The 144,179-nt window shown below is 39.4% G+C and overlaps 3 protein-coding genes across 4 annotated transcripts in view; 2 read left to right on the plus strand and 1 right to left on the minus strand.

The window, feature by feature from the left end:
- The window catches only part of LOC106932380 (nectin-1-like), a 3,987-nt gene extending 1,979 nt beyond the window's left edge, over window positions 1-2,008 (plus strand). The window contains exons 4-6 of the mRNA XM_088014214.1: window positions 1,074-1,108; window positions 1,194-1,246; window positions 1,353-2,008. Coding sequence (XP_087870340.1) covers window positions 1,074-1,108; window positions 1,194-1,246; window positions 1,353-1,385 — 121 coding nt within the window. The 3' untranslated portion in view covers window positions 1,386-2,008. The remainder of the gene's footprint in view (window positions 1-1,073; window positions 1,109-1,193; window positions 1,247-1,352) is intronic.
- A 2,234-nt stretch (window positions 2,009-4,242) lies between these two features.
- On the plus strand, window positions 4,243-9,449 carry LOC106932376 (uncharacterized). The gene is made up of 7 exons (XM_015011065.2): window positions 4,243-4,605; window positions 4,692-4,757; window positions 5,045-5,356; window positions 5,513-5,639; window positions 5,960-5,994; window positions 6,090-6,157; window positions 6,256-9,449. Exons 2-7 carry the CDS (start codon window positions 4,700-4,702, stop codon window positions 6,412-6,414), a joined length of 759 nt encoding a protein of 252 aa, XP_014866551.2. The 5' UTR covers window positions 4,243-4,605; window positions 4,692-4,699; the 3' UTR covers window positions 6,415-9,449.
- A 13,352-nt stretch (window positions 9,450-22,801) lies between these two features.
- grik5 (glutamate receptor, ionotropic, kainate 5) lies at window positions 22,802-72,622 on the minus strand. Of its 2 annotated transcripts, none has more exons than XM_088013752.1 (19): window positions 72,469-72,622; window positions 67,224-67,388; window positions 63,013-63,110; window positions 62,597-62,762; window positions 56,208-56,386; window positions 55,440-55,493; window positions 53,809-53,967; window positions 53,274-53,426; window positions 49,876-49,980; window positions 46,499-46,606; window positions 42,603-42,806; window positions 40,697-40,810; window positions 40,086-40,195; window positions 39,674-39,847; window positions 37,250-37,415; window positions 34,180-34,405; window positions 29,557-29,685; window positions 28,055-28,176; window positions 22,802-23,857 (listed from the first exon to the last, which is right to left on the minus strand). In XM_088013752.1, exons 1-19 carry the CDS (start codon window positions 72,578-72,580, stop codon window positions 23,228-23,230), a joined length of 3,174 nt encoding a protein of 1,057 aa, XP_087869878.1. In that variant the 5' UTR covers window positions 72,581-72,622; the 3' UTR covers window positions 22,802-23,227. The 2 variants fall into 2 exon arrangements, with proteins under 2 accessions (XP_087869878.1, XP_087869877.1); XM_088013751.1 differs by having other exon boundaries at window positions 28,010-28,176.
- Window positions 72,623-144,179: the final 71,557 nt, after the last annotated feature.

Below are 144,179 nucleotides of genomic sequence, written 5' to 3' on the forward strand. Positions count from 1 at the left end.
GAAAAATGCAACACCTTCCAGTCATCCAGTATTGACACATTTTTGTTTAAATAAACAAAACAAACATTAAAGACATAATTCATTGGTGTATCATATATTTACACTAAAATCCTCTAAAATGCCATCCTGTTTATTATTTATGTTTAGTCATTGGGAGAACCTCCCTTGATAATCTGTGATAATCAGCTGATTTTAAAAAAAAACTAAATTAATGGTTTCCAGACTCATCAGAATCAGAAACTTTTATTGTTATTGCACCGAAGGACAGCAACATTATTTTGACCCAGCTCTTTTAAAGTGAATATAAATCATGCTTTTTAAAAAATTCAATCTGAGATTTAATTAGTTATCTATTAATTTAGCTTTCCCTGGATAATAAATATGACAATCCACAGAGCCCAGTTTCTCCGAGCCCCTGATAAAAAGAACATAGAACCCATCAATCAAACAGACTCAAAATCTTTATATTTAGAATTATTTCTCAGTTAGCCTGGATGTTTTTTTTATATTAATGAGCCAATTCTCAAAATATGAAAACATAATAAATTTAGAAAAAAATGTAAGAAAAAAAAACTCTAAAGTTTCTCTTTCAAAGGTGTGGCAAACCTTATTAAAAAGCATTGTGTAATGAATCCCACAAAATATAAAATCTATTTTAAAAAAATCAGGTAGCTTTGGCAAGAAAACATGAAACAGTTTGTCCATATTTAATGCCACTGAATCTTGGTCACAGATCTCTGTTTGCTTCGACTTGTGAAACGTTATAGAAGTCTTGTCCTACTTGTAAAAATGGAGTTATAAAACGTATTAAAAGACAGGGCAACAATGTATAATTTTTTAATGTATAAAATGAAAAAAGAAAAAAACACTAAGGGGGGAAATGATCCTACTGCAATTAAAATTGTATTTATTTTGAGGTATTTTGCTGATCTATAAGTGGTTCTAAAAAGTATCTTTTAAAAAATCTACAAGATAAACTGGAATAAAACCAACTTGGTCTATTTGAATCATGCAAACTTGAAGTCAAACAATTTCAGAAATCTAATTCTTGCTCCTTACGTTCCCTCTTGTAGATATAAAGCGGCTCGCAGACTTGAAGTCCACGTAGGTGAGAGCAAACGATCTCTGAACAGCATTCAATTGCTTTATTTGGGATTTTTTCTTCACTTAAAAGAGGCTTTTATGTTTTTTAGATGCATCAAGTCATGTTGCAAGTGTGAACTACAGCGGCCCCGTGAGCTCAGGGGTAAATTTAAATTTTTAATCAAAAATTTGTCTGTTTTTTTATATAATTCTGCTGTGATTAGAGAGAAATTGTTCTGAATCAACACTTTTTTTAACGCTTGCTGTAGGAAGTGGTGTATGCGGATGCGAGGCCTAAATGAACCAGAAATTCAGGATCTTCACTGAATAAAACACCTCGAGCAGCTGCAAAGGCTGAGGAAGTTACATATGAGGGGGTCAAAGTTTAACATCAGAGGCCCAACTGAGAAACAGTTTAGTGTTTAGTGAATCTTGTACAGAACAGATTTGCTGCAACAGTACTGGTTTTATGAAAAAAAAAAAATAAATGTCTGCAGCTCTGTGGTCGTTCTGCAAACGCCTTTAGCAAACTCAATAAAACTTCCAGCTAAATGATAATATCAGCATTTCAGCATGTCTATAACTTGTGATTGCTGCTTGCATAAATGTTTTCCATTTTTCAATTGTTTTCATTTATGACGTTATTGAACCAACATTTTTTACCAAAAGACTAAGAATGTACCATTTAAAACGGCAGGGGACGTTGTGTTTGTGTGAGCTTGTGAAACAGCCTTTTCACAATTATCGTGTGTAGTTTTTGAATCATATCTAATGAAACTGTTCATATCCTTTGAGATTTTCACCTTTTTTCACTTGAAAAATCAAACTTCACACTTTGTATTGGGATTTAATGTGATGGAGCAACAAAATGTAACATAATTTTGAAGCGGAATTAAAATAATAGTGATTTTTCACCAAACAAAAACTTGTCTTTAAAACTATATTCAGCCCCTTTTACTCTTGAATAAAATCCAATAAAACAATCTTCCTCAGAAGTTTCCCAATCAGTTAATTGACCTACTTTATTTAATTATAAACTCAGCCATTCTGAGAAGGTCTAAGAGATCCACAGCTTAGTCATTGCAAATCTCAGCTGGAGCAAGAGAAGAAAGCCATTGCTAACATCCATAATATGTCCCATTTGCAGATAATTTTTTTTTAGTTTGTTTATAAAGCACTAATTTATAACAAGTCACTTCCCAAAAACCCAGGTAATTAAATCCAACTACACAAACAGGTTCCAATTCAGTGACATATATTCCAAATTAATTAGTTCCCAAACAATGGAGTCAAACTTGGTTTATTAGTGAAATTGATTAAAATATTTGCCATTTTCAGAAACCCAGCAAATTGTAATGAGTCATTGACTTGCAGCATTTACTTTTCCTGCAATGGCATGTAACAACAGTGGACAGTTGCTTGGATGATGTCGTTGACGTTACAGGACTTACTGAGCATGAATGTAGCAAGGGTAAAGAGAAAACTTCGATTTAACAGTAAGAAATCTCCAGCAGAACATGGCTCTAATTCCTAATCTTATTTTAACTGACAAATGCAGTTAAAAATAACTGCATTTGCAGCATTTACTTCTCATTTGTCAGTTATTTTAACTGCCGTTATGATCAAATGCCCGATCATAACCGACCGGGCATTTGAGAAACAGAGCACACACACAAAAAAAGAAGCTGTGATCCAGGAGTACTTTCTATGTTTAAAAGAAAAGTTAATTGCCGTAATCTAGAGAAAAAACACATCTAAGCAGATGAGGTCAGAACCAGTTTTCAAGTCTATAGGATTAAAGCTCCAGTATGTAATTTTTTTTTTTATTAGTTTTATTTTTAGATATGTTTAAACTGCCCCCCACCTTTTAACTGTGCCTCTTTGCCATTTGAAGAAATGCACCGCTCTTAGTCAAATACAAGCGAAGGGAGTTTTGAGTGCTGTCAATCAACCTTGTGTATGTGCTGTTCATTGTGTTGATGGCAGGGAAAGAGCTTATCTTACAGAAAACTAGCTATCTGCCACGGTGTCCATGCAAAGTTTCCCCACCACTTTAACTTTTTCAAATTTCAGGTTAAAGATAAAAACTTGAGTGTGTCATATTTATATCCTGTGTCACTTTAAAACACAATGGAATGAAAAAAATGATGTATGGTTCTAAGTTTTTATTCACTGACAAAAATCTGAAAAGTGTTTGTTAAAATAACAATCGTACTGGTAGGGTGTTACTGATATTTAACTGTTTTTATTATCCATAATGACCAGCACATACCCATTTGTGAATTTTAAATCACACATCAAGTTACTTTATATTGTAACAGGTGAATACCATATGACTAAGAGTTCTTTTGTTCGTTTTTTTTTAATAAATGACCTATAAGAAGCAAACGTTGTGACAAAAGGTGTGAAAAACCATTAACATCTAACATTGCAAGCTTCACAACCACTGAGACCACTCGTAAGTGTTAACCTCATCCGGACAAAGCACGTGCAACAGCACTGAGAACCTAATACCCAAGAAGAAGAAAGCAACGATGGCCAGAGATTTAACTGACCAGAAAATATGTTGTGCCTTGTGTAAATTAAACTACTTTCTACTTTTATTCATTTTTACTGTCTTCTTTTCCTTCTGTAAAAGTTTTCTCAACTTAGCCTCTGAGAGAATAGTGTCAGCTCTTTTACAATCATTAAGCCTCATCTTCCTATGAAAACAAATTTATTCACTTTCCTTCATTTGAAAATGAAACAAAAACAAAGTGAGGCCATATTCTGGTCAAAATTAAATGACACCAACTTTCAAATTTCAGGTTAAAACTAAAAACTTCAGTGTGTCATATTTAGATCCTGTGTCACTTTAAGACACAATGGAATGAAAAAATTATGATGTATGCTTCTAAGTTTTTATTTATTGGCAAACATCAGAAAAGTGTGTGTTAAAATATTCTTTGTAACAATTGTGCTAGTGAGCTATTCTTGATATTTAGCTTCTTTTTTTTTCATTAAAATACACCAGTAGTGGAGTGGGCACACATGCTGGATTTCAAACCACCATAAAGGTTATGTGTATTCCAGCAATATGTCCAGAAAGCTTACACGAAGTTCACCACAAGAGGTCAGTGTTGAGCAGGACAGAAATCATGTTTACCGTCGATAATCTTTAGAAACATGAGGCGGTCAGTCAGATAAGTTTGGGAGCGATTTTTTAAAATTTGCTTTTTATTGTTAGTATCTTGTCAGACCTTTGAAAATTGTAAAATTACTCCTGTAGCATTAATGTGCTCAGCTTTGCGGTCAAAAGTAGATACTATTTTTATCGGCGCTATCACTGATTTTATTTATGATCTCGGTCAACTGGGACTCTCTGGGGAAATGGATAGGCAGAGCTGTTGTAGGAACTTTTGCTTTATGGTCTCGTTTAGGTTTTGTTCCGCTTCCTAAAAGTTTTTGGGTTTTTTTACTGCTGTGCCTTCAAATGATTTTACATTTCTAAATTTGCTCCTGTCTCCGCTCCACGGACCGACGGTAAGTTTTTACCGAGTTGATTTAAAGGCGACAATAAAGTTAAAATAACATAATTAACTTCAGTAATTGTGTTTTATGATGTGTAGTCGCTGCAATGAGAACCTGCAACAGATTCCTTGCTGTAACTCTAATTTTCATCACATCATTTTCAGGTGAGATTCCCATTTTAAAATTCAGACACATTTTGATTTATTACATTCCTGAAGAGTTTCACACTAAAATAAACATTTCTGAAGTTCCTTGACAGAAATGAAATATCCTAAGTGTTTTTTTGAAGGCTTCATGTTTTAACAGAAAAAAATATTGTTTTATTTTCTGAGAAAGAAAATAGACTTTATCAAGTAATAAAAAAAAAAAATAACACCATAACTTTGAAATGCAAACTCATTCAAATTACTCTATCCGGCTCTTCAGCATGTTAACTTTTTTTTTCTTACAGATCTCCAGGTAGAAACACTCAAAGTGACTGGATATGTTGGTAAAGAGGTCATTTTGAAATGCCAGTTAGCCCCAGAATCAGAAAATATTACTCAGATTCAGTGGGAATTTGAGTCCACAACTATTCTTGTTTTCAACCCCGACCAAGGAATGAATATAAAAGATTCTCCCCTAAAGGAAAGAATAAATCTTACAGAACAGTCACTGAAAATTAGAAATGTGGAAATGACAGATTCAGGGAATTACACCTGCTCTGTAGCCACATTCCCAAGTGGATCACATGAAGAAATCATCAAACTTGTTGTTGATACTGGTAAGAAATCTTTCAAATCATTAATCAGATGATAAACTATTCTAAATAAGCTTAGAGAAACTACTCAACTTCTTGACTTTGTGTATTTTTGACATATGATCTGAGTGCTCATCAGATCATTATTAACACTAAATAATTTTATTTGACATCTTTTAGGCGATCCTGTCTCAGAATCAACCAACCAGACACAGATGTCTGCAGGGATACTTTGTGCGATCATCATCTCTGCTGTGCTGCTTTTGGGGATCCTGACGGCTGCAGCTTACCTTACCTATGTCAGAAGGTAGGCCTGTTTTTACTGGTACTCATGTTGTGGTGGAATGACTCTGTTTAGTTACCTACATTTATAAAATATAAAAAGTATTAAACTTGCAAAAGTGGGGAGATTGTCCTACTGCAATTAAAAGTGTGTTTATTTTGAGGCTTTTTTCTGATTATAAGTGGTGCTAAGAAGAATCAGGGTGCAGTTATTAAGCTTGTCTTAAAAAGAATTATCTACCAGATAAACTTGAATAAAACCAGTGTGGTCTATTTGAATCCTACAAACTTGAAGTAAAACAATTTTAGAAATCTAATCGTGGCTCCATATGTTCCCTCTTGTAGACATAAAGCGGCTCGCAGACTTGAAGTCCACATAGGTGAGAGCAAACGATCTCCCTTCACTCTATTTCTGAACATTCAATGTATTTTGAGATTTTTTCACTTCCTCTAATGAGGCTCATATGGTTTTTAGACACATCAAGTCGTGTAGCGAGTGTGAACAGACCATCTTATATCTACAAGGACCCGGTGAGCACAGAGGTAAATTAAAATTTTTAATCAACAGTTGTTTTTAATAATTTTGCTGTAACGACAAAGAAATGATTGTGAATCAACACTTTTTCATTCTCTTGCTGTAGGAAATGGTGTATGCGGATGTGAGGCATAAGCGGACCAGAAATTCAGGATCTTCACTGATTAAAATACCCAGAGCAGCTGCAAAGACTGAGGAAGTCACATATGCAGAGGTCAGGGTTTATCATCAGAGGCCCAATTTAGAAACAGTGTTTAGTGTTTGAATGCTGCATCGAACAGATTTGCTGCAAAAGTTCTGTTTATATGTATATATATATATATATATATATATATGTAAAATAACGTCTACCCCTGATTTCAATCATTTGCAGCTCTGTGGTCGATCTGCACATGCTATTTGCAAACTCACTCAGACTAAATGATAACATCACCACCTCAGCATGCATGCCTGTAACTTGTGGTTGCTGTTTGCCAAAATGCAGTACATTTCTATGTTGTTTTAATTTATGTATTTATTTCTTTAACATTTTTCTTAGCCAGAAAACGAAGAAGAAACTGCAGGTCATTTTTACCAAATAAAAACCTGGCTTAAAAACGATGAGCTGCCCCTTTAACTGTTGTAGCCTTGAATGAAACCCAGTGAAACCAATTTTTGTCAGAGGTTTCCCAATCAGTTAATTGACCTGGATAATTGAACCTTTATTTAATTATAGACTCAGTTATTCTGAGAAGGTCTAAGAGCTCAGTCATTAGTCCATTGACAGGATAACAAATCTGACTTTCATTGAGTTGTGAGAAGAAGAAAGCCATAAGGTGTCCAAGTTTGCAGTTTATTATATTACTTTCATTCAGTTTGTTTATAATGCGCTAACTATAACTCACTTCTCAATGAACTTTCCAAAAACTCAGCTAATTCAATCCAGTTATACACAATATGTAACTAAATTGTGCAATTCAGTTATTCCAAATTTATCCTAGTTACCAAACAATGCAGTCAAATTTGTCTTATTATTAAAATTGGTTCAAATGTTTTGTACTTCTGGAAACCTTTAGATTACTTTGGGTCATTGACCTCCAGCATTTAGTCCTCCTGAAAGGGCTTATAGCCTCAGCTGCTTTCATCGCAGTGCTGACTTAGCAACAATCCCTCTCACTGAGCATGCATGGAGCGATAGTGGAGAGAAAAACTCCTAAAGCAGAACGTGACTCAGAGTGAAAGATGATCCACCACAATAGATTGAGTATTTGAGAAAACACAGCATACACACAAAAAACACAGAAGCTGTGATCAAGAGATACGTTGTCTTCTGCTGCGTTGACACTGCAGCATGAAGTGACCCAAATCTGATTTTTTTGTGAAATTGTACTTCTTTATTTTATTTTATTTTTTTAAAGTCGTTCACACTTCCAAATATATGCGACTTGTATGTGATCTCTGTGAACTGTAAATGACCTGAAAGTGTCCTGTATGGTCAGTAAAGAGTGCAATAACGTCAGCGTTCTGTGTTTTTCCAACTGCTATGAAAAAGAAGAAGTGAAAGTAAATGTTCATTTTAATGGTGGAGCATAACTTAATCTTCATTATGGTTGTTATTTTTCTTCCTGCTTGCACATATCAGGACACAGAATAGTGACGTTTGTGGAGTATCGATTACGTTCAGGTCAGATGATGAATGCCATCTGGCTGTTCAGAACTTGGGTCACACATGATTTTATACCACATATCCAAGAAAAAAAAAAAACGTTTCGTTCAGACTGTTATGAAAAGATCAGATACAAGTCGCATTAAACAAATATTATAAAGAAAAAAATCTAATTTGGGTCGCTTCAGGCTCCTAGCCTATAAGATGTTAATGGCAGTAGCTCCCGCAGTGGTTTAAGAGAAGAAACAGCCGAACAGATTAGCTCTGAGTCAGTTTTCAAGTAGCCTTTACTGCTAATATACAGTTAGCCAGTATCTACATGTCTATGAGAGACGGGGTTAAACACTGAAAGACAAACATATGATCAAAGAAGGAGACGTTGTTGGCAGCAGCAGGTCGGCTGATGCTATCACAACTAAACACAACCCAAACTTTACCACATTGTGGGGAAGAAGGCCAAACCTGAACTTTTTGGACAACATGCAAAATGCTTCTCACAAGTAAAACTCTGACAACTATGGGGAACATTTAAATGCAACCCCCTTTACTGCGATACCACTAAATAGTGGATAGTGGAAGCTAAATACTGGAACATGTTAGAGACTGGTTCTACAAAGTATTGATTCAGCATGGTGAGATCTTAGACTGAACTAAAACAGTATATTTCATGATTAACTTGTATTTTAAGCCACTGTAGCCCTCACTGTTAAAAGTGATCAACACTTCACTGGATCTGCGGCTTATCCTCTAGGATTGCCAGCTGAGACAGAGAGCTTCAGTCTTCAAACTTGTTGCTCACCAATTTAACCAAACAAATATAAAACTGTAAGAAAGCTTCCTGCTTGAATAACAAAACTGTCTGCATGGTTGCATCACCCGCCAGGTTCTAAAGAGAAGTTGACAGCAAATTTGCAATGCAAACAAGTGTTTTCCCCAGCATGACATTGTGGCAGGAAGTTACTGTTCCTCATTTACTGTCTGTTAGCGCAGTCGGATAAGAAAACATGCAAAAAAGAAGAAAATCGTGCCATTAATGGAGAAGTCAACTTCCACACTAGAAGCTACGGTAACTGTTGGCCAAAACCAAAAGTGTTACATGAGACTTGAGGTGAGAATTACCGATCACAATTTGCACCGACATTGTTTTAAGCCAACGTGTCTGCGTTATATTTCAGTGGCGCTCCTGCTTTGTCTCAACATCAATGCTGCCTGCAGGTGTTGCAGCCTGAGGATGCCTTGTGTGAAAGAAATGTGACAGAGTTCGGTTTACAGGCCTGCAGTAGTTCTGAAGTTCTGTTCGGTGACGGTACGCTTTAACAGTCACCCTCACCTGCTCTTTACAGTCAGCACTTCCTGACAATGTGAGACTGTGGGTGTGAAACAGTGAGCGCCAACGTACGCGTGTCTGATGTCCTTCACCCAGTCCTCGCTCTGAGGTGTTGGAACGAAAATCTGTTTTGTTTTGGGTTTTTTTTCTTTTTGAAATGTTAGGTCATGTACTTCTGTTTATTCTCACCATTGTTTAGAAAGGGAAATTTGCTTCACCGGTAACTTTATTTCAGCTCTGCCTGAACGGGAACTGCACTGTAGTTCTGTAAAATCTGTAAATATATGTTAAGATTGATTTTTATTTCAAATAAATGTGCTCACTTTTGGTTCTTTTGGTTTCTGTTACCCTTAAGAGTTATGTTGTGACAGGAAGTATGGGGAAGATAAGAAGGGTGCGCTTTGAATGGAGTTCATTAGAAAAGTCTTTCCTCTCTCAGACTACTAAGACATAAAAAAGCTCATACTCAAAGTAAAAGTCACTACTGTATTTCTAAATATAAAACAAAAAGAAAATCTAAAAACCAACTCAGAAAACCTTTTAAAATTAAATCGATTATTGCAAGATGTCTCTACCTTTAGCGTATTTGATTATGAACATATATGCAAACTCAAAAGCCTCTTTTTTTAGTTAAATTTCTCGTTGATACAAACTGTGAATCAACCAATCACATGGCAGCAGCTTGATGTGCCATGTGATTAGTGCTTAGCAAATATCCAGTTAGTAGAATAAAAATGTTTTCTCGATGTCAGACTACAGATTGTAGTGATCTGGCCTGGTCAGATTAGTATTGATCTTTGCAACAACCTTCACATAAACTCACTTCGAAGCATCTGAGCATTTAAAATGCTGCAGCCCACCTGATCATGCCCATCCCTTTAAAACGACTGGCGACTCCCGGCAGGTCACTGCAAAGCTCAAACAATCTAAAACTTGTTTCTTGAACACAAAAATGTTTTGTATTTTGTAATCCAATAGGCTCGTAATCTCAACATCTCAGTCTAATAGGGCTCCTTTGATTTGGGGTGGAATGAAAGATTTCCATCATTAATATTCAGCCAACGACTTTCAGCAAATGGGCGATGCTATTATGGCCCAAAGTCTGATGAATGTTTCCAACATGTTGTGGAATCTATGCTGTGATGAATGAAGGCGGTTCAAAAGGCAAAAGTGGGTCAAGTTTCTACTGGCAGCACTTCTTAACATGACCAATGAGTGTAAAAACTCCTCATGAATCATCTGTGAAGCGTTGTAGCATCAGAGAATGAGAAAAACAAATTTATAAAAAAAATCTGACTATAGAAACCTATTATTATTGTAATGTTATTAATTTTCATACTACTGGCCATGGCACTCATACTGTCTCTACTTTGATCTTTTTAAAACCAAAGATTAAATAAAAACACTGCAGAAAATCATTGTGATTATATTTTAATAACCTCAGAGTTTTTTTTACTGACTGGTTGAACAGTTGACTTCTTTCCCTTTGCAGTCATACTGATCTTGTTGCAAACAGCACCGGCATGTGGGATATTTGCCGTTTCCGCCTTTTATAAAACTAGAGGAAATGAGCTCCTGTAATTGAGAAATCGAGAGACGAGGAAGCAACACCCTGATGAAGGCAAGATAACAGAACATCAGTGGGTGGAGAAGTCGCATACCAAGTGATCTAATGAAGCTTCACCACATCTGGATATCTTTTTGCCTTTATGTGAAGTACAGATATTTACTTAAAAAGAAAACATTTCAATTGTTGCAAATATTTTACAACAAAGCCTGAGCAGATATACTCTGGATCTACTTCTTTTTTAAAGCTCATTGTTTCACTGCTGAGTTTCATGGGTCACATCCTACACTGAGTTTGCCAGCTTGCAAATCTTTTCAACTCAAATGGAAATGTGTTATCAGGTAACAATCTGCTACACTTTCCTCTCCAAACCTCGGCGTGGGTAATGTTTTCCACAGACGGGTGTAATCATGAGGTTGGAGTTTAGCAATTAATCATCAATGAAGCATCTATAGTCACGGTAATAATTAACCTTCATGCGAGAATGACATTTAAAACGCCGCTTTTTATCAGTTAATACTGAATGATTAAGCAGAAATCTGTCTGTTTAAAATTCACATTTTTTCCTACAAATAGCTGCTACGTGGAGTCTTTATGGGACAGTGACAATGAAATAACTCAGATTAACCCTCTAGTAGCGGCTTTATGGTCAACTGGAAGAAACTCCTTTGGCCTGATTGGATCAAAATGGAGATTTTTTGGCCGTCTGACAAGATGTTGTGTTTGGTGGACATCAAACACGTTATCCCTACTGGGAAGCGCTGTGCTGGCAGCATCATGCCATGAGGGTGCGTCTCGACAGCAGGCCCTGCACGACTTGTAAAGGTAGAAGGTCCCGATGTGCTTGAATCTGTTGGTCATGATTGATTTGTAAAAGCAATAAAAAGTCTGAAATCTAATGGAGTGATTACTTTTTATAAGTACAATTTATATCGCTACAAAAGCCACATTGGAACAATTCATCTTAGAAATTACATATCAAAATAAAATGGTTGTCTACATCTTTCTTCCAGACATGCACCATATCTTAGGAGGCGTGATTAATTAAGTTATGCAATTATGTAAAATAAAGAGAAAGATTCAACACTTTAATTAATTATGTGATCATCTTAGAAAGACATTTTTATTTTGATAAATGATGTAGATGTCTGTAAGTGAACAAAGCGTCAGCATTATCATCATTTGGTCACCTGAGGTCACTGTTGCACTGAGGTTACTGTACTGCCAGATAATGACAGAAGTATTACTACTCAATGTTTGTGCACATTTTTAGACTGAGAGAACGTATCTAGTTTCACTATGACGAGTGAGGATTTGCCAAGTCAAATCTAGAGAGGAGTGTGAAATTTTTCAGTCCGTAAATGATTTTTATCTTCTGTGGCAGTTCAGTTTCCTGAAGGTTTTTCCGTTTCGTTAATTAGTCACATGTTGATTTTATGAAAATCACAATGTTTCTTTCCATCCAGCGTTGCGTTCATTTTTCACACATATCTTGTATTGAAGAGGTGAGAGTTCGACCGTGGTGCAAAGGATTCTCCAGACCATTCCAAAGATTCTCGATGAGGAAAAGATCTGACCTCTTAATGTTGGTGAATCTAAACCTGACCAGCTCCAGCAACTCCAGATCGTAGTGCTTCTTCCTCAGGCTGCTACATTACACACCAGGCATGGTGGGTGCATCACTTCATCTGCCTCTCTTCTTGCTCTAATGGGCCCATCACTCTGGAAGAAGGTAAATTTGGATGCATCAGATCACATGACCTTCTTATGTCACTCAAAAGTCAAATCTAAATGCTCCTTTACAAATGGAAGCCCCTTTATGTGGTTAACCTCACTGATTAGTGGTTTTCTTATGGCTACACATCTGTTCAGTAATAATCCCTTCAGTTCAGTCACACTGGGTGTGTGGGAATGCTCTTACTTTCACTGTTATCATTATAACATATTCCTTAGTTATACTATCCTGGTCACTGCCTTCATACCCAATTCCACTCGATTCTCATCTCCCTTCAAGTGCTTGTCTGGGATTTCTCCCATTGAGCTTGATTTCTCCAGCTGAATTTCCACTTTGCCAATTAGTAAAAAGAAGGAGTTATTAACGATGATGTTGATGTCCTGCACTGTTTTAGAATTGCACTGTAGGGTTGTAGTTTGGGAATGACAGCAGAGGAGGTGAACAGAGCCCTTTAGTCCGTGTTGGCAGAGCAAGATGAATGCATGAGACATTTTATTGCTGGCAAAGATGCCGTGACTCTACTCCCCGTGGGGTTGTTTACAGCACACAGAATTTCCAGTTAGCTTCATCAAGCTGGCGTATTACATACATCATGGCCTAATGTTAGTGATTGGATAAAATCAGATCCAATGGCTTAAAACTTCAACGCCTCCAATACACAAACGTTTCTCAACAGCCAAGGTTCCAGATTTCTGTACAAAGTAAAGCATTTCTATGTGTCTTTCCACATGTTTTTTTAAGAAATGAGAAGCTATGCCTACGCAGTAACTATCCAATAGAAAGGCTATTTGCTCAGTTTTATTCAGGTGGCAATGTTTTTGGGATAGATATGGTAGTCTTATGAGATTTTTTGTGAAAACCCAACACATAATAGTGCATAAATAGAAAGTAGACGGAATGGCTCATGCTTTTCAAGATTTTCTTTACAAATAAAACCCAGAAAGCATAGCATGCATATGTATAAATGTTTACATATGAATGTCTGCATGAGTGTAAAGTGCAGGGATGATTTCGTTGAATATTTCTCATTAATAGATCGCAAACACGCCTACAGGGGAAATTAGACAGTAAGGTTTTGTAGTTTCAGCAGAACTAGTGTGATATTTCCAAGGTGTTTTTTAAGCTTTGGTTTCGTTTTGAGACTTTGTTTCCATACTACGTTTTTAATTTTTGAACAAAGGAAACTAGAACATCATTATTGAAAATGTGAGTAGAAATTATTCAGATTTTAACAATTTGGTTCAGGATAGCAGGATTTCTGCAGTAACTTCTGTATATTCCCTGCTGCAACCTAGAAACAGAGATAGTGATTGTTGGTCTTTGGAAAACTCTCAGTTGGGATTCATTTCCCCTACATGGTGTGCACTGGTCTGTACCTATTTTACCCCGACTGCAAAAGTAACACATGCCCATGATTGTTTGATGTTACAAATCATGTTTATGGGTGTTGCTGCCTAAGATTTCTGTGGTTTCTGAGAGGCATTTCCTGAAGGTGTCACTTTTGTGGGTGTGAGACTGCTATGTTGGCACTATGCTGTCAAAACCTGGGTACAAAGTTGTTTTTTTTTTTCATTTGACTCTGTTCTAAGCTTTATTTTCATTTTAGATTATAGACAAAAAGCGCGTATGAGAATGACCATTAAGCTTTATTTTTTATGTTGTTTTTATTATGCTAGTTGATAAAGATCCTTTCAGTCTTATTACACATCGACTGGTTTTGTTTTGCAGGGGAATTCAAGTTTGAAATGAAAAGGAAGTTCCTTTAAGACTACAAAACACAATTTTGAGATACTTCAGCTTCACTTTGTTTGCCTTATTATCACAAAAACAGACGTATTTATAAGTTGGAATCTGAAAAGACAAAAACATTTGGAATAGTTATGAAATGTTTTGGGTAAATACTACAAATTTCTCCCCAGCAGACTGTATTACTGGAGAACAGTGAACTATATGGTACTTTTTATTAATAATTTATTCTGTGAGCTGTGCAGCTACTTGCCTTTTCTCTTGTCACATTTACTTTTTTCAGTTTCTTTCTCTGTCCTTATAGCTCCAGGGTTTTATTCTTTCATCCATTGGTTTATCCCTTTTGTTCGCTGAAATAATGATTTAGTTTATTGATCTCGACAGGACTTTACTTTGGAAAAGTATTCACACAACTTGATCTTTTTTACGTTAAAATCAAAATTATTTTACAATGTTTACTTAGATGTTATGTGATAGTCCAGCACATCACAGTGCAGCATCGTATGAAAGACAAACACTGAAGAGTGATGTGTCTTTGCACTCAGCCTGTCTGAGTCAATATTTTGTCAAATCCTCTCTGCAGTCGGAGCTGCTGATCTTTTGGCGAATCTACCAGGTTTGTAAATTAAGAAGTTAAAATGTTCTTTTATTTTTAGAAAATACACCAAGCTGACTAAGATAGGAGATTAAAAGCAAATTTGAAGTCTTTTTTCCACAGATTTAGACTTTGACTCAGGTAAAATCTCGATTTAATGACTTTAAGCTCTTGTAGTTCTGGTCTGAACTGAAAGCTAAAAGGTGAACATTCGTCCTTCTCATTCATTCCTTTTTTTAGTCTTTCCATAGGAATACCCTTTGTTTCACTCCATCTATCTTCCTATAAAATTTAATTCTGTTCCTGCTAAAAAAAAAAAGAAGCATGTAAGTTTATTTAATTGGGATTTTATGTATCAAACCAACACAAAGTAGTTCACAATGAAGCGTGAAGAGGAAGAAAAATATTGCATGGTTTTCATTTGTGTAAGTAATTTTTTCCAAGTTAAAGTCAAGTTTTAAAATTTTGAGAGACGAATTCAAGACTCTAATGACTAAAATAAACATTTACTTAATTAAATCCATTACAGGTTTCATCAGGATGATTTTTATGTTGTACCGTTTGTCACATTTGATAATTGTCAATATTTCAAAAACTTATTGAATGTTACCTTTTATTCCAAATCCAGCATCAGGTCTTTTTTGTGGAAATATAAAAATAAATTTATGCTCTAAGAAGGATAATAAAAAAGGTTTTGATTCAATCAAAGATGATTTTAGGTTTTTATGTCTAAGTTTATGTTGCACAGCTTGTGAAAGGCTAAAAAACACAGCTTGCACTGTTTGGTTTAATAAATAGCGACATCAATAGATGTTTGTATAAATGTGAGACAGGTGCAAAATGTGACGTAGTTTGCTCAGCAGATTTTAATAAGAGTGGATGAAGATGGGTGGCAACTGTTTAGTGTGTTTTGGATAATGCAGCCATTTCCTAAAAGCAGAGGAAAGTTTTGTCTCTAAATTAGTTAAATTAAAGATTCCTGTCCTGCTAACTATAAAGGATGGGGGTTTCTGCAGTGACCACTTTGAGTCGTAAAGTACTTGTCTTTTCCCTTATTACACTTAATTAGACTCCAGTGTTCGGTGTGCTGTACATGTAAAGACTGACTAGACTGGGACACATTTATATGCAATTATATACACAGACAACATATTTAATTAACTTTGTGTTTCTCAATAGGCCTAGATTTTAGATAAGCATTTATGTGTTTATACAGCAAGCTCGTAACCTTGCATAATAAATTGGCAGGGAAACTGAAATAGTAATTAATGTTTCATCAGCAGCAGTTTGTTTGATTTTTTTTTTCCCTGCATGCTTTTTGAGGTAAAATTGCAAGTTGTGACACAATCTTTAAGCCTCAAATACACTGGACAGCAGCCAACAAACTAGCCAATAGCTAATCAGAGGTGAGACTTTTTTTTTTTTTATCTAGAGCTTCCAAGAAAAATAAAATAAAAAAATCACTCTTACTGCAGTTAGTCTATTTGTCATCTTTACGACTGAATGGGATTTGCACATCTAATGTCTGAATTCTTATTTATTGCAAAGTAGCTCAACCTTGGTGAAGAAAACCTCTCATAGGTTTTCTTCAGCTACATTAAAGATGAATGCAAGTTAATATAGTTCTGCTCAATTGGTGATAAGAGTAATCTCCTGCTAATCAGTGTGTCGTATGCTTTTCTGTTTGTTTTGATTACATCTGACTGGCGGTAATTTAAACAATCTTTTCTGATGACTTTTATGAGCAATCTACAGAAATTAATTTTCCAGCTGAAAAGCAAAGACATGACAGCTGGACTGTTTTAATATATTTTTTTAATCCAAAAGAACTCTGTATTTCTTTTATAGATTTGAACAACAGGGCAATCTCTCTGAATTGAACATCATGACAATCAAACATCTCCCCCCTTCAACCCGTCATCCACAATCACACAGCAGAGCCTCAAGTTTTTCAATAGGAATAATAACAATTTAATCAGAATATTTATCACTTTTAATAATCCATTTATCACTAGTATAGAAATATGAAAAAAACTACTAAAGAAAAGGAACATAAAAGTAAACAAATGTGATTTTTTTTTGTTTGTTCGTTCAGTGGAGTCATCGAGCAAACGCCTCTTTTTGTTCATTTTGTGATCCCTCCCTTCCCTTTGGGATTCACACCAGCAACCTTTTCCCCCCCGTACACTGCAGCTCTAAAATACATCCAGCTGATGGTTTAAAGCTGTGAATAACCAGCTGAATGGTTCTACTGTTTGTTGAAAACATTTAAGCTAAAGACATTAAAGCAAATCTAGGAATAAAGTTGCAAACATGAGGGCCAACCAGCGCGGTTTTACAAATAAGACAACAAAGAGAAGCGAGATACGGATACCGTGGATGAAAGAGTTTTTGTTTGTTCACCGTGGCGACTCGAGGAAGCGTTTTAGCCCAGGTTTGCCTCGTCAGCATTCAGGACACAAAAGAAGAAGTAAACACAGATAAAGAGAGAAACATCGAAGCCGGCCCGCTTCTGCTGACACCGATCACTCAGAGAAACGCCGTAGCGTGAGCAAACAATGTTATCACTCATTATCTGCAGCACAAAGGTGTCAACGAATCATCTGCACAGCAAAATGAATAATTTGCAGTGATGCATTTTTCAGGAGGATTCCTAAAGGGGGGACTGGTGGTTCTGGCAGATCATCTGAAGCTCTGTTTCCCTCTTTTAGAGATTCAGTGTAAACACAGACGTACAACTATCACCTTCAACAGCCTCAGGAGTCGTGAAAAGCCTGAAGGCTTTAGCTGTTTGAACAGCTAACTGCCTCAGATCTCCTTTGTTTCAGGAGCGTTGAAACAAAGGCTTGATCTCTCTCTGGGCTCTTCACCCGTCCATATACTGCATATTGATGTTTCAGAGCAAAGCAGCAAAACAACTGCTTCCTAGAACCGAGGGTGAAGTGTTCTCTATATTCCAGGCCCTTAAAATAATTGAAAAGCCCACAGAGAGAAACAGCAGGAGGACCGGAAAATATATTAAAATGTTGCATCATTGTTGGTTGAACAACACAAACAAAGACTTTTAGAAGTAGTCTGAATTTACAGGGACTTCATACGAACATTTAAACGGTGAGTCACAGGAAGGAAGGAATAGATAGCAGGTTTTCTAACCGTTAGATCATCCGCTTTAGAGAACACTAATAGAGGGACGTAAAACGGAAATGACGAGGTTACATGTTTATCAGCGTGTTATGAGGTTAATCGTTTGCTTTTGAAATTTACGTTTAATTAGAAAAAAATATCTGGAGTATCAGATGTGGTTTTACATAGATGGAGTACGTTTTAATTCATATCAGCTCGAAAATGGATTTTTCCTCCATATTATTTTTCTGTTTTATCTTTTACCTGCATAAGATTAGCAAACAAATCTTAAGATCAGAAATTGAAAAAGTCCCCATCAGTTAAGTAGTGATTTAATTCATTAAGTGAAAAAGTGTACTCAAACCAAGCCGGCCTTGTGTGAAAAAATAATTGCCTACCTTGTTAAATCATGAATTACCCACATTTTCAGACAGCTGAGTGCTGCGTCGTAAGGCACACTTAGGCTTTAAATAGAACCTGTCAAAAAATGAAGCAGGCTAAAAGTTTTTAAAAAGCAAAACTTTATGCCTGGGTTTAAAGAAACCAAAACAAAGTCACTGACATCATTCTGGTCAAAAAACAGTTTCTAAGAATTTGAGACTCCTGCGAACTAAAGTTGAGAGCCTCTTTTTAAAATGAAGAAAACATTGAACAGCGGTTAACCTTCCTAAGAGCGAGAGGTCAACCAAAATTACTCCAAGAACACATCAGTGAGTCATCAGAAACTACCCAGAACAACATCAAACGCTCTGCAGACCTCACTCGCCTCAGCTCAGCGGATGAATCAACAAGAAAGAAACCGTCTCCTGCAGACTTCAGGTCGTCCTTTCAAAAGCCAGCAGTAATTTGCAAACATTTTCCAGGACACGATCCTTTTTGCACCTACAAAGGAAGTACGCTGCCTCACCTCTACGCGCACCACAACACAGGAGTCCATGTCACCACACGTAAAGTTTAATAGCAGGAAAAAACTAATCTTTCAGTATTTACTTTTGACAAAAATTGCCTGGTGGCTCAATAACGTATATACCTTTGCAACAGGAACAAGACTGACGATGTCATAGTTAGTCATATGCTTACATTATGATTTATGGTTATACGTGACTCCATATCTAATAGATCATCATGAAACTTAAATTTGTTGTTTAATTTAGTGTCATATTTAAACTTTTACCTCTTTAGAAAGTCTCTGCGTTTACCTTTGTCTTACCTTTGTATCAACCTATGATAAAGGTTGATACATTTATCATAACTCTGATAAATGTATCAACATTAACAAAGAATTATGAAGAATTTCATATTATAAAACATTCTCAAAGAAGTTAGACTTATTTAATTAGTAATTACTTTTTTTGGTAAGGATAATGTTTGTATGCATGTCTGTAGCATATAAAAGGATTTTTTTTTATGTCTGGTTTTCTGGTGAAGTTTTTGACAAATGTCTGTTAAATTTTGAGAAAATTAAATGCAAATAAAATCTGGAGAAGCTGATAAAAGAAAAGAAAAACGCTGACATTGCAGTGGTTAAGGTTAACAAGAGCAAACTTTGGTCTTTTAATCATCCAGACATTAATTTCCATCAGATCCTCCATCATTTGTTGACAATCGATGTAAATATATGTACATATTTATGCCTCATAGAGAATTGACCTAAAACTGATCTCAGCTATTTGCAGTTTTAATGCAAAAAAGTTTAGGTGACTATGCAGCTCAAACTCTTCCTCATGTTTCACACAAAAACTAAAAGCTGTGAGCTGCAGCTTTTAGCAGATGTTACTAAAGTGAAGGTAATGATATATTAATGAGGACAACTTTCAGGAGCAGAACAAATCCGCTGGTAAAAACAAAAAGCATTTAAAGTGACTCTGAATGCAGTCATGTATTAAAAATAGATCCTTTTGAGTTTTGAAATCACTCTAGTCTTGAGTGTTTCTTAAACAGAAACAAACACAAACTGATATCTCTTTAAATATATATATTTTTACAGTTATCTGGTGTAAATAAGGTTGAAATGAGTTCTTGACCTTCAATTGAAAGGGGGGAAAAAGACAAAAACCCACCAGTGCATTCCCTTTAAGGACCCTGCCTATATATAGATCAACCACAACATTAAAGTCAAATGGATGAAGTAAATAACATCGATCTCCTCATTATAGTGCAACGTTCTGCTGGGAAATGCTCCGTCCCTGCAGTGTTGGTGGAGATGGGACATTGACACAAACACTCCTGCAGACAAAGCATCGTCCCGGCTGGATGACGCCCCTCTAACACACTCCGAAGGCTCAAAGAGCCGAAGAAAGCGTTTCCACAGCAGGCTGCAGGCTTTCAGGATGAAAACAGCAGATTCATGAAAGCTCGATTTTTAACACAGAAAACCCGAAACACCTGCAGCCAGCTGAGTCCTGTGGACAATCAGCTGGATCAGGACTGTTCTGGCATCTGGAGGCAACAATATGAAGATTATCATGATGATGTTTTTACTCATTTTAAATTAGTCATAATCGCACACTGACAAATTTAGAAAAATCCAACCTTTAAAATTTTCTCCAACCTTCTTTTAACCATTAATAATAACACATGGGACAGCTGATTGGCTTATAGAGCAAACTTAGCACCATCATAAAGCCTACAGGCAAATCAAAACAAGGGTATTGATTTATTATTATTTTAAGAAAGGCTTGAGTTACATGTACTGTGGACCCCAACCTAACTGTGGTTTAATATTCACCCATTTGTGATTTTTTTCTATGGAATCTGAATCCAATTTATTTGTGGAAAATGTTCCTATTCACACATTTTTGTAGAGCATAAATTAAACATATGTGAAAGAAGATACAGATTGGGCAGCTGCGATATCTGTGTAATGCTACTTGACACGCTATTGGCTGGCTAATTAGCCAATCCAGGAATGCCGTTTATTTTTCCTTGGCGCCTCCAAGAGCGGAGATGAGGAAGACTTTGGACGTTAGCTTCTCTGGTAGGGTTAAGAGGATTTTCACTGTATAATAACTAGGGTTTATTTGGTGTTTGAACTATTAAAATAGGCAGTTTCAAGCATTTAGGACGTGGGTGTCTGGAGGTATTTGCAGATTTCAGCCTGGTAGCGGTCCCTAATCCCAACAGAAACTGGGGGTCCATCAGATCGTAAGCCATTAAAACATTCCTTTCTCAGCCCAGATTTTTCCCCCTCACTCAGTACTCAAATTAAAGGTTGGATTTTTTATTTTATTTTTAATCAACAGTGGGATTTCCCATTGCAATAAAATGTTAATTTCATTTGATTACTTTTGACTAATCTTTACCAGGGTTGTGATTAAATTTAGCAGAGATTTCAAACTGCCTTTATTGACGTTTGAGGCCGCTAACATAAATTAATATTTAGAGACGTGTTCAAAATCATTAGCAAGTTTCCTGAACGAGTCCCTCGCCACAGAGGGGACTAATTAGGCGATCAAAAGCTTGAAACACTATTGACGCGGCTGAGTTGAGTCCATCGCTCTGGCAGGAGTTGCTAATGTGGACGGCCAAGTTAGCGTGTTGAACAGTAAGCAGTGCTGCAGCCTGCTGGCACGTTAACAAGGCCCTTAAAAGATGCCCAGAATTAATAGATCAGGACAGTCGTAATGATGGGAGAAGTTGAGGGACACATTTCTCATTTTAATTTAAGGGTGTCAGTTTTACTCCATCGTTTTATTTCTCTGCGCCGTTTCCCTGCGTCGCCTTGTCCGTCTCATCTACGCCGTTTAAACAAAGGCAAGTAAAAGTAAAGGTTCGGCGAATGTTACTCGGGATAACGAGGGAGATTAATTTCACACTTCAAAGGTTCTTGGTTGCTCTCTCTTCTCTTTTTGGAGCCGTCTGATTATCTAGCATCTGCAGAAGGGTTTTGATGTAGGACACATGGTTCATTTAGAGCAGTTAGGGACAGACTTACAAGACGTACACGTATTACACACACACACACTGTAACGAAAGGGAGACACACACTTTTCTGTGCCTGTGTTTGCAGCACAGTGGTTTTATAAAAAGTGTGCACACTCCTAGTTAAATTCTAAGATTTTAAAAATTTAGAAAACGATGAATAAATTCCAAATATTCCCTCCCAACTTTAATGTGACATACAATATATCCTGTTCAAATTACCTGAGAACCAAACAGATCTGCTAGGGTGAGAAAAAAAAGGTGCAACAGTCATGTTGCATTAGTGTTTGCACAAAGGTAATCTAATGGGGTTTTATTTAGATACATTTTGACTGAATTTCAGCACCCAGTTTTCTTTGATGGGAATCTATTAACATCTCACATCTTCACCTAAAGATGCTGAAAGATTCTCCAGATCTGCAGTAACCTTAAAAACGGACTCAGATTTAGTTCTGTATTCTCATCTGGCCAACACAGAACTTTACACATCATCTTTAGCTTGTAGGTTTTGAGTCAGGGCATACCAATATTTGAAAATGTCTACAATTTAATTGACGTGGACAAAAACCTGATCTCCATTTGAGGAAACGTGGCAACAGAAAACAAATGGGGGAGCAAAATGTTTGCAACAAACTCGAGTTCTCATCTTAAATATTAGTATTAGATTAGAAGTGTGCCATTGATGCAGCCAGGTTATTGTCACCTATTTCATTTTTATAATTTTAACAGATTTGTTTATATTTCAGTAAAACTTCATGGGATAAATGTCACATTATGGATGGAGAAAGTTTGGAAACGACTCGACGCGGTCTAAATTTTAACAGGAGTGTGTAAACCTTGTAGCTTTTAGCCGCTGCATGTCGCCTTGAATGGTTTCATCAGACTTTCACAGTATCATCCAAAGAGCAGCTTCAGGGCTCAGGGAGGGACACAAAAAATGCTGGAAAAATTAACCGTTGTCAATTCACTTAGAATGTTACAGTCCACCAAAATGTTACACATAGTCTGTATTTATTCCCACTTAGAACAATGGTAACAAAACAAAGACAACAAAAGAAAAAAACAGTAAATAATTCTCTGGAAGTCTTTTTTTGTTGTTGTTGCTGTTTTTAAGCCTCCTGTTCGGCTTCAGTTTTACTAAAAGGGCGAGTTAGCCTCCGGCAGAGTCTCTGGAAAAGAAACCCAGAACTTCGTAGTCTGAAGGAGACGCGAGAGGAGAGAAAATCATCCATCAGGAAAATGCAGCTCCTCTCAGATTTGTCCAAAATTTCCATCTGAGCCAAAAACAGCAGCCTAATATTTGACCATCACAAAGTCGGTTCTGTATCTGTACGCCTCGGGGTGAACCGGAGAAACTTACAGTTTGTGTTCCTCCACCTCCTCACCCATTCCTGCGAGTCTCTCACCCACCCAGCGCTCCTACACTCCCTCTTGGTCTCCTAGCAGGTCCGTGTTGTTGCTGCTCTGTGGGGGGGCGGGAACGCGGCGAGGTGACGGAGGCGGAGGGCTGTGGCGCTGCTGCTGCCGCCTCGGACTGGTCCCCCCTCCGCCCTCACTGTCTGTGTTGGATGAGGACGGCGGTGGGGGCGGAGGTAGCCTCGGCAGCGGGGCGGAGGAGGGCGGTATCCTTGTGGACGCCGACCCCAAACAGCTACCGGATCTCAGGCTCTGGATCCTTCTGCACTCCTGGCAGATCCTCACGTGGCTGCAGCTGCGGGCGGGCAGCATCACAGGCGTGGGGGCCGGCGGAGGCGGGGTGGTGTTCGCTCCGAGCGGATCATCTAGGATCCTTTGGGGCCCGGGGCCCAGATCGGGCAGTCCTGTCCCTCCCGCCCCACCGGTCAGGGGGCCGGCGCCGCTGTACAGCTTCCCGTTGCTGAGCCGCATCTCCCGGACCAGGCGCAGCGGCCGGGGCGCTCCGAGCGCGATGCGGGTCGGGTGTCGCAGGGCCGCCGAGCTGCTCAGGGGTCGTCTGCGGCGCATGCGGGAGCTCTTCTTACAGGAGACGGCGTTTCTGAACTCGGTGATCATCTCTTGACAGACAGACACCTGGTGGAGAAAAAGGAAGGGAGGAGGAAAGGAGGAAAGGAGGGAAGGAGACGGGAGCAAAGGAAGGGGAGGTGCCACAGACACAAAGTAGGCAGGCAGCACAACAGGACAGTGGTAAGGCAATACAGAAATAAAGCAGAAGAAAAACAATAATATTTAAAGGAAAAACAAAAAAAACAAAGGAGCTCAAAAAGAAGGAGGCAGCACCAAAGCAGAAAAACACACAGTGGGTGTAGCAAACAGAGGAGTTGCAGGTGAGGCGAAATCACACATCGACAAACGGAGAGATGTTTTAAAACAGGAACAAAGAGGCGATGGGGAGGACGTGGAGATGGACAGAGATGGGAGGATAGCAAAGAGAGTTATTACAATCTAAACACGCAGAACACCAAAATGTTCTGTAGAATATGAACACTTCATTATGAAACGATGAACAAACAGGCAGCCGGCAAACTCAGGTGGACATAAACAAATCTCACAAGGACAGACACCTTTCCCATCCACAAATCTCTTTCATCCTTCCAACGTCACGACTGCTGTTATTTGAACACACGACAAACAAAATGTATTTACATGCAGCTGCATCTCTGTAACTTAGTAGGTCATTAACAAGTCAATTTATCCCAGTAATCCAATTCAAAAAGCGAAACATAGATTAAATTGACGCTTAACTTTCTTCTAACGGGGGGTGTGGAGGTGTTTACGATCAAACACCAGAGATGTTTTTGAAGATTTTATTTTTTCTGATCTGATCTTAATTAACTAATGTAAACCCCAAAGATCAACAAAGAGGATTTGTTTTAATATGATGTTATAAATGGCCATATTACAGACAAAATCATGGAAAAAACAGCCAATTTAACAAATGTTGGGCTGAGAGTCAGAAGGGTTTAAGTCCCACAGTATCATTACCACAGAGGACAGAATCTGAGCCTATTAATGGAAAGCTAAGTGGAAGGAAAAAGCTTTACAGGAAAAAAAGTGTGCAGGGATAACTCCAGCCTTGAGAGGATTGTGAAGCTAAGCCCAGTGAAGAGGGTGTTGAGATTCACAAGGTGCAGATGGCAGCTGGAGCCGGAGCTTAAAAACCATCACACACATCCAGACCTGGGGCTTTAACTGTGTTATGCAGCTTGTCAACCACAAAGTCAGAAGCTTCTTACTTTGACTAAGGAGAAAAATTCAAACTGCTCACTGGTCCAAAGTCTTCTTTACAGAATAAATTGAATTTTGCACTTTTTACTTGCAGTCAGAGGTGATTTGGGGAGCCGTGGCACCTGCTTGTGTTGCTCCAGTTTGTTTTATACAGTCTGAAGTCAGGAAGCAGAGAAACGTATGGGCGCTCTGCTGATGAGCTTTATGAAACTAATGCGCCACCCACACTAGACTTAGAAAAACTGCATGTCTATGTTAACTTTGTTTTATTTCAAATGTTCACATGAGCACGCACAACTTAGCAGAAACGAGATAATTATGAAGTCAGTGCTAAGACAAAATAAATACTGTATGTAGAAAGCTTTGATTTTAAAAGTGTTTGTATAAGTTTACTATGTTTCCAGGTCTATATTTAGAGTTGTAGAAGTACTGGAAACATGAGATCAGCAAGTTGGAAGAAGTTTGGTGTTGGACTTTTCATCACCGTGAGAGGAGACTCTGGAAGTGGACATGCTCAGCAGAGGAAACACGTTTCGTATAAACGAACTTGGCTGGTTTCTAACCAGCTTCATGAGCCAACGCCTGCCTCACTGCCACAGAGGGACGAGCCATCAGCTGCGGCCGAAATGCCTGATACTTTAGTTTGCAGAGTTACTGAGGATATATTTTTGCACTGTTGATTCTGTTCATGACAAACTGAGCTTTTATAAGAGCCACAACCCAAAACATGTGAAGCTGCAGCTGCAATTACTGTTTATGTAATTGAAAAACACTGAAAATGCCTGAATTAAGGATTAGCTGAGGAGATATTAGGGGAGTTCAAAGTGTGGCCCGGGGATCCATTTGTGGCCCTTGGAGTGATTTTGTGCGGTTCCCAATTTGCAATTCAAAATTGCAGGTGTAGGTGCATTTTTTCTTTAATCAGGGTAAAATTATAACAAACAATTTTCTTACAATAAAAACAGAAAATACAAAGTATTTGTCTTTTTATAAATAGAACCACATCTGTGTAGAGACTTTTTACTGAAAAGTTGCTGTACCTCATTGAAAGTTTATTTAATTTATAAAACAGCATTTCAACAAGGATTGTGAAAGAAACTCAAATCTTCTTTTAACAGAATAAATTTGTTCAATCAAACCCAAAAGAAAAACTGGATTAAATTTATTTTAATTTTAAGTTTTGGATCCAAAATAAATTACATTCATTTTCTACAAAAAACAACTATATTGCATGATTTCATTTTAACATTTCCCATTTGTAAATTCTTTTGACAAAAAGTTTGGCCTCCCATGTTTTATTCAGTACTTTACTAATAAAGAACATATTTTATTCCCTTAACCGTCTCCACATGCTCTGATCGGGGGGCAGCTCTCATCGGGGGGCAGCTCTGATTGGGGGGCAGCTCTGATCGGGGGGCAGCTCTGATCGGGGGGGGGGGCAGCTCTGATCAGGGGGCAGCTCCACCGTGCAGCAGAAGGTGGCGGGAAGCTTTGCACTTAAAGATGTTACACCACAGGTGCTTTGTGTAGGACTACCTCATAATTACACTGAAATATGAAAGTAAATAAATAAAAATATGCCTGTAGAAAAAAGCAGATGGTGCACGCAAACACTATTTGAAAGTCCCAAAGAGTTTTCCGTCACTGATCTCTAGGTTTTGGTTTATTCAGCTGGAAAATAATGAGCAGTTGATGTCTCAATAAATTTTAGTCTGTTTTCATTTGCACAGCAACTTTTTGGATTAGATTTGTTTTCTTCACACAGCGGAGGGAAACCGACTGGTGGATCTGGCGTCACAACCTACATCTCATTAAATACCATGGTTACAGTGGACCGGATTGGCCAGAAAACCAGAATAATCAAAACCCCATAGAGAATCTATGGAGTGATAATCAGAATAGTCATCAGACCCAACAATGCAGATTGAGCACAGTTCAGTATCATAGCTTTTTTTATTGCTTTATGTGATTAAAATGCCTGAATTCACTCATCAGGATGTCATTCAGGGCTGCAGTGGCCTGGTAATCATTTTTCATTCATGTGGTTGGAGAAGAGATGCATCTAAAAGCTGCAGGATAGTAGCTCTTGCGGAGTGGACGTTTGGTAGAGAAACTTTCATATTATCATAAAATGAAAAGCAATTATCAAAGTTAACGTCGTAAATTCTTGGCGTCTCTTTGTGTACGGAGAATTTCTGAGCTATAAGAGTTTCACTTTTTGAGTTGAAATAATGAAATAGGCTTTAAAATTATTCCACTTGTTTGGACCGTTATAAATTATTGCGATGCACCTGTACACACCACGGACAATTACTGTTTTCCAAAAAATATGAAAAGGTCATGTGCTCACATAAACAGAAACAGTACTCGTTCTTGGAGAACAGACACTGATGGTCGGATGAGAGGGGGTGCGCGTGTTTCAGAGAGATAGAAGAAGACGCACAGTGGGATGGGTGAGAAGTAATCCAATAATGGAAACGAAGAATACCAGCGTACATGTGAGGCATGTAAAAGAAGATACATCATGACATTTAATGCCAGGGGAAAAAAAGATCACTCTACTTGTTTAAGCAAGCAAATATTGGCATTTCTCAATATTGCTTATCCGATTTATTAGATTTAGCTCACAAACACTTGCTGCCACATTGTTAAACACCAAACACTCACAGGGCACATTGACACAAACACAGGCAAGACCATGCTGCATATTTTGTTCTGCTTGTATTCTTTTCAGTCCAGAGTTGCACACTTGTACATTCCTTTCATAATATTGGCTCATAACACTGAAATGTTAGAGAGCGCACACGAAGACGAACAAATAAAAACAGAAGCGGAAATATAAAATCTGGCCACTTCTTGCACACCACACGACACCACACGACACACACACACACACACACACACACACACACACACACACACACACACACACACACACACACGCGCGCAAACAGGAAACATAATCAAAAGGGCTGGCAGGATGCCATGGGAACCTACTGGGGTGTGTCTGTGGGGTCGGCGAGGGCAGGTATGGGGGCATACCTCATCAGTCTCTGCCGAGCGGCGCGTCGACCACACAAACTCCATAATAGCCACAAACACGGCGATGATGAGGCCGCAGATCAGCACCACGAAGATGCCCCCAATGTTTTCCATGCCCAGACCTGCAGCGGGCCACAGGAAACGCATCGTCTTCAGGTTTAATTCCTTTTCTTTTAGAGCAATTGTGTTTGTTACTGAGGTTTTTTCCCACTCGAGTCTGCAGCGGTGAGCTTCATTTATTCCAGAGAGCTACTTTTCTCCAACTCACTAATATCAGTCTGCATAAATAAACACTTATTTAGTTTTCAAATCTATAAACACTGGACTAAAAGAAAAGGTTTCACATCCTAACAGTTGTTTATTTAATCATTTTGTTCCTTAAATTCAACATTTTAATGAAATCATTATCAATAAAATGGTTTTAAGACACAAAATGAAAACTCAATGAATTGATAGTCAGGGTCACCGCCAAGCTTTTTGCTTTCAGTATAAAAGACAACAGCAGCACTTGCTCTGTTGTGTTCAAGGACGAATCTGGACTAACCTTTGCTTTCAACACAGCAAAATTAGAGTCATAATTCACATTTTATTTAAAATTGAAAAACAGTAACATGTTTTTTATGAATTATGCTGAGGAGTCATAAAATGCTCAAATCTAATGTACAATTTAACTTCATTTGCTGCGTTTCTTGAAGAACATGCATTCAAAGCTTTTTTTAGATTTATTTGGTTCTGCTTCCGACCCAAAACACTCTTACAAAATACGACAGACTGATGTGACCCTTTGGTTAACAAAAACTCCTCAAATCTATTTTGTTATTACTTATAGGAGTCACACAGTTAAGAGATTCACTGTTTGATTTTCTCAAAGGGTCTGATTGGTGCATTTCCAAGCTTTTCACTCATAGCCATACCTTAAGAATATTTCGCAAACTGATTTATGAAAGAAAGTTTTTTGTTTTTAACAGATTATACAATTACTGTCATAAAATGAGAACAGTTTCATAATCTGCTGTTTCTGCTTTTATAACCTCTACACATAATAACAGACAATCTGCAGGAGGGGGAATGAGTCTGACAGAAAATGCTGTCATCTCGCGTTACACAACATGTGCAATCATATTTTTGGAGCTTGACCCACACTTGGCATCGAAACTCTAGATTTCCGAGCCCCTGCAGCTTCACTCATCAGCACTGTTCCTACAAGATATGTCGGCAAGTCTTACTTGTCTCAACTTTATGTAAAAGCTTTTATGTGAGCAGATACTTGTATCCTATTTTTGCCAAACGGACGCGTTTAAGAGATAAACTCTTTTTACACTGGGGCTTTTTACACAAACTCTTACACACTACCTGAGACAAACAGTTTAGATTAGTTTGCTGTCCCTTTACAGCGACATCAGGACAGACATCAGCCATTAGCTGCAGTCTAGCAGAGAGTGAGGAAGCCATTAGTGGGGACATTAGAGAGGATGAGGCAGCAGAGAAGAAAGGCAGCTCACCCTTGGCACGGTGGTCCTCCTCTTTGGGACACTGGCCTCCGTCCCACCACCCCCTCTTCAGAATCTCCAGCCTGTTATTCTCATGCAGCTGGAGGATGGCCTGCGTGATCTCTTCTCTGAATGGAGATCCTGGCAGGAGACAAAGAGGCAAGATAAGAGCCAGCACTGGAAAGGTGCAGCACAAGGATCAGGGGCTATTTTGGTAAAGGAGAGAAAAAAAAAAACATGAAATGATAGCAGACTTAGGAGTAAAAGACAGAGCATAGCTGCATCCAGCTTTGAAGTGGATACAAGTGATCTTGTGGTAAGTAGACAGAGAAGATTAGAGAGATAAACAACGAGATTAAATCCAGAGGCAGAGACAGTGGTACAGCTGCAGCTCAAGTAGAAATCAAAGAGTGTTATGAGATGCATCCACAAGAGCAGAGTGGGGGGATTTAAAGGGTAAATGTACTAAAAAATGCGAGTATTAAGCCATAAATACATGAAAGTTGACTGTAAGGAGCAGATAAATCTCTTTATGAAAAAGCTGCCAGCTGTTTCAGCAGATTAACGGTGAGTATCGTTTGGATGAGCAAAGTCAAAACTGCTTAGAAAGGAAAACAAACAGAATTCAACGTTTGAATTCGACCTTCTTTAAAGCAAAAAACTAAACGCAGAGTTGTGACGTTACTTTGGATTATTTGCTCAAGCATCGTCTTCTGTCAGTGAATGCTCCACATAATCAATAAAACTAAGCAGGATCGCTGCTTTATTTATTATTCCCTTTAATACTTTTAGACAACAACAAAGATCCCATCAAGCCTTTACAGTCCTACGCTAAAACTTCCTGTCTACCGTTTCCTTCAGAAAAATATAAATGCTTCTCCTTCCTTTCTTTCGTTCTGTTTCATATCCCTCTCTTCTCTCCCCTGATCCATAGCAGAAAGTCCAGCCAAGACTGGGCCCTTCATTAAAACAGACCGATGAATCGGTGACACAACCACAATGGGCTAAACAGTGAAAAAGGCTTTAATAGACCCAGGCACGAGTTGAAAAGCAATTAACTTCCTTTTCATTACTTCCACTTCAAATACTTTCTAATCCCATAGATAAAAACTAAATCAACACAAGCCTTTTTTTTTTCCTAAGATCTAATCACACAAATCAGCCAAAAGTACACGTGTCTGTTTAGCATATCTGATCTCAAGCAAATGTTTCAGCTTTTCTTGCAGGCAATGGCTTTTTAATCCCGCTCCTCTTTCGCTTTGTTGGTAAAGTTTACACTGCGAGATGTGAGATTAATCCCTGTCGGGCACGTTTTGCAACACTGTGCCCTTTCTTGGAAATGTTCAGTCACTGTGCCACTTCCTCTGCAGCTGTTCACCGGTTCTGCAGATCGTTCCTCACTCCGTTTCTCAGAGAGTTCACTGGGGCTATAGGTGACCTACTTTACCCTCAACTGTAAATAGCTCCTGGAATAATGACTGAGTCCCTTGGCTGATTCAAGACAGCAACAGTTCATAACTTCTCTAAGGAAATGCAACACTGAGGTATGTCACAGAGAACGTCACCGTGGAATTGCACAAAACAAAAGACGTCCCTGCGGAGCTGGCATTGAAACTCTGAGGATCCGTCCTGCTGCATTTATCATCTTATTCACTATTGCAGTAGGTCTAAAAAGTTTACACATCCCTGTTAAAACGTCAGTTTTCTGTGATGTACATAAAGGCCGATTATCTCAGGAACCTTTTAACCTGTAATCAGAGCCATAAACACTAAAATCTTTTTGGTGGAATAATATTAAGAATGTGGTTGCACAGAATGTCATTTATATGGTAACACTTTATTTGAAGGGGGGTGAATAAGACTGCAGAATGAACAACCAGATTCAAATCCAGGTTAAAAAAAAAAAAGGTTTCAGCACATGCCCTAACTTTTAAAGTGCCTGTGATTAACCCAGTTCATTATATGTTCATTTTCTTTCTGTATTCACATTCGCAGTTTTCTATTCCTTCCCGTCTGTAGTGTCATTGTTCTGTTCTCAAGCAATTTTACCACCTTGTGAAAGAGCTCTGCGACTGTGACAGACAGCCTGTGATTAGGTTTCCTGGGGCCTCGACTCTGTTTGGCACTATAAGCTTCAACCTTTCATATCTGAATCCAAATAAGAATTAACAAATGAAGGAGTTTAATGAAGAAATACAGAGAAAACGGGCGGAAAAAAGACATTTAAAACAAAGACTGGAGGTAGGCTTTAAATTAGTTCACTTCTTTAATTTGTATGCTGATGTACTTGATAACAACCCGGATGTTTTTCCTCGTTTATGTATTGAATTATAGGTATAGATGATCACAAAATGATCAAACCTTACGTGTACTTTCTTTTGTTTGGAGATTGTTTTGTGAAGATTTCATTTTAATTATATAACTTGCATATTAATTCCACTACTAGTCCAGGTGTTCGCTACAGTTCTTCACAAAACAGATTTTAAACCTCGACCAAACTCAAATATATAGAAGAGACAGGTAGATAGATAAGACAACCACATTTCATTTTATGAAAACCAGTAGCAAACTGCTACTTTTCATACCAAACACATCCTGAACAAAAATTACTTAGTCAAATTATTCAAGGGAAAAATGTTATTCATGTGCCCAAGATAAACAAACCATTTCACTACAATCTAAAATAAATATTTCCTTTTGTCTACGTTTACTTTAAATTTAAAAGCCTACAGTAAATTCCTAAAATAAAATGATTTTCACAACTTAAAAGTTTTTATTTAAATATTGCAGTACACAGCTAATTGTCTCCAATCTCCATACAGATACAGCAAAACTCTGCAGGGTTACGAAGCACAGAGTTTCAAGGTTATGACCAATAATTTCAATAATTTATTGACGTGTCACCGGTCTAATCAGAGACATAACGGCTGTATCGGCTGTGACCTTTAAGCTCCAGACGTGTCAGTAGAGGGAAACAATACAAAAGCCGATTGTAGCCTTTGAAGCCTGAAAAACCACTTAATCCTTATTGACGATGTTTATGCTTCTTTTTCAGAAATCTTTAAGAGGCTCACACACTCATTAATTCACAAACACGTCTTGATCTGTTTGTTTCCTTTCAGACAGTTTTTAAGTTATTGATGTTTTATATTCCACCGTTTTATTTCTGAAAGCATATTGACATTAGGATATGAAATCCGATCTACTGAATGTAATAAGAAGCTAAATCTGCCTATTATGGGAGACAAAGATTATGATTCTTACTGGAGCCATTGAACACAAATTTCAGTATAATAAGGATAAGAAAACCTGTCATTCTAAAGTGCTTTTTTATAGACCTCATATTATAGTTTAGTGTTTTTTTCCATCCTCTCTGAGTTGCAGGGTAGCTTCCTGCAGAAACATTTTTTCAGTCTAAACCATGTAACAGATTACAAATGTTAATTGTTTTTTCACTTATACAGTAACATTGATATGGATCATATGCTATTTGTTTATTTCGTGTATGCTACACATACAGATATATACGAATGCCTTCAAATATTAATGTAGACTTTTAATGTTAAATTATCTTTACTGCAATCTCCAAAAAAGTACATTTTGGAGATTTAAGTTACCTGGTATGTTCTCTTGTCTTTCCTATTTAGAGAGTGACTAATAGAAATAGGCTTCATGTCGTACTAAACTCTCAGGAAAGCAACAAAAAAAAAAAGAAAAACTGTGGATTACTAAAGAAAAGTATCTTAAAAGTCTAATCAATAATTATAAAGTAAAACATGTTTCTGCTACTTTTAATTCATAGGAATTGCCAGTAGTTAAGTTTTCTGTAAATAAAAAAATCCATAAGCGGGTTCTTTAATTTATTTATTTATTGCATGCTGTAATACATAAAGTAAATGTTGATCTATAAATTAATAGATATCAAACCCATATCCAGAAAAAATCAGTGCAGTGCAAGATAAACATTGCTCATTTGTTCTGTTATTTGCATTTTTATTTTATTGAGTTTATACAATTATTTCTAACATTTTTGCACATTTTCCTCTCACATTTGCTCATCTCTACTCTCACCACAGTTTGTTTCTGTTTTTCCATTTTATTTATACTTTGAGGAATCAAGTTCCAGGATGAAATGTTTGTTACATCAACAGCGGCTGTAGGAGCTCATAAACGCTCCCTAGTCTCACCTTAACCACACGCAGCAACCTGTAATGTTGACATAGCAGGAGCGACGATTCTGCTGCAGCAATATTTATCTTTCAGTCAAACTGTTCCAGACACAAACTCACCAAGGCAGAGAACATCACTTAAGTACAACTAAAGAGGAGGAGGTAAAATAGCAAAACATTGAACAGAAAGACAATAAAATAAAAAAGCAAATGGGAAGAAAAGAAACAGAAAAGAACATTATGAAGAAAAAGTAGAGGATAGAAATAAATATTTATCCATTTATACCTACTCAAATGACATACAAAGAAATATATCTTCTTCTGTTTGATTTTAAACTTCTATAATATTTTTTAAAACCCTTACGTGCCTGAACAATGACTGAAATTTGTTCAGTTGTAGCTCTACTGTTTACATGATGGACCTCTGTTTGCTTTGTTACAAAAGCGGTTTTTGCTCCATGCTTACCTAGCGGCATGCCGATGCCGTAGCCCTTGGTGTCCAGCAGTCCTCCTATCTGTGTGAGGTTGCAGTTGAGGCCGCGGTGATACTCGTTCATGGTGCTCTCCATCAGGAAGGCGTACTTGGAGTTGAGAACACGGGCGATGCCCTCCTCTGTGCTTTTCACAAAAACGCTGGGCAGTTTGGAGTTCATGTAGTTCCACATCCGCTGGTACGTCTGGTACCGAGAGTTCTGCACAGAAATGGGAACACGGCAGTGGGAAGAGTTATCTAAAATATCAATTAAAATGTCTATGAATGCAAAAAGGATGAACATAAAATAAGATATATGCGTCCTGGAGAAAAATGGAAAAGTAAGAATATTCAATAATGTTAACCTGAATAAAATATATAAGGCAAGCAAGAAAAAAGGAGGAAATATTAGGAACATTTTGGTTCTAGCTCAGTTGGACGACACCACAAATCGAACCAGAAACACATGTTTTCAGCTGGTTTGTTGTCTGCAACACCCAGACATTTTGCTTCGATAGCAGCATGTCAGCAAATAAACGCAAACACACGCTGTAAAGTGTGTTTCAGACTCCCCTTCAGTGGAGTCTGAAAACAACAATGTATGTGGAGAATAAAAGGGTTCACACACCATCTGAATTCAGCCATCAAGACAAATGCAAATAAAACAAACCCCAGACAAGTCAATCAGAGGAAACAGGGGTAAATACTGGATTGGATTTCACTCGGAGGGTTCTGAGAAAACACGACATACAGGCTGGTTGCCAACTTAGCCGTGGTTCTGTTGCACTGCTGAATTATAACCAATCACATCACTTGTTCTGCAGCTGTGCTGCTTTTACACTGCTTGGCTCTGTTGCTAAAATTGCCATCTGGTGGGTTTACCATGAAACAAAGATTATTCTGACAGTATTTTTAAGCCATTTTAAATGTTAGGTCAATAAACCTGACATCTCGGCTGCAACTGTTTACTGGAGGTTAAAGCTGTGGGCGACTCCAGCGATAAAACAACTTTGTAAAAGTTTCACACTAGTATGCAGTTATGAATGCCATTGCTTTTACTGTGATGGTTCATCGCAATGCAATTATAAAGCCCAGACATTCATTTTAGTGCTTTATCGTGATAAACGATATAAACATAGCATTACCCTTGCAGTGAGTTCATTCCTGTTATGCTGTTAATAAGACTTGGAAACAGAAGCAACAACTATTATGGTCTGTCTTGCCTCACTGATGAAGCTCCATTTAGGCACCTCAGTGTTGACTGGGCTGAGAATGCAAATTAGAAATTTTCTTGGGAAAAAGTTTGATTTGTTTTGTGTTCATCTAGTAAAAAAGTCTTGGAGTTTTGCAACTTTTGAAAAGCTTTCATGACAAACTTCAACTTAACACTACGATAAAGAAAATTGGAAAGTATTAATTCCCTATCTGTTTTTGAACATGTCACATAAGAACTGGAAGCTTCATTGTACTTCATTAAGAATCTGTCAAACATAAAGAAGTGCAGAGCTATAAAGTGATGCACAGTTTTGAAAATAGTTTAGAAATAAGATATGAGTTGGATGAATTGTAGCGAAGTTTAATGCAAGCTTTGGGACATTGGAGCATTTTGGTTTTACTGTCATATTGTTAGCTTGTCGTCAGTACGGACGACTCTACAGTAGAGTTTTCATTTGTAAAATATCTGTTCTTTTCTGCATGACTACGTGGCTTAATGTGGGCTCAAAAAGGAAAATGAGCTTACACAAATGACAGGCCTTTGTGTGCATTTATTTTCTGGTTTAAAACATAATTGAAGCCATCTAAAAATAAAAATAGTATCACATCACTGCAGACCTGTGAAGATCTGGCCATCAAACTAAACTGAAAAGTCTGGTAAGGAGGGGAGACGAGTGCTTTAGTGTTATCTGGAAGAAGTGTAGATGTTCGTATCTCTTGGGTATCTGCCCAGAATTGTCCTTTATGGAGGCTTGATAAGATTAAATAGTTGGAAAAAATAAAAATAAAAAATCACAAAATATCAACCCATAAGCCATTTTAGTCTCTGGATGTAAGACTTAAAGTATGTTTGCAATCAAGCACTAATCCACGGTGGTTTACCATCTAAAAGCTGCAATTATTAACATTTTTTAGCATTTTGTGTTTTTCGTGGCAGATAGTTTATGTTTGCAGTATGTATTTTAAACTGAACATGTGAGAAAACAGGAAGAGAGTGGAGAAGGTAATAATGCGTGTAGGCTTTGTATGTTTCTGTGGATCAGGCACCGAGTGCGGTAATGGGGCGTAACAATGAAACCGGCTTATGAAGACAAACACAAAACGCTCCATTCCATCTATAGTCGGGACAGAAAGGGAAAAACAAACACCACTTGTCGTGTAGTCACTTCCTTTAAATGCACATAAATATATTTTTTAAACTCTCACCTGCACACGTTCCCAAAGGCTAACAAACCAACATCAGAGAGAGAGAAAAAAAAACACACACACACACACACACCACGACAAGCACAGATGTCAACTCAGATGCCTGGAGCGCTCTCATAAAGCAAACACAGGCAGTCACCCACCTAATACAAGCCGCCATAAAGAAGAGCACACACAAACTCAGAGGAAATGTCACAACAAACATTCAGCCTACTAGCAGGATACAAGCTACATACAAACACTTGAGAAAACGCAATAAAGCAACACCATGAATCTGTAAAATCCACTAAAAACAAAAAGAAAAGAAAAACATGATCATGGATATGAACTAGCGGTATGCAGCTTTATTTCAAGTCTAGTAAAAACTCAAAAACAGTTTGTAAAAGAAAGTTCTGAAGCATAAAATAATCATAAGACCATAATTCCTCTTCTATGTTGGATTCAAAACTACAGCTTCCATTCTGTTGTACATTTTCATTTGTCATTGTCACATTATAACAAAATTTGCACAAATTACTCTGCATTTTAATGCTTGGGAAGAAAAAAAACAAATCTGTAAATCAGACCTTGAAGAAATCAAACCTATTCTGTGCATCTCTAATACAAACATACTACAAACTAGCAGCAGAAGGACGGATTTTACCATGAAGAAAGTCATGGTGCTTCCTCCATGAATGGTGCCGTACTCGATGTTGGTCTGGTCAGCCAAATCATCTGGAGACTCGATGGGAACCTCCATCCTCTGAACGGTCAGGAAGGCTGCCAAGTTGGCCGTGTAGGAGGAGATGATGATGAGCGTGAACGCCCACCTTGAAGGGGAAAGAAAACCAGGAGAGATCAGGTTACTGCAGGTCTTCTCTCATCTGATCTACATACATACAGGAGAAAATCAGATTGTTGAGCTGGGAAATTACCTTTTCTTGGCAAGGGCCTTTTTCTGGTATAGCAGGGATTTGAAAAGTTTTTTTAAAACCACTTACATTTTCTGTGCTGTAGTTTCTATTGTTTAAAACACAAAGTTTCAGCACAGGCAGCGTTTTCTCCCCCCTCGCTCATGCTTTTGTGCACCCTTCCAGCCACACAGACAGATTTCCTTTGCATATGAGAAAGACAATGACAGCTGTTTGGAAAGTCATTGCACTGAATATAAAACAGCACCACCCATCACTCTCATTAAGGTAACCCTGTTTTGAAAGTACAGCTCCAAAGCCAAGAGTGCCATTTCTGCAGGCGTCAGCACCTGAGCATATGGCTCCGCTAATATTATCTTCCTAGCCTTTTACTATACAAAAACTAAATTATTAAAAAAAAAGAAGAAGAAGCATTCTTCATTTACTTTAAAAACTGGAATTAGTTAAAGTTACACCAACTTTTTGTTTCTTGGTTTTGTTTGCAAAACAATACTCTCATTTATTGGTCAGCATGCATAGAACAAAAACATGTAGTTGAAGTCCCCACACTCAAATTAGTGATTTATGGTGTGCATGAATACAGAATGTATGTGTAAGTGTTGCATTGTGCTAGAAAAGTTGCACTTAAACCTGAGGAGGTTGAACCAGCACCCGATGGCTTGCTGATCCAGAGAACCTGCTTTTATTGTGGAATAACTTTTATGAGTAAATCTTCGGTGACATTACACAAAACTTTATGAAGTCACATATTGATATTCATCTTCACTTACACTATGCGTGTTATAATGATTAAGCTCATAAAGAGTTTTGTAAGCATCAGTTTTTCAGCAGCTGAGCTCTGCCTGCCCGTCGGTTCCAGTTCCAGTAACTCTGACTTCTTCAGCATAACCAGAAACTTTAGACAACTTCAACCTCAAAAACCTTCTGGGAACAGTTTAGGGATCTATTGTTCCTGTTTCAACATGGCTGAGAATCACTACAAAAAGACAGTCAGGCATTCATACAGAGCAAAAGGGTCCGACCTCAGAAAGGCTTTCTATAGTCAGAAATCCTCAGAAATACATTCTTGAATTTTGTGGAAAATTTCCCAGAAAAGTCATAGATGTTGTTGCTGCAAAGGGTGAGCCAATAATGCCATTATAACCTATGCATTAAGAATGGGAGGTCACTAAAGTTCATATGTGTATGAAGGTAGATTTTTGGCATTAAGATACACACATGATGACACATGACATCTCCTGGATTAATGCTTTTTTCCACACTATAAAAACGCTTACAAATTTAAACTTTGAAATGTTATATTTCTTCACAATATCGTCAGTAAAAAAAATAAAAATAAATTTTGCTTTATTTCACTCTCAAATCTTAGAAACATTGTAAAAACAGTAGTTAAGTATTTGAGATGTTTTAACAGTTATAACCTTGTAGAAACTGGACGTCCTTGCTTACCTAGCAGCTTATTTCAAAAGGAACATCACGTTCCAGACACGTTTTTAATTTTCCCCCTCACTCAACTGAGTGATCTGCTGTTCCTGTCCTTTTCCTCCGTCTCCTCTGCTCACAGCGCTTACTTCTTTCTCAGCACACGTCTTTCAGAGCTCCCTCGGGAGCATCATCAAACTTGAATTTTTTGTTGGCTTTGCATTTGTACATTATTTGCATAAAATATTGACACTCAGGAATAAGAAACTTTTGGGTCAGCTATTTACCCCAAATCCCAAGACTGCATTTAATATCTAAATATTCTGGCAGGAATGCAACAAAATAACTGCTTACAAGATACAAGCCATTGTTAAGTGTCTTCCCACATCTTTGAACACAAAAAGCCTTTTCAATTTGTGGTAAGACGACTAAAAGAGAAATAAACACAGCTGGCCTCTAGAGAAGCTCTCAGAATCACAAAGCGGTTAAATCTTCTTATTCTCTCTCGTACATTAGCTTCCACATTCAGTCACATCACAAACGCTGCATGTCCTTAAACTCGTTCTCAAGATGTGCGCAGGTAAAAACTAAAAGCAGCCTTTCCGCCCAAATGTCTTTTTACAACATCAAGGTCAAACATCGAAACAAGGAGACCATATAAAACCCATCTCTAAGACGACGGGAGGCGTTAAGCTGCAGAGGCACAGAAACAGCCTCTCTCCTCTCCAACTCACCACACACCGCTGACACATCTGGTGGACAAGGCTCTGGGCATTATCTCTGATCCCTGCTGCATGAAGCCGCCGACGGGGAACCACAGGCTGTTTCCCAGTGTGTACTGGTTCTCCAGGAAGTCCCTGCGCTCCCGCAGACACGGTTGAGGGTTGTACCACTCGTAGGGGCTCAACCTGGCGAGAGAGGGGGAGTCCGTTGAAGCAACCTCGAGGACAAGCTGTAGCACGGTGATGCACCTCTGTCGTTTAAACAAGCCAATCAGTCATACAACCCCTGTCAAGCCGTGTGAGGGGACATGTCCAGGGGAAAGATGATAGATGACAGGTGGCCTGTGTTTAGCAATATAAATGGCAAGAGAGCTCAGATGTGAGCTGCAGACAATCAGCGCAGTGTGTGATGTAATGGACTGACCTTGCTGCCAGGAAGAGCACGCAGCTGACAGCCAGGTAGGCGAGTAACATGAAGAGCCAGACAGCTGGAGAGAAAGGATCCAGGAAGGAGAAGTAGCCTGGCTTCCGACCCTGAAACAAGGTGGAGAAAGAAGAAGTAAAGACGCAGATAGATGAGAAATCTGGGACAGATGGGGACAAGACAGAAGCTGCTATCAAAGGTGTCCCCTTCGCACCACAGGAGGGCAGTGTACTCCCCCTCACTTTAATACAGAGTCTGCAGTGCTTTGATACTCTAATGCTTCGATCCATAAATGCTGTTTAACAATGCTGTCTGCCAGAGCGCGCCTGGCGCAGGCCCAAAACCTCATTAGCAATGTAAAGCTGCCACTGTAACACAGCTCTGACTTACTGAGCAAAAATAAATTCTCACTATAAACTGCATTGAGGACTTACACTAATACAATCAAAGGGATCAACTCTCGAGCAATAAGCGGTTTCGCACGTTTCAAGCGACTTCGGCCTGGCGTCGTCTTCATCAATGGGAGGACTTAAAAACATATCAAATCCAGTACAGGATCTGAAGTAAGTATCAGCCAGCAGGTGGCCGACGGCCTGAGATAACACCCTCACCAATTGAACTCTGTACAAGATGCTGATCCCCAGGGTCATGAAAGGCTTAGAGAAGTCGATAACTTTCTCCCTCTCTGATGTGATGGTGAAGCCTGCCACGGCCAGGTCCGCTTTCTGGAGGATTGACACAGATAGATGGGTGGGTAGATAGCAGCAGGGGTGAGCAGGAGATAGACACGGCAAAGGACAAGAGAAAAAGTACAGAAAGCGGTCAGCAAAAAAAAAAAAAGAGAGAAAGAAAGACACAGTAACATGTTGATACCAGTTTCTTGCTTTTTATAGTTTTACACATACTCCACTGTAACTGATTGGGATTTTAAATAAACAATTATGATGTGGAAGGAAAATGATTCTGTTCCTTACTTAATATTAAATTACAATATTTTAAGATAATACCCCATTGACAGTGTTGCACCGAAATAAACTGTTACCCAGTGAATCACTTTCAGAAGAGTCCACATGTGCATAATCTGATCTATTTTTAAACCCAGCTGTTCAGAGAAAACAGTTCAACACAGCAAACATAGAAGAGGGCACTTTGGTATAAAATTGAACTTTCCAACCTTCATGTAAAAGAAATATATGGGAAAAAAATGCAGGGTGGAAAACTAACACTATTTTTGTGCTTGTAGAAACTGTTTCTGCTCTGAAATATGGTGTTGGCAGCATCATGTTGGGGGGAGAGTTCTTTTCAAAAGTGACAGATAAGCTTGTAAGAGTTTATGGGAGTTTATGGTGAAGCAAAATAAAGAGTAATCCTGGAGCCAAACCTGCTACAGGCTGAAAAAAAACGTGACGACTGGGATGGAGGTTGAGCTTCAAACAGGAAAACAAACCCGAACATTCAGCAAGAGCTAAAATGGAAAGGTTCAAAAATAAAAAAAAATTTAAAAATCGCAACTTTGTGGTATTGAAGTTCAGAGATGCTTTCAATCAAACAGGATCTATTTTGGAAAGAAGCTGAGAAAAATCATTGGTGAAAACAAAGGCAGCACAATTTTTTGGCTGCTATTTGTTAAATTTCTTGTCTTTCATCATTTTCTGTTCTTGCACTTGGTTGCAGTTTTGTGGATGTAAAGGTTTATAGTGTACAGAATGTCCCTCAGTGGGAAAATTCAGGTGCAAAAGTTTGAATACTTCTGCAAGGCACCACACTGAGCGGATGTTAAAAGTTCACTGTGCCACCTTTCATGAAATATGCAGACGGGCTATTTTCTCTTGCACACGCTCGTACTATTTCTCCATGATCCAAATTAAGCTAATTGAAAGTAAACACTAGGTCCCTGGTCTTTCCACCTGCATAAAACCTGCAGGTCTCTGGTCGTTCTGCCTCCCCTTCATCTCTTCCATTAAAAGCTAATTGATGAACACGGGCTACTAATTACAGCCGAGTGATCGGGCTACGAGGAGGGCGGGGAGGGTGAGGAAGCATGGAGAGCTGGGGGAGCGCCGCTGTGGCAGACCCCACACAGGGACCATGGCTTGGTAATTGAAGTATACCGTATGGTAATTAAACAGAGAGGGGCTCTCATTAGCCTGCTTCAACCAGAGTGTCAGTCACAGGCTCAAAAGGCCTGGACAGGTTGAGTGGAAAAAAACATTTTTATATTTGTATATATGCAAAAGAAAGTGGTTAGAAGTGGTTTTCAGCTTGGAAACGCAGAGCGGGCAATATTTAGCAAATTTTTCAGTCTCTTCTGGGGAATTATCAATTCAGCCTTTGTCCTAGATAAGAGTGTTACTCCCCTCTGAGGGCAATTTGAGACATGGGGAGTTACAGCAGAACTGTGGTTTGGGGCTACAGCACAAGTGTGTGCACAAGTATGTGGCTGTGTGGATGAATCGCTGTGTGTTGGTGGCACATTTTCTGGTTGTTATTGCTGCACGCGCTCTGCAGAGTACTCACCCTGTTGATCAGCTCTCCAACCATGCCGGTCCAAGAGCCGTTGGGCTCCGGGGCCCCATACAGCCCATCATCCACCAGCTTGATCTTGAAGGAGAATTTTAAGATGCCTGCCAGCTCCCTCAGCATGTCAACACAGAAACCCTCGTACTGCTCGTTTCCCTCGAAATCCTGGTAATTGTCCTTGCGCATCACATACGGGTTCTCCTGTGCAGAGGGAAAACATGACGAATCTCAGTCTAAAACGGGCAGCGTGTTTAGCTGTAGAAGATGCTACCTTATCACTATTGATTTCTTGTAGGGATTTTCAAACAGCTAATTAAGGTTTAAATGACAAGGCAGTTCAAAGTTTTTCTCATTAACTTGTTTAGCATATGGAGGAGCGTAGTTTTTGTGCTCTGCTTTTTTGCTTCAAATTAACTGGAGAGATGCAATTGGTGTCAAAGGTTTGAGCTAATTCTTTGCAACAAAATTAATGAGCTAATAAAAATGTATTTACTCCCCGATATTTTTTTAGCGTTTTTTCCTTTTTTTGTCAAACTTAAATTTTAGAAGATTACACAGTTTTTAATATCAGAGACAACTTAACACAAAAAAATCAAACTTCAAATGATCTTTTAATAAGAGTAAAATCTAGCAAAGCCAACCCCCAAAATACTAACATGTCATGATGTGTGGAGCAATTGGCTCCACTTTTTAAAGTGGAGCCAATTGCAGAGGCAGATGGAGCTTGTAGATGAAAAATGTTTAATGAAAAAAAAATGAAAAAACTTACAAAAACACACAGGGAGCCAGAGCCAAACAAAAACAGAAATCCAGAACGAAAAGCCAACATTATGAAACAGGGAAGTAATCAGAGTTAACAGGAGGAATCGGCAAAGACTGGGAGGAGCAGAAGTGCTTAAGTACTGGTAGAGTGAATGTGGAACAATGGGGCTGATGGGCAAACTGGTTGAAGACGTGAGAAGAGAGAGAAAGTGGTTCATGGGGCGAGTGAGAGAGAGAGAGTTCCACTTTTGTTTTAGTCCATAGAATATTAATCAATATGTTTTCTGGTAAATGTGAAGTTGACCTTTTTCCAAACTCTTTTCATAGATGCCATTTTTGCCGAGTCTCTTTTTAATGCTGAATCATAACCACAGACTGAGTAATTTTGTTCCATGTTTTTTTTTTTCTTTCTATTTGTGGGTAATGGTCTCTGTGGTTCACAAAGCCTAAGAAATTGCACTGTAACTCTCTCCAGCATGACAGATCTCAATGGTTTTGTTTCTCATCTATTCTTGAATTTCTCTCTATAAAGGCATAAAGTTTTGCTTTTTGAAATCTTTTAGTTACTTCATGCTTCATGTTGTGAGACAGGTAAATGATTTCTAATTTACCAAGGAGCCGGTTTACTTAGGACCAGAGTGGTTTGGATAACCTTTTCTCTACATAAGTGAAATCATCACCTATTCATCATCTAGGGTTATCCTTGTCTTAAATTAAAAAATCTGGTTGATGATCTCAAACGTTTGTGTGACAAAAAGGTAAAAACTGAATAAACACAAAAGGGGGGAAATCCTTTCACAAGACTGAACATTTTTTTCAAGTCTCTACTGTAAATCTATTAACAGTTACCAGTCATTTTAAAACATCTGACAGAAGAAGAAAAAGCATCTCTAAATGTGTCAAGGGATTTTTATAAAAACGTTTTTTCCAAAGTTTGACCTCTGATGGGTAAAGGTCAGCACGCCTCAGCCGAGTCGGTACACTGTAGAACATTTTTATCTGCCCTGTGAGTCTCTTACAGCTACAGATCGCTAATAGAAAATTGCTTCAATAGACATAATTCGCTAGTGGGAGATGGCTGCAGATGCAGGTTTGTGTGGGACTTTGACAGATTAAAAAACTACAGTCTGCCCGGTGAATAAAACCGATGCAGATAAACCAGGCTAGCAGCAAGGCTATCATAGAAAGTATCTGATTTATCTCAAAAGTGGTGCAGCAGAGAAATAAATGCATCAAGTTTCACAAGAAAAATGACGTTTCAGAAACTCTGGCAATAGAAACTGAATCAGAAATGTGTTGATTGATAGAAAATAAAAAAAAGTCTACCACTAAACAAATCACTTAACCACATAGCCAGCATTTAGCTTAAATTTACTGCAACAGACAAGTGTAAAATATCACAAATTGTAGCATTGTACTGTAAGAGAACAACTAATAATTCTCAAATTTTAACAATAAACATTTTTGATTTTTTTTCCCTATCCACTTTATGCTAATGACCTTAAGATAGATAGAAAAAATGAAATAAATAGGATGATCTGACATCTAAACAGTGTGTGGGATGGGCTACAGTGGCTACAGTGCAGAAGGGTGTAATTTGTGTAAATTTACAAAATTCAGTGTAAATTCAAGGATTTAATTGTAGGTAAAATGCCTGAATCAACAGAAAGCGCTGTTTTTCTTCAGTTCTGAATGCCGGTGGCTTCTGGACAGAAACGGTTCTTGAATCGGCTGGTAAGTGTGCAGGTGCTTCTGCCTAATGGCTGGATGATCTTCAGTGAATTCTTGCTCCAGTGCAGTTTGTAGCGCTCCTGTGTGGCTCATGCTGCTGTTTTGGTAACTCTGTAATCATCTAGAAACCTCGGCAGAGCTTTTCAGAACAGAGCATTACAGCTGCTGTAACAGGCTGTGAAACAGCATGTCAAAAATATTCTCAGTGGTGCATTGAGAGAAGCTGGTTAGTGAGTCCAACCTAAACTACTCGGTCGTGGCAGAAACAAGCCTCTGCCTTGCTGATTTCTGATTAGGTCATCTTTGATCCTCACTCATATTGATCTAAAAATCCTCAGGCAAGCTCTTCTCCAACAGCCCCCTTTAGCTTTCCAGAGATTTTTGAACTTCAGTAAGCTGTTGTCCTGAAACTAAGATGACCGGCTTCTTATTTCTTCAGTGTTAAATTATTCTTCAGTATCTGATGTGCAAAAAAAATGATAATGGTTCCATTTGCAAATATAATATTGGAGTTAAGGTTAAATTTGGCTGGACATTCATGGGTGAAAAAGATTGGACCTAACACACCTCTCTGAAGGATACCTTCTCCTAGTGAGAAAAAGTACCTTGCCAGAAAAGAAACAAGCATAAATCCCCTTAATCTAAGATATTTTATATTGCTTAGATTTTAGTTTTTGCAGTGTTCAAACATATTTCCCTGATTTATTGGCGAGGGAGGGAAGAGCACAGTGCAGAAGCTATTGCTTCATCTCTGGAAACGGTTTGGCCTACATGCAAAACGCAGCAGGTCAGCTGCAGCAGCCGGAGAGGATGTGAGGGCTTCGACTACGTGCTCCAAGCACTTCATGGTAACGCGGGTAAGTGCAACACGGCAGCTACTCCAGGTGTTTCGGGGACAGGGATGACACCGGTCTCATCACAGGGCACTTTCCGTCCATATTCCTGACAGTTGAGTTGCTTTACCTTAACCAAGATCCATTTTCTCTCTGTATTGCTTCTTTGATTTTATTCCTATTTTTTTAAACAAAGACCCAAAAGAGCAACGTCACACAACACATTTATTTTGATTTTAGTTTAATCCCTTAAAACAGTGAATACAAGGTATTTATTGTGAGAAGGAAGATGATGGATCAGCAAAGACATTACTGTTTTTAAGATGTCATTAAACATCTAAACAGCCAAAGGACAGCAGGACATTAATAAAAGACCAGCACTCTGGCAGCCTCATTTAAGTAACACGTCCTTCTCAGCGCTCTGTCAGTTTCTATGACAGCTACAGCTACGGCTAAATTGCCAGAAAGAGACCAAAACGCAGCGTGAGCTCCAGCACAGCAGGCAAGCACAAAAACAACTCTACTTGCCAGTGTGGACACTTGTGAGGTAGCTAGCTGTGACCTTACCAGGATGGTGGTGACAATCAGGGTCTTGTTCGCCAGCGTCTCTGAGACATTAATATCCAAACTGGTGGAGTTCATTGCCAAAGTGTTGTTGGAGTACCAGATCCCAATCTAACACAGAACGCAAAACAAGAGAAAATCAATAACCACTGTGGAATAAATGATGCACTCTTAAGCTCTAATTGAATCAGTTTTTATAGAAATTTAAACTGCAGCACACTACAAGCTCAAGTACATCAGTCAGCACAGCCATCCCAGCGGTCTACTTTAAAACGCAAGCTACATTCGCCACTGTATATTCTGTATTTTCTCTTCTCAACCTGTTATGTACCGTGTATCTATATTGATATAATAGTTCCCACAGGAGCCAAAAGAACTGCAGTAATATGTGCCATTATAAACCAATTGCTATTTACAAGCAAAGCATTGAGCTGGTGACAGGCTGGCATTGATGGGAATGAAAAGCATCCATGATTAGCTGTTTTATAGCCGCGTCTCTTTTCTTTATTCACACCTTTGTTGAATTGCATAGCAGAGCATTTATTTCTATTTTATGGAGACAGTGAAGTCACTTAGGTGCATAAGTGTGTGATTATGACCTAACCAACGTGCCGAGTGGATCAGCGGCTCACGGAGGCATTTCCTAGGAATATACCGCACACGTGTCAGTGGATCAGAGGAGTGGTAATGGCTCCGCTGAAAAAAACTGCACCGTTTCTATTACAGTTTTTATCCTGCTCTGACGCTTGAAAGCATTTTTTTTTTTTTTTATTCGTGAACCGCTGCTGGCATCTAAAGTGGATGTCACCATACAAACAGATGGGCAAAGTTAAAATGTTAATTACTACAGCCACGCTCTCGGCTGAGTTGGAGTTTAGCTTTAAGTGAGAAGATGGCTTTTTGTGTAAGTGTTGGAGACACCTGGCTGATAGCAGAGATCTGGGAGACAAACGGAGGAGAAGGACGGAGGAAGCGTTCCCTCCAGACAAGCAGCTTTCCCTGCAATCACTTAAACTTAGCTTTTTAATGCTTAATCTCTCTTCACTTATTCCTAATACTTTTCTAAGGAGGCCATCAGAAAATTATAATGACTTTTGACGAGACTCCCAGCATGTTATTTGGTTATGGGATTAGCCAGCCAGCACAATTTATACAAATAAATAAAAACGGGAATGAAACTGCTTGACTTGGATTGCTTTTTCTTGCAGATAATGAAATACATTTTTAGGACTTTACCAGTTTTTTGTGTTGTATTTTACATTGTTGTGCTCTGACTGATATAGCGCCTTGAAGTTTTTCATCTTTTGTAGCTTTAGAATTATAGAACAGTTATAAATGCATTAAAGGTAGTGCAGTTATATTATAGAAGAAAAACTTTAAAGTGTGATTTGAATTTGTCTTCAACACCTTTATCTCCAATACTCCAAATAAAATGTTGTGCAACTAATTGCCTTCATATTGTATATTCTAATTAGCAACTACAAAAACAAACATGAATATTTAATAGTTCGAACATGTGCAGACCTGCCTTTGGTTTATAGCCAGTAATAACATACAAAACATACACAAAAGCTGTATTTCTTATTTTAGAAATAAGAAAAATGGCTACAGCAAAACAGGTAAAAATATATGTATCATTTATTAAAACATTAAATGATTTATCATAGCAACAAGAATGTCGTAAGGTTATCATACTCACACTCATGTACAGCATAAAAACAATGAATACAACAGATTAAAAATACAGTAAGCAGCAGGGTGAGAACTGCAGGTCAGCAGCAACAGAATAGCCGTGCCCCAGTGTGCATAAATAGAGTTGACCTGTATGTAATTTAATCTCAGTATGTATACAGCTCCTCAGAGATTTACTAGAAAACATTAGTAAACAACCACCATCATGTAGACCAGGGAACCCGGCCTATAGGTCAGGGATAAAGTTGTGGAGAAGTTTAAAGCAACATTAGGTTACAAAACCCTTTCCCAAGTTTTGAATATTTCACAGAGCGCAGTTCAACCTGTAAGCTCAATGGTTAAGTCTGCTGTGGACTGCAAACCTAACAAAACATGGTTATCCACCTAAACAGACCCTGAAGTAGAGCATTTCTACCAGATTCCCCCGTGGTCGTTTTTAGAAGAGCAACAGAATGAGCGATATCTGAAAGAAAAGTCCTGAAGACTGCTGTGTGGCTCAAGTAGAAGAAGGTACTTTAGTCATACGAGACCAGAATTTAACCAGGTTTACATCCGAAACATTGTATGTTGAGGAAGATTCCTCTGAACACTGAGACATGAGCCAGTAGAGCTGAATGGAGATGCATGTCAAAGCTGTACGGTCATTTCCTGCTTTGGTTTGGTCTGCCACATAAAACAGCAGTAAACTCATTAAAGCTTTTGGCTGTAATGTAACAAAATGGAAACATTTTCAACACTAATAATTAAATCTTTATTCAGCCTCCATTTGCTTAGTGAAATTCATAATGTGGTTTATTTAGGGCTACACAAAATAAGAAAAATAACTTAATTAAAAATAAAATCCCTGTCAAAAGCAGAGTAGTTTTAATCCTGTTGATGCAGCCCATCAATAGTTGTTTATGCACGATTATTTTTTTAAATAAAACTATTTTTGACTCATTAAGTCTCGTCTGTTTAATACCAAATCCTCTCTGTGAATGTTACATACTGACATAGGGCTCATAAGATATAAGAATTTTACATTCAGGACCATCTTAATGATTTTTTTGTTGTTGTTGCTCCAGAAAACAAACCGAGCTCATAGTTCATGTGAAGACAAAGGAGTCCAAAATCAATACAGATCAAGCCTGCTGCAAGCCTCCAGCAAATTCAGTTATGTTAGACAAAGGTTTCACAAAGACGGCTATTAATTAGATAAAGTGTGAGTGAAGATGTCAAATTATAAGAAGAAATGTTTTGTTTTTCAGAATAATAAGAAACTAATGTATGATTTTTTTATGTATTCATAGTTCAGGACAAGTAAAATAAGTAAAAATGCAGCATGAGTCAAAGGTGAAACAGAAAGCCAACGGGAGAAATAAATAAATCCAAGGACATATGACCTGGACTGGATTTGCAATAAAAAAAATCTTTCTGAAAGAGAAGCAACAACGTGGAAAGCATCTACAGGCCAAGCTTTCTATTGTACTAAATATGTGTCTACTGCAGAGTGAAAGGCCTTCTGGTTAAACACACATCTGTTTAATAAAGCAGAGATCTCTGCAGCGTCAGGGGGAATCTGTGATGGCGCTAACCTTCCTGTAAAATGCCTCTGCCGGCTCTCTGAAACCATCCAGGTGACCTGTAACTAACCCAAAGCCCAAGGCTGCTGTGACCTGGCTGCCTCATCATAACAGGTGGCTCCTGACCTCTTTGTGGCCTCCTCTGTGTTTCTCCAGGATCCGCAGGGTGTAGTTGGTTCTCTGACCTTTGCTGTTGAACTCCACTCGCCCCGTCAGGCCATCGTACTCCACCTGGTAGGCAGATGGGGAAGGATATGAGGAAGTACGACGGTGGCAGAGAAGCAAAACAAAAAAAAAAGGAAATTAGGGGGAAAAATGCACAAAAACAGGCAGAGACACAAACAAAATCAGCGCTCTGCATGAAAACAAACGTGCCTCTCACAATCGATCATCATTAGACAGATAAAAACAACACTCTGGAGGAATAGAGAGCCAAAAAACAGAGAACAAGACACACGGGGAGAGAAAGAGAGAGAAAGTGGCTAAATCTGGCCTCGACAGGGATGATCAGTTGTGGATCAACTAGGAGAAAGTGACTGATCGAGAGGCTCAGAGAGGGCAGAAGAGAGAGTCAACAGCCTCTTTAATAAGACCCAGACCTGCACGTCACACCTCGGCTCGGCTCGGCCACTCCACGGCCCAGGTGCTGGCACAGTTTGAAGGAACTATGATGAATAGCAGCGTGCTGGAGATGGAGCGCACCATGATGTTGACTAACAAAGACAGATGTCGGGCAGATGGGCCTCAGGCAATGAGAGATGGGACACAGGCTGCCTTGACAACAGGTCGTTGATGAGGGAAGCAGACGACCAGAGAAGGGAGATGCCAAAAAACATCAACAGACAGAGGTTACGGGCAACATGAGATGCAGATGATACACAGGGTAAACATACGTGCTTTCGTTTATCAATATGCTTAAAGAAAAAGAAAAGATTTAAAGAGCCCGTGACTTTAAAGTATCAGGATTTCTTCCTTTTGCCTTCATTACTCCAACTAGTGTGAAGAGAATCTGTGGTTCATTATGAAGGATTTAAACTTCTGTAAATCTTTTTAATAAGTGGTAGATATGTGGATTGCTTTTCTTACTTTTTGTTCTCAAATATGAAATATCTGAATCTCAATCTGATTGAAAAGTAGTCATACCCGTTCGTTAGTTTCAAATGTCTTCAGGTGACAATCACAATCATTAATGCAGTTCATTGGAGAGCAATAAACAAAGCAACATGTTAGTTTCTTCTTTTTTTCCTTTTGTAAAAAAGGAAAATAAGAGGTTGTGCATCTTTTTGCATTTTGCCCCCTTTAATTTGATACTCCTAAATTAAATTACATGCAATAATATTCTTAAGAATCAATTACTGTTAGTCTCTTCCTCCCCAAAACAACAAAATACTAAAGTATACTGCTCCATAAGTTACAAAAAACATAAATATAGACACTTATGTTGTCCTTATTAGTAGAAACTGTTAATTCTAGGATATATTTTTATTTTCTTCTAAGAGAATTATTTCCCTACCTGACTTATCACGTTTCAGCCACACAGTAGAGTAATTACTGGAGCAGTAAACTGAAGATGCCACCTCAGGCTTTGGGAAATTGTAATTGGGTCTTTTGTAATACTTTATTGATCACTTGAAAATGAGCGCCACCTTAATCAATGAAGAAAATAATTGTTAACGGACAAATTACCGTGTGAAAGGAGCCACAGTCAACAGAGTGGCTACATAACATTTTAATAGAAGTATCCATCTCCTAAAAAATTAATAGTAGTAAGTGATTTTATTTCTCAATAAAGCTGACGCCTGAAGACAGATGAGTTAATAAGGCTTTTTTACATGTTAGTTTGTAAATGCAATATTCTAATCAAGTCTTATAAATCCAGAGAGGCAAAAATCAGATTTAACATTTTGTGACCCTTCAAATCTTATCCCAACCTTCAGCCTCAAAAACATCATTTCTCAACCTGACATGCTGAAAAATACAAGAGTTGATGCCGAGAAAAGCAGAAAAAGAATGTAAGAAAATACTATTCAAAGGTAACCGCGTTCTCCGTTTGCAGTGAAATAACTAAATAGGAGCTACAAAAGAAAACATTATCTAGAAAAGCAGAAAAAGTTTCCGACAGAGCTGCTTGAAGGATTGCCAGGTGGGCAAATCAAAACCCTGTCCATGTAAAAGACTTTCACCAGGACTTAGCTGACATTGAAGTGGCGGTGTGCTGTTCTATTGTGAAGCCACGACTTCACAGAAAAAGCAGAGAAAAAAATCCTAAAGTCAACGTTTCTAGGAATTTCATAACAAATTCAGCTCCATGAGTTTTAAAGGTGCTTGAAATATTTTGGTAACCTTCAGCTGTTAAAGCACACCGGTGGATCCATCATAAACTGTATTAGCGTTTAGGCCACCAGTATAAGTAACAATGAAATACTGGCAAAGTCTGAATTCAAGAGCTACCTCCACGGTTTCTAAGTATTTTTAATGCAGTGTTAGATTTGTTTTAAAGTGTGAAAATGAAAGTTCATGACAAATTTATGGTGCAGAAATGGATGAACGGACGGACGGACGGACGGACGGACGGACGGACGGACGGACGGACGGACGGACGGACGGATGGATACCTATTTTAAAAATATACATTTTAAAACCTAAATACTGCAATTTCCAGACTATTTAATGGACCTAAATGTAAGTCGAATCACTAATCTTGAAAATAAATTGTGTTGATATATTGTCATTTAGCATCCATGCTGCTACATGACATATTTACATAGAGAGATTTTTTTAACTCTTAAATACATAATGGTAACATACATAAATATGTACCGTAAGTGATTTTCCGAACGGTGAATGTAACACAGGTGCTTTAAAAAAAGATACAGTAGACTACCACGAAAAGTCATTGATCACCATCGTTTGCACACTAAAACTGCTGAAGTCTTCTTCAGTTTCCGTATTCTCTCTCTTTCGCTGTAATTCGATGTCACTTTGTCTCAAGGCAAATTCGCTCTAGAGTTTGTGCTTTCCTCTTCGTCACGCAGCAATCCAGTCTTTCGAAACCCGTTGGTAAAGAGCCAAATATTAGCCTTATCGTAGTGTTCAAAACTACAATGAAAAAAACTTGCGGTTTATAGTCTGGAAGTTACGGTAGGCAGCACATGCAAAAAAAATTTAAAATCATAAACAAAGAATGCAGAAAAATTAGCAAACATTTCTTCTGGCAGTGATGGATTTCAAATGGAGTGTTAAAAAATGCTAACCAGGTGGCTAACATTTCTCTGATGACCTCATAACATTACATGAGTCCATTTTCTGTTCATTTTGAAATTGGACGAGGACAAAAACAAAAAAAACGATTCATGCAAAAAGTGTCAAACTGATGCCTAATTAGACATTTCACCATCACAACAGACATGCTTGTCAAGTTGCGTATGCCTATTTGTGTGCAGAAGATCATATAAATGACTTGAGATGCTTTGTAGGCAATATTCACATGTGCTGTAAACATGGAAGACATGTGGGGCATTTACCATGCGAAGATAATTCATGAGGCTGGTCCCGTGTTGCCAGATCTGAGGCGAGGTGCAGCTCAGGGGCTTTACTCCAATTTCCTGACTGCGGTTCAATTCCCTGACGGCCCCCACAACCACATGAACGGCATCAAACATCAGCGCTGAAGAGAGCTGAGGAAAGAGAACGGGAGACAAAGGGAGGGAGGCAGAAAGGGCAGGATGGATGGAAACATGGGGAGGATGGGGAATGAGACAAGGCAGAAGATGTAATGAGGAAGGAGGCGCTAGCATTAATGATTGAAAGGATAACAGGAATAAAGGAGGGGAAGAGAAAAACAGATGTCGGGAATGAGTAAATAAGAGGGAAAGAGAGATGGATACAGTACATCAATAGCTATTAAATAGGAGCAAAGGAGCAGCTAAATCTCTTTAAATGGTCCATGAATCATTAGCAGGAACTGAGCGGCTTAATATTACGTGGCAAACAGACAAAGCTTTATAAATAGTACAAAGCGTTTGTTTGCACAAGTCCGTGTTTGTTTGAGACACTAACCGCAGGGCCGGGATACGTCAAATCGCAGCCCTCCCTCCATGAAAGGTTCAGGCTCCTGATGAACTCCAAATAGAACGGATGTGTGGTGTTGAACATGGAGAAACCCACGATGTTGGACTGCTCATCCACAATGTCATCCAGTCTCAGGAGGGGAAAATCCTGAAGGAGCAGAGGAGAAATAAAAGGGCAGAGAGAAAACATTCAGGTGAGAGGAAAGGTTGGCAGCACAGTGCCGTGCAAAAAATATTCAAACACTGCATCACTGCTACAAGCTTTGATGCATGTTATTTGTATTTCATGAGACAGATCAACACAAAATAGTTCATAATAATAAATTATCATACTTTTTAAGATAAATAAAAATCTGAAATGTGACTTGCATTGGTATTTAGCCCTCCTGATTCTGTGACAACTCCTGGACAGATCTTGTAAACATGAATATTCAGGTCTTGTCACATCTTCTCAAACTGATTTCGGTTTGGGCTTTGACTGGACCATTGTACCATACGAGTATGCTTTGATCTAAGCCATGCCACTGCAGGTCTAACTTTATGTTTTGGACTTGTCTTGTGGAACAGTAAACACCTGCTAGGTATAAAACATTTTAAGTTTTATACATTACCAAACTTTGTTTCAAAGTACTCTAAAACTTGGCAGTACTATATTTTATTTAAGGGTATCGGAGGTAAGAAGGCTGAATGCATTTATATATATATATATGCAACACTTTTTACATTTTTATTTGTAAATGACTTTGTATTGTTTTCATTCTACTTTTCAATTCTGGATTACTTTATGTTGGTCCAACCCACAAAATGTCAAGAAAATGTATGGAAGTCTGCGGCTGTAAAGTGGAGAAATGTGAAAAATGTCAAGGAATGGAAATATTGCAGGCACAATATATGAAACCTTTACATGTAAGAAAATAACAGTGCAGACAGAAGTGCAATAAAGAGAAATGCAAGCTTCCTGGAGTGACAACTGATATTTGACGGAGAGTAGGAAAAGATATAGTTAGCCGTAGAAGAACAGGGGAAAGGTGATGGAGAAGGATAAGAAGGGTTGATGGAAAATGCTTGAGTGGCTTTTCAAAGTGATATGCATGTGAGTGCATCCAAGGCACAAGAACACATCAAGTACAAGGTGCAGAAAGGAGGAAAAAATAAAAATCAGACATAAAATGACACAATAATTCAAATGCTAAAAGGGATGGAAGTATATCAAGGAGGCAGATGAAAAGCCTAGAAGCGTGAAGAAGGTGGCGGGTGGTGAAGGAAAAAAGAAGAAAAAAACCAAACACATCTCATCTGTCATCACCTTCACCTCAGACCCCTTTTATTTTCTTTCTTCGCCCTCCTTCTCTGCACCTCCGCATCTTTGAACAGCATGTTTGCTTCTCAGATCTCTTCCTCTCTTTTTCTATCTTTCATCTATCTTCCTCTTCCCCCCCCCCACTCCACTGTCACCTCACTCTACCTCCCCTTATTGAACGCTTTCTCCGCCTTAGCACCTTTGCTCGCTCGCGCTCAGACAGAAGAGGAGGAGGAGCGGGACGGATGAAGGGAGGAACACGTGAAAATGACGGAGCACAAGACGGCGGATCGGAGGTGGAGGAATCGGCATGTTCTTACCATGGTGGTGAGGATGTACTTATAAAATGCTGATGTCATTCCCAGCTCTGACGCCTGTAGGAGAAAGAGAGAGAACAAGATGAAAAAATAAAGAGGCAGCAGGTGAGATATGAATGTGGAGAGAGAGAGAATAAGAAATGACAGAGGAAGACGGATGGCGAGCGAAAGGAAGAAAAAGAGGACAGTTAATGGGGAAGGCAGAGAACAAGGACAAAGTAGGAGAGAATGTGACAAAGGGAGACGAGGAAGCATACGTTAATCACAGTTTTACATCATCGGCCTAACACTAGTACATTTTTGCTGAGGGCGGACAGGCACTCCAGGAGAAAGCATCCCATTCAAACCGTGACTCACTGCGCTGGCCATCGGCATCAGAATGAATCAGAGCAAAGCCGGGTTAACATCTGCACCGCATCCCAGCAAAAAGAGAGTCTTTGTATAAGAAAATTTAAAAAAAGAATATAGTTTTTTTTTTTTGTCCAAAACTTTCAGAAGAGTGTAGCAAATTGACATGCAATGCCACAGGGCAGAAAAAAAAATCTAAACTTGATGTTAATCCTATTCAAGCACACGTGTGACTGAAGACCTTTGAAGTATTTCTTTCACAAATTGAGAGCAGTGCACCGTTTATCAGCGTAAATTGAAACATTTTTAACTACGTTACAGAAATAAACACCAAATGAGTGGAGCCACTCGCCGCAAAGGTAACTTTAAATCCCAACGTGTGGGTGGTTCTGAGGAGTGTATTGATGTTTTGGTAGACCTGACCTTCTTGAGGATGAGATAAGAGACCGAAGCGTTGGCGTCAATGATGATGGTGGCCACTTTGTCGTCACGGATCTCCTTTAGGAGGGGCGTGGGGTCCAGGTTGTCGTCCAGCATCCTGACGGACAGCGTCTCCCGCGAGATGAGAAAGCGACGGACGAGTTCCTCCAACCTCAGCAGGCCTGAGAGAAGCGCAGAGCAAAGACGAGTCACGAGTTTAAGGGGCATTGTGTCCTTCTACGATACTTGAGAAATACTTTTAGCTGAATGTAGGAAAGCAAATCATAACTTTATATAGTCTGTGCAGGACATATTTATTACAAACAATCCTCACTGGGACTTATTTTCTCGTTGCCTTTATGCTTAGTAAGCTGTTGCTCTTGTTTAGAGCTACTAATAGAAGGAGGTCTTACAACCTACTTTACATAAAGCCCATTGCAGAAATAAGGCCACAAGTGATTAGATTTTGTCTTAATGCCATTATTTTCCAGTGGTAATGCCTCACATAAAAAATAAAAAAGTTAATTTTTCCAACTAAATCTGTGACACCAGATGACTCTCACAGCTTAAGCAACATATATTTACACCTAAACATATTCACTGCTTTTTGTGTCTTCTATCACACTTCCTGACGACATATGGGCTAAAATTACATATACAGAGCATACTGTGAGGTTATAATGAGTCTTTTTTTTCCTGTTATAGCAAAACACTCCTGCTTTAAGTAGTTGTATATAAAATAATATGATTTGATGCTTTTTTAAGAAATAAAATGTAAGAAATCAGAACTAATTCATTATTCACAGGATAGTAGAGCTTCTTTTTTATTTTTATATTATCTGGTTAAAAGTTCACTTCATGCTCTGGTCTATTTTACATTTATATGTCCATGCTACACATAAAGACTAGTTTGACTGCAGCTACAAAAGAAGCATCAGAAAAGTGTCCTTTAAAACAGCCTGAAGTGTGAATGAAAAACAGGAGGCAGTGGTTTCAGCTGTAGTTTATGTATTAAGAGATTGTACAAAATAAAAGCAAGACAATAACGGCAGCAAAAACAAAAGTAGTTTAGTCAAAGCAGACTCATTTCAAAGTCCATTATCCTCTAGCTCAGCATCCGTACATCTAGATAAAAATTCTGGTCCAACAAAAAAAAAGAGACCTAAATAATCAAAACTACACATTAAGAATTTAATCCTAAACAAAATAATAATTATTTTCTTTGTATAGATGCTATAAAGACTTTTGTTTATTTTATATAATACAACATAAGAGTAAATTTGTATACTGGTTTATGCAAATTAAATGCAAGTGTTACATTTCCAATATTTTTAAACTTGATTCAACATTTAAATCATGTTAATCAGTCATAATTTAAGTAGTCAAACAAAAATGTCATTCAGAATTCAAGTCAGTCTAATTTACAGTGCAATTTCAAATACCTCATCAATTATCAAAAATAAAATAATTCACAATCAATTCCTCCAAAATATTCAAGCAGAAGGAGAGACAATATAAAGATACTCCACAATATAAGTGTAACTACATTCTTACCAAACTTCATTGCCGGTTTAGCGTCAATACAAAAAGAGTCAAAACACGCACAAAATAAAACCGATGCACCAAACAACAATTGAGTGCATATATACGGCATTTGTCCATAATTCGGCTTCTATTAGATTTCCAAAAATAACTGTTTTGCCTTTTCAACGGAGTGAGGAGTACTTGGCCTCAAAGCGCGGCCATGTGGACATTAATGGCAGAATCCCAATGGAGTTCTGAATTAGCAGCGCCAGCAATTCTGGTAAAAACAACGCATCATTGAGCAATTAACCGGTAGTTTTAGACATGAAGCAATGATGATAGCAGACTCCCCATGTTGTCAAGTTTGTAGATTTGAACAAATGCATCAATTTGAACAGCACAGGCTGCAACCAGAAAGGAGTCAAAAGAGGAAGTAAAGCTGTGAGCTTTAAAAAAGTTGGAGAGTTTGGGGCAACACAGGAAGTGGGCCCGCAAAAATAAAAGTCATCCAACTAAACGTGGGTGACATCCGCATTTCTCCATATTTGGCATTGTTGCTTGTTCAAAGGTTTTATAGTTGCTAATATAAACTTAAAAGCACTATTTTAGTCAAAACAGTACCAGCTGCTTTGGCAAACTATTATGCTTTAAGTCAAGCTTTAAATGATATCGATGTCTCCAATAATGTTGCATAGTTGCAACTTTCTCAGAGACATTTATCTAATTATTTGAGTGTCTTTGGGCCTCCATGCAACCTAATCCTGGTAGGATTACAGAAAATGCAGAACACAACATCAGACAATTACTCTGCCAATCATGACTGCAAATAACCACCTTACTGACTACAACAGTAAACATAGCTGCGACCTTTTAAGTGAATACAATGATTATGCAAAATAAAGTTGGACAGATACATGAGCGCTGAATGACAAACTTCTTCAGACAATTTTCCCACTTCAAGCAAATTCCTCTTCAAACTAAGTAGAACCAATAGCAGTCAAGTCTCACTTGACATCATGTAAGCCATTACTAGAAAGTCTGCTTTGGTGCTTCCTGATTGTAATTTCATAGTAAAGCACCCCCAGCTATGTAAATAAGTGGTGAGCGAGGTATCTGGGGGACAGGGAAGGGGGACGAGAGAGAGTTAGAGACGAATGAGAGGAGGAGAGGAAAGGTAGTACTCCGAGCCCCGTAGGTGGAGAAAGCCTCTGTAAGCAGTGGGGTAATCACTGAACCAGGCCAAAACTTTAATTAGTTCTAGGAAGGAGGGGGGAAGAAAAAAAGAAGAAAAAAAATCAATGCAGTTTACAGCTTCCTCTCACTCCTCTCTCGCTCTTTCACCAATTTCCAACTCACACACATAAGCCCTAACCTCTCCATCTCTCTCGTCTGAGCCCTTTGCTCCAGTTACCTCTCTCGGCCTTGATTCATCTGCCTCTTATGCTGCCACCGTCTCCTTCATGTGCTCGGTCGCCGTCCTTAACCCTCATCCATCTCATGAAAACTGCATAATGGAATTAGGCTCCGATTGCAGCTTCTGACTCATGCACAGTGAGAGAAGGATACATGGGAAATGACCCAAAATCTGCGATTCTCGCACATTAAGCAGAATATCTCGCTCAGGGAGGAGACATTAGATGAATACCATTAAGATGGAGTAAGAAGAAAAAAAAGAAAAGAAAATGGGGATGCGCTTTCTTAAACTACCTTTTTTGTGTGTGCATGTGTGATGTTCAGTGCAAAAAAAAAAAAAAAAGTGTGTCTTTGCATTTTGCTCACCTCAACTGAATCAATGTGAGTATGTCTGCTTCACTTTGAAAAGCCTTCTCTACACCGGAGTAAACAAGATGAATTAAACAAGGGGGGCCGACAGTAAACACTGTCTGATGTCGAACCTGTGCAGCACCACAGTACAGCTGCACACATATATTAAATTCAAGTGCATCAATGTTTAATCCCTCGTGTGCAAACATACAGAACAAGCAAACCTGAACTCAACGTGCACATGTTCAGATAAGGTAAAGCAGGAACTGGGAAAAAAAAAATGTATAAAAACACACATATAGCATGCCACACACACACACACACACACCCACACAGTTGTTCAGAGTGTGGAACAAGCCTGTTGAGTGGCAGTTAGCACCTATTCGGCAGCCATGGCAACCGGCTCCACCGCGATAGATAGCGCAGCCAAGTGGGTCAGAGTCTGTGAGTGCGATAACCTTGTAAAGATCACCTTCGAGGCAAAATGCACGACACAAACGCACTCCACGCTTTCTCAGCGGGTAAATTTTTTTTCTTCTTCTTTCAGAGAGCTGGATCTTTGTTCACCCAGATGGGTAAGTGTCCCAGCTACCGTTTGCCTGCAATTTTTCAGGAAAGGAAGAGACCGCTGAAAAACAGAGCTCTTATCTGGCCACTCAGCTCATGATCAAAACTGAAAAGGACGTCTGATGCTGTTTCAAAGCTCCTTCAATTCAATGAAGTCCAGTTGGTATTCAGCTTACTTTCAGGTCGCTGCGGGGGGGCCGCTAACTGCCGAGGAGATAATGAAAGCTTTGCGACGACTGAATCAATTTTTCTTAATGTCACAGCGTTTTGTTTGCCAAAATCTTTTCAGTCTGCTCTGGGTCGCCTTATTCTTTGTTGTTTTATTTTGAATTCTTCTTCACTGGTGTGATGAGTTGACAGCTACACAACAACTAAAGCCCACCTCATTTTCACTCAGAAGAAGGAAGAAAAAAAAAATTGGCAATTAGTCAGTGGACGAATCGGATTTTTGCCTCGTCCAAGAACGGGTGGTTTTATTGTGTCACGTAGCCACAAAGCTGTTTGTATACTAAAGCCTCCATCCGACTAAGCCCTTTTATTCCTGTGACTCTCAGCGGGGGACTGCAACATAAATCAATAATGCACTCTTTCAAAATGAAAATAAAAACAGGCAGTGACCAAGATCCGAGTCCCCCGTGATGCTAAAGCTCTCTGAGTGCCCGGCCAGTCAAATCAAATGTCCGCTAAGTTCCTCCACTACTGGGAAGCTTTTCAAGCATGAATATTTATCAAACTGGTTTGCCCTTAAAACCCTCCGAGGTTCAGCATGAGTAATAAATAGAAAGGCTGCATCATGAGCTGCCTTCTGAACTCTGACAACAGGCACAGCTTCATGACCGGGCTGCCAAAATGAGCCGAGGTGTAAAGTGATAAATTTGATTTATTGGCGTCACTGTGATTGAGAACCACGGCTTTCTAAATGTGCATTTTTTTTATACGGCGTTTGAAATATTGCATTTATTTACATTTAAATCCAACCACTGTTATGGAGTGAAAACAAATCTTGCACAGAAGGTCAGGTGGGAATATCAACATTACTTCTGTTTGCTAAAATGAGAGAATATTTTAAGAAACTCATTTATTGCTTTATTCAAATTCTGATCTTTATATATATAATACGCTTACTCTGCAATTTAGGAGAATTCGTCAGATGATGATATCACGGCTTTGCAAGCTTGAGATAGTTTAATTCACAACATGTGAGTTAGCTGGAGGCACAACTGTGAAACACTCTGTTTCCACCATACAGGCATCAGTCCATGACGCAGGTTCAATTCCCGGTTCTGGGACATTTACTGCATGTCCTCCTCTTCTTTCTCTTCCCTACTGATGACTAACTGCCAATAATGACAAAAAACATTTTTTTTAAAAAGTCTGGTTTTATGCCTCGGTTCAATAAGAGAGCGTCATTATTCACAGCACAACTACTGACATTCCTTCAAAGTAACATAAAAAGATGGATTACAGTTTGCAAATGCACACAGGAACAAGGATCTTATCTGATGAAACTATAATTGATCATTAATGCAATTGGAGAAAAATGTGGGATGCTTACGCCCTAATAACACCAGCACTTTTATGTGGTACGGAGGTGGCCGAATCATACTGTGTGGGAGTTTTGCTACAGGGGGGAACAGAGCACTTCACCAAAGAGATGGCATCATGGGGGAAGGACATTAAGTGCAAATATATGAACAACACCTCAAAACATCAGCTAGGAAGTTAAAGTTAAGGCCCAAATGATGACCCTGAGCATACCTTAAAATTAACAACAAGGCAGATGTGGATCCCAGGCACAAGTCAAATTGAAAAAGGATGTGGGAGCAAGATGGCCAACAAAATAGACTCCAGTTACACCAGTTCTAGAATAAATGCTCAAAAGCTTATAGAAAGAAAGCTATGCAGTTGAAAAGATACTTTTACCAAATACTAAAGACAGAAACGTAAACCACAAGCAATACACAACACATTTTTCTCAAATGATTCTTGTATTTAGGAAACTGAGCTGTTTAGGCATCTGGTCTCAAAGATTCATACAAACTCATTAAACCACCACAGCTATGTGTTTTTAGTAGACCTCAGATGAAGGCAGCTGCACTTTCTTACATTATCTTCCTATTTTTGTGCAAAAGTCCCTGGATTGTTGCCACAAGAAGTAACTGTGGATAACCTAAAGAAAGATCAGCAAGTTGCAAAAGGTTGCACCAATTCATATCCTTTACACACAATCTCATCTCATCACAGCAGAATTTAGATGATATTTCATTCACCTTAGTTACTCTCCATTTGCTTGATTATATTATCATAGTATTCAGTCCAGCTCTGGAAATGAGTGTCCAGCTGCAAACAATCATATCCGGCCAAACGGGGAATCTGCCAACTCTACTGGAGTCACTTTGCTCACACAAAGTTAAACAAGGCAAACACACTTGCAAGGACTCAACCGATGCACTCACACCCATCTAAATATGAACACAGCTGTGCAGCCAAAGTCACATAATACAATTTAGTAGAACAAGAGACGGTGTGTAACTCACATTCAGCCTTGGCGCAGACCAAGCTGGCAGACGGGTAGCTGAACGAGCGCAAGATGGAGCCTATGGCCAGGCTCAGATCCTCGTTGCTGGGGTACAGAGTAACCGAGGCAAAGCGCAGGTAAGGCAGGCGGGGAGTTTCCTCTGGACCAATTTTTATATGAGGGATCTGGAGGAAGAATAATATTGACAGGGAATGATAACGCATAAGAAAGGCCAGGGGGGAAAAAGTGATTTATGATTTATTCTGCAGAAACATGCAAGGTAAGGAAAAATATATAGAAAGAAGAAAAAGGTTTGAGGAAACGGAAGAAACTGAACAGGGAAACTGAACATGAAGATGCAGTTACGCCAATACCTACAACTAGGACTGAAAAAAAAAGGACTTATGTTGGTACATATTTGTGCAGGTGACACACCTCTTTCTCCCCACATATGTGACTGACAGTAGAGCCGGAGGCGGGGCTGGAGGCTGGACCGATCACAGAGACGACGCCTTTGGGTAGAATCTGGCACACTGAACAGGGGAAAAAGGGAATAAATTTGGATTCACAAGAACACATGTTGGCTCTGTGTTTTTTAGGACGGCTGCGCTGAGCTACCATCCAGCAGCAGCTGAAAAGTGAGAGCATGTCAGTTTCAGATTAATCATTTATTCTACTGAAGCAGCAAAAGATGTTTCAGTCTAATCGGGTTAACTTTATTTGAAATATTCCAAGGGCAAGAAGAGGATAACCAATCAGTTGTAGGACATTAATATGAAGACAGTCATTTTTATTGCTTTAATCATTTTTTAATCTTACTCTTGTTGCTGATTTACATTGTAAAGTGGGCATTACTGTGAGATTACAGATACTGAAACTGTTGCAGATTAAAATCCATAGCAGACTCACATGTCAAAAGTGTAAAGATATATCCACTAACTCCCTCCATGAACAAAATAATGTTAAAAAACATAAAATAAACAAAGGAGGAAAATTAAAAGCTTCTTTAAAATTAAACATAATTTCTATTCATCAGATTTACCAAGAGAAACTGTCTGAGTGACGCTGTGTAACAAACTGAGTAAGACTGACAAAACAACAAGTTTTACTCTTGGTTTAAAAAGATATAAGTTCAGATAAAAGGTGCTTCATAAACTAACCAAGCAATATGCTGCCCTGAACTTTCATCACTAAGAACCCTCAAGTTCCCCTGGGCTGTTTTCCTTTTCACTTAGGAGTAAAGTTACTGTTTATTCTTTTCTTGTCATTCCTGAGCTGCTGCTTCAGACTGAAAATGTAAAAAAAAAAAAAAAAAACATACTATGACATCCACAGCCACCGGTAGAAGTCCTTTAAGACTTCTAAATGAATTCATCCATAGCTGTACAGATAGATGTGACTGTTAGGGACTGCAAACATAATTAAACTTTTTATTTCTTTCGGTTTCCATGAGCCGAGAAGCTCAACCACACGGACAAGAAGGAGCTCCAGAACACAGTGAAAATATACCAATAACATTAAAGGTATTATGTATTTTCCAGGCACGTAGTGTCACTTTATAGCACAAACAAGTAACTGTTACCTTCATTTATTATGAAAATGCTGTATACCCTTGAAGAAATTTGAGTTCACCGTTTGAGGACTTGAAATTGGCCTCTGTTTCTTTAAGAAGCTCCTGCTCTTTCCAACGCGCTGCGTCAGCACGCCATCACCACAATGTTTCTCCATTAAGCCGTTTACAATCATTTCTAGAAGCACTGCACTGAGAAGTACTTTGTATAAAAAGTTCAGCAGGTAAACCGTTCCACCAGGTGTTTATTAATTGCTGCTGCCGCTAGTCTGGAGGAGTCGAGAGTGGCTGATTATGGAGCAGCATGTTTTTTTTTAATGACTTATCACCTGAACAAGCTTATTCACATGTGATTTTTTATTACATTTCTCATTTAATGGAAACACAGCAATTGCAAAATGGTGTTTGTTTTTACATTAGCACAAAACTAAAGTTTTGCACACATTTTTAAACAGAGACGTGATTCATAGATGAGGGATGTCTATTTTTTATTTTTACTTGTGAATATAAACGCTGAAAATCAACCTAACTGAAGTGGTTTGAAACCTCACAATGCTGGTCTCCTTCCAGTTTATTTTCACTCTCCTCAGATCCTTGTAATTCAGAAAAAAAATAGTGTTAAAAACAGAGCACATGAACTACTAAGGATTCTGTGATGATTCAAATAACCTGAAAATATTTTTCCAATCTGCTCCTTTTCTCCACAAATGTCCAACCTGAACATTTAGGCTAAAATAAAAACTAAAATTCCAGCATTAGGTAGATAGGTATCCCCTACATACTTATGCTTATTGCATGTTTTATGTGTAACCATACCACTGTGACCTTTCTAGACAAATTGATTAGCTCCATATTTATCGAAAGATGCTATTTTTAACGTGTAAACGAGGATTTATGGAAACACAGAAGCTAAATGCATGGGTTTATGACAGAATGGAACATCACAAGGAGGTTTAGAGGTTATTTCGGATGATGATGGTCTGTATTTCACAGAAATGAGTTTGATGACGGTCTAAATCTAGGAGAAGATGAGGCACTGGGGGGCAGGACCTGCTGAAAGACAATGAAACCTAAAGTGCTGGTGGCAGTCATTCACTTTCTGCTCTTTGACTCAGAAGGGAGGAAAAACATGAGCTGCAAAGACTGGGATTTACTGATGATCAGCTTAATGCTCCTTTGATTGATTTTCTTGTTTTTCAGTTTGTGTGTCTCACCAGCAGATTAAATTATTAAACATCACCTAAAGCAAACTGATACAGAGATACTAGACTAGAAAGTCAGAGCTGGGATTTGTTCCAGAGAGATTTAAAACACTTTCGGTTTTACTTCTATAACTGAGAAAGAGTTTTGACTTAATCAGAGTCACGGCTTGGTGAAATAACTTACAAAGCTACAAGACTTTTCAATAACTTTATGGAGAAGATGCACTGACATTGCAACAAACACATTTCATTTAGATTTTAAAGCAAAGACCAACATAAAGAAGGGCATATTAGTGAAGAGAAAGCAAAATGGCACCTGGTTTACATAATTACCTGGAATAAAATGTAAATTGTAGTGTGGATTTGCAGTCAGCATCCTCAGTGTAATAACTTTTTCTGCAATTATAGCATCCGACTTACATTATACGTAAAAAGTGAAGTTTGTTATTCTTTCTGCTTGCAATAGCTTCATCAGATTGGACAAAGAGGAAACTTCAGCATTCATTTCTCAAAGCAAGGCTAAGGCTTGGACTTTTACTTGCACATAAATCTGCTTTGATAATTATTGCTTTTATGTGATACATGATGTTTCATCCTCTGAATTGATGATGTTTTGGAAGCATCCAGGAATTTAAAAATAATTAAAACACAAAACAATGCATGTCTAATCAGGCCACCTTTTAGTGTGTCCATTTTTACTGATGAGATCTTCACTGTTCACACCAGATAATTACCCACAGAGGAGTCGGGTCACTTAACTGTCTGATTCGGCTATTCAAGAAGCTGCTTTTTTTTCTTTTTTTTTCTCCAGTTGTTATTGCAGCTCATCCCAATTAGTCCTCAGTATCAGCAACTGTGAGTGTCAATGTGTACATGTGAGTATCTACTAAGTGCCTGTGAGTGCACAGGCTCCCTTTGTGGACATGCACGTGCGTATCTGCAGAAAGACGATCGTGTGTGTGTGTGTGTGTGTGTGTGTGTGTGTGTGTGTGTGTGTGTGTGTGTGTGTGTGCGTGTGTGTGTGTGTTGCAGTCATCTGTAGCTGTAAGTTGATGGGCTCCCTGATCCAGAGACTAGAAAATGCTGTGAGCAAATCAGCCTTTCAGAGTTTCTTCCTGCTCGTTGGTCAAGGACACACAGAGACGCACATGGCCGTATCTTAAGCAGGGCACGTTATGAGCTGAACCCTTCTAAACATTGCTCTAGCAGCTTGAAGCGGGGTCGACGACCTATCAGAAAAGGAGCAGAGAGGCGGTGGTTCAGTTCTGCAGCATTTCCACAGCCTCTGCTGACAGCTAAAGATTCTGCTCAGTGAGTTTTCATGAAGTGTTACGATCCTGTTTTATGTTACCGCTGATCCGTTTTACTGTTTGATGATGTGTTTATTATTACGGCCTGCATGGTACACACTTCCAGCTGTTACTGGAGGGCACAGGTCTCCTGTTTTTAATGAGGTAGTCTTAGTGGCCCATTACTGGTCTCCAGTGACATGTAAACTAATAAGCAAAAGCCCCTTCTGGCTTCAAATCCCACAAAAGTGGTTGTGTGGTTGTGTTTTCTGCACATAAAAGGGTTGCTTTTCACACACACACAAAAAAAAAAAATTCTAATTATTCTTTTAAAGAGTTTAATCTTTTGGAAAGAAATGGTGCTATTTAACATACTTTTCTTTTGTCTGCAAGTCACTGGTATTATTAAATATAAATACGACTTATATAACACACTGGTATCCGTACCGGTCATTTTCTTTGTGCTAATGAGGCGCTGTGCTCTAAAGACTCGAATGCTTTCCTCTGGATTTCCTCATCCCGTTATAAGTCTGAGGATGAAAGTTGATCTAGAAGTCGCTTTTGAAGGGAAATGTTTCCACTCACTGGTGTCGGTGGTGTCATACTGGGAGTCTTTTTGCAGCTCGTATATGTCCACCTCCACTCGGGCTTGCACTGAACCCTCTATCACGCTGTTGATGTTCTCCCTGGCCAGGGCCAGCGCCAGCCGCTCCCCGCGCCCACACACAGACTGGTCATCCAGAATGGCAGCTAGAGAATTAGAGAGAGAGAGACAGAAAGAAACGGAGAGTCAGGGACACCAGGGGAAGAAACATGGAGTGTAACGATAAAGGGAATGTCAGGACAGAAACAAACAAATGAATCATAACAAGGAATAGAATATTTTCACAGCATAACAAGGTTGCTCCTTAATAGATCCCCACTTCCAGCCGCTAAAGGACTAGAGGGAGTTTTGTATGCTGCTTTTAGGACATGAAAAGAAATCCGAAGAAAAAGAAACAACCTCATTTACTGCCTTCCAAATAGTCTTTTCTGAGGACACTTTATTCAGTGTCTTGAAAAGCATTTAATCTTTCAAGATTTTGCCGTTGCAGCAACAAATTACACCACAGTCTCAGGGTACATAGACTGAAACAAAGCAGAGACAAATGTTGAGTTTGAACAAATAAAGCTCTAAAAAAAAAATGTGGTATATATTTGCATTCAGCCTTCTTTACTCTGATACCCTAAAATCTAGTGCAGCCAACTGTTTTCACGGTCACACCATTTGAAATCAGAAGTAAACTGCATGATTTCAGAAAAACATGAGAACGTCTGTATTTTGCCACAAGCCGCGTAGTGGAGATAAATGTCCTATGATTAGATGATTGGCCTGCATTCAAAATGCCATTTGTTCCAGAAAATTAGTAATGGACCTCTTCTTCTGCATGTGGTGAGAAATGAGAGGACAGCATCATGCTGCGGGGAAGGTTTTATTTTTCAGCTAAGCGTTGACAGGGAGATGGAAAAGGGAGTAACAAAAAGGTGACAAAGCATTTTGATTAAAAACAAAAGAATTTTGAATAGAAGAACGGATCAAGGAAATTACTAGCCTATCCTGGAAGAACTCCTGTCAGCTGTTCAGAAACTTTGAACAACTGACAGCTGTTCAAAGCATAATCATGTTTTAGAATGACCTAGTCAAAGTCCAGACCCAAATCGAAATGAGCACATGTGGCAAGACTTGAAATTGTATGTTTAAACATGTTTTCCATCTAGTCTGACTGAGCTTCAGTTGTTTTGCAAAAATTTATGGGCAAGAATGTGTGTGAAACCTTCTGAAAATGATTCCTGGCTGCAGATGGCGGTTCTATAAAATATTAACAGAGGGGAATAGAATACAAACATATACTTTTGAAATTTTTATTCATGAAAGGTTGAAGTTTGCCACATGTGCTTATGTTTTACAAACTGATTATTAGTATTCAGATCCTTACCTTTGTGCTTTTGATAATGTTATGATGTGTTGTAGGGCTGTAGTGATACAGTAATCTTACGATACGATACACGATATTCTGTCCACGATACGATATATATTGCGATATTCATCAGACGATACAATTCAATACACTTTTGCGATTTATTTTTTTTTAAACGATTTTAGAGGGACAGAGTGATTTTGGTGATATTTTGTGACTGTTATAGAGTTGGATTGAATTAATTTAACTGAAAACTGATCTGGTTGGACATGGACACAGACTTAAAGTTGACAGCTGGACAAAAAGAATCAAAGAATTGGTGAGAAAACATGTTTCTTTTAATTGAAACAGTACAAACTGTAGCTTACATGGATTTATAAAGTAAATAAAGTGCACCAAGCACCTGCTCTGAATAGTTTGATACATTTTTAACCTTGACACTTAACATCTGAAGGAATCACTCTAAAGCCTGATGACCTAATCACTCTCCTGGCGAGGCAAGCAGTGAGTGAGCAAGGTGACAGTTGGATGTTACGATACTTGCGGATGAATATCGATTTTTTTTTCTAGGAAAGAAAATATCGATATATATCGCGATATCGATATTATCCTACAGCCCTAATGTGTTGCATGTGTTTCTGTTTTTGCAGGGAAGTTAAACTAGATTGTGTGCAACATCAAAGCAGACTATTCTCTGCTTCCTTTACTTCCTTGTTGCTGGTGTCTGCAGCCGTTGTCCTACATGAGGTGTGTAACTCTTACGGCTCCATTGATCTCCATTAAGTCCTTCGAACACCGGTCACTTCCTTTTTACGCATGGGCATCATTCATTCAGGCCCCAGGGACGGGGGGGGGGAAAAAAGCAAAAACGTGTGAGCAATATTTGCCATTCACACAGGATTAGACAGTAAAGCCAGCTTCACACCAGCAGCATGGTGTGTGGGTTGTCTGTGCGTAATGTCATGATTTTCATTTTGGCTCCTCTGTTCAGAGATTACAGCACACACCGCAGCAGCATGTCGGCGTACAACACTCCTTAGGTTTGTTTAGTCATTGCCAGATTTTCGTGATTCTCTTTTATTCCTTCTGTGTTTTGCTCACCCAGTGGTTTGATCATTGTTCATGAAGAATCCCTTGGTTTTCTCAGTCTTGCTCATTAGTTTCACACACTTCAGGCATGCAACACAGCAGACTAATTGCCATGTTTTTTTTAATTTTACCTGAACAATGAAACGAGTTGTTTTCAGTGCTAGTTTGCTTTAGCTAAAGGCGCTGTCCTCCCTGTCAACGCAGCTGCAGATGAGGGTCCCCAACGCATTTCAAAACTCTGAAAGCCTTTTTTGAGAATCACTTCTATAATAAAAGCACTTCACATTTCCAAAGAAAATTGCATCAGCCTGATAAATATGCTGCAATTTTCAGACAAAATGAACAGCAGTAGTGTAAATGCTGCTGAATAATCAGACACAAACCATTTCCGACACTGTGAAACAGTTTCTCTTGCTTGATTTGCTCAGACACAGTGGAAAACATTTAGGTGCTAATTGTTATAGGAGAATTATGAAGCCAGAACATTAACACAGAACTGCTATTTATCTATTTAATGATGTAATCTTTCAGATTGCTCCAAGCAGCTGTTCATGAGCCAAATTAGCCTACTTCCACTGTGCATGACTGTCCATTAATGTGTGAGCTGCAGTTCAAATAAGTGCAGTGTTCAGACCAAAGTTATGAGTCTGACCTTGTCGGGTTTCTACTGCAAAATCTTACACCAGAAGACTCGTTTAAACATGAAATGAGCACATTCAGCTGCTGTCAGATGAATGGACAGTGGAGCTTAGATTGGAGACATTTGCAGCTTTGATAACTAGATTTGTACCAATCAGAGATTAGTTTGACTAATGTCTGATTTTGTTAAGCACTACTGATTTTGGATGGCATTTTTAAAAAAAAATATTACAATCAACTCCAAGTTACAGAGCCGATTCTTTCTGGATCATTGAATTTCAAAAAGCAAAATAAAAGATATTTACTACTACTGTCTCAAGCTTAACGTCTGAAAAGACAGCTTCAGTCTGGTGCTGGATCGTTAAATCAATTATTGCAACTCTAAATGAACTTAAAGGAGCCTCATTTTCCAAATCAGTCAATAATTATTTAGAATAGAGATGAGGTCTCATGATGTGTGAGAGAGCAGTCGGGGTTACACCGCTCTGCAGAAAAACAGGCTTCAATATTACTGCTAAACAAAGACACTGTTAACACCACTGACATTTTCAGCTGCCTTGAGCATTTAATATTAGCTGATGCTAATGTACAATTAGCTCAATTGGTGCTGTCAGACTACGAACTGTAAGCATCAAGATTTTCTGTAGAGTTCAAGCTTAACTGAGATTTCTGAGGCCAGGAAACATTTCTGGATTCATGACACAAAGTTAAACTGTAAAAGAACAAAACCAAGCAAAATTGCTTCATAGCTTCTTGTTATTTGTGGAAACCTTTTCCTTTGTTTAAAAGTAGCAGATTAAACACAAAGATGACACGAACACTTGATAAATGCTGTTCCCTTTTTAAATAGCTTCTTTTGGGCTTCTGTTTAAAACCCCACTAATATGTAAAATAGTTAACAGAGTCTTATTCCCTGAGTGTGACCTTCCTCATTAAAGGAAATTGTTTTTTCAGCTAAAACCTTCAGAGCTTGGGTAACATTTTTACAGATTCCAATGGGCCGATCACGGAGCAGAGTGATTCCAGAGTCAAATCTGACATGTTGGTCATCAGGAAATGCTTGGTCCATTTGTGGTGAGAATAATCTTTTTGCATAAATGATTTGTCTGCAGTTGAATTCAGATCAAAGAGCTGATTTTCGAGGATTTGACCAGCTAAACTACGTACCTGTGGTCTATTATAACAGAACCAACTTTTACATTTATATCACCTTGCAGTTGATTTGTTCAATCTGGGCAAAGGCCAGGTTGTACATATGAATATATGGTATTGGTTTTAAATGCAACTGTTTTAAAAGTAAAACAGAGTTAAAGTTAGAGTTTCCTTCCCCAACCTTTTCTGTGCACTGCCATGCAGCTGTCTGAAAGAATGTTGCTACTTATTTCCCAGCTTACAAGAAAAACTAATTCAGATATTTAGCTAATGGTTATTCGGTAACACTTTATTTGAAGGGGGGGTGAATAAGACTGTCATGACACTGTCATAAACATGACATAACCAGGAAATCATTACTGATATATTTAAACTTTACCTTTAATAACATAAAGTTACCTAAATTTTAAAGTGCAATCAGTAATACTTTTATAACAAATTTATATCAGTAATGACTTCTTGCTTAATGTCAAGTTGTGGTAACAAAGACATTTTGAATAATGCCAACTTTGTATTAAAAGTGTCATAATTTACCGAATGACGCTTTATGACAACAGTCATAAATATTCATGAAGGCTTATTCATGTTCATGACAGGTGTTATGTCAGTCTTATTCAACCCCCTTCAAATAAAGTGTTACCGGTTATTCTATAAATTTTCCAGACTTCATGTTAAATTTAAAATCATAAAATATGAATTATAAAGCAAACATTTTAGCTGTAATAACCAGTGTTTTGCTGTTTCAACAGCAGCAGCAGCAGAAAAAAAAAAAAAAACTAAAAACTTTTGTTTCTCTTCTTTATATGAAGGCTATTTGATCCTGATTAGTTTTGTTTTTACCGTGAAATCGTGGTATCTCCACTAAGGAATATCGACCTGTTTGTTTAAGATCCTCACCCTCTCCAAGGTGAAACAACTGATTTGTGAATGAATGAAACAAACAGATGTAAGGTTTGTTCAGAAGCCTTTCGACCTGTGTAGCATCTACTCACCCATGCGGACAGAGGAGAGCAGAGGGGCCTGACTGAGGGAGAGCGGTGGCATCGTGACTAGCAGGAAGGAGAGGAAGCGTATTGACAGCAGCAGTGCTGGCAGAGCCGGCATCTTCTACTGCTCCTCATGGAGAACGGTCTGCTGGCTGCCTGCACCAACACCTGTGGGATTGGAGAGCGTGTTAGTCGACACAAAGTCCCACTCTTCCTTTAAATTGTCATCATACAGCTTATCGCCACTTTGCACTGTCATATTCTGAGGTAGTGGGAGCACCTGCGCTTTCACAACCCATACAATGCACTTTCAAAGTCAGTTATGAAGATGTTTCTTGTCATATCGCACCAGCAGCCTGGTTCCCGTGCATACAGCTTGTCTAATAACAAAATACAGAACACAACTGTATTCACGTCTCCTGTGGAAAGTCGGCTGTTTAGACGTGACAGGATTCAGCCTACCAGAGGATCTCCGGAGGCTTTTCAAACAAAACATCACAACACACGCACACACACACACACGTTCTGCGTATTCACACACATTTGTGTATACGCAACACAAAAAGGCATGAAAACAGATCAACATACACGATAAGCGAGTACTAGAAACAGAATAATAAGTGTAAATACAAGAGCTCTGAGCTAGCTGGCTGTACAGTACACAACACTCATCCGTATCCACTAACATGGCTGCTATACCCTAACCTCGAGCCGCCAACTTCAAAACGACACACAAACACGCACAGAAGAGCACAAAGGGAGTTCAGAGGATCTCCAGTGGTGCTAAGCAACAGTCTCCAGGAATGACAAATCCTTGCTCTGACTGACAACATGACAAGGTTGTGTTGAAGAGTTGGAGAGAGGAAGAGACAGACGAAGACAGAGGAAATTGAGGGAGGGGTGTTTCTGAGCTTTACACGGTGCTGACAGACTCTTGAAACGCTGCGTTCAGGACCTCCACTTGACCCGTGTTGTTGTAAACAGCAGTCAGCTGCTGACCCTGATGAGAGGATGTACCTTCACTCTCAGATAAATCAAACGCACAGAAAATGTGGCTTCATGCTGACCTTGTGGATCTAACATCCCTCCACCGTCCATCCTTGAGCTTGATGGCCACCTTCACTAGAAAATCCTTCATCTGTCATCTGTCTAATCTTTGTTTGTCTACCCAAAAGGGGACACAACAAATATTAAGATGGTGCACTGGTAAAATGAGACGAAAATGTAACTGTGTAACCAAGACGAAAGATGTTTTGTATTATGAGTACAACATGATGGTGAAAGTCCTCATAGAAGTCCAGACCTAAATCCATTTGAGAATTTACAGCAAGACTTGAAATGAGCTGTTCAAAGGCACTCTCTCCATCCATACTGTGTTAGCTTGAAAGGCAGCTGTTATGTATTTTTCAGGCGCATAGTGCCATTTTATGGCAGTCAAGTAGCTATTTTACCTTCAGATGTTATGGAAATGCTGTACATATGAAAAACTTGACAGAAAATTTGACATTGCAGTATAGCCGTATCAGACATCTTGAAACTCTGTCTCTCCAAGAACCTCCTACACTTTCCAGCACAGCCTTCAGTACATCAAACAAAACAATGCTTCTCCGTGTTGCCCATTGATGTAGTTTACAATCATTCTAAGGAGTGACTTTTGTATGATAAGCTCAGCGGACTCGCAGTTCCACCAGGTGTTTGCTAATTGCTGCTGCCGCTAGGAGCTGAGTGGAGGGAGTGCAGGAAAGGGATGCGCTGTGGGTCGGGGAACGCGGTGGCTGGGGACTGAAATTCCTAGGTGCAGTTTTGCGGAAATAGCAAGCGTTAAGGTACCTTCTAATGGCTGCCATGGAAACTTTAAGGATTTTGTAGACATCCAGGAATGAGTAAAAGCAACACTGATAATGTCCTTGAAGAGGGAGTTCCATAATAACATAATATGAACCTCAAAAAAGTCCAATTTGCATAATAACCCAACTTTAAATGATTATTCAAAGAAGATATGGCAACAATGTCCCTTTTTAAGTAATTCTTACAAATGATTCCAAAACACTTGAAGTTGTAATTACATCTAAACCTCTAATTGTTTTTAGCTACTTTCACTTTGTTTATCTCATTCTCAACTTTCTAAACTTTTGTATGTCACAATTGTTTTAGAGAATGGTGGAAATATATCAGTGTGCTCTGTTCAGATATGACCAAAACTAAAACTTCTGGTCTAAATAATAATAAAAAGACCTAGTAATTAATTACAAGCATAATATGTGGCCTAGTCAAATTTCAGGTCTAAATTTAACTGAGAATCTGGTGCAAACTTTGGACAGTGATGCTCACTTACAGTATTTGTGGAACGTGACAGAGTCTGAGCTGTTTTCAGTTTCTGGACATGAACATCAAAGCCCAGATGTGTCAAAGTCATTTTCATTTCAGGCCACATGAAGATCATGGATGCCATTAAAAAGCTGGTTGTGGCAACTACTTACTAATAAACAGCTTTCTTTCAGTATATTGTTTTTTATGGGAATAGTCCCAAATTACATCAATGTAAAACGGTGTTAATTTGATTTGACTGACAAAATATTTAAACACACAAAAGTTTAAAGTTTTATTCATGTTGAGCTTAGTGGGCCACATAAATGGCTACGGTGGGCCAGATTTGGCCCGTGGGCCTTCAGTTTGACACGTGTCTTAGCCCAAAAAAGCTGTAGCTATTTTCAAGGCAAAATATCTCACCTTCAATAGTAGCTGCTTCTTTCACTTTTAAAGATTCACATTATCTCCAACTCTTGCTGAACGGTGATGTTTAAACTCCACAAAAATCTATCGTTCGACTCCATCTTCTGCACCTCTGACGGGTCTCTCAAACGGTGACCAAAATGTGCGCTTCAGCACGTTTGTAATACTAATGAACACAGCATCCAGTGCAGATGGCCATTCTCTCATTACGGCTTCCAGGGCTCAGAGCGAACCGAGGCAGGGCTTATGTGGAGCCATCTGTATCTGTGACACAACATAGGATAGCAGGCGCACAGTGGGAGTCATTTGCGCTTTTATTGTAATCCATACATCTTTCTCGTTTAACTCCAACGGGTTACTGTAAAGCCGCCAATAAAGGCAAATGAAAATCTTGTCGCCACATACGCAAAGCTGTCATCTCATTTGTATGTTTGTTTATTATGGTTATGCAGCGGCTGCTTATTCGGACCGCGCCACAAGATAACTGCTGTCACTTTGATGACTCTTGCTGAAGTATTCTGTTTGCTTCCCATACCAGTGGTTTCTTTCTCAATTTGCTCCCCAACAAAGTGTGTGTGTGCGTCTTTGTTGTGCTCATACCCGGGTGTTTATTGCAGGGCATGCATGAGCCTGTGCCTGCCCACTGCGTGTGTGTGTATGTGTGTGTGTGATGGGTTATTGATCGAGCCCCAGCTGAAGTGGTGGGCCCTCAGGTGCAGTCAATCAAAACAATGGGGAGCCTATCATGGGAGCACTGCATTTCGCAGGAGCCATCTGATTGGCTATTACCAGGAGGCAGATTGCCATGATGACGAATAAGATCCAAACTAAGGCTATGGCTTCATCAGCGACGGGATGGAATCGGTGCTATTTCATTGTTATTGAGAGCTATTGACAGCATTAGACAGAGAGGATTAGAGTATCTTTACTCCCAGGAGAGAAAGACAACGGGTGGAAGGTGGAAGGAGATGGAAAGCTGTGAAAGAAGTCGGTAGGGGGGGGGAAAAGACGAAGCAGAGGGAATGGGGTTGCGCCGATGAGGGAATAAAAGAACAAAATTGAATATAGAGAGAAAAGATTGGAAAGTGTCTGCAGAAAGAGACGCAGAGCCACAAAGAGACAGCAGTGGTGAAAAAGTACATTTACCCAGGGACTGAGAGAGGGGGAAATTTAAAGCACTTTCACTTCAGTTCGGTGCTTTTAATTACATGTCAACAGCATTTTCGCCACAATTCAAAAGAAATTATACATTTAATTCAGCTGCAAAAACCACACATCTTTTTAATTTATTTTCTATATTTTCCCGTGTTAGTTTCAACTAATTAAAAACAGCAGTAAGTTCCTGTCTGCGTCATTCCGAACGTTATTTGCATTTCAAGCAACCGGAAGTCAGATTCTACCTCATCACTGCTCTTTGAAGCTCAAATCGATTTACCTCCTTTTGCAAATAAAAGAGAGAAACATGATTGAAATCTAGGAAGCTCAAGAACTGAAGGTTTAAGAGCAAAAACAAAACCCTTTGCATCAGGGAACAGAAGGAGGTGATCTGATCTTATGAGTCATGTTTTGTTTTACATCATGTGGAAGGCTGCACTCGTGTTTACCTGGGAAAGAAAAAAAATGGGAGCACAGTGCATCGTAGGAAGAAGGCAAGCCTGTGGAAGCAGTAACGTCTGAACATTTTTCTGCAGAGAGGTCTTATGCCTCGACGTTCATGGGGAATTTTACTCTGACATTAACTTGAGAAAGTACACATTCGCCTAGAACCACAAATAAATATCTGCATTTTTATTCAACCTCCCTGGGCCAATACTTTCCAAACCAACTTTTGCTTTAAAAAAAAGAAGCAATAAGTCTTTTGGGGTTTGTCTCTACCAGCTTTGAGTATCAGGATAATTTTTTTTCCCCTATTTTCTTTGTAAATAGCTCAAGCCCAGTCATTAGACAGAGAACAGCAACAAACCCAAGCCCAGACTTGGATTTGTGTCCAGACTTTGACTGGGTTGTTCCAACACATAAATATGATTTGATCAACACTGCTGCGTCGTAACTCCGCCTCTGTGTTTTGGATGCTTTCACAGTCTGACGTCTTTTGGAGTTTCCAACACGTTTTCTTCAAGCATTGTCTAGTATTTAGCCCCAACAAACTTTCATGTCTCTTCTAAAGAAAATCATCCTGAACTATGCAGCCATCACCACTGTGCTTCCAGGTGGATGTTTTTGTGATGTACAGTTCTCTAAAATGTGTGCAAAAACATTTAACGTTGACCTCCTGTGAAGAGGGAATCTTCTTCGTCGTGTGTGCGACTTGTAGTTATCCTGTCAACAGATTACTTCTGAGCCGTCTCCTTTCCATAGTAAATAAATAGTTGTGCTGTGATCTTACCATTTAAAGATGATGGATTGAACGGTGCTGCTTTAGACATTAAAAGCTTGAGATATTGTTTATAGCCAAACCCTGCTTTCAACCTCTCCATAAATTTAGCCCCTCAGGGTTCTGTTTAACAACGTAAATCCATGCAACGCCAAGGACGTAAATGTTCTGCAACACTCTCAAAAGTTGAAAAGTACGCTGTTGTCGAAGTGAAGAGAGGGAGGCTACCACAGCATTAGACAGGTGGCTAGCATTGTTACCACCACCAGCATATCACTGTTGTTATTATAGTTATTATCACAATTTTCTGAGGTCACCGGGTGTTCCTGCTTTTATTAGCAATTTGGTGTGGATTAACCAGGATGAAGCTTTTTTCCTCATCAATCTGAGGCCGAGCGGTCGCGGCAGGGGCCGGAGAGTCAGGTTCATCGGTTTTAATTATTTAACAAAACTGGAAAAGCTACATAAAACATGTCCACATGCAAAAAAAAAAAAAAGAAAGAAAATCCAAAGCAAATCTAGTCTTAGAATTGATTATTGTCTTAGGAAAGTTTTACCAGGTTCCTATGGGTACCCCCTTTGATAGATCTGGCCATGAAATTCTAGGCAATTCTGAGCACTTCTTCCATCACTGCAGATGAGCGAAAGAAAATAAGGAGCTGAAAAGTCCCAGAATGAGGTGGGGGAATTGAGAGAGCCAGATAGAGTCGAAACGAAGTCGAGCACAAATGGTGAGACACTATTGCCGTGTTCAATTTGCTAGGACTGTGTATCTGGCTGGCATACAAGCGCTGTTGTGGCGGCGGTACATGGCTGAGTCCCTGTCGCTGTCGGGTGTCAGTCTGCGGGGAGCTGGAGCAGCAAGAGGCCCGACCAGACTTGTCTGAGCTGCACAGAAGAAGAAAAAACTGGTTCCTAGCCTCCCTCGTTTTCTTTCATTCTGCACCCTGCTGCATGTCACCCTGTGCACTGGCACCACCGAGACACACAGAGAAGCTTAACGCATAAATATTCTGATGTGCCCGGCCGTGTGTGTGTGTGCATGTGTGCGTGTGCATGTGTGCGTATGTGTGTGTGTGGGTGGGTGGGTGCTTGCACGTGTGTGTGCAGAACAGAACAGTGAGGACAGAGTGTATGAAAAGGGACATTCACGCGCTGTAGATTCAGCTGTTTGGTGTGTGCATTCATCTTGAAGCATATTAGTGTGTTTACTGATTTGCCTGTGTGTGTGTGTGTGTGTGTGTGTGTGTGCGTGTGTGCGCACTCGAGAATTGGCAGCTTGCTCGCAGTGTCTGTTGTGTCTATTATGAAAAAGAAAGCCGTAAAATCTGAAATCTTAATTACCTAAAGGGGAGCGTGTGGGGAGGAAGGGGTGGGAGGCTGGTTCATGATGTTGGGAGGGTTACATTGGAGGCAGGAAAAGGAAGGAATGCGATCTCCCCACTGACCCCCAGGGCAGACGGAGAGAGGATGAAGAGAGACGGAGGCAGAGGAAGTGGGATGAGCCGGGGAGGAGCAGAAAATAAAACTCAGATGGAGAAAAGAAGCTTCAGGCTATATAAGGAAAAAAAAAATATCTTTTTGTTTTCCGCCCCTCCTGCCTTATTGTATGAAACAAAGAAATCTAACAGTCATCATAATGGAAGGATGAATCATTTCTATAATTGAATTTGTAAGTGGAACAGCTTCAGTGGCTTTGGGTTTCAGGAGACTGTATGGAGCGACCATCAGGGGAACACAAGCGTTATTTTGCTCATTCTCACAATTAACCGGCCCTGCTGAGTACAGGGCGGCACTGCAGCAGAAAGCAGGGCCGCCGTCCCTGAATGAGTCTGGTTAAGTCATTCTGGAGCATTTGTTAGCCTTCCCCAGACAGTATTGATGAGCTGGGAGGTCGGCCCGAGTGTGTAAGTATGTTTGTGCTCATGCAGTGGAAAAATTCAACTCTCCCCCTCCTTTGACTCCCGACATTTGGCTACTTGAGAGGATTAAGCTTTTGCTGCTTTGTGTCTGCTTCTAATATCAAAAGAGCCGCACATATTTTTGTTCATTTTGACTCAGCATTTTGAGTCTGCAGTCATTTGGGTTCCTTTATTCCCTTTTCTCATCGTCTGACTTACTTTCCTGCTCCAACTCTATTGCTTTCTGTATTTTCCACCTAATCTGCATGTTCTGTTTTATTCTTCAGCTGTTCAGTTTGATGCATCCATCTTAGAAAGTCAAGACTTTATGGTGAAGCCTTGCATTTTTGAGAAATATTGAAACCTGTAAGCAGGTACTCAAATTTTTAATTTCCACTCTTGACATTTCTCACCTTACCAGAAAATGTTTGAGACAGGTCTATTTCATTTTAGGCTTCATAAAGTGCCTTTCTAAAATATTCAGACTTTTTCCAACGTATGAACTGAAGACTTTATGAGATGAGATGCAAAAATCTGTCAACATTTTTTCTCAATACATCTCTGAAAATATTTTTGGTTAATATACATCTAGGTCAAAATTGAAAGACATTTGGTTTAATATTGAACATCTTATTGATCTCCAGAATTGATCTCAGAAGTATAGACTTGTTTTAGTCAATAATGGGTCCCACAAAGAAAAGTCTGATTTATGCCTTTCTAGCTAAGCATCTGGCAAGATTACCATGTGTGCATACAATTTATGATATCTGGCTTTAACAACACATTATTGGGTTTATGTGTTATTTTATTTACCGTCATCTTTCTTATCCAAATTAAACAGTTTTCTTTATCTGCCTCTACAACATTTTGCAAGCAGGTGTGTCCTCTCTCTGTAAATCTGTTTGGATAATTTCAATTCTTGCTGCATAACTGACATTTATCACGTGGCAACAAAGCTGAACTTTAACTCTGATGCTATCGCAGACATGTCTTGGTGTCAGGAGACAAACGGTCGAACCGGACGGCCTAACGACTTAAAATGCATGTTCTCATTTACATATTTACGCATATTTGTGCCATTATTCCCAGTTTCCACAAATAGAAAACATACAGAGTATATTCTACACATTGATGTTCCACAGCTTTAGAAATGGGAAAAAAATGAAGTTGTATCACAATGTTACGTCAAATGAAGCAGTCGCTGAGTTTTGGTTTATATATTCTCACATTTTTGCAGACTATTTAGAAGACATTTTAAATATTAAGTCAAAGTTTTAATTTTTAGACCCGTTTATATTTGTTGGGTCTAAAACTAACGTACATTAGTTGAAATCATCACTATGAATAAACATGTTACTTTCCCCAGTTTGAACAAAGTCTCGCTCTCGGAGTGTAAATCAGCTCGAAGCTTTTAGAGAAATCATTTCCAGTATCACCAACTTCCCATCAACTCTGACCAGCATTCCTGTCCAGCTGAAGAAAAGCATCCCACCAGCATGATGCTGCCACCACCATGTTTAATAATAAAGATAATGCGGGCTTCACACAGTCTTCATTCTCTTGGATTTTAATTAGAGACAATGTTTTACTTCAGATAAACAACAGTTTAAAATGATCCCAATGCAAAGAAAAGGACAATAAATAAATAAAATATAAAATGTTTAAATAAAACAAAAGTGCCAGAAAATTGTCTGGATCCTCCGGATATCCTTCAAATAAAGAAAACACTGAATAAAATGCGACTATCATGAAGGGAGAAGGGAAACGTACAGATCATATTTAATACAAACAATTAAACAAACCTGTTTCGATATTTGCTTTTCATATAGAGAAAATAAAAACCCAGATAAAAGAAAAAGACACAGTTTAATAAATAAATAAAAAAATCTTTATAACATTTCTTATTTCGGATAATATTATAGCCAATAATGTTAATAGCCTCTAATGTGTCTAATGATATTGCTCAGGAACTTCAGCAATATCTAAAGAAATGTTAAAAACTCTGCTTAGTGACGACTAAAAGCATCATTTTAAGATTTGAGACATTTATTTCAAAATTATTATTTTTCTTTCTCCTAACAAGCTCATGCAGAGCCAGAGCAATCACTATGATTTTATTCTCCATTAGCCATGGATTCCCACTGGACTTCAAGCCTCCAGCGAAACTTTGGCAAAAAGGAGACTGTGACGCTACCAGGCAGGTGGTCATAATGTAATGCCAGATCAGTGGAGAACCTCAAATACTAATCCCTCAATTTATATTTTCCTTGTGATTAATTTGGCAAAAAAAAAAATGGGGCACAGTGCAAATGAGAATGAATAGGAATAACTGTGAAGAGCAAATCTAATATTATGACAGCTTTGCTTTCTGCAAATGATTAATTAACATTCTTAGATTCATAATTAAGCAAACAAGCCCAAAACAGCAATATTTGCTTGCTTGAGCTACTCAAATATAATTTTCCTCCGAGGGAAAATACTACAAAGACAAATGGAAAGATGTCACCTTGGTGCCTGAAAATGGCATCAAGTTTCTGTTTTTTTTTTTTTTCCCATCACTTTGTTTCCTGAACAATTTCTTGATGATTAGTCTTCCCTTCAGACTAATCAAGAAGCTCTCTGTATGTTTTCTCAGTTCCTCTGACTTGTCCTCGCTCAGCAGGGCTGCAGACACTTTGAAGTCTCACTCTCACCTCCTTCCTCCCTCTCCGCTTTGTCTCCTCTTCTTCAGCCTCTATCCGTTCTGACTTTACTTCAGGAACACTGTATAGCCCTGTCTCTTCGCTGACCTCTCTCTTCCCTCTCAGGATCTTCGCTCTCAGCGCTCTCTTCAATCTCGACAGCCCACTTTCTCCGCCACAGCCCCCCCACCGCCACCTCGCCGTCCGCCCCCTCTGTTCATTGAACATGGATAAATTCTGCCCAGTATTCTCCTTGACAAAGAGGCCCTCAGTCTGTGACACAGGCTGCTCGGGGAACCACCGTTCTCCTGCGACACTGTCACATCTGAGTACGTCAGACTCAAACGTACACACCAGCTCCAACAATCTGCATGAGCTCTCCAAGAAGCAGCAAAGAACATTGTGTGTGTGTGTGTGTGTGTGTGTGTGTGTGTTTGCGTGTGTGCGTGTGTGTGCGTGTGTGTGTGTGTGTGTGCGTGTGTGTGTGTGTGTGTGCGTGTGCGTGCGCGTGCTGGTATGCAAGCAGGCCGTTTTGTTTTCTCAAAGTCTCCGCATCCCGGTGCACGGCTGCGTGTGATTTGTTTGAACATGCCAGCAGCGAGTTTGCATTTCAGCCTTGCTGCATGCATATGTACCACCCGCTGTTCAGGCAGTGAGTCTGCGTGTGTATGTGTGTGTGTGTGTGTGTGAGCGGAGCGGAGGTGGAGCATGGCTCTCGGTTTATTCCTTTCCCCGGGAACTGTTTAAAAAAGGAGAGCTGTTTATCGTCTGTGGCTGTCGATGCACTTGTTGCAGCTGCGGCTGACGTCAGCGCAGCAGTTTAATCACAATTAGCAGGCCATCCTTGAACTCGTTCGCCTCGCGGCTTGATTGGAGATTGAAAATTTGCGTTCTGAACAAAGCCTTGGAAATGCAGCAGTGACATTATTACACACGGCACTGGAAAGAGAGCAATGTCTGAGCAGGAATGGAGGGTTGTCAGTAAGAATCAGTGTTTCACATGAACGCTACTCCAGATACATCCCTTTCTTATTTAAGTACTAAATGAATGGCAAACTTGGTTCTGATATTAATGAGATAATTAGGCACTGAAGATTAAAATATGCAGATTTAATTTTTAATCATTGAGCTTTGTTCATATTCAAGGATAATATCCTAATGAATAAAGCCAATACTTAAAGTTTCCTCAATTTACTTTTAAGCATCTACTTTAGTTTGAGAATTTTTTTTTTACTTTATTGAGATAATTACTTGCCTGTCTTCAAACACTTTCCTAAAGCTGCTAACATTTCAGGACATCTTAAATTTACTGTGGTGACATTAAACGGTGTTATATTTCAGAGTAAATTTATGCTGTAAAGTCCAAACTCAGGACACAGTTCAACAATTTCTTGTAGAAAATGCCAATACAAAAGTTTATTTTATTTCCTCTTGCTGTGGATAAAATGAATGTTTCCCCTCCTTCACTTCTAGCCTAGCAGTAAAAACAGAAGGCCTGTGCCTTAATCATTAAAGCTGAAATGATCCATGCGAGGATCTGTTTGCACCATGTGTGCATGTAGTCCCATCCAGATGCCATTAAGCACAAATAAAGCAACTGATTTTTATAGCTTTATTTGAACCGTCTTTCTTTGATAAACTTACCGATGAATATAGGAAAATAAACAGAGTAGATTGTCTTCGAATTACCTATGAAGCCACAAAATATTATTTAAAGAGTACGTAATTATTTTTGAGAAATAGGATCTCAATTCTAATATGCCACTTTTCCGTCCAACTATTTCCTTCTGTTTTTGCAATTAGACCCCAGAAACAAAATAGGTTTCTGTACACTGCAGCTTTTGTGGGAATCCAGGTGTGTCCAAAAGCTGCATGTGAAAACAACATAAAAAGAGAAGCAAACAGATGTTAAAAACTGGCAGAGCTCAACAGCAAAGTTCTGTACGCCAAAGCAGAACGATGATGCCAATGTGGATGTAAAAAAAAAAAACTATGGTGCATTTTAAATCATTTCAGGTTTCCTTCATAAAAGTTTGATACACAAATGTGATTTAGTTCATCTGAGAGTTGGGAATGTAAGATTTCTTAAGAGGTAAAGTATTAAAATGAACTAGTTCTCATAGACATGAGCAGAGTATGAATTTGTTCTTGTGAAAGCTGAATATTGCCGCCATTTAGAAGGTTTCACTAAAAACTTCAGAGGCATAATTCATTAAAAAAAACCTAGATGAATCAAATAAAGGAACAAGAACAAAACTATCACTTTTTTTAAGTTTTAGTATGACTAATACACATCTAGTATTCTAGAGAAACCAAAGCACTTGAAAATCAGTTTGAAATTCAGTTATGATTATTTTAATTTTAGACAGACCCCCTGCCTCTGCAGACAGGGGAGACAACTGTTCAACATCGAGTGCAGCGTAATCAAGCAAACAAAATACACTCTGATTGAAATTATCAGCATGGTTCATTCCGCTGAGTGGTACGCACACAGTAAGATGTTTGGATGCAATCTTTTTATTTAACCTTTGCACCACAGCAACCTGCAGGCACTCAGCTGACTTCAGCACACCTGTAGAGTCAGAGAACTAAGCGTGCAAACCAGGAGAGACGGTCTTTTCTTAAAAAGTTGACAAAGTCTTGGTGAAACATCTGATATGCAGGAGGGGAAACAAACACAAAAGCTCTCCTCTGTATGGTTCAGTGTTGTAACTCCATTAGGTCTGGGGAAAATGTTTTTGGATAACTTGAACCCTTTAGTCTGAGAAAAAACAGCAATGACCTCAGGAAACAAAACCTGAATGCCAGGGGGAAAAAATAAAACATTTTCCTTCAAGTACATACATATCCCTCATCCAGATGGTTGGTTACCATCTGGGCTGGTTGGTGCAACAAACACACAAACTATAATTCTCCAGCACATATGAGCTCCATTAATCCTGCACTTGTAGGTCTGTGAGTCCGAAGTCTAACACTAAAAACTTTTAGTTAAATGCCTAGTAGTTCAGTTAATAGGAACAACGTCCTATCACCAGAGGGAACATGTAAACTCCACAAAGGAAGGCGATACCTGATATTTATAGCCACGACTTTGTTACTGTGAGCAACTGTGAAACTCCACAGTTTCACAGCTATTTGGTAAAACCAGAACCAAAAAAAACAAGTGCAGACAGATAGAGGTTTAAACTCGGTTCAGATAGAGGACTGATATCCGTCTATATATCAATTTATTAAAGTACTCAAAAAGATAATAGAGATGACTGTAAGTGGATGTACTATATGCTGTTAAGCATGGAGAAAGAAAATGAGAAAGAGAAAGATTAATGTATAAGATATCATAATAGTTATTGGGCGAGAAGCAGCAGAAACCCTGGACAGGTCACCTCCAATCCATCACAGGGCAGCGCAGAGAAACACAGGAGGCAACTATTTATACACCTGAGGGCAATTTAGAGAAATCAGTTAAAGGAAAATGCTTGTCCCTGGCCTGGGAGAGGAAGCTAAAGTACCTGGAGAAATGCCAAATATGCACTGGAGGAAAATACAGCTGAAACCACCTCGTTGCATAGAACAACACTTATTTTTTTTTTCTCTCCGTCTGACATTAATTAAGACTAAACTTCCCCTATTTTAAGCCAGTTAGGATTACTGAAATTATTTCTATTTCCCAGCTTATCTATGTTCTTCAAATTAAGAAGTTGACATACTTCTCTCTCAATATTTGGTAGAACAACCTTGCAAGCTGAAGGATTTCAATCAAACATCGTGTGATGCGTATTGTTCCTCAAGCTTCTCTCAATGGTTTACTGGTATTTTGGCCTATTCCTCCTCTCTCGCAAAGCTGAATACGGTTTGTAAGCCACCTTTCTTCCACTCAGTTTCATCTCTTTCTACAATGGCAAAACCATTGTAGAAAGTCACAGCTCAGGAAAAACCACTCCTGAACACTGAAACAATTTGCAACTCATTTGGTGGTATGATTACGGTCATGGTCCAGCTGGAAACCCTATTTGTGTCCATGATTTGACTTAGTGATGTCAGAAGACATTGTATCATCTGTTGTGTCAAGACGACCAATCCCTGCAGCAGGAAGGAGTTCTCAACCATGCAAACTGTTCCCTTTTGCAAATGCAATGATGCTCATCATAGACAAACACTTCAACTTTAGTTTCATGAAGGTTTAATCTCTACTAAACTTTAATCTGGCCTTTTTTGTTTCTTTTGGAGCAATGACTTCTTCCTCTGAGTGGCCTTTCAGCCCATGTTGGTACAGAATTAGTTTTATTGCAAATAATGATTTTCTCGTCAGATTCGATCAACATCTTTACGAGCCGTTTCGCTTTCTCTCTAGGGTTGGGAGCACGTTTCTGTGGAGCATTCGTGTTCTAACCATGGATGTGCGAGATCTCCCCAAGATCTCCACAATTAAGCAAGAGCATTTGGTTAATTAGCCATAAAACTGTAATTAGGTTTTAGTGGAGTGCATGGCGGTTTTTACACTGTTTATGGTTCCTATTCATAAACTCATGACTTGTCAGGGGTGTAACCTACATTAAACTTATTGATGAATCCTCCTGAGACCCTACAAGAACTACTACTGGATGAAACCGGGCTTAAAATTGCAAGTACTAAAGTTCAAATGCAAAGTTAAAATGATGTGTGGTTCTAATTTAGATGTAAATTAGCATTGACATAGCCTACTTTTATGCAATGTATGTCTTACGATTTAAATTTTCTGTAACTTTTAGCAGTTTTTTTGCTCTTTTGTAGTCTTTTCCTTTCTCCTAACAAGCTCATGCAGAGCCAGCCAACCGAAAAGCGGGGCTGTCTCACTGAATCGCTTTTCCAGAGTTTTATTCTGATTGTTTTGTGCTTTTTCTGCTTCCTTAAAGTATTTTCTCCTGTGCGAGTAGTTGTTTTGTGTCTTCTTTGAGATTTCTGCACGCCCACAGAGAAATCTGCATGCCACATAGTTTTGATTCAGCTCAACTCGAACTGATGCAGTGTCACCAGGGTTTCCTCGCATTAGCATCTGCTCTCAGGATTTTCATCACTTCTATCGCCACTCAGCAAAGGAAATTTCATTAAATTATGGGAAGCGTTTCACAGACAGAAGTTGTGTTTGTTTGATCGTTCAAAGCCCAGACACACAAACATTTGTACGGCTGCCTGGAGAATTTAGTTTTTTCGAATGAGAACCCATTTACAGCGAACATGAAATGGAAAACGGAAGCAGCCCGGCGACATGCGGTGAGACCGACAAAGGTCTGCGAGTTTGCCTTTGCACCACAACAGTTCTGTGATGAACTGATGAACCGCATCCACACAGCTCTCCCACTTGGACACCCACGCGCCACACTCACACGCAAATACACACACACACACTCACAGAAAGCAGATAAACAGAGATTCACACAAACATTTCCAACATATTTGCCTTCATGCACACATAAACACAAACACGTATACACCGGGTGGGGATTAAATGACTCAGATGGCATTTGTTCTTTATGTGTCTCTCCACCCCTTCCTCTCTCTCTCTCTCTCTCTCTCTCATTGTCAGGTTTTGCTGCCGTGGCAACAGAGTTAAAGATGAGAGGAGGAGGAAGAAGTGGGAGTAGGGAGGAGTGTGAGGGAGACGGAGAGGAGCTGGTGATGGAACAGGTAAAAGAGAGATCAGAAAGTCAGAACCCGCTGCTTGTGTGAAGTGGAGCTGTGTCACTGCAGCAGCTGTTGCCCATATATGTGTGGTTTATTTTTTATCTTCCAATGAGAGACCAAAACAAAAAGAGTGTGTGTGTTTTTGCAGTGTTGCCTGGATCAACTGCTGCTCATTGCACCTGATTTCAAAGTGTGTGTGTGCTGCATGATTGCAACAGATCTCCATCTCAGTTAAATAGAATGTTTCCAAGTGTTATTTATTTCAGAAATTCAATTGTTCAATCCGATTTTGTTGATATATTTCAAACGGATGACGAGTAATGATTTTTTTTCTAATTACCAACAAAAAAATTTTAGTACAAAAAATGTGAGAAAGACCACAAAGCAGCTACTGACAACCTACATACTTTAATCAAGTATATTAAAGGAAAATTAAGTGGAAGGAAACAGAGTAGTAAAAAATAATGATGGATTACCAACTGACATGCTGCTATCTTGAGTATAAAATAGGGCAATGCTAGAGTTTGGGGATGATATACCAAACACAGACGTGTCCAGGATGTTAAATACAATTGTTGCGCTATTTGTGTCAGGCCACTGCTGAACCAGATAGATCAATGGAAACATATTTCCTGGACCAAGGATTAAAAGGTTTGGCCTGTTGCTCAGGTCCAAAAGTCATTTTTGTCAGATCAAAGTAAATTCTGCATTTCATGAGGAAATCAAATACCTGGAGTCTGGAGGAAAAATGGAAAGGCACAGAGTCCAAGTTACTTGAGATCCAGTGGGAAGTTTCCACAGTCAGTGATGATTTGAGGAGTTGTGTCATCTGCTGTTGTTGGTTTACTGTGTTTATCAAGTCCAAAGTCACAGCAGCTGTTTTTAGTCTCTCAGATCTGCAAGTGGCGCAAAACATGGAGCATGGGACACGCGCACAGAGCCTCCAAACAAGCTTAGTGGCATTCACAACGAGAAAACAACAAAAGTGAGCAACAGAGCAGTTTTGTATGGTGTGCGTGACATGTTTGGGGTCGTAGGTCAGGTTAGAGGTTGGGCTAACTACTGAGCATTTTCACAAAAGATGCGTTTTTGCTCTCCACGTGATTATGGAGGGCAAACTCTTTTCAATTCTGTGGAGCATGTTTAAGAATACTTTTAAAATGTGTGAATGCAATTTTTCCCATTGAAAAAATCTTCAACCTCCCTAAAATATTCTGGGTTTCATTTGCGGTCAGCTATAGTAATTAAAATCAGAAGAAATAAACATTTGAAATGTGTTAGTATCTGCATGAGTGACTAAGTTTTCAATGATATTCAAATTCACCAACATGCACCTGTCCCAATGCATTTTTCTTCTCCCTCTAATTTGGGATCAGTTCATGCAGTTGTGCTTCTTTTTTGTTAACATGGGGTCGGTAGAAGAGAAAAAATAAAGAAGAAAGAAATGCAGGGAAAAACGGAGCAAGTGAGCGTCTTCAGCATTTTTGTCTCTTTAGCTTACATGTGGGGGCTTCTGGTTTGTGTTTTCATCTGTACTAATTTGCTCCGCAGAAAGCATCATGCTCAAATCTGGTTTGTTTTCAGCTGCTCCGGGCGAGAGACAGATTCTCTCCGACTTGCACTCTTCTGACTCGCCTCAACAACTGCAAAGAATTCACTTGCATCAACGCAAAATAACATTTTAGTAAAAAAAAAAAAAAAAAAGTAGGGCAAACCAATGTTCTAATTCAGAAAAAGAATGGATGTGCTTCCTTACAGAGATGAATATTACATGCAGAATTCCAGGGCTGGTTGGAAATCCTGTTAAAAATCAATATCTTTCATCATGTCTTTAGACTATTACTACTGAGTCTTTGATTAAATACATATTAGAAAGAAAGCAGAGAGATTTTCTTTCCATGGAGGAAAAGAGAAATGGTGCCAGAATTTGTAATAAAAGAACTGGGCTTGAATCATCTATGGGAAAAAAGTGAGTTTTATCATTAATGCAGAATTTCAGATGGATAGTTAGGCACAGTCATGGTATCCTCCAAGAAAAGGTCCATCTGTAACACTGGAGTAATCGATGGGGGGGAAAAAGTAAATCAGCGATAGCAACGACACAATATTTAGAGCCATTTGAAAAATAAAATAAATAAACATTTAAACTTCCTACCTCAATCAAAACTTTTTCCTCCCCAATATACTTTCTTAATAACCTCCTAAACATTTTAATTAAACACCAGATAGTTCCTACAGAATATAATTGGGTTTTTTAATGGCAAATGTGCAGGGTTCTCTACCGTCTGCCTCCTGTGGAAGATGGATGAATGTTGGACAGACAATTAAACCTGGAAACACAAATATTCCCCAGACTTATCCAGATGTGGAATATACCCAAATCAAACTCCGTATTTTTTTTTTACAGACTAAGAACCCTAAATGTGATAATCTTGCCTCATCTTACTACACACTTCCCTGTTTGAAAGGCTGCCTTGGGATAAAGACATGAAAAATACATTCTTAGTTTTGAGTCTGTTGCTAAAATAGCTGAGAGCCGTTCTTTGTTGCCGCTGCCAGATGGTGAATGTAAGCCATGAATAATGCCATGCAAGTCTAGAAGCCGCCGATCTGTGTTGACTCACAGGCAACCCAAAGTCTGAGTATTTGTAGGTATTAGTGGACTTGGCCTTCATGTTCTTATTGTGTCAGCATAACCTTATAACCAAATATGGTATCCGGAAATAGGAAAAATAAATAAATAAGTACTTGCAATAATGCAAAAAATTAGCTTCTTATATTGTGCACATGCACAGCCGTGGTTACAGATAACAGAGGAAAAATTGTGAGTGGCTGCCTGGTGGCTGTATTAGATTAAATAACGGAGCACATTTTTAAGGGCAATTTCATTAAAGAAGAAAAAGAACAGAACCATCAATTTATAAAAGGTCACAGAAGTGACAGTATGAAACAATAAAGCCCCAAGGGATCTTTTTTCCATTTGGTCTTATGCTGGAGAAAAACATGGCAATGAACTGAGCTTGTGACCTTGGTTGATGTCACTCCCTTTGTTTTGTCTTTTGTACTTCTTCATTCAAAACCAAGCACACATGCCGGCGATTCCAGGGTTATGTAAGATATTAGATTCTACACTGCTTCTTAAATCTGACTTTACAAGCCTCTAAACCTATAAACACACGTACATTTGTAGGTGTAATCCTCAAAATCCTTCCTAAGGCGACTGAAAACCAGAAGTTCCCAATTTTGCTGCAACTGTATTCAAATTGGAAGTTTAATTTACGGGTATTTATGTTATGCAAATTGCCTGAAGACGGTGTGTGCAATTCTTATTGATATTAGCCGTACTGAGCTGTTCAAGCAGCTGTAATACATATTAATCAGATCAGATGAGTCATTTAATTACGTGTTTAGATTCCCTGGTCTAACTAGAGGCTAATGGTTGATATTCATCAGAATTTTACTCCCTCTGAAATTATTTAACACTTAGCCTGCATACGTGACATTACTTCTCAAGATGTTCTGGTTTGGATGATTCGAGTCTGAAACTGATCTTCTCCACTCAATAGGAAACATCACTTCGTAAGTGATCTAAGAACTGACTCCAGAGGGAAGGGATGGGAGCGGAGAGGCGTCGAGATCCAATAAAAATAGTTAAAAAGTGGCAGTGTCTGGGCTTTTTCCAAAACTTGTCTTTCTTTGCATAAAATGCTTTTATATGTGTATCCATCTGTGTTAAGCCCATTTCCAACAGGACTGCTTTCAAATTGTTTTCAAATGCCCGGAGGATGCATTGCTCTGTACTTTTCAGGCTGAGTGAACAAACCTATAAGGATGTCGGATGGGATAAAAGAGGAAAGTGAGGACCTTGATTGCTGCAAAGTTTCCCCGAGAGATTAACTGTATTTTCTTGAACGATCACTGTATGCATCAAAACAATAAACTGCTTTTTTCAAACAGGGCATAGAATATATTTAATAAAACTCAATGACTGTAACAAGAAATGTGTCATCTACTAGTTTGTGGCCTGACAGCCCATTGCTGTCACTGTCATGCAAAAAGGCTAAACAGTAAAAAAAGCCAAGTTCCCAAATGTGAGGATGCTTTTTAGAGTTAAACTCCAGTGGAAAAAGTCTGCATATGATTTCTAGATGAGGTTAAAGATCGAGGAGAAAACACAAATGAGCGAATCCCCTTTATTAAACTTGATTGCAATTTCCAAGCTGTTTGCTTGCTATTGTTTGTTCCATAAAACCCTGTTTTGTATGCTGCACATGTTTTTGGATGAAGGGTATATCACCAGTCTGCTACTTTAGTTTTAGGTTGTTTTTTTGTTTGTTTGTTTTTTACTTTTTTCCATTATCAATAATGGTCTGATGATCTAGGGAAGAAAGTCAGATGCTTTACACACAACAGGTGGTCTGTTAATTAATTATTAGCTGAACTGATCAGAAAGTAGTCCCTCCCTGTATGAGACACTTCAAGCATTTGAGTAAATCTTCATCAATCTTGCTACGCAGACAGAGCATCTGCACAGCATATCATCATTTAGAGTAGCTATAGTCTCATTCACAAAACGGTTCCTTCATCATAAAACCAGGAAAAACTCGTTTTTCTCTGACCTGCCTCATAAAACACAAACCAAGATGAAGATATTGGGCTCATATCAAAAATCAAGTTGGTATCAAAGAAGCAAAGGAGGCATTTTAAAGAGTTCATCAAGCTCAATATGAAGGATTAAAGTTAAACAGGTGTCACAAAGGACCTAAAAAGTTGAGTTTTGCACAGACCATCAGTAATTGCTGCATCATTAAATCCAACAGCACATCATTTTTTAAAATACCTTACACTGCCATTGCAATGTCAGCGTACACAATATTCATATTATCAAGGACTGTTTGGAATGCACTAATTGTTTGCTGATATATGCCAAGTGTCAAAGGTTCATCCTTTGCCTGCTAACAGGACAATCAGGGGGTTGGATGGAGTGTAACTGCAAAAGCTGTGAATACCTGACTCAGATTACAACACCCAAGATGTTTACGGGTCACAGAAAGTGTTGTGCACAAAGTTGGCAAAAAAATAAATAAATAAAAAATAGGCTGGAAATATGCAAGTTTATCACAACCAATATCCTCATTATATTTTTACCAGTAAGTTCTGCCCAACTAATTTTCTGTTCTTTGCCTTGACATTTGAGGAGAAATTTCATAAAATCCATAACAGTGGGGAAGATGTGTGGTATTTATTATGTCTCTAAATTACTCAAGTATAACACTTATTTAAGCATTATTATGTTCATACACCATTCACATGCAAGGCAGATATGGGACAGTGTGACAGGGATATACACAAAAAGAACAAAAGTGCAGAAAAGTGAGACAGTCAGAAACTTTCATGCTAACACCAGAGCACCAAGATCTATTCCCAAATAGATGTAGCTTAACCTAAACGTACCTTGCTTTGCTCAAAATCGAAATTCAATCGATCCATCCATCTTCCAAACGTTCTAACCTGTTTAGGGTCGAAGTGAGGCGGGAACCTATCCTGCAAGCCATCAGGGAAATCAGGATTCAACCCTGAACAGACGCTTTGACAAAACCTCCAGAATTCTGCACAAGGAAAAACCGACTTCAACTTGATGTAGATCTTCATGCACTGAGGCAATTTTGCCAACCGCCACTACACCCTGCAATCATGTGACACGGGAGAATTTATTTCTTTTTTTTAAGTATACCGTCATGGTGTTTCTCTTGCTGTAGTAGAAACTAATGTCATATAGTTGACCTTGTTCAACTTAACATTTTAAAATTTCAATTTAAAGAGAACGGAAGACATCACTGTATTGTGTGTTTTCATCTTAATTTTGTGACTCTTCTGCCGTCTCTTCTTGCATCAACATTTCATTCAAAAACAATTTAGGAATAATCAGGAAAGGAAGAAAGTATCACTGCAATATTTTCCAGGCAGAACGTTGATATTGCATGTTTTCAACATCATTATTTACAGTGTTGCAACAGGCCTGTCAGCTAAAGTTGCTCCACACAAACAAATGCCTTTTAATCTTTAATGAACTGAAGCAGTGCTGTAACAAAAAGGTTGGCCAGAAGGCTTTCACAATGATCTGGAAGAGTGATTGGGTTAAAACAGAAGATGATTACCTCGAGTTATTGCTGCCAGAGCTGATTCTAAAATCTAATCAATCACGGGCTGCACTTAATTGTTCACACTAGCTCTGCATATTGTTTAGCTTTTGCTAAATTAACAATTAGGAAATGCAATGTGCCATATGTTGCTTAACAAAGTTTTGAATTAAAATAATTTTACCAACTATTGGGGCAAGATTGATTTTGTTTTTGTTTTTTTAATATGGTCCCTTGCAAAAGCATTTGAACCTCTTGAACTTTTTACTTTTTATAAAATTACAACTACCAACACAAAGTAGAGCGTAAGTAGAAGAAAAATTATACATGGTTTTCAATGTAATTTTCTCTAAATAGCCTCAGAAGTTCATTAGAGAAAATTAGTGAACAAGCATAACAAAGACCAAAGCACACACAGACTGCAAACCCTCCAAGAGACGAATGTCCACCAAAACTGAGAATTGCAAATTTGGACAAAGACAGCAGTGATTAGGGAAGCAGTGAAGAGGTTCTGAGAATCTGTTGTCATACTAACAACCATGATAAAAACATTCCCTTTATGACAAAGTGGAATGAAGAAAATCATAACAGTCATGCTTACAGCAGTTTGTTGCTTGTAAAAGACAGCAAGCGCAGGCAAAACGGTGCTCCGGTCAGATGAGAGCAAACCTTAACTTTCTGGGCTACAATCAAATTACCATGTGACACTGCACATCACTCTGAACACCAGGCATTCATTATAGTGATGCATGGTGGTGGCAGCACTATGCTGCAGGCTTGTTTTTTCAGCATGGGAGCTGTTCAAAATTGATTAAAATATTATTGGATGTAAATTTAGTACAATATGGAGGGAAATCTGCTAGGTGCTGCAAACGACTTGAGTTTAGCACAACTCAAGTCGTGAGTTGTGCTAACACAAATTATTTTACGTGGCAGTATATGCCTTTAGGTAGACACATCCAGCATATTTTAAGCAAAGTGAACTTACATTTTAATCTAATTTTTATCTCGTCATACAACAGGATTCTTTGCACAGCTGGGTGAGCTTTAGAGTCCAGGATTGCAGGACGTAATAAAACACCAGATGATCAAAAAGTTTCTCATAGATTCTGAATGGCTTTCAGGGCTTTGATTTCAACTCCAGGTCAATATTTAATGTTCCTCCTAGGCAGGAAAAAATGCCTGTCCAGTCCACCTCAACAACCCAATCCAGAAAGACTGGATTACAGCAGCAGAGACAGTAATTATAATAACACAAAGAGTCACAGTGGATATTTGTAAGGGCATGTTGTGCTTTTGTATGGGCACATGTTTCTGTGGCCATAATGCAACCTTCACAAGGTTAATTGAGTAATTCAGGTTGCCTTTCACTGGTCAAACACTGCTGCACTGCATTCTGCTTGGCTTTTTCATGCTAAATTGCTGGTTATCCCTCTGCCAGCTCTATGCTAATATGTGACAACATATGCTAAAAGAAAAAGTCTGTGTGAATATTTATGCAACAGCACCATGTTTAATGCGGAATTAGCATTTGTTTGCTCCATTGTTCAGTAAATTTGTCCCAGGCACTGGTGAATAAATGTATAATGTATTTAGTTAGCCCATGGTACATTAGCCTTAGAAGTTCCACGACTTACTACAGAATTACAAATACCCACATTCATTATTTACACGGCTTACAACTAGCAGCTCAAATTAGAATCACTCATTCATGTTAGCTAATCTAGGTCAGGTTTATCTTAATTATTCATGACAAAATGTGTGTTTATTCAATTGCTTATTTATCTGAACTGCTATTTGTAGAGTACCGCCAGTGTCTGTGTTTTCCCCCCGTTTGCGTGTATAACTTCAATGAGAATAATTTAGAACAAGGAGTTTTGACGACAAAAGTGATATAATGTGTGGTGTGACATGTTGCAGAAACAATGTGATGTAACGTTAATGCCAAACAGCTGCACAGCGGGAAGGGAGGTAATACGCACGTGCGGTTTTGATTCTAATGATACACACAGCGCACCGGTTTGGGCAGGGATAATGTGATCACTGCAGGTGTTGGCAAGCAGCATACGAGCCACTCTTGGGGTTTATTTACACACAGAGCTGTACTTCTAATGGTGCACAGCCAGGACACAAATGTCACCGGTTCTCTCCAGATCAGCCTCACGTAGAAAGATGTTCTTCTGCTGTCAGAGGCTGCATTCAACTCTGCTGCCATTGCAAGTATGTTCAGATTCTGCCCCAGAGAAATAAACCCACTCTGTTTCTCATAATAATCCATACGAGTGGACACACAACTCAACAAAACAGCGTTATGGCCAAAGGAAATGAGGTACTTTTAATTGAATTGCCTATATTAGCATTTTAACTGCAGTGCATGTCTCAATCTGTGCTCATACTGCTCTCTGTGCTGCAGTGGCTTTTTTTTTTCCCAGGAGTGCAGCAGAGAATATGGAACAAATAAATTTGTTTTGTGGTTTTCAAAATAGCTTTTATGATATCCTGCCTGTCTGAGATAAATGCAAAACAAAACCCGGCAGGAAAGACCGGTCCCCGCAGCTTCTGTATTTATTCATCAGCTTTTGACTTGAGACCAGAGATGCAACGCTGCAAACATCTTTGTGATGACCGAGTGCAGATATTTCACAGTTAGCAATGTTATGTTTTTGCTATTAATTGATGTTAAACAGCTTTTTTAGAATCATATAATGAAATATTTGTGAACACAAACAGCAGCCCAGGCAATCACATGGCAGCAACTGAATGCATTTAGCAAGTTGGCGTGCTAATCACCGGTCGCTCAACTTCAAATTGAGCAACAGAAAGTAAAAAGAAAAAAAAAGTTTGTTAAAGTAACTTCAAATATCTCAAAAACTGTTGATCTACTAACAATCTCATACACAACCATCTCTCAGGGTACAGAAAGTGTAATATTTCAGTGAGTTGACAAGTACTTCAATTATTGATTCAAACTCTTATCCGGAACGAAGTGAATGACTTCACCTCCATCCTGTTGAGCTCACTGGGGTGAAACAGGAGATTTGTGTTTCGTCTGTGCAGCCAAGAAATCTGCATCAATGAAGCAACACTATGATCAATAGGAACTTAAATCTCAAAGAAACATTTCCAATAACTTGTTGAATCTCTTCCACTATAAGAAACGAGGCACTTATTACTGGAAAAAAATGGTGTCGGCCTGATCCTGGCCAGGTGCATCTAAAAAAGGGTCTGATTATTTCTGCATCCATCACGGTGCACCCAGCATTACGACAGAAAGGTTTTGACAATTACAGTCTGCAGTAACACACAACATGTTTCTGTAACTATTAGTCTAAAAGTGGGGAGAATACTGTGAATTGTTTTAATCAGCTTTGAAATGTGTTATTTGGGAAATCATAACACTTAAATTGTGCTTCAGGCTCTTTTCATCAAGCTTCATAGGTAGTTGTCTCAGTTCATCTGCTGCATCAGTGTGTGTTTTTTAAAATAGACGCTTACTGAACTGCTTCAGGCAAAAACTCTCAATATGTTTGCTGTCCTTTTGACTATAAGAACATCGTCAGCAACGATTCCCCCTGGTTGAAGGAATACTACATGGGAAGTTGTGTAACTTTTGGCTGTTATACTTCGAAGGAAATTTGCTTTGGCTGGTTTAAACTCTTCAAAATCTGAATTCTCACAAGAAAAATCTCAGAAGTCAATTTAAAAGAAAAGTGAAAGAGTAAATTCAAAACCAAAATCGGACAGCGAAGCAAAGCCTGACACAAATAAGACTGCTCAAACTATTAGGTGGAGATTTTTTTCAAAGACTTTTCTGGTTTTGCCAACTAAGCAAAGCCCTTCGCATCACATGCATATCAAATGTACCGATGTTTGCACTTTTTATCATGACTTGGTGAGAATTTTCACTTTACACTCCTTTTGTTACCTGGTTAGTTTTACGATTCTGTGATTACATCTGTGTTTTTAAGCAGCTATGCTTCTGAGAGTTGCCAATACTGCCAATACAGTGACCTAAGTTACAACATGGAATGTTAAGTAAAAATTAATACTTTTAGTTATTCATAATTTGTTCAGGATCTTTATTTTGAATTGCAGATGAGAGTAGAGGGCAAATAGAAAACCAAAAACTTTTACAAAAACTGACACGTGGGCAGAACAACCAAACTTTTACTCAAGTAGCTTCACTTCAAAATATTTTTACTCAAGCAGACGGAAAAAGTAACTGACAAAGAAATTTTACAAAAAGAAAAAAAATGTATTTCATAAAATAACTACTTAATTACTGAATTACTAATTTAAAGCTCCAAACAATGCAAACAGAGATAAAAATATAAATAAGTGCAAATTTAGCAAATAATAAGGAAAAATAAGTAACACTGATGCAAAATAAAAAATTCAGGAACAAAAACATGCATATCCAAATCTTCATCACATGAAGCTTTTGACACCAGTACTTACAGCAGGTCATTTCTACTAGAACAGAGCAAAATACTTCCATTAATAAACGGTTTATGTGTCTTCACTTGACCTCCAATTAACACAGCAGGCTCAGCAGAGAAAACAAAATTACAAAAATAAAGTCTGACTTCCTTATACACAGATAAATAAATAGCCAAATGAAAAGTCAAACCAATCACCTAAAATGATATAGAGGGAGCCATTAAAAATCATAACCATTTTATTCCGAATTGAAAGATTGAGTTGCAAAACTGTTCACCTAAGAGGAAGAATGGCATAAAATAAAAATAAAAAACGCACAATGTTTGGCTAAGTAGTTGTCAAACGCAACCTCTCATGTTGCCGCCGCTTGCCGCAGCAGTTTTCACTCCCCCTCCCTGGTGGTTCTCCACATTGACAGGTGAGTTATTGGCAGGACGCCGCTTAAACTAGCCAACCTGTCCGCCTGTTCCCCAACCCCCCTGCTTCCCAACCACATGTACATTCAGGGTCATCCATTACTGTGCCTGTCTGCCAAATGTGCGATCAATACTCCCCCTCCGACCGCACGCTCATATGTGATTGAAGGCAAAGAAGGCATGTTGGAGGGTGACAGGGGAAGGGGAAAAGGTTGGATAGAGGGAAGTGTTTGTGATGGGGTGAGTTGGGCTTCAGGAGATGCAGGTGAGAGAACAGAGGAAGAGAAAGCAAAGAGAAGCGTAATACCATAATACGCAGAAATATAGTGAGTGTGGGAGTACGAGATGCAGGACAGGAGTGTCAGAGCAGAGGAGAGATGGAAAGTGGAGTGTGCACGAGTGTTTGTGTATGAGAGAGACAAATGGAGAGAGTTTGTGGGTGGATGAGAAGCGTGCTATATATAATGGCAGAGGTTCAGGAATAGATCAGAGTGATTGTGTTTTGTGATTATCTAACACTGCAAACAGTTGAAACGACCAGCTGACATCAAAGACCGCACACGAATAAATACCCTAAATACACACTCATTGACACAAACATGCAGGAAGAGAAAGTAGGCAAAGAAAGAAACAATAAAACGAAAAAGAAAAAGCTGGCACAGCAACCCTCATCTTCATGGTAAACTAAGCTAACTCTCCATTAAGAGCTGGTGTCATCTGGTCGGCATTGATAACACAACTCGCTCACAAACACAAACACTCAGACACAAAAACTTTTAGACTGTGTTACGAGGACGTCTCACACATGAAACGACTCATTAGAATATAGAAACACATCCAAGTCACCATGCTCTTCTCCTGTTACACACACACACACACACACACGCACACACACACACACACGCATACACACAACAAAAATGCCAGGAGACAAACACTTGTGGGAGTGCCAGTTTTCAATAATTACATAAACATATGAGAAAACCTCAGACTAAACACAGCTCAGTTTAACACTTAACACTCAGTTTACATGTTGCTAGACACTCCACCTTCAATTTGGAAAACATTCAGTTTCTGTCATTACTTATATAACTTAAAGTACAAATACTGAAAAGAAATATTGAATGTTCTTGGACCTATCTAAGAATAACTGGAGCACGGACAATAAATATGTCAAGGAACCATTTATGTAACTTGTTTCTACATCGGAAATATATCAAAGTCTCAAATCTTGGTATGAATCAACAAAGGGATGTTTTCAGCAAATTTTATTTGACAAAAGTTGTTTGTACGTTAGATTTCTGAACAACTCCACAAGTATAAGTATTTTTCTTTCCTTTCAAGTCTTGAAAAAAAAAAAGATAATAGTTTTGGCCTCCTGAGCGGCAGAAATTGCGTTCATTCTTTCTGATGAATGGAAATGAAGCATAGTTCAACAGCTTGTCAAGGTGTTTAAGTGATTACCAGTGAAGAATGTAGCATGAAAATTTTCAGGTGTTTATGGATCACACAAAACACAAAAACAGTGTTCAACAGGTGCAGAAGATATCGGCATGTCAAAAACAACAACAACAACTAAGGTGTCTGCAATGCCGTTCAATCACTGCAGTTAAGAGTGATGCATTTTAAAAAGTTGCTCAATTGAGTGTTTTTCTCTTCTGAAAGCTCTGAGAATTTTAACAACCCATGAACACACCAAAAACACTTTTCATAAGACACTTCTCCTGCCCCAACACCATCCTATCTTAGCCACATCACATCTGCAAGATCTCTGCTATGTTGCAAGTTTTGCCTCCAGCAAAAACTAAGCAAGTGCATCGGACCAGTTTTGACCAATGAGGTGCAATAACTCAGCTTTCTGAGCGTTTCACGATAAATAGTTTAAGGGTACAGATGCAAAAGCAGATTATTTCATAAACAGAATAACAATGAGTATGTATTTTTAAAATAAAGAATGTAGCTCACAAATAAAATCCTTTAAGGGAGGATATATCCATATTGAAAAGCTTTACTTTTTCTTTGACAAGACCGTCCAGCAAGCAGCTCTCACTTACTTCTCGTCCTTTGAATTCTTGCTGTAGGGGAATCGAAATGTTTTTGCTCGAGAGTGATTACAAGGTTTTACGCCTGTAGATTAAACTATTACAGTTCACTGTGTAAATTTATAATATGTTGCCAAAAGCACCGTGTCACTCATAGGATATTCTGTGTCATGCCTTTCTTAATCCGCAGTGTTAATTATGTTGAGCAAACCTTTGCAAATGTAACAGCTTTCAATCTTCAAACCAGTGGATCGAATAACTCTGGAAAGGCTTTCCACAAGAATCAGGAGTGCTAATATTTGACCAGAAGCATTTTTCTCAGACTCAAATTCTGGACAAGAAATCTTGACCCTTAGTCGCCACTCTTATGCTTCCCAAAGGTTTCGGTCTGTCCTCTTCCCTGGAAATGTCATCCTCAAACTATTCTCCCAAAAGGGTTAAAAGAAGGAAACTGTCCAAAGTTCCTTGGTATTCTGCAGCATTAGGAGCTCAATGAGCTGAAAACCAAATTCGAACCAGATTCCCCCTCCGACACCAAACCTTAAACATGATACAGTCAGGAAAGGGCCTTTCTTGAGGCAAATGTCACAGCCCAACTTGATAAACGAATCGTCAGATAGTCAGAGAACATGACTTCACTGCTCTAGGGTATCGATAAGTATAGCACTTACATAGAGAGTATATAAGTGCTGCGTCAAACTTGTCATTGAACTTGGTGGTATAAGGTAGATCTTTCATAGAAACACATTCAATGAAGCTGTTCTTGAGCAAATCTAAAAGCCACAGAAAGATTGCAGGTGTATAATTATGGACTTTGCCTCAGCACTTTAACCTCACTGTGTCAACATATGTGGTTTACTAAGCTGTTGTACTTCCAAACTCCTTTCACTGTGTCGTAAAACCACAGTAATCAACTATTGACTGCTGAATATTGAGTAATTAGGAAATTTTATGTCCAGACTTCTTCATGGCATCAAGGTACTACGCTGCAATTTATTGAGCTCATCAAGGGACCAGGCCTTTGCCAATGTTTGAAGAAGTAGTTTGAATGCCTAGGTGATTAAATTTTATAACTCTCCGGCCATAGAAGTGAGTGAAACAACTGAATTCAACAATTAGGAGGAGTGACCTATTCTAAGTTTGTATCTGAATGTCTTTAGCTACACTTTAGAAATCTCTGCACAGAATAGCCGGGTGTATTTCCTCCGGAGATGATGAAGAGTAGAGCGACAGAGTTCAGAGGGAAAGCTGCAGCCAGATCGCAGGAAAAACACTCTCCTCTTCACACACACAGATCAAATAACAAAAGCCACCGATCATTTCGGGTCTCCTTCCCAAGCTCTGGCATCCAGAAATTTCTGAGCGGCAAGATAGATACAGAGGTGGTCCGGTTTTAATCCAGCATAGAGCAGGCAGCACACTGCACACAGCCAAGGTGATCCCTGCCAGCCATTTTGCCCTGCTCTTAGTATTCATTTTCCAGGCGATCAAACTTGCTGCCAGGAGCTGGAAAGTGTGTGTGTGTGTGTGTGTGTGTGTGTGTGCGTGGGTGTGTGTGTGTGTGTGTGTGTGTGTGTGTGTGCGCGCGCGCGTGTGTGTGTGTGAGAGCGAGAGTATTAATGCCCTGCCACAAATTGAGCATGTGTGAAAGTGGGCAAGCGTTAACAAACCTGTGGGTGCCAGTTTGCAGAGGTGGGCTTAACACCCTCCAAGTCCGACACAAAACAAAACTGCTAGTGTGTACTGTATGTGGGTGAACGTGTGCTCAATAACAAATTTTCTAACATGTGTGAATTGTGCAGCGGGGCTGATTAGGAGCAGGGGAAAGCGCCAGAACAGGCCAGAGGCCAGCAGACCCGGCTCCCAGTGCACAGCCAGGGGAGTAAACAGGGATGCTACAGCTTCCTGGTGGGGAAGGATAAGAGCAAGAGGGGAAACACAGGAAGTAATGAGAGGGGTAAAAACAAAGGAACCGGCAAAGAGAAGGTGGATGAGCGGAAGAAGAAGGGTTGAGGAGACAAAACGAAAAGCGTGGCAACAGGATGAGGGGAAAAGAGGAGAATGAGAAAGGATTGATAAGTACAATGGTAAGCAGAAAAGGATGAGATAGGGGATGAAAAATGTGTTGAGGTGGAGAGTAAAACAGAAGAATAGGAGGAAAGCAACTGAGCAGAATGCAATGAAGGAAGGCAAAATGGCTGCAGGGAGACCGAGCACCCGGCCAAATACGGTCATCAGAACCCTGCTCCGTCCTACTTTCAATAATGGCACCACAAGTGCCAGGGTGATTCAGGAAAAACCATATATGGTCAACAGGCTGCAGCATTGATTCCTGTCTCTTTGATGTGCTGCGCAGGAATGAGTGATTTAGGACTTGGGCATAAGATAAACAAACAAAGCCCCACGGCACATTTACATCCAACAGACACTCAGTTATTCCCTTTCACGGTTTGATGGCTGACATGATGACCCTGCCTGTGATGAACAAAGAGGGATGCCTCAGGGCATTATGAGGATGGCTGAACAGGTTGTGAACATGTTGTATCTGCCCACCTAGGTTTCTGCTTGAGCCTGACCACACACATATTGCCATTCTGCAATATTCTCACTCCTCAAACTTATTCACATTTTGTCAAACTACAACTGCAAACCTTAATACGTTTTCTTGTGACTTTATTTTACAGACCAACACAAAGTAACTGTGAAGTGGAAGTTATTTAAAACCTTTTGAAAAGTGAGGCGCGCATTCTTAGTCAGTACTTTGTAGAATCACCTTCCACAAATGAAGTAATTTTGCTACAAGCTCAGAATTGCACAAAACTGAAATGTTTGTGTCCTTTTCTTAGCACTTTATGTTTTGACAAACTGTTTTATTGTAGATGTGGGTGCATGTTTAGACTCTCATCTTCCTAGGAAGTTAACTTTCACCTCAAATTTAAGTCATTAGCCCTTAAAGGTTTTCTTCCAGGACTGGCCGGTATTTAGTTTCATACATCTTGCAATCAGCTCTGGCCCTACTAAAAGAAAAGAATCCCCACAGCATGTGCCGAGGGCAATCAGCAGTATCTGTCTTTTGCCACACTCTGCAATTTGTTTGTATGCCGATAAAATTGAATTTTTGTCTCATCTGACCAGAAAACATCTGTTAACATGTTTGTTGTGCTTCCTAAATAGCTTGTGCAGAGTTCTGATTTAACAACTTTCCAATTAATCGGTTCTCCCACCTGAGTTGTGGATGTCTCCAGTTCCTCCAGAGTTACGATGGCCCTCTTGCCTTCTCCTCTGAAAAACGGTCTGATTGCCTGTCCAGCCAGTTTAGGTGGTATTGGTGGGTTTACAGTTGCACAATACTATTTTAATTCTTTGATGATGGATTGAATATTGCTCTGTGAGCTGTTCCAAGCTTTTATAACCTAACTGCTTTAAATTTCCCTGATGTGTTGCTCTGTCTTTATGATCTGGCTTGTTCACTCATGTTTCCTAACGAACTTTCAACGGGTTCATAGAACAGCTGAATTTTTATTGAGAATAAATTGCACAGATGTTTACAAATTAGGTGACTTTTTATGGCATGAATGTTTACTTACTCTTTGTTGAAAAGTATCAGAGTAAAAACGGGACTGAACACGAAATGATATGCGTCACAAATGTTTTTTCTTCTTTTTTAAAATTACAAGCTGCATTATGTTGTCATTTGCCATAAAATCCAAATACCAAAAGTTTTTTGGTTGCAATGTGCATGTGTGCATCTTCATTCCACACAGGCTTCAGAAAATTCCTCAAGGTTAAAGCTGTATAGACTGCAGCTCCCACCGAACAGTCCACGCAGTCGGGTCATCGACGTTCAGCTGCAACATCTGTGCACATGGCCAGCAATCAAGAACACACAAAAACACAGATCAACCAAGGGCATCCCTGCTAGTAGCTCTCCTCCTGTTGTTATTAATGTCCTTTTGAGGCTTTTTGCAGCCTGGGAAGTGAAGGCAGAGCTCTCAGACAAACAATGCTGTCACTGCCGTGCTGTAATCACCGTTTCTCTTTCTAATCATTCTGACTTGTAATTAGATTCCAGAAACTACTCCAAAACCGTTTTTGCCATGTCCAGAAGACAAAGGCACATCAACACCACAGCGGTGGATTCATCTCATCTATTTCAGTTGTGATACACAGGGTCTTGTTGCTATGAATTGCCATCATTGACCAACAGGTCTTCACACAGCAGATTAGTAGAGCTGAAATAAAGTAACTAACTATATTTGACTTCGGGAAACTTTGTCCGTCTCTTCTTGCCTCCCTGTTAGAAGTAATAGAACCAATCGCAGCCTAACAGCTGCAGAAACAATTATAATGACTGCCACACTACACCGTGAAGACTCTCAAAGCTGTAAATGTCTAGAAAAAATATGGCTGCAAGGTGTGACGTCTCTAAACACACCAAAGCGAACTCCCTTTACCCTGCACCATAATACAGACCTATAAAGGGAGGTGTCACTCTGACTATCAGTGAAGTGAACAAGTCGTAAACGATCCCATCACAAAGGCCTAAAGGCTAAAACAACAGATCACAAACTGTATGATCAGAGGCAGCCAGAATAGTTGACCAAACAAAGTCACAAAATTTATTATTACCACAGTTCAGCACAGTGAGCGTTCATTTCTTGTGAAACATGATATATACACCCACGATTTGTCTGCCACTGTAAACACTCGCACAACAAAAGAAGTGGTGTACACAGTACGTTTGTGATACGCAGCAGATTACATGATGTTAATGATTCTGCATTTACAAATTGTTCCTTTGAGAATTAAACAAATCCTGTAGCAACAAATGTGAGAATAGTCTCTTAGTTCTTCAAGGATTTCTTCAACATGTTGCTTCGTTTGTGCTCCTCTTCACAGATACATTCATCCACCAGCAGCTGAGGCATCTGAGGGTGCTAAACACACAAACCCCGTTTAGTCTGCTTCGATGAAACTCTAGTTTGTTTGCCTGGATAGTCTGGTGGCTTTTTGTTGATGCAGAACAAAAGGCAAACCCTGGTTCACCTAAAACCCAAGATCTCCATTCGATTGAAGAGAACCCTGGAGCTGTTCGAATACATATGTGATTGTTAAGCAAGATTGCTCTAAAAGCAGGAAGCACCGGGCATTCTGGGTAAATTAAACCAAAACAGACCTCTGTCTCCAGTGCTAGAGGGAGAAATGGTTTGTGGTGTTTCGTCAAAGACAAAAGAGAAATCCTACAACTGCTAAAATTTAATTTTTGTTTATATTTAGTGACTATGGAAGTTGCACTCATGTATTTTTCAGAGGTTTCGTTTAATTCAGAAGTTCTTAGTGCAGCACCACCACAAGTGAGGGGGTGAAGAAAGTTTTCAAATGTTTTGGTTTGAAAATATAACAAAATGTTGAACCGGACTGTCAGATGTGAAAACATTACCAACACTCTTCAACTCATAAAGGGGGAACCAAAGTTTTTCCCAGGCCAAAAAGAAATATCTGGTCTCTCCAACAAGGTTTGAATCTGGATCAAGGTCTCCTGAGATGAGATGTGCCATGAAAACATCCAAAGGGGTCACCAAATGGGCATCTTGTTGAGAAGCCAGAATCACAATTAACTAACACAGTGTGAAGGATCAATAGTTTTACTTCAAGTCTCCCAGGGATGACAGAGCTCATTCAATATCTCAACGATTGAATTAAGGCTTCCTACCCAAGAAAGGAAGAGAACCAAAGCAGCTGAAACTAGATTCTTGAGTCATTAAGCATATCTTATGACTAAAGATAAGGGTTGTGTCAAAGCAGCAAATGTCTCAACCCTTTCTTAACTACAACAGACTGGAGCATCTTCTGCATTAAAGCCTATGAGCTTTCCACTCAGCTGCTAACTGCCCCAGTGGACACTAAAAGTCGTGGCTTGAAGATACCAACAGAACCATATTATCTGCACAAAGCCAAAATGAGGCTGAGTTTCTAAACAGCACACCCTACTCTCCATTATAAGGCTTTGAGATCCTGTCTGTGAACACCAAAACCTGCACTGGAACCACGCTCAACTGTCAGCCATTAATGTGGACGCATTCTTGCTCTGGTAATACAAAGAACTGGATAACTCATAAAAGCCAAGCAAGTTTCCCATACTCCCTTCAAAACGCATGAAGGGCCTCAGGTGAAAACCTTTAAAGATCTACAAAATATTTGGACTCAAGAACCAAACCATCTCACCGTTACACACCAGTAAAGACATGGTCTCTTGTTCCACAGCCACGGTGAAATCCACTTTGTTCCACCTGAATCTGAGGTTTAACAAATAGTCAGAGTCTACAGTAGCAATGAATCCTCTTAGCGTTACAGTACTCCTTAACCTTCAGGGAAATTGTTGTTTAACATCTCAACTCTGACAGCTAAACAGCTTATCACAGCATACACGAGACACAAAAATAGTTCTCTGCATGCCATGTTAGAATGACGTGCTTTCGCTTAAAGTCCTGCTGAGAAGGGAAAATTACAGACCCACTGAAGAAATAAGAATATAGGACTTGGAAGTTAGCATTTACATGTTTGGTGTATCCTAGCAACTGATACATAAAATCTAAAATCTAAACTGTTTATCAGAAAAATGTTTTGGGGGGAAAAAAATAGAGAAATAAAAATGTTCATGTTCTTTAGACCTAGATAAATTTCCAAAATCTGTGTTAAACATGCAAAGGAAGGGAAAATAACCAGAACACAAAACAGAGGAAAAAGAAGGGGAAAAAAATACATATATATATATATATATATATATATATACATATATATATATATATATATATATATATATATATACATACATATATATATATATATATATATATATATATATATATATATATATATATATATATATATATATATATATATATATATATATATATATTTATTTATTTATTTATTTTTTTGTGCAAAATATACTAGTTGAAGTAATGCAGAAACCACGACGACTTAAATAGCAGTTTGGGGTGTTTTAAAATTGTAGACTTTATGTCCGCTTACAGCTTACAGAGTAAATCTGGGCAAGACTTCATGTGATCAGAGGCATTTATGTCCGCAGGAATACTTCAGAACTTTTATTATTACAATTCATAGCATCCAACCGGCCCGCAGATCTGGGCCTGCCCAGCCCAGGGCTGCACTGCCTACGTATAAGATATGTATTTAATCAGTGAATAAGTGCAATCCAAAAGGCTTTATATTTTATGAGAATATATAACCAGCTCCTCTGGGGGAATCCCAAGTTGTTCCCCCGTCAGCCAAGAAACCTCCAGCGTATATTTAGGCATGGTTGACTTCCACCAGAGTTCAGAGTTCACAGACAACTTTATGATAAAGACTCACGAGACAGAAGCTCACAGCCTTAATGAAAAATGGAGCAAGAGTTGAAAACTTCTAAATATATATTTCTAACCTGATAAAGCAGACAAATGCTCATTTTTGACTGCATAATTCTAAAGAAACACTTTTGTCATACCAGTCAACAGGTATGACAAAGTTGCAAAGTAATGTAAATAAAAGTTTCAGGCATTTCTCACTAATCTGGTTTCCATAGTGCTAACATTCAAATAGTTTCCTCCTTCACATTATTAGAAAGAATCTGTAAATAACTCAAAATAAATAACTCAAAACGCCCCCGGGGAGAGTTATTTCTAGTTTTTTTTTTTTTTTTTTGGTGGCCAGTCACAAATTATTGCCCGCCTCTGTATGTGAACTTCACGTGAGTTTAAGTGCCTCAGCAAAGAGACAACAATGATGTGAGGTTGGAAAAGTGCCTGTTTTCCCTGTCAGGTGGGCTGACACATGCTCACAGTTTTTGACAAGGTTTCTGCTGCTGGTTTGCATAACACAGACAGTCACACCAAATACCAGCTGGAGGGCTGGCAAACCTGGAGGCATTCGTATGTGATCATGTGCCCAACTTAACGTTTGCCTGCGCATGCAGAATATATGTTAAAAAGTAGACTAAATGTGCAGCTGGAAGGAATATTTGCGTATTTGTGGAGGTGTGTCCGTCAGTGTTTGTGTCCAGAGCACAGGCAGCAGCGTGCTGACGGCTGAGCTGCGCAGATTACACCTCCTGTTGACAGTGAGCTCGGAGCGAGGATGCTAGTCATAACATAACAGCAGGAAGGTGGGAGGACGTCACCTCCGAGCGAACACACACACACACACACAGGCAGTGAAACACTGTGACACAGTGTTAAAGTCATATCAAGGTCCTTATTTAGATTGGCTATCATCTCTGACCTCTCTTTCCATCCTCATTAGCGGGACTAGACAGCCTCTGCAGGCGTGACGCCGCCGCAGGCCCACACACAGCATGTCACATCGCTTCATCAGTGGTACAGTAACTAACGCACACAGCCCATAGCTCTTCATTGTGCTCATGGGTGTCTTGTTGTGCCATTATTGGCTGCCGCATTGACATTCAGGCTGGTGCTTTTGACGGGCTTTTCTTTTCTTTTTTTTTTTTTGCTAATCCGGAGATGCTTCCAAAATAAACGAATCAACATCAGTCTTTAATCATCAGTCTGCGCCTTTCGTCATTATCTTTAAGGGTGAGCAAGGAAGGATAAGCAGACTGTTTCTGATGGATTGGAAACTGATAAAAGCAGAGAATAATATTTTATCAAGGCAGGCTTTTGTTGTCATTGGAGGAGCAGATAGAGGTGAAGTCTGACTGGCGAGGAAAGGTAGAAATGGATTCAGTTCAGGTTTTTGTCACATTTTAAGGCTTTGCGATGATAATGTCGCCGTCAAAGAAACAAAACCAAAGAGTGTCAACATGTCAAATTCCCCCTCGGATACAACCTTCCAAACAAAAATGAAGGTTGGAAGAAGATTTATCTACGCAGACCCTCTCCCCTTATCTAGAAGCCTCATCCAGCGTGCCAAGCTTTTCAATTATTAATGCTGCCATGGATAAAAAGAATAAAACGGCACATTTCATATACATGTACCTTAGCTGCTCTTTACCTGGAGGACAAAGCCTTTCATTAGCCGTTCCTTGCTTTCATTCTTTGTTCCCATTTCCATTCCTCTTTCATTTTTCTCCTCCTTCTCCTCCCCCCTTTTCCCAGCATGTTTCAAGAAATTTCAGCTCAGTTCAAAGGGCCTTTACTAGCGTGACCAGCCCCGCGGTGAAGTGCCGGCTCACTGCAAGCGAACGGTGTGATGGAACATCAGCAAACCACAGGAATCTCAGCACCGTTACATAAACACTTATCAAGAGCAGGACAATGATAAAGAGTGAAAACGGGCCGTGTGAGTGGGGCTCAAGCTCTGCACGTGTCGTGTGTTATAATTCCTGGGCTTGTCAATAGTGTATTTCACAGTTGAAATAATTAAGCGCTCACAAAAGGTAAATCTGAGAACCCTCTCGCCCACACGCGGTCTGGCTCAATTTGACTGGCAGATATATTGTGTTTCATAAATTAGTCATGTCTGCAGCGAGGACACATTCAAGGCAAGTCCAACAATCGCTGAGGAGAGACGGGAAGGGTGCAGATTTACTACAGGCATTCATTCAGTGTGCAGAGACAAAACAAAAAAGATTAGCATTTATATCGACATAATGTGCGAGTTTAAACCATGTAGTTGGATTACAATAAACACAAAACAGAAACTAAAGGCAGCTTTTGCAGTTTTAAAAAAAAATAAATAAATAAATAAAAAACTGGCCTGAATGTCAGCAATAAAATCCCATTTTTTGGCAGGAACAATGCTGATGTTTTATTTATTCGTGGTGTTATTCCAGATTAGCAAAATATCACAATTCTAAAGCTGCTGTCACACCATTTCCTATCTTGCTACGCGTGCTGGCATACTGAACAGGGGAGTGTTTTACAGGTGCAAACGTAGAAATGAAACAGATTTTCGGGGAACATCATGTCCTGTCACATCTTTTAGGTGTGTGTGTGGCGTTTAAAGTGTTTGTATTGGGTTAAACAGTGTGGAAACTAGAGAGACCTGCAGCATCTGCACAGGGTACGTTACGTCAACAGATTTTCTGGAAACTAAATTGCAATACTTCAAGAGTGCCTTCAAGTGATTAGATAACCGTTAGCTAATTAGCTAAATTAACCAGAAATTAAGTAAAGCTATCAGTTTCGCTTTTAGTTTCAGTAGTTCTTCATCATCGCGGATAATTTGCGTAGTGTTTCATGAGTTAAAGACATTCATATCTGAGAAACAACTGAGTAAATGCTGCAGCACGGAGTGTGATGGTTCCTCTAAGAAGTTTTTGTCATACTCAAAAAAATCTGTGGTAGATGGGCACAATAGTGATAAGTAATAATGTGATGGGGGGCATTAGTTACAAGTTGCTGGTCATCTTTGTATCAGCTGCTTCTAATTGTTTCTCTTTTAGCCAAGAATGATTTCGCCAGTAGCAGCGTTGTTCAGTTCGTTTCCTCCATGTTTCTGATTTGTCCCTGTTTTAACACACCTGATTCAGATCAATGGTTTATTAGCAAGCCTTTATCAAACTTGATGTGATGCTGTGGACTTGGGGTGAAAGGATAAATTCAGTCCATAAAATGAGATAATAGATGACATAAATCACAAGAACTTGATTAGACTTTATGCACTTTGGTTTTAAAAATTCTCTTTTTAGCTTAAAATACTCAAAATTGAGTTTGACAAGTCTAAGTATTTGAGAGTCAGACAGTCAAATCCAGTTAAAAACAGTGAAATACAATTTCAAAATAGCCAAAACGTAATGTTGTTAACTAGCCAAATCTTACAACAATATTGTCTTACAGCACTTAGTTATATCTTGTCTCTCACTTTGTCTCCATTTACTTTTTTTCCCCCTTCAGGTCCCAAAATGCTGCCAAAGAAGTGATTTATAAGTGGTGAAGGATTCTCCGCCGCTCCTGTAACCATGTGTTGTCAAGGCCGAGTCTGCCACAGCGGCAGGACATCTCCAGAACTGAGTGTTACTCCAAAATAAAGGTTTTAAAACACCGAGAGCCACTTTAGTCCCATAACCCATGATGCTTTTCATAAATTGTGAGCAAACATTTGGGCCAGAATTTTTACAGGATTGTCATCCATGTGATTTTTGTTGACGAGGCGACAGAGAGTTTTCAGAGGTTGCTTCAAGTTTAGATTTTTCATCCACACTTGTCTCCGCTCCTTGAGTACTTTGAACAACTAATCAAAGGAAAAAAAAACAATCTTACTTCATGTGCATAGCTCAACAAACTATTTGGAGCCACAAGTTTAGCGTAGTCGGTTTGTAGACGCTACAAATATTACAAGTACAGGAGCCTCACGTCTCATGAAGTGGATGATTATTGAAAAAGACAAAATGGAAGAAATCTACAATGGAGAAATGCAAGTCCTTATGTATGATCAGAAAACTGCTGTGCTGCAGCTTCCCCTAATTTGTCAAAAGTTGCCACTCACACTCATTTCTATGGTAACAAAGCTTATTTAGAAAAATGTCCACACATTGTTAGTCTTAAGGTTGTTAAATCTGGAGATGATAACTTGCTGAGAGCAACTAGATCGCGATGGCAAAGAGACTATAAAAAATATAACTGGTGCTGTCTTTATAACACGAGACAGCACAAGACGAGATGAGGATGCAATTCCTTTATTTCAATCTGAGACAAATAGTGTGTGCATGTAAATATATTTGAATGTCTTTTTATTACCTCTATTTTGGTTGAGTTTGAGCTGTAAACTTTTCGGTTTCGCTCAGATGAAAAGCTCTTTAGAAATGAAATCGGCATTTACTAGTTCACACATCTCATAATGCACCAAATTTCCAACTACTTGGGATTTCAACTCGCGCTTGTATGCCACAGTCGATTTCTGTTCAACCGATTTCATAAAGCTAATGCACCCCGTCTACCGAGTCTCTTTCATCTTTCCAAACTCTGAGATGAATGAGAATCTGTTAGAGTCATTGACTATATTTATAGGATGGATCTAGCCAACTTTCACACGCCTTGTGAGCAACATACTGAGGCTTCCCGTTCTAGATTTTGGCCAAAATGTGAGAATTTGGAGAGGCAGAGGAGACGTGCAGGGAATGACTGACAGAGAACCCAACAACCCCACGGCGTCCTAATTAGAGAAACTCTGCTTATTCATCTGAGAGATGAAGATTAACTGTGCTATGGCAGTGAACTTCATTTGTACAGCACTACCACCATTTAGATGCAGTGAACAGTGTGTACATCCTGCTATTGGAGAGTCTTCTGTATAAAATGTGAATTCCCCTTCCTGAGGCAAACCTCTTATGTGTTCACTCCTTTCTCTTTCAGTTGAATTTTAGTAACCGAGACATCCTTGAAGTCGCACTGCTGAAACCCTTTTCCAGGTCAAAAGCAGGACGACGGATAAGAAATAAGACAGGAGGGGACAAAATACGGGAAATTAAATGAGCCTGTGCAGCAATTCTGTGGCAACCAGAGCGCAGAACTGACACTTAAATTGGTGCACGTCTTTTCATGGAAAAATTTGAATTTTAATGCAATCTAAACAGGTGAGTTATATAAAAAGTCACCCCTAGTGCAGCTGTTATGAAGTGGAAAATTCAGTCTTCACATTGAATGTTCACTTCAGCGCTGCCATGAGCATCCTGAGCGTGGATGGGGCAGCAGGCCACAGTGGGGGAGAAGCTGCTCCTTTTTTTTGCAAGAGGAAACCTCTTTCCTGCCCCCAAAAAATTGTCTATTTGTCACAGAAGAAGAGTCATGAATGCTCTTTTGAAAGTGGATATTTTGCACGATTGATGATTTTAGTTTTTCTTACTGGCTGAGGAAGTTGCACCGAGGTTACAACACTTTCAGGGTAATTTTTTTAGCCATGAGGATTAACTTGTGCCTACTCTACATATACAGAATTTTGGCTGAAAAATGGCATTCTGACACTTAAACAGTTAGTTTAGTTTTTATTTAAAAAAATAACTCATTCAGAGATAGTTAAAAAAATAAAGATTTCTGAAAGCTTATGGCCCGGAGGGAAGCAATCAACAGCTTTCTGCAATTATAACAGCGAGAGAAAGTCCTGAATGAGCATCCAAGCATTTACATACACTGTCCTTTGTTTAAATGAAGCTGGAGGATGAAAATGACAATTTGACAGATAGTGATGAGCAAAACATGTTGAGAAGTAATACATATGTTTCTTTTCCTAAATTAAATTTTTTCCACTTTCATTTCTCAGAATTTTAATTTTAATTTATCTGTTCTAATAACTGAAGTAGGTTTAACATTTCAACAGTTTAAAAAGAAAAATAACATAACTATGTTGGGACAATATTTTTTTTTTTAAAGTATGTATTCACGAAGCACTGCATTTTTTTTTTTTTTTAGATTCTGTCATTTTGAGTTTCTGTAAGTTGCACACAAAGTGAACTTTGTTATGGAGAGTCACCATGTTGTTCCAACAACCTTCACTACACCTAAACATATGTGCTTATTTACTATTTGTTTCTAAACGATTGTCTGGCTTGGTCTCATAGTTCGGCAGTAAACATGACTCCGACTTTGCATAGAGGGGAAAAGAGAAAGGACCGGTCGATAATTTCACTCCTAAGTGTTTTGCTGGCGGTTCCAGTAACTCATGTGTGGATGAAACTTCTAGAAATAGTTGCTCCTCTATTTAGAAGCAAACTTTTTGCTTTGAACACCACAGTGATTAATGTTGTAGCAGCATGCACGGCTGCCCTGTTGTCATGTCTCTTACAAGGGGAAGCAGAAACGAGCTGTAGCTGTGTCTATCAGCAGACATGCAGGGGAAAAGCAGCGGCCATCAGCGTCTGATTTTCACCCTGAACATATACTTAAACATTTAGACTGACGAGAAAAAAAAAAAAATCCTTCTTAATTGGCGACTTCTCGGATTCTTCCCATGTCTTCCACATCTAAAATCAAAGGACTGTAAAACCAAATTTCAGCAAAGATTACCGACCTGCTGAGCTGCTGATCGCTGCAGAGGGGAAAATCTAAATGGGAAACAGTGGTTGATACGTTACATTCATTTGTTGCTATAATATTGACCTATTTTGATATTATTATTATTATTTCTCACAAACATGTCGAGGTGTTTCATTTATGTGACATTGTGTCTTCCTGTTCTGACACATTTTGTATGTCAGAAGTCATTGGTGATTCTGATGGGCGCTGAATACACATCCCGGACGGATGGACTGCGAAAAAGACATGCGCCTTTCGGTGAAGTGAGGCTTTTAGTGGAAGTGCTTGAGAATTTCTTATAGTTGTACCTGAGGCGATTCAAAGAGTAATTGGTGGTTAGGGATGTTTGCCAGTTCGCAGTGTCCACTCATGCCCCAGGAAATGTCTTTATTTTTCTTTTTAAGCTCTACTGACTAAGACACAGGTCTTTGGTTTTCTTTAAGAGCTTAAAATAAGTGTTTAATGGAATATGGAAGGTTTTAGATGTCGTTAAATCAAAGACCAGACAGATATACATATGAGGTGGTGTGCTTTGAAACAGAGACAAACTGAAAGAGTCGCCAGCTTGATGCAGACCTATGGCACTGCTGCCTTTTTCCTGCTATGTTTGTCCCTTAGAAAACATCATGTATTATTTGCATTTGCATGTACAAACCTGCAGATTACAAGGGTGAGCTTTTGTCTTTAACTACCTCCACAGAAACTAACTGGACGTGCCAGCAATGCGATTAGCAAACATCTTTTTATTCAGATACAAAAACAGTACCCATTATAAGAAAAAAAATTAAGAATTTTTCTCTCCGTTTGATTTCTAAAAGGACCAAGTAGGCAAAGTAGTGACAGCGTCATAAAGGTCAGAAAAACTGGAACATTCCTCTAAAATGGGTCCAGAGTTCCCACCGAACTAGCTTCTTCTAGTAAGGCTCGCATCTGAATGGGGTCAAAAGGAGATTCATGAATGACCAGACTCACGGGATGCTCACAATGCAACTAAAATTTGTTTTAACACTTATGCTCATCCAAGCTCACTAAAAATTTTAGATACACGTTCACTTTTTGTGCCTTTGTGCGCATTTTTACTTCCTGTGGGGTGTAAAAATTAGATGCCTTCCAAAAGGTTAACGATTCACCCAAACCGGTGTTAGTGGGAACCCTGTAAATGAATAATGTGGCATGTTGTCCTGTATGCAGATACGTTCCACAGCAGCAGGCGCGAGGCGAGGTGAACGTACCTCACCCCCTTTTACTCTCGGACTTAATGATGAAAAGTACAGCAGCTTTTGTGAATTTTCTGCCGGTAATGAGCACATACCATCCTCGTAATGCCCTAATGAGCACAAGCATGGGTGACTGCAGATACACACTCTCACACCTACAGACTGTCAAACATGCTTTGAAACACACACATGCACACCTCCCAGGTGGTCCAATATCTCTGGTGCATCTCAAGCCAGCTTATCTATTAGAAAACCAATTACGTTCTGCACCTGGGCCTGTCAATAGGAGAAATTTGGAGCAATTCCAGGAATCTGACTTGTTTTCATGCAATATGCTACTTCTTGTCCTACAAATGTTCCATTTGTCATTGTGGCAAAATTCATAAATACTGCAGGAAATCCTAGAAGAACCAGGCAGCAGTGTGTAGATTGTTTATATATTGGAATAAATGGTTTGTGTCAGGTTGGTCCCTGTGTGCAAGAGAGGGTAATAGATAGAGTAAAGACTGAACATGGCAGAAATCTTACAGTTTATGTGCTTTCAGAATAACAAATACTGATTCAGAAGCACTTTAAAAATCAAAAATGATAACGGAAGAAATGAGAGGGTCAAAGTGGTCAACAATCTCTCTGTTGAAGCTTCTGGTGTATTGGAAAATGAATGATTTAAAAGAGAGATTGTGGAGCACATGCAGGTCAACACCACAACAAAAGCACTTGTGGAAGATAATGTGATACAACACAACACACCTGAAAACTAATATAACGCGAACAATGCCATAAAACCCAGAGAATAGATCGCTTCCTACAACGTAATCCCTCTTTTACAGACAAAAGGTTTTTTTTTTTTGTTTGTTTTTTAGCAAAAGAACCAGAAACTTTGCTTGGATGCTTTCGGGCGTTTTCAGCATAGTTGCAGCAGCCTGCTCCATCATCAGTACAGCTGCTCCCCTCCTCAGGTTGAAAACTATCACTGCTTGTTGACGTATTACCCACAGCCGCGCCAGTGCAGGAATGTTGCAACACTCACAAAAGATTTTAAACTTCTGTATCCTGTGGAAAATATGGTGCTGATATCAAGAAGGAATGACTATTCCCACGGTTTCACTTGCACAGAGTGTTAGTCAAGAAACTTTACCAACATGTATTGTTTGAACTGTAATTTTAATGTACAGTTATACTTTAATTGCAGCTTTACCTATTTAAAATGTCCCAGTATAGCAGTATAAGTGAAAACTCATGAGGGTTACTATCGCTTGCTCATAAAAAGTGCCGCCTATTTACCCAAAGATTCTTCTTGGAGCTTCAGCGCCACAGATCACGCCTCCCACACTCAGCTCCATCAGACTAGCAGCAGCAATTAGCAAACAGCTGGTGGAACTGTAAGTATGCTGAGCTCATCATACAAAATAAAAGGCTCCTAAGAATGGCTGCAAATGGCGTCAATCGACGGCGTTGAGAAGCGTTGTTGTGATGACGTGCTGGGTTCGGAAACTGGAAGGAGGTTCTTAAAGAGACAGAGGCGTCTGATGCGGCGTCAATGCCAAGTCAAATTATGAAGATAACATAATTACTTGACTATGGCTGGAAAAAAATAGTACCTATTAATCTGACCCTTTTAAAACAAATAACCTTCTGCTGTTCCAAATTGACTTCAAGGATAAGTCTGCAAAAAAACACTCTGAGGTTCTTTTGAACAGAATCAAATCGACCTAGATTGTTAATTACATTTAATTAACAAAGTACAGTTAACTGCATTATCTTCCTAACAATCAAAGTTTATTGAATCAAATGTAATCACATCAGAAATCTCTGTAGTAATAGACCAACCTACAAACATCTTTGTTGGAGTAATGCAGCACAGCTTTACAGTCTCATTCATCTCTTGCTGGCTAACATGCCCACATAATGTTCGTCTGAGTGAATGCAGACATGTGACATGTAGTTAATAGCGCCTGTGTCCTCTGTGACACTGCAATGGCTGACGGCAGCCCTGTAATTATCCTGAGCTGTAAATATTGTCCAATTTTATATCGAGCCAGAAATTACAGAGGGGTGACAGGTCTGGTACTAAATACTGCTGATAAGAGATGACACTGACACCTCGATCTGCAGCGGGGCTGCTTCGCTCACCTTTCACCTGTCTGTCAACATCGCCGTCTCGCCCACGCAGCCCAGGGTCCACCACAGACCACCCACCGCGCCGTTCGCCGTAATCGCTCTCACACCAACTGGGGTTGTAAAAGAAACAGCGAGACGGAGGGAAACGGCGGCCGAGCGATTAGCCTGACATCACACAAAATAGAAGGTGCGACGGGGGAGGATGGAGGAAAATGTAGAAGAAAAGCTGAAGAATAGATGAGAGGCAGGAACAGGAGTAAAAAGCTAATAAGACCCTGAGATGGAGTTAGTCATGGTAACGATGTGTAGAAATAAAGGAACAGACAGTCTGTGCTTTAGCAGACATGAGACAGGAAGTCATGTAGAAGGTAGGCAATGAAAATCAACACCGATTCTTTTTTTATTTCAAAGAAAACGTAAAAGACGAATTCCTTCTTGGTCAAGGAGAGAAGATGAAACATGCCTTGGGCTAAGACTACTTTTATGCCCCACTGCCATTTTACATTTCTTCCACTCCCTCTCCCACTTCATCTGACAAGCCTATACAATTCTTTGTTCCTTGTCTTTATTAATGGCTGGCAATTGAGAAGGGAGTGCAGCAATATAACACCTCCCTCCTCACCCCTTCACCCAGTCAGCATTTTCATCAAATCTTCACTCCAAGGCTCTTCTCACCAGACAACTCTCTCATGCTTTTCATCAACCACTTTCCATTCACTTCTCACCAGCTACTGGTACTAAATTGGCCACCCTTTTACTTTCCAAATTGCCTTAATTAGAGTAGCAATGAATCAACAACATACTGGAAACATTCCTGAGAGATTTCGGTCCATTTTCATAAGGCAGCAACACACAGTTGCTGCAGGTCTGTCAGATGGACTTGAATGATCTAATTGGTTGGTCACAGAGAGGCTACAACATCCTGGATCATGGCAAGTTATTGCAAACCTTCTGGCATTTTCTGAGAAATGATTTTTGTTCATTGAGAAATAAAAACCCCTTGGTTAAAAACTGCTGGAGAATTAGTCGGCTATATAAATCTAACTAATTATGCGTCAATTAACTGGGCAGATTAGAATTGGACACATTTTCTGCCATTGGCTCAGAATCCTCCACTTTAAATCTGTAAACTCCTCAACAAATAAGCTCCGTCTTAAACTTTTATTCTTCCACTGAATTTAAAACAGCTACTTTTAAGATGAAACCTGTGTTGCAGATAATTGTTGCTTACATACAACATGTTTAAAACGTGGTTTAAATAACGCAAAATTCAGTTTATATGTGTTACTGCCTTTAGAAAGACAATCAGAACCAACCTAAGCTGAAATCAGGAGAGACTTCAGGGAAAATCATAAATCTGCATCAGCAAGTAAAACCCAGATGAGTTTATTTATCTCTAGGAGGAACTTGTCATGCACTCACCTAACATCTGTTGGAAAACAAACTACAAAAAATTGAATTTCAAATGCTTGGATTCTTGATGCATTGCACAAATCGCTCTTTTGACAGAAAAACAGACTGGAGGATAAAAACTAATGCAGATTTTTATCCTGTCATGTTGGGACTGGCATGCTTTTTCAGAAATCTAATTTAAAAAAAGCAGGAACAAGATGCTACTGTGTTGCATTGAATAATAAATTCAATATCTTGAATAGTGGTTCTCTGCACAGAGAAGGGGAGTTACTATGTCGTATTGTATGGTAAAAAACAAATCATAATTGGCACTGCTGCTGTATGTGATTAATTTGAGGTGTTAATACAGTTTATGTTAAAGGAGAGAAACACATTAAGTCAAAGTTTGACAGATTTGTGAAATTATATCTTCTTCTGTGCAGCATTTATATTTCACATAGTTTATGAGGCAAATGTAGCGGTTTTTGTGTGTTTAATCTTTCTAAGAGTAGATGTCACATCCCATTTGAAAGTTGGATGGATGATTTATGAATGTGAGTTCCTCCCACCTAACACATCATCTTCCTCTCGCTCCTCTTTACTCCCACTCATCCTGCTGGTAACAATCCAATCTCCCTGCCTCCGGGGCATATTAGCATGACAGCCATCAGCACCTCTGTGCAGCATGGCCTTTGCTCCGAGTCTGTAAGGATGTACGGATGGGTGTGTTTCTGTCAAGAGGTGTCATGCTTAGCGCAGCTCAGTCGACTGAGCAGAAGTTGTAGGTGCAAAATGCACCAGTTTTCTGTAGAAGTTCTTTTTTTTTTTCTTTAAACAGTGTCACAACTTTGCAATTTTCTTAGTTTTTCCTTCTTGTACTTTTTACACTGACAAATTTACCAGCTCTTGGTAGAAATCACAAAAAGAAGAAAAATAAATAAATCCCTCAAAAAAGTTTAATTTCTAGATTGTACGAATGAAACGTTTGACAATAAAAGCTCGCCACATATCAATTAGTAATTACTTTGTTTAAACCAACAAAAAGAATGTCAGTTGATGCTCTTGTCCTGAATAAAAGTTTGTGACATCTGCTTTAATTCTTGTGGATATTATTGTGACCCCTTAGGGTTATGTGTCACACTATTTAGCCAAAAATGAAAAACAACAATGTAATGAGTTCTGGTGTTTATAACATAAAAACAACAATCATGCCTACTTCCACTGCAGTAACAAAACAAATTACCACCAAAATTACGTTAACATTTAAAGTCATTTTGAATCATATGTTTATATATGACTCAATATACCCATATGTATGTATTTTCCAGCCACATAGTGCCATATTATAACACAACTAAATAACTAAGCTACTTTTAGATGTTATAAAAATGTATATTAAAACACAAGAAACTTGACTTAGCATTATAGCCATATCTGCCACCTTGCAATTGGGCCTCTGTCTCTTTAAGAAGCTCCTGCTCTTTACTAAACTCCGCCTTCAGCACGTCACCACAACAATGCTCCTTCATTATGCCATTTACAACAATTCTTAGGAGCGTTGGACTAAGAAGTAGTTCATATAAGCAGCTCTGGACGCATAGCTCCACTACATGTTGGCCATTTGCTGCTGCCACTAGTCTTGAGGAGCGGTGCGGGGGTGTTGCGGAGGAGTCGCAACTCTGAGACAGAAGCTTGGATGGAGACTGCAGCTCCAAGGAGCCGCTGTGTGCAAAAGCAGCACTCGGAGATGATTATACGAGGCTCAAAAAGTTCAATTTAAATAAAACTTATTTAAACATGTAAGGGAATTTTTGGCAGTTTAAACTGAGGCCTGAGGAAGAGTTGACTGTAAATACATAAACAAAGCAAAACATTCTCATCAAGGCTTTAATCACTTTTTTGTTAAAAAGTTAAATAAATCTACCCATTAGTTCTAAAACAAGGTAAATAATCATTGAGATATTCAATGTTTCTTCATATTGTATTTCAACAAGATGCTAATAGTCCACACGTTTGTATCAAAGTCATTTTGTCTCAATTTAGTGCTAATAGGAAGGTACTGATGGTCCACATTGTATTCCTAATCTAAAAATAATCCACTTTGAAATCTTTCCACTTACCTGACATGTTTGTTTCATCAAAGCCACTGAGAAAACATTGATTTGGTCAATCCCAAAGGTGAATAATGACATGTAGGAGATTTGCCTGTAATAAATGTTATTGCTCATTTAACTAAAGGATCGAAATGCATCCCTCTCTTCCTGCCATGTACTATAGCCGGCGTCACCACAGCAACCAAACACAGACGAGGCTCCATCTGACACTGGCTTTTATTGGTCCAATAAAGACCGAACAACGTGGCGTTGCCTGCCGTCTGCTGCTGTAAATAAAAATCATCTGCATGGATGTGCATGCCGCTTCTGTAATCCAGTTAAAATTAAGATGGCCAGTCAGCGTTTGTCTAAATGACATATCCCATTTAATCCATTGCTTCACTGACCATCAATTGTTGCAAATGTGCTGCCGCCATCATGCTCCCCGCTGCACTCTCTCACCCTGTCACTTATCTTGCCATAGGTCTCATTGTGACACATTATTTTCTTCTATCCGTCATGACTGGAATGCATCCGAGGCAAAAATACATACAGCACCCTCCTCTTTTGTTAGCGTCAATGGTTAAAAAGCCTAAAATAAAACGGCTTTGCAGTGGCATGATTGTATAAAATGATAAAGGAATCCAAACTTTAATTTAGGTTCATTTATTCAGTGGAAAAAACAAATAAATGTTTAGTTTCTATAAAGATTCCCAATGCCGCATTCTGCTAAAATAAATGAGCAAGTCTTTTTTTTTTTATACAATACACTTACTTAACTTTTTGTGTTCAAGTCCTTGAATGAGATAGCTCAATAATACCTGTAACAACTCTACATAGCGCTGAGGTCTGCTGGCCAGCTTAACATTGTTGGAAGAAATATGACACCTCTGACTGTCTTTTATGACTTATTTTCCTCTAACCTTTTATTATTTTGGTGTAAGTAAGTGTTTCTCTCTTTTGGTGTTAAATTTGCAGTCTCTGTAAAAGAGTGTCATTTTGATGCTCCATATTTTCTAGCCGCATGTTTCTATGTTAAAAAAATTTGGCAACCACTTAAATTCTCAAATGTATCTTTAAAATATAACAAAGTGGATCAAATCTCAAAGTCCACAATAGGGTCGCTCAAATATCGAAACAAATACTAATCACAATCATTTTGATCGATCAATTAAATTCAATACAGTTTGCTTAATAAAAGTGGATGGTTTAGGTACAATGTTGCCAAATGTTATTTTTACTTAAACTATATCCAATTATATATCGTTTATGTGTAATATTTCAATTGCAGGGCAGCTGCTGCAACTACAGCAAATAATGGCACCATACGGTTACATCGCCTGTAAAACAACTATCCAACAGCATCTGTGACAAATCGTAAAAAAACATTTTCTATTCTACTATCCAACACATAAAAGCAGGGAGTGGTACCTTGACTAACTTAAAACTTGTTTGTTTGTTTGTTTTTTGTAAGGTGAGACGAACATTGAGCTTTTTGGGAACAAACACTCCAGGAGGTTAGATGGGAAACAACAAATGAAGATGTTAAAAAGCATCTAATGCCACATAATGCCAAGTATGGGGGAGGACCTTTTACTGCATCAGTCCTGCTTCTCTTGCAGAGACCCTGGGAACCTTGTTAAAGGCCATGGCACCATGAGCTCTGCGAAATACCAGCAGAGTATAAATAAAAATCTGGTGACCTTTGCCAGAAAAGTAAAGATGGCTTGTCTCTGGGTATTTCAGCGGGATAATGATCCAAAACATGTAGCCAAATCAATACAGAAATGGTTTACTAGACATAAAAACAAAATGTTGCAAAAGACTAACCTTTTCTTAAAGCTTTTAAGCATCCGTAGCAGGGGTACCAGTTCTTGCAGAGGGTATTCTACATAAACTGCCTTTACACACATTGAATAAGTATGTGCTGACACAAGGATAATTTTCCCTGTGTAAGAGCTTTGTCCCCCAGCTAAAGGACAACACATGGCGAATAGTCTCCAAACACCTCTAGCAGCTTCAAGAGGCTCTCATTTTAAAAATCACAACTATATGCACAGAATAAATACACAAAAGAGCAGATCTGTGCTGTCGTCCTTTCCCAGCCTGTTCAGAAGCTCAAGTCATTTTTTCCTGCCTCTCGTTCCCTCCAGGAACAAAGGTGAGGAGCACAGAAAGGAGCAGATGAGGTGCGAAAAAGATGGAAACCGCATTGGTGATGTTTTTCAGGCGGGCTGATTTATGGCTTGCTGTTACTATCATTTTACCATTTTACTCCAGGAGGGTGGAGGAAGCAGACTGGACAGCTCAAGCCAGAGGGGACAACAGAGGGGGCAGGGGAAGAGAGAAAAAGGACTACACCGGACCCGAGGGGGAAGATGCAGCACACTCCTGCATCGTGTGCTGCATCGTGTGCAGGACAGTCCTGTGGGTCCTGAAGACAAACAGGACACAGGAAGACAGGAAGGGATGAAAGAGTGAGCAGGAGAAAGATTAAAAAGAACTTAATGAATGTAAGGACCATTACAATGAGTTGAAGTCAATTGTCCATTAAGTCAAGAGTTTCTCATGCGTGTGTGTTGCTTTAACATAGCTTTCCAATTTAGCAAGTTACAGTCTGGTGCATCCAGGCCAGAGACATGCAAAGCACCTTTAGGGCAGCAAGTCAGCCTGAAGTGAGAGAGGGGAGTGGCTGAGGTGGGCAGATAAGAGGCAAAGAAGGATTGTGACAAAGAGACAACAGGACGGGGAAACAGACATGGAGGAAATGTGGCGGCGAAGGAAAGATAAGGAACGGAGACAAGAAAGACAAGGGGGAAATATTAAAAAGTTGAGACAGAGCTATGAGGAAAGCAGTGAGAGAATTGATAATTCAGTAAGAGAGGAAGAAATATACGGGAGGGTAAAGAGATAACATCGGTTCCTCAGATACAGAGGGAGATAGTGACTGCAGAGGGACAGGATCCAGATTTCAATACAGACCCGAAAGGAGCAGAGAGCGCCGCATTATCACGCAGCAAGAAACACAATTATTACTCGGCAGCCCCTGAGCATGTAGCAAGAAAAAAAAAAAAACCCGAGAGTGAGCTCGGGCTGCTATAATGCTCAATAAATGACACAACAATCTGGAGGCAGAAGGGTAAACTGGATGGGAGGTTAATTTGTTTTAATTGGTCCGTGCAATCACAGAGTGTGATGGGGAAGATAATAACTGAAAGGACAAAATTACTTCTTACACTCATGTAGCCTAACCGGCTAAATTGAGTCTGTAACATCAGTGTCGTTAAACTTGATTTATCAATTAATATGAAATGTCGGATGTGAATTCATTTCTAATAAATTAAACATGCGCTCTGCAGTAGATAAGACACACCTTTCCGCAATGATTTCACAGAGCAACATTTGTTGCCGGGGTTGGCAGGCTTTTCGGAGCAAATTTGAACTGCAAAGCAAAACGCGAAGGGACACCTGTCATTAGCACTTATAATGAGTCCAGTTGGAGTCTCACTGGTGATATGCCAGTGAAGGCTTTGCTTCACCACTTTAGCTGCAAACTTGAGGCGATGCTTCCCGATCGGGGTCTTAGCAGGACAGCATAAACAGCGTGTTGCAAAAAAGATTCAAAGCCACTGAAATATGTCATACAAACTTTGATATGTCTGGGGCTCTATGTAGAAATACATGATTTTGTGCATAATTGCGAAGCAGAAAATGAAATGCATGATGCAAAATGTCATGTGTGGCATAGAACTATCACTGCACAACTATCATTCCCACATGGTGGTGGCAGCATTGTGCTGAGGGAATGATTTTCTTCAGGAGGGGTATGAGAGTTTCTTTGAGTTGATGCAAATACAGATGTGGGTAGGAACTAACTACATTTGCTCAGTTACATTTACTTGAGTAATATTTTTATAAAGTTTCATCACATTGAGTAAAATTTCTGGAGACTTTATCCATCGTGAGTAACTTTACTGAATGAAAGAAAAACTGCAAGAGGTACAAACAGACCTACAGTTCAAGTTAAAGTGAGACTTTTTGTTTGTGTACATGTTTTGTTATTCTAATTCTAACCCCTTTACTTGAGTAAAAATGTGCTAAACCAGTGCAACTCCAACTTGCGTATAATTTTTGGGTGCTCTACTCATTTCTACGCAAATATAAATAGAGGAAAATGCCTGGAAATCCCAGAAGAAAACAGGTTTGAGGAGTTTTCTGGATGGAGTCTAGAGCTACAATGGGATGGTTTAAAATCAAACCATTTCCATTTGAAAATTAATGTTCCAGTCTCACTGAGAGTCTCGCAAAGAAGAATGGGCAAAGGGTTAGTCTAGGTGAGACCAACCCCATAAGACTTGGAGCAAAAGGTGAAAACCATCCATGCTTTCACATCCACTCAATAACTATGCATTACTTTGTGTTGCTAGAGCACATAAAATCCCAATAAAGGACATTGAGGCTTCTGGCGGCGTAGTTTTGTATTTAACCGTCGTCTTATGAAGATCACAGTGAAATATAATTTATTAGCTGAGAATTTAAGGGTATTTGTGTGTGCGCTGCTGGCTGCCGTCGTAGATTTGTGTGTACGTTCAGATGCTGCCAAGTGTGCGGGAAAGGAAGACAGACAGCCGCGCACTGTAAAAAACGGATTAGCTCACTATTATAATGTAGAAAAGCTGTTAGATGCCTATAAGACCAAAACACATTACTCCTCCTGTCTCCTTTTAACACATGTTGCTTAATCTCCGCCCCTGATTTGCCTCAAAGAGACTTGAGGGTTACTGATTCCTCTAATGCTTTCAGCTGAACTCTACGTTTTGACACGTCTTCCGATAGCTTGGGAAAGAAAAAAAAATGTTGCAAAGAACGGAGAGGCAGAGACGGGTGTGCATTTCACCCACCGAGATATGGAGGAGAGCAAGTTCTGCACAGGGTTATTCATAACCAGCAGTCTGCCATACTGGAGGCTATCAGGCTCCAGCAAGTGTATTAGCTGTTCACCAGGCAGGATTTCAAATCACACCAGCGCTGCACTCGGCTGCGAGCACTTATAAAGGTGTTGGTTCATACTTTCTGCCTTGGGGGAGCGCTGGGTTTAATAAGTGTCTATAGAAGAGTTATGATTTGGAGATGAGGAGCTTGAGGGAGCGGTGTAATTTGCACTAACATTATCAGCGGTAATAGACGTTACTATCAGTTTGTTTCCAATACCTGAAAGGAGGCGTTCATGTTCACCCCGAGTAAATTATGTAAGGGTGAAACAATAAAGTTAATTTGGATTGTGTTGTAATAAAAATGAAGAAAATAGATTGCGTTCCCTGGCTGCCGATATAATTGGTCACCATTTTAACAAATGATTTGTGATTAATTCAAGCTTTCATTCTCTTTCGTTGGTGCAGGGGTGATTAGGACTACATGAGGGTTAGAATGATAAACACGAGCGGATGAACAGGCAGCGCTTCAGCATGAAATAAACGATCTCAGCCACAGGTCTTTCATCAACATGGCCTCTTGCTCTCTAATGAGCATCGCACCTTCAGTCCTGCTTTGCTGGAAACACAGACCTCCCTCATCTTTATTCATGTTATGCAAATGCGGGATACTTCAAAAGATCGTCCGGTTGGCACTTTGGGGAGAGTTGCTCTCCACACCCCGTCTCTTCTGGAAGTTACAGTAGCTGGCGCCTCTGGCCCAGCCTGCTGCACCTGTCTCCATGCCAGGGCTCGAGCGTTATTTACTGTGAAGCCTCCATGCAGATAAACACAGCAACTCAGCAGCTGCCGTGCCCACACGCTCAAATATACAGACACGCGCGCAGACATATGCAGGCTCACTTGCACACATGCTTCCCAGGTTTTGGCTTCGGATCAGAGCTAAACAAAAGCTGCTGTGGGCTCGCCCGCTTGTTTGATTCCCGATGATTGTTTTCTTTCAACACACCTTCCGTCTTTTCTCCTTCCCTTTCACTGCTTTCCTCGGTGAAGGTCCGCTCATTTATACTGTAAAAAAAAATAGACAAATTTGTTGCGGCTTCAGGTGAATAGCTAAAGAGGATTCAAGAGAACGTAACCAATCGAGGAACCTCAAGTTTGGTAGAGGACCTGTGATGCTGTGGGAACCTTGTGAGTACATGGTCATAAGGAATCAAGAACATTTATACATCTGGTATGACTTTATTGAGTCTTACAGCAGGATAATGCTTCTGGTTAAAATGCAATATAACTTTTTTCTGAGACTTACGGAAAGCCTGTCAGCTGAGCTAAAGAGAAGGAAAAATGAGAGAGCACCACCGACTCAGGATGATCTAAAGAGAAGGGACTAAATGTTTCATTAACAAAAATGGGTTGTAACACTGGCAGCTGGGGTGCCAAATATTGTGGCACTGATGATTTCGTTAAATCAACTTTGATAAACATTTGTTCTCATGGGATTTACCCAGAATTACTAAACATATTAAAAACTAAATATTGGACATCCTACAAGAATCAAAGATGAATTTATTTTAAGGCTTAACACATCTTTGTCTGGATCTGGATATTTGCTAAAAAAAAAAAAAGTGCTGGTTTGAGTTTTTAAGAGACGGTGAAATAAGCTGAATATAGAGAAAAGGTATAGGCAGTTACTAAAAAAAAAAAAAATCACCTCTCAGAAGCTGAGACTGTTCATGCTGGGTAATCGATGTGATCGAGTTTCTCCCGTTGTGGCTTTGGCCCCGGCAGCTTGAAAGGTGAGCATCACAGAGCTTCCACCTTCTTCCACTAGCGCGTGGTAAGACGCTGTCGCCTTAAGCCAGGCAGATTTTCTCACCCAGGTGGACTTTGTACCTTTTTGCTGAGCTTTTATTTTCTCCCCTCCTCCCACCTCCAAGATCCCCTCACCTTGCAGAATACGTCTGTACAAACACACTTCTCTTTATTAGCATATGTTTGAATTTGGGTTCTCCTTTCAAATGGATTGCTGTACAACAGTGTTTTAATATCAAAGCCATTGGAAGAGCACATAAGGTTGCTATTGTAACAGCGTGGAGTCCTTTGAAAGGTGCCCTGTGTTTTCTCTGCTTCACAGAGTGAGATGGATAAATGGAGGCAGTGATGATGATGCCCCACAGGTAAGTATTTAGATGAAGCACAAACACACACACACACGCACACACAGGGCCTTATTGCAATCATCCAAATGGTACATTGATTTCTGCAGCAGCACGACCCAACAGGCCTGACTGGCAAATGAAAACAAAGGCTGCATGTACAGTGCTGACACACACCATCAGTCAGAGGCAGCCTGCAGACTCTATGATTACCTGCTGTATGTAAATCCAATGAGCAATAAGGCAGGTTATCCTCCTATGAGACACTGTTGTTATTACTGCAGACAGAATTTCATCGGCGAGTGCCGCCGGCCAACTGCTGGTAACTGATTATGGCCCATTCAGATAAGATGGCGACACTGGGAAATGGTGATACCAGCGGGCGCTCCCATTCAATTCTTCAGGTGGCAAAACTAAAGCCAGTGTGGTTTCTCCTCATTTTCCAGAGTGAGAGAAAACCTGAACTTATCAGATAAACCCTCTTTGTGGAATAAACAGAACATTAGAGCCAATTAGAGGCGTAGATCGTGATAAGAAAGCTTTTTTTTTTTTACCCTGTCATCAATCTTATCTGGAGTAAAGACATACAAATATGATAGATAAACAAAAAATGAAATAATAACGTCTGATCCCAGGTGACAAGATAATATCGCCTTAAATTCAGTTTGTCTTTTTAGCCATAATGAGCATTTTTTAAGCTCCTGATTTTGGCTTAACGTTCCCAGCATGGTTTCCAAACACATGGGGTGGTTTATTCGGCTTCAATTAACCAAGAAGGTCCCGCTGAAATCCAAAATGATCACAGAGAATCCAGATCAGAAATGCTACTGAGCCCCGCTCTAATAAATTGGTATTGTTAGTGGCAAAGTGTTGAGAATAACGCATCATTTGGCAGCTACACAGCAATCTCCCCCAAGAGTCTGTAAAGACAAAACAACCGTGGATTTCACATTTATCAAGCTGCCAGAACGGCACTATAAACACAATCCAGAATAATTGGCACCCCTGGTAAAGATGTGTCAAAAGCGTTTAAATAAATTCTGCTGTTATTGCAGAAGCATAATTTCACACTAAAATGTATGAAAATCCAGTATTTAATTACATTTATTAAGTGAGGGGAAAAATCTCAAGTAAATAATAGTTGTTTTTTTTATAATTTACATAACTGTTCTTATGATCAGCAGAATGACACAAAGTCTCTCAGATTTATTTAAAATATTGCTGTGTTTGTTTATAAGACTCTAGAAAGAGTCCCACCTGGAAAGGTAACTTCTTCACCTCTCTGGGTGTGAAGCAGGCCCACAGCATCACCGACTCACCACTGTGCTGCAATTCAATTCAACTCAAAAATACTGTTTTTACCCCAGGGGGTAATTAAAAGTTTTTGAAATCATCTGGTATTGGACCAACCCCTTATTTTCAACATTGCAACCATTGTTTGTAATTTTCTTGATTTCCAGAACAATCATCACTAGACTTTCCAGAGTGGACCCCAGGACAGAACCAGCCTTCTTTATCAGGCTGGTTAGTCTTTTTAAGCTTCTGCCTCTGATGCTCTCGCCCTAAGAGATGATGGTGAAAAAGATGGCTGAACGCTCCATCATGCTAAGATATTCTGTTTGCGTCATATCAACCTGAACTGTTGATATGACACAAATTGTTTGTGGCTGTAAAACCCAAACCATGTTTCATCTGACAAAAACCATCCAGTTACTATTAAAGTCCCCGAACCAAACTCCGCACATTTATGTTTGTGATTGTAGGACAGAAAAGCAACCACTTCATCCAATGTTTGTTTTGGCAAGTTGGTGACCCCAAGAAGACACTGTGTGCTACAGGTCTCCTTTTGAATCTTTCTCTGAATGTAGTTTACTATTTTCTTGCACCAAATTCCCGAATTTAAAAGATTAACACCGTAGCCAAGAGTGGCTGAGAGGATTAGGTGCTTATCATTTCATTTATATACCTCAGGGATATAGGAAGTCAGGAATCTAAACACTCTCACCAACTTTAAGCAGTAAAGTATTTAAAAACTATCTATTTTCATGAGTAACTGACAACAGGGATTTTAATCAAAGCTGTTTTCCCTGACCTCACATTGAAGGTTTTCCAAGTCTTTCTAGAGATGGATTAATTTCAAGGTTTCCTTATTCATCCTGATGATTGGTGGTCATTAATGTGGACCATGTGTGTGTGGCGTTCAAATCTTAAAATCTAAAACAACTACCTGACATTCTCATGAAACAACATCGCTCCCTGAAGACCAAATTTGTTGTAAAAGCTTTAAACAAAACTGGAGAAAATTAAAGTATCCAAAGCACCTGCTTTTTAATACCATAATCTATCAGTAATACCCAACCATCCTAACTAATGCCTCAGGGCTTAACAGCTTGAACCAAGCGTCTTTTAAATGAAACCCACAATATGCTGCGTCTCCAGTTATCCTGCCGACTTTCTTCAACAGCTTTCCACCCCTGACCTGCCAATAGCTGATCTGAGGCTGACTGAAGGTGCTAATATGCTGGTATCGCCTGCGTTGGATCAGTCGAGTATATGTGCTCTCTCAGCCTGTTTCACTTGGGATCAAAGGCCGTCTCATATGCACACCGAAATACTTTGTGGCGCTCAGCATGACCATCGGGCTCCCAGTGTGAAATATATCGACCCCTGACATCGACTACACGCTAATGCTAACCGTAACAACAGCTGAACACACCACCAGCGGCGTTTCATCTGCAATTAAACTCATGCAGGTGACAAAACAGGTGCAGCATATCAGCAAAGACAAAGGCTAAGTTAAATTATTCATCTGAGATGTCCTTAAACTCCCAGACACACAAAAAAAAACTAAATTTCCTTGTATTCAAATGTGGTTCATTATCAACATGTATAATACATTTAACATTTGGCTTTGTGTTTCTGTGTTTGGCAGGAATTACTTCAGAAATCCAAAGAAAATAAATTACATCAGAAATTCTTGCAGAAATGAGAAGCTTGGGGGAATCTGGAAATAAGCTCAAACAATATTGTGAATTACATCAAATACCAATGAACTAAAGAAATAAAACTGAAAAATCTGTCCATTTTAAATCAGCGCCTTGGATGATCCACTCAAATACAATCGCATCACGGAAGGTGTCAAAACGCTTTAGGAAGTCGTCTCTTGCAAAGCATTCAATTTTACATAAAGCACACCTACACATTCATTAGCACTCGACACATCCTTCTCCGAGTGTAAGAATTTACATTATTCACACCGTATGGTTTTACATCCTGGCCGACAAGAAAGTTATCCTTCAAAAAGGCACCAATGCAGATAACACTCGGCTATTTAATGATGTTTCTTGTGCATGGGTTGCAGCAGGGGGCAACAGCTCGGAGTCGGCAGAATCAGCGAACGAAAAAATGGCTCCATAAATCCCACAAACAAACCCACATGTTCATGGAAACCTAACAGCAATCAAACCACAGAGCTGGTGTTAATTAATCACATCTGTTGGAGGATTCTTTATTTTTTATTTCATATCATCTTGACAATATGTTATAAACCCATTCGGAGCATTATGTTTCATTGAGTCAATTAAATATGCAGCAGTTTAAAAATCAGGCAGCACCCCATAATCAGCTGGCGCATCACCATTTGGACTGAGGGAGCCGAGCTGGAAACGACTTGCATGTTAATACATCTGATTAGTGCGGCTGATTGCAGTCTCTTGACTCAGAAAACCGTTTAACAACTGGTGCTTTAAAACAAAAAAAAAACAAAAAAAAATGTAGGGTCCAACAACAAACATTTTAAAAACTGAGAATTTTGACAGCATCACTGACCTGGCGTAGTTGAAATGTGGTATATATGGTCTAAAGGAAATAAAATACTAAATTCATAGAAAACATTTCTTAATCAAATTTGAGGCCTTTTTTTCTAGCTTCAAATTATAACTATCACCAAAATAACAAAATTAAAACCATCATTTGTCTAAATTTGTATAACTAACGTCGGCTCTAAATAATGAAGAGTGTCACTTAGCTTAAGTGCAGTCTTGTTATCAGGAACAAGGGCGTTGTACAGAGCTGCTTTTTCTCTGTTCTGTTTTAATTGAACAAAAAAAGCAGCTTTGATGGTTTGCTGAAAAGAAAAGACTTTTTGTTACCTAATTAAGGAGCCATTAAAGATTGTGTTTGGTAAATTTTATAATGAGCTTAGATCACTTCATAAATGCTGTAGTTTGAAAAGAAAAGTTTCTTTCAGATAATTAAGGCGCAAAATTTGACAGATCTACTTTTATTGTTCCTGCAGTTTACTTTTATCTGTGAACTTGAAAACATTGAAAGTTGCTTCATCAGTTATGTATGTGTAAATACCTGAAAAAAAAAAGAAAGGCTCACTGCAGACTGCTGGAGAGTAAAATGTCATAGTTGCAGACAAGAGGAGGATCATTAACACCTTGCAAGGCAAACTGACACTCGGCAGGAGGTGAGGTGAAAAGTGGGAAGTGTGCTCGCCACACCGAGGCTGAGGATGCTGCTACCTGGTTGACCTCTGAATAAATTCCCTACATAAAAGGATAAACAGTTCACTCTGTAACAAAATATAGTATATTTTACTCAAACCAGAGGGAGTCCATGGGAGTTCCCGCTGAACTGGTTCCAGCACTAAACTGGTGCTAATAGACTCTGGTATTGACTGAATCTTTGATGCACCAAAGGAATGACGTTTGATGCAAATGTTGCAGCATTAAGAGGATCAGTGTGTTGCTTCCTGTTATATACAGATGATCCCTGCTTGGTCACGGTTTAGTATTAGCAGATTTTTTCTTATTTGTTGAAAATCCACCTATTCAGATTTTTTTCCTCAGGGCATACCAAAAAAATCTTCAAAAAATAATGCAGTTTGGAAAGTTGAAATGTCTAGGTGCAATGCTAGTGGATATGCTATTGGCTGCTGTTTGAAAAGCAACCACTCCAGGAGCATCATTCATTTTTCTTGCTGAACCTGTAGCTGTCCGTGCCAACATCGTTTCCACTGTGCACATTAATAAATATTAAGGTGTATTTGACGTTTAAACTACTAAAATGGGAAGTTTTAAGAACTTTTTGACGGGTTTCAAGCATTAGCAGGTTGATTCATAAAACCCTGGAAATACTGGGTTTGACTGTATCTGAAAAAGTATTCCCACCCTTTACGGATGAGCAATAAATCAATAACTATATGTGTCTCGACAAACACATGATCAAAATCAATACTGCTGATTCAATCATTTCGCTAAACTCTGATCCAGAACAGCACAGCATTCTGGGGGACGCAGACCGAGGGATGGCTTTAGCCGCTCAACCTCTCACAGCCAGATAACTAAGATTGGTGGCATCAAATAAGTCACTCATTCTTTGGTTACCTAGCAACAACCTGTTGAGTGACTTGTGGTAACCTAGCAACAACCTGTTGAGTGACTTGTGGTAACCTAGCAACAACCTGTTGAGTGACTTGTGGTAACCTAGCAACAACCTGCTGAGTAACTTGTGGTAACCTAGCAACAACCTGTTGAGTAACTTGAGCAGAAGCAATTTCAAGGTTTACCACGGTGCCTCATAACTTCTTAAAATTATTATTATTTTTTTTTATTTAAAAAACGATGCGGAGTGAAAGGAGATAATTAGCACAACAGCTCGAGAGGAAACTGGATAAAAGGCCATGTCACCAGTTTGGCAGTATTTCAAACTGCTAATATCAATTATTGATAATGATAATCAATAATTATCAATATCAACTTATATGAAACCCTTATATCGTGATGTGTTTTTTTTAGCCACATAGTCCAGCCCCTACACCCTTTAGACTTTTTCACATTTCTTCATGTCAGAACCACAAACTTCAGAGTATTTTGTTGCAAATCCTTGCAGTAGCTCAGCACAAAGTAGCCCCAAAATGTGAAGTTGTAGAAATACAGCCAAATAAAAATGTTGGTATGCATATGTATTCAGACCACATTTCTGCTAAGTTTCCAAAGCACAAAAACACTTAAAAATAAGTGACAGATTTAGCCTCCCATCCTCCTGAGTCACTGTGTCAACCCCGCTTAATTAGAAAAAGTGATTTAAGGCTATTTCTGCCTGCGAGCTAACTTTCCCATGCAGCTTCTTGTGGAACAGAAGAAAGGAGCGAGGCTGGCCAGACCAACTGGAGCTCGAGACACGATGGGCATGGTGACATAAGCTAACCCTGTGGTAAGATTCAAAAGGCTGACATGGATGTAATGAGCAGTCATGCCACCATGAAAACAACACGCAAGGCTTCCCAGAATGCCTTTCTCCATCTCCGCTACATTCTCTTGGGAATGAGTCCTGAACTGACCTGAGATCAAGCTTATCAGAGTTTGTCACTCCGGCAGCCGCACGAGGCAGCAGCAATCTGACTGCTGCCGCGACGCGAGCCTCAGCCGGCAGCCTGATTAGAGCGAGCCAGGTTAAGACTGATTAGCTGAGCCTCAGACCGCGTTACATTCACGCCGGCAGAAAACTGACCTTTTCCACTAATGCTAATGCACAACACCACCAGCGTGTGTTTTGTTGCCATCTGGCAAATATGTAGCAAAAAGCTAAACAAATACAAATTCACTAGATGGTTACAGTAAATGTACAAATATACAAATGATCACGCTTCTACCTCAGATCACACACATTACACACATTGCCTTTATCTCCTTGCAATCCAGTCTTAATGACTCCATTAACGGAGAGGCCATTAGCAGCATTCACTTTATGGCCAGCCAAACAGCCCAGCCGGGAGCACATTATGGAAAGGGCATGTGTGTCCTAATGTCCACTTCTTGTCACTCGGCTCGTACACACGCACTCCGTCTTTCCCCTCAAGGCCGGCCGGCCCGAAGCAAGCAGGACTGAACAAAGGAGAGTCATTTTCATTTGCGCAACGTGGGGCAAAGGTTTAGCGCAGACTGCTTTGTGCTGGTGGTCCATCAACGGAGGAAACTTAAGTGCTGTTAGGAGTTTGAGCAGATCTCATATCCCCAAATTAGCTCATTGTTGGAGCAGAGGCTGAGTCACGGGTTGCAGCAGCAAAAGCTCGTCACACTCCCAAGTTGATGACAAAATGATAGATTTAGTGTTGATAACATAATAATTATTTACTTCAGCAAAATGCTTTAGAAATGCTTTTAGGAGAAGCATATCCTGTTTTGCTAGATGCAGCAGCTGCTTTCAGGGCCCGGTTAAATGACTGGATCAGTGATCTGAAAGGATCCGAGCAGAACAAACTAGGGTAATGAGAGGCTCTAAAATTCAGGGTAAATTGTTATTTCATGAACCATGTGAATTTATGGCACAGTTTAGAGCAAGTCGAGAGGAAAAACTGAAGTAATCTTTCAGCGCAATATATTTCTGCTCGTATAAGACTTTAAAAATAAAACGCCATTTGATTTAAGCACACTGCTGCTTATTTGTTCCACTTACATATTGCATTCCTGGAATTCAACATGAATCCTCATTGAATGGATGTCACTGAGGCAAATACAACTAAAAAAAACCCTCTAGAAATTTGGCTATAGGGTTAGGGTTAGGGTTAATTATATAACCCTAACCCTCCAGCTGCTAGATAGGATCAGAACATGAGGATGGAGAGACCAGCAAGTGTTGAGTCAGAGAAGGCCAGGTAGGGAAGTAAGTATTGCTTTTAAGGGCCAGGTGTATTTGGCTAACTACATTTCCCCTAGTCAGTTTATTTATTAGTTTTAAAACTAATGCATGCTTATGAGTTAATAATGGTACATTGTAATAAAAATACAAAAATTACCACCAACATCCTGGCAGAAGTCCTAAACAAGTTTATATCCAAGCTTTTTTTTTTTTTGCATCTGGAACACATTAAAAGCGAATTACCAAATTTTCTTTATTCCCTGTTATGTTAACGTTCAGTTATTTCTCCCTTTTTCATCCTCACTGCAGCTGGAGCTGGACTGGAGTTCTGTTTGGCTTTAGTGGCTTCTTGGATGGAGACATCGGCTTAGCTAAAGCGGCTAACAACGCAACATTTTCCCTCTCCTATCATAAACTTTGCTTTTCTTCAACCTGGAAAATACTCCTACATCAGTATGATGTTGATGATGATGATCCTCTCTAGCAGCTGGAGGAATCAGTAATACCTACAAGCCTGTCCTGCTTCAGCTGCACTCTGCTGGTCATATTACATCTAATTCAAAATAAAACTAAGTACAAACACATACACACCAAATAATAAAAAACACAGAAATTATGTGAATGTCCTCCTTTGGCCTGTGACCTACCAGCTTAGTTTTACATTTTACATCTGGAAGAAAATATACATATTTAAGAGTAGCATTGCCTCCATTCATCGACAACACTGGTTATGTGCTTGGTAAATAAATAATCTGCACAGTCACTTGACGTGTGGTGCAGATTAACGTGGACCTAATAACATTGGTGCAACGATCTGCTGTTTTCCCACTTTAGCTTCAATGCTAGTTAATACACACGCACGCACACGCACACACACTGAGGATTGCGCAACAGTTTTTAACACATATTTCCTCCAGATATACTTGGTATTTTCCACGCTTAATGCCACTCGACAGAGGTGCGCTGGATAACGAATTCAACATTAAGACAAGCCAATATTACACAAACCCAGTTTGTGCATTTTACCTTGTGCTAACATTAGCTAGTACAGTATGCTACCGGGGATCGCGGCAGACAAAATATGTGACTGACGTCATAAGTTGAGTAAGATTTCTTCTTTGAAACAGGGTGGACACTTTAGAAGCTGCTAAACGGTGTAATTTTGTGAAGATTACTTACCATTCACATCCTGTGTCCTGTCACCGAAGCCCTGCAGTTCGGGACAGAGTTCTGAGATCTCAGGGAGTCGGAGCTTTAGTCAGCGCTATCCAATCGGAACACGTCTTACATTGCTCGTCTGTAAGCCCCGCCCCGGATGCTCATGTGAGATTCGCAAGCAAAAATCGTTGAGTTCAATCAAAAAACAGGAACTTAAAAAAAAAATTTAGAATCAACCAAAAAATTCTGATATGCAAAAATAAAAGTTTCAAACAAAACTTAGTGATTTCAATTTTAAAAAAAAGTTTTTAAAGCAAATCTTTTTGCTTAAAAAAAATAATTCTTACAATTTGATTGAAATATTTTTTTTGTTTGAGACTTTTTTTTTTGAAAATCCAAAAGTTTTGAAGTTTTGATCACAACTCTATGTTTTTGTTTGACAAGATTTTTTCTTTTTTTTTTTTTTGATTGAATACTACGTTTTTGGTTTGACATGATTTTGTTTTTTTTATTGAATTGTGAAACAAATCTAACTCCATACAGAACTGATGACCTTGTTTAGCAAATGCGGTGACGTCATAGAAAATAAAAACGTCTTGAAAAATTAGAGAAAAATGAACAGACTGAAATGTAACCCCAAAAGAATATAAAGATTACGTATTAAATTGAAGATTAAAGACCGCAATAATATTGCGGCCTTTGATCGTGTAAGACTCTCATAATTTAATATTATAGCAGAAAGACGTTAAGTATTCAATTATGCCATATGAGCTGACCAGTACATTATTAAGAATGCAAAACGTATTGCGAGGGAATGCAATACTTTTGCGAAATAAAGGAAAGGGAAAAAAATCCCCTAAAAGACATCTATGCAGCAGCAAGACAGAATAAAATTATACTTCTTTGCACTGCTAGACACTCAAAGTACACAAAACATGTATATAAGGGCTAAAACAAAGTGGATTTTGCATGATTTGTCCATTTAAATCAAAGCCATATTGGTGTGTTAGAGAGGCAGAATAGTCTAAATTTAAAAATTACTGTTAATCCGAGGAAGAACAGCTCATAAATTTTGGTCTCTAGATGTACAAAACTGGTGAAGGGGTACTAATAAAAATGTGGAAAATCTAAAAAGTTCTGAATATAGCATCTGAAAAAGCAGACAGAAAGTAAAATCTGTTTTTCATAACTTACTGATTTCATTGTGTGGCCTCAGTTCTCCAACGTTTTTTCTCATCCTGACACACCATCACGTGGTAAATGTGTCTTTTCAATTGCTCCTCCAAGCTAATCTTTAGCTCTGCAGGCAAATGGTTGCTCCTACTGAGAGAAGAGTGGAAATACCTCATACCTCTTAGGAGGGGGGCTGAGCCCAGGCCAGTCTTTATATTAGCTCTCTACTCCGGGAGCCATGGGCAACAGAGAGACGTTCTCCACCTCTGCTGAGACAAACTGGACGGTGGTACCTGCTGCCCGCTTGTTTTTTACCCCTGCTCTCCCATGGGGTGGAAGACTATTTATCTGCTGGTGGGAGAACATGTATCAATGTGCAACATAGCTTGGGATTTGAGCTTTTATTACGATTCAAACTGCAAGGTCAACTTCGCATGAATTTGTGTCAAAGCTGTCAAGCAGAGAAACATAAAACAAAAAGCCCACACAGAGGAAGCAGAGTAAACAACGGGGCTTAGGGGCCAGATGTCTGGCTGTTTTTTTATGCTTTCACGTGTACAGTCAAGTAATATGCAGCGTTTGGATCTGAAAGCGCATTATTAGAGACAAGAAGAGATAAGTGAGTTGTTGTTGCATGATGGCACATAATGACATTTGTGGAGAAAACTTATTTTTTCCCTCTGTATCTTTGTCTGCATGGCTACTCTTCAGATAAAAAGTGAAACCAGCTCTCGTCTGAAGCTCAGGCCCTTGTGTCAGTGTAATGTAGTCGGATCTGTCATGCCTTTGATGCCATCGTATGCCACTCCTCCTCTCTTCTCTGGGCTTTCTGACAGTGACAAAGGGGATCGGCAGCAGCGTGTTATCAGTGTGCAGCTGCAGTAATCGTATTATTTAGTTAAGCTTAATTCTGAGAGGCTGACCAACAGCGTGAACAAAGCGAGGCCTTGCTAAGCCCATCAGAGTGCTCCCATGGAGCAGAGGTCTTTTCCTGCCTTGCGGCCTCTCTGTACCCATGCTCTCCCATTTTCCTCGCTGTTTCCCGCTGCCCTCCTCTGCGTCTGCCTCTCTGTTGCTTTCTCCCTCGCGCTCGCTCTCTTCCTCCTCTTGTTTTTCTGTATGCAGGATAGTTTTTCACTCCCCCCCAACCTCATTTTCCTTCCATCTTCATCCCCTTTAAATCTTTCCTTTCTGAAATGCTCAGCACTGGGAGTTTGTATAATGGTGTTATTCACAGTTCATTGGTCTGTTTGAAGGTACTGTCTTGATTGAGGGCTTGATGATTGTGCGCGTGCATAAAGAGGTGACCATGGAGATAGATGAGCTTACTAATATGCAGGACATTGCAGGGGTTGTAGATAAGTGTTGAGCTTCATTCAAGCAGCTCATTTGGGGATTGAGAGGATTGGAAATGATATGGAGCCGTTGTGCAATACTATTAATTCATTGTCGTCCATGTACTTCTAAACATCTTGTTAAGTTAAAACCAAAATGTTAAATGTATTCTATTGGTATTGTAGGTGATAAACTACCACAGATTAGTATGCATGTGCATTCAGCCCTGCTGCTTTTCTTGAGGAGACTGAAATTCTTCTGAGCAAAACGGTTCAGCCTCTATAGGGTAGAGTTTCTAACTAGGAATGCACCAATATATTGGGCCGATATCAATATCCAATATAACTAATATTTCTGTGGTATATTTTATCTGTATATTTCACTATCACTTTGACACCTTAAAGAGGCAGTATTGTGTACTTTACAGGTAAATAGTGTCGTTTTATAGCATAATTAAGTAACTGTCACCTTCAGTTGTTAAAAAATGCTCTCTATATAAAATATGACTGAAAAGAAATCTGACTTCATAATTTAGCATATTGAAATTGGGCCTCTGTCTCTTTAAGAAGCTCCTGCTCCATTCCTCCTTCAGGAAGTCATAGCAACAATATTCATCTATTGAGCCTTTGACAAAGTCCTGAGGAGCTTTTTCAATGGGAAGCAGTTCCTATGATAAGATTATTAGATGTGAAACTCCACCAGGTGCTAAATTTCTTGTCATGATAAGAATTTTGATTTTTAGTTGTCACAATACACTGTCTGTATTGTCTGAATTATTATTGTTACCCTTTTCTCTGCTTTTTGATCAATGAGAGTATCAATAAATATCAATAAAGTTGAACATATGATATATGTGTGCAGTTCAGTGGTACAAATCACATTTTTTCATGTGGCTGGTGTCCTAAAGAAGTGGGAATGTTTCTGAAGAGCAGTATTTGTGTTTGTGGGGCTATGATTGCTGTGACACACCGTCTCAGTCATACAGCAACCTAAAAGAGAAGCAATAAATAGTCCTTATTTATCTATATCACAATGGTACCACAGAATACCAGGATAAAATCTTGAGTACATATTGCCCATCCCACTCTTGTATGTTTTTTTTTTTATTAATACCATCCTCGCCCTCCGTTTAAATGGACAGCCATGTCTTTTTAGGTTTGAATGCTCTTTTCATGTGCAAAACGTGTTATATCCTGCTTTAAACTTCTCCACAACTTTCTCCCTGATCGTTTCTGCTTCTTCTTGATGCTGTTTTCTATTAAACCTTTATTTTATCAGAATAAAAACCCATTGAGATTAAAAACCTGCTTTTCAAGGGAATCCTGGCCAAGAGCAGCAACAAATACGGTAATGTCCTCTGACAAACATCTGAGGCATTCACAGAAAAGATGCATTTAAACTGAGATTAAATTACACACAAGTGGACTCTGCTTACTAAATACCCATCACATCCAACCTCAGTAAAATGCATTGAAGATTGTGGCTACAACATAGCAGAATCTGGACAGGTTCGATGGATATAGACATCTCTGCAAGGCATTGGATGTTAAATGCAGGTAATAAAGAAGTCAAAGAGTCATTCTCAGTAGCTGATGCATCCAGTTTCCATTCGACCCTCAGCAGTGTTAGAACATTAAAACAGAAGTGAAAAATGTCCAAAAAAACTCTCATTAATTAGCTCAAATTAACCCTGGGGGTTCGCACAACCAAGGGAAAGCACCCCATGTACCTTATTCTGACACTGACTCTCTTGCAAGCTTGGATCTGAGATCAAACTCATATTTGGCAGACTCTCACACACGTATGCACGCACACACGCACGCATACACACACACACACACACACACGCTCTCCGCCCGAAGCAGAGAAAGCACAGAAAAGCAAATCCTCTGTGAAGGAACCATAAAACCAAACGCTGCAGCAAGACAGACCACTCCTGCGCCTCACAATATATGAGCTTAATGAATGCTAATGACCTGTAGTAAGCATGTGAAGACATACATTCACAGACAGATAGAAAGAGGCTTTACTTACAGAATGATTCAGACAGTTTCAGAGGGGCCGTGCCATACTATAGCTGTAGTGGTGAGTCAACGAGGGCGCTAGGATCCGACGGCACAGAGTTCCTGCACCTCAGCCGGCGGGTGAGGGGGGACGGAGGCTGGCGGGGGAGCTAGAGGAGTTTGTCACTGGAGGGGAGGATGTGTGGAGGAAATCTGGAGCAAGCCAGTGTTTAAAACTCAGAGGAAAAGGTAATCCATGTAGAGGAACAGTCGATGAGAGGGGAGATTCAGTTCTTGAGTACAAACAGAATGAGGGATTGATTTGGTGGGTGTTTTTCTTCTTTCGCTTTACTCAGAGAAAAAATAACAAGAGGCCATCTCGACAAACTGGAAAAGCAGGGGGTGAAAAATCAGTCAATGAGAAAGGCTCCATCTTTTCCCTTTTTTGTGGTTGTGGTTGTTGTTGTTGTTGTTGTGGTCTTATTCTGCTCTCCTCTGTCTCGCTTGCACCCAGGGACTGCAGAGGGCTTATAGGAGGAGTAACGCTGGCGTCAGAAAATCAATCCCTGTGCCAAACGACGAGCGAGCATAAAGGAGTAAATGACAAGCAGATGAAGGGGAGGATTTCTGACACCTGCTCTCTCGCTCCGCTTCTGTCTGCCTCCCACCCTCTCTCTCTTTCCAACCTGGATTTCCTTTTTAGTAACAACCCTCCCTTTGCTGTATGTTGGGCTTTCTTCAGTGCAACGGTACTGACTTAGATGGATCATAAAGGAGCCACAAACACGAGGATGCTCCTCTTCGCTTCTTCTTACCTCCTCTGAAAACAGTGAGTGGAATGACAATGAAATGCAGAACGTCGGCTCTGCCAGCTCTGGATGTCTGCTGCCTTTTTTTTTTTTTTTTTGCCTGACACTTCGGCTGTGTAGCTGTCTTCCTCTCTGTCTCAGAGCTTCTCTGTCAGTCCTTACAGGTGTCTGTTTACCGGGCCATGGTTTAGTTCAAACACCAACACGCAGAGACAGCAGCTTCAGACCAGACAGTGAACTCAAGCCCCCTCTCTGGCTGAAATCCTGACCCCTCCCCTGCCCATGGCGTTAACTACCCTCCAACACACCCCAGATGAATTACAGGAGGTCTTAAAAAAGGGACGCTGGACAATCCTAGTTAATTCTGGGGGGGTTTTCTCGCTCTCTCTTCTGTCTGTCTCCTTTCGTGTTATTTTCTCCACCTGTCCTTCTGTTTTCTGCTTCCCCACCCTCCTCCTCCTTTGCTCTGTGGCTGTCTCCTTATTCGTTATCTATTCTGGACAGTCTGTCCCTCTTCCCTCTCCGTCACTGAGGGAGGATGAAGAAGAATGGTGCTGCTTCATAATGTATTTCTCTGCAATGTGAGAGAAAGGACAGGGAATTTCAGGTACAGAAGCTGCTCCTTTGGAAAAAAAAAAAAAGTAAAAATAAAAACTAGCCTCCCAGGGGGGGTGATTTTCAATTACTCGCCTTTGCCCACAAACTTATGTGGAAAAAGTGACCCGGCACTGAGGTGCGCCCCAAAAGTGTCGTAATCTCAATGAAATATCCGGCCAATAAATCCGTACACGTCCAAAAGCTCCGTACCGCTGCTCAAGCATCACCGCATCATATTTCATTTCACATGAAGTTCAAGCAGCTTAATTGCTCGACGCACTGACTGGTGGCTGGTGGCACGTCGACTCCTCCGAGGCCTGCTTATCTCTGCTTCCTGCAGTCGGCTCCAGGCAAACCCCAACCTCAATTCTGCAGGCTCAGCGCTGGCTGCAGCGGACGGCTGGAGATGCTGGAGATGGTCAGGTGTGGAAAGCTGGCTGCTGAAGGGAACGTGTTGGCCATTCGGCGACCACCGCTCCCAGGCTTTGGGCCTAGAAAGGAGAGGAAGAGGAGAGGTAAAAGTACAAGAGAAGAGGAGTGAGAGTGCATGAAAGGTTAGCTTGGCGACATTTGTGTCACTCTGTCTTATCGCGCATGTCATTCTCCTGCCTGTCACACTCCTCCCTAGCTGTCGTCCTGCTGTCTATTCTGTCCTTGTCACTCTTTCTCCGACTCTGCTGCTTGTTTGCTCCTTAGTCCTCGGGACTCGCGTTAAGATTTGATCCTT

Source organism: Poecilia mexicana, unplaced genomic scaffold (genome assembly GCF_051168715.1).
Source record: "Poecilia mexicana isolate PSO_F unplaced genomic scaffold, ASM5116871v1 scaffold_16, whole genome shotgun sequence".
Classification (NCBI taxonomy): domain Eukaryota; kingdom Metazoa; phylum Chordata; class Actinopteri; order Cyprinodontiformes; family Poeciliidae; genus Poecilia; species Poecilia mexicana.

Excerpts from the sequence above, each read along its gene's own strand:
- LOC106932376 (XM_015011065.2), top strand. The coding sequence starts at position 4,700 with ATGAGAACCTGCAACAGATTCCTTGCTGTAACTCTAATTTTCATCACA. Across the intron at positions 4,758-5,044 it reads TTTCATCACATCATTTTCAG|ATCTCCAGGTAGAAACACTC; the intron begins GTGAGATTCCCA and ends TTTTTCTTACAG. Across the intron at positions 5,995-6,089 it reads CAGACTTGAAGTCCACATAG|ACACATCAAGTCGTGTAGCG; the intron begins GTGAGAGCAAAC and ends TATGGTTTTTAG.
- grik5 (XM_088013751.1), bottom strand. The coding sequence starts at position 72,580 with ATGCCGGCTCTGCCAGCACTGCTGCTGTCAATACGCTTCCTCTCCTTC. Across the intron at positions 40,196-40,696 it reads TCTTGTACAGAGTTCAATTG|GGTCGGAAGCCAGGCTACTT; the intron begins GTGAGGGTGTTA and ends ACCTTGTTTCAG. Across the intron at positions 29,686-34,179 it reads CGGCATCGGCATGCCGCTAG|GATCTCCATTCAGAGAAGAG; the intron begins GTAAGCATGGAG and ends GTCTCCTGCCAG.